Here is a 144179-nt window from a genome sequence, read left to right on the forward strand (position 1 = left end):
GGATCTTCAGGGGTACTGGCAGATGGCCTGAACAAAGTCACTTCCCGCTACACTTCAAGGTCTCGGTTCTGCATTGTTAGCAGCTCCAGAACAACCACCTACAAGTGGTGCTGTTTGCTATATTCCCCGGTCCAGTCTCCCAGTCCCAGACGGTCCAGTCTCCCAGTTCCAGCTGGTCCAGTCTCCCGGTCCCAGCGAGTCCAGTCACCCGGTTCCAGCCAGTCCAGTCACTCGGTTTCAGACGGTCCAGTGATACTCTCAGTTCCAGCCAGTCCAGCAATACTCCAGTGCCAGCTGGTCAAGTGATACTCTCGGTTCCAGCCGGTCCAGTGATACTCTCGGTACCAGCCAGTTCAGCATTATTCCAAGTTCGGCTCCATTGAATTCCAGTCCAGTTCCAAGCCTGACTTCTTGTATTCCAGTTTGGTTCCAAAACCGGTTCCACTGCAGTCAAGTACGGTTTTGTCCCAGAAGTGCCATCATTCCAGTTCTAGCCGGGTCAGAACTCCAATCTAGTTGTACTCCAGTTCAGTACCAGTTCATGCAAGAAGTGTCATCATTCTAGTTCCAGCCCAGTCACCACACCATCCAGTTCCAGTCAGGTTCTACAGTACTTCAGTTCAGTTCCAGTCTATGAAATAAGTGACGTCATCTTGATTGCAGTCCGTTCAGCATGTTAGTCCAGTTTTAAGTTCCTTTATACCATTCTGCCTCCAGTAGCAGCTGACACCTCAAGGCGTTTCTTCTCTTATTTATCCAGTTTCATCCTAATGTCAGTCGCCTCAAACTTAAGACACGTATTCTAATCCTACACTCCAGTACCATCTCTGCATCTGAAGAACCTCCAGGAACCTAAAAACCCAGTCTCGTGACATATTAGAAGTAGGGACATTTTGAATTCCTTGCAGGGAGCAAGAAACAGACGCCGGGACAGGCACTTGCGCAGTAGCAGTGATGGTACTGCACATGCGTAAATCCCCGGCTTCTATGGACTGCATCGGTTGCAGCCCATAGAAGCTGGCTAGGGCTGTCGAGGCAGGGACTGGCTTCCTACAGGAAGCCAGCTCTCTGCTAATCGCAGCCTTGTCTGGCAGTCTCGGAGGGAGGAGACAACTCCCAATAGGACTGACTGTAGTGTCTGTGACTAACAATTTTGACTTCCAATAGGAAGTCACTGAAAGTCACAGTAAAGCCAATGCAGTCTTACGGACTGCATCTGGCGTCATTGACACTGATCTGAGGTGGCAGATTATACCTGGGGGAGCTGCAGTCCTGCAGCCCATTGGTAAAATCTGCCACTGCAGGGCATGCAGGTACTGTATATCAGGGTCTCCATGGAGCTAGGTAGTACACATGTGTATGTACCACTGCAGTGCTCAAACACAGTGAGCAAGATGCATGTGCAGATTAAAGAATGGTGGCCATCTTGGTAAACGAGAATGCTTCAAGGAGGACGTGCAGTAAAGCTCTCCATCACCCACCCTTGCTGCAAGCTCTCTTCATGTTACAAAACATATAAGTTTAGCCTATTGCAGCAACCTAAAAATAGAAGGGTTTAAAGTTAACAAGTAATAACACATCATCATTTCAAATAGGTTGGATATGATATGCCGGTGGTTGAGATGCCAGCAGTCAGAAGACCGACAGCAGCATCCCACTGGTGAGAACCTAGACAGGAGCTAGGTAAGTATGCATACCTTACCCCAATGCCACCCTAACCCTCCCTTTTCGCTGGCAAAACTTAACCTTTTCCCCCCAGCAGCCTAACTCACCCCGGTGGTGCCTAAACCTAACCCCACCTCCCCGCAGCCTAACCCTAACCTTCCCTTTCCCGAAGCCTAACCCTAGCCCTCCTCCCGCAGCCTAAACCAAACCTCCCTACCCGCTCGGCTTACCTGTCCACAGCCCCGGCAAACTCCTGTTCAGAATCTCGGAGGTCGGGGTTCCGGCACCAGGATTGTGATCCTTGTCGGGATGCCGGCGTTGGCATTCTGAGAAGTGTTGGAGTTCTGGTGTTGGTATTTTAACTGTCAGGATCATGACCACTGGGATCCTGACCGAATCCACTTCAAGTATATTCCAGTCCACCCATCTGTAAAAAGTAAACCAGTAATAGTGATGTAACGCCCTTTGTGAGCATATCAGAAGAATTCTTCTCACTTGCAATATGGACCACAGCAACAGATCATTTTTCACAAGCTCATGGATAAAGTGCTGTCTGATCTCAATGTGCTTGAATCGTTCATGGTGCTTGGTGCTATAGGACAGATCAATTGCACCACTGTTGTCACATTCTGTGCTGATGGCGTTATCTTTGCTTACAAGAGTTAAATCACATAAAGCATTTTTAGGGTGTATAGCTTCCTTGGCTGATTCTGTTAGTGCCATATATTCTGCCTCAGTGGTAGAAAGGGTCTCAGTTGGTTATTTGTACTTGATCATCTTACTGCTACTTCTGCCAGTAGAAATAGATATCCCGTATAGAAATGACGATCACCTTCAGATGTTCACCAATTGGCATCACAGAACAAACTGAGTGTAGAATGTCCAGACTTGGTAAATTCCTACTTCGAGAAAGATGTAACTTTTAGGTATCAGAATTCTTTTGACTGCTTCACAATGCTGTCTCCCAGGAATAGTAGCAAGTTGCATACCTACCAACTGTCCCGTTTTTTAGTGTACTGCGGTGGGAAGGGGGGGGGGGGCAGTTGGGAGGCTCCTGTCACTCACTGCTCTGCCTAGCAAAGCAGCAGTGAATAGATGGGTCTATTCACCAAGACCAGAGGGACTGGAGGCATGGCCAGCAGCTCACTAAGCGCTGGCCATGCTGCCATAGTGACGGAGAATGGGGGGCATGGTGTGAAGCCACGCCCATTTACTGAGGCCACACACCCTTTTCTGGCCAGGTGGTGCCGTGCCTGAGTCCCACTTTAATCATCCACAAAGTTGGGAGGTATGAAATTGGCTTTCTCTGCTTACTGCATGTGTGAGGCGGGTGAGTCCCAACAACTGCATACATTAAATGCTCAGTAGCACATTGATAAGGAATTATCTTCATGCCTTTTTCTTCCTCTTTGCTCAATGATGACATGAACTTAGTTTCATGCCTTTGTCAATAGGAGTGCATATTAGATTAGCATATGACATTCCATACTTTGTAAACATATTTTTAAAGTAGGGTTGCTAACAAACGTATATGGGGCCTAATTCAGACCTGATCACAGCAGTAACATTTTTCTCTAATGGGCAAAACCATGTGCACTGCACGGGGGGCAGATATAACATGTGCAGAGAAATTTAGATTTGGTGGGTTATTTTGTTTCTGTGCAGGGTAAATAGTTACTGGCTACTTTATTTTTATACTGCAATTTAGATTTCAGTTTGAACACACCCCACTCAAATCTAATGGGGGGTACACACGGGGCGATTTTTACCTATTTTCTAAAGGGCCCTACACACTGGTAGATATGCCGCCGAGGTGCCCGACGGCCGATACAGCCAAAGGACGACCCGGCGGGCGGGGTGGGTGTGGTGGGGGGACTGAAGTTTATTTAGTCCCCCTGTCACCTGGCCCCATAGCCCTGCATGCTAATACAGTATGGATGAGATTTTCCATATTGGCATGAATGTATAAACGACCCGGCACCAACGAGGAACAAACGCGGGGCCGCACATCGTTCATCGTTGGTGCATACACACTGAAAGATATGACCGATATCTAATTAATTAATGTTCATATCTTTCAGTGTAATCGCTTAGGGTGTAGGGCCCTTAAGAGATCTGTCTAGATCGCTTAGAAATTATTAAGCACAGATCGCTCCGTGTGTACAGGGCCGGATTAAGCCTTGTAGGGGCCCGGGGGAATGGAGTGTGTATATTATTTTGCAGATACCTCCCAACATAAGCCATTCCAGGACGGACAAAATGCTCTCTACCTGGACTTTCCTGTTAGTATATGATTGGCGTCGCTGGTGTTGAGGTATGGATTGTGTATATTAAATATAAACCAATAATGTATATTATATTTAAACTAATAGTTTAATCATGCCTGTGTACTGTTTATTGCTCCACTTAATTGAGAGACAACTATTTCATAAAGTTTTCCTGTAATGGAACAAAGACAACTTAAAAAGCCTTCAACTACACGTAGAAAAATGAAATCTATCATTTATCTTGCAAAAATGCAATAGCAACAGCCTCTGTATTACTTACACACTGGGACAGGACTTAGGAGGACTCTCTGTGTATCTCTCCCTCTAGACCTGAATGCTCTCATTAGAAAATAGGTTACATAGTACCCAGACACCCAGAAGGGAAGGAGGAGATGCTCTGAACCTACTCAGCGCTTGCGATCACTTCAGCCTATTCATGTCCGGATTTGACGTCATACACCCGCCCAGTGAACGCCCAGCCACGTCTGTGTTTTTTCAGACACTCCTGCGTTTTTGCAAACACTCCCTGAAAACGGTCAGTTGACACCCAGAAACGCCCCCTTCCTGTCAATCTTCTTGCGGCCGTCAGTGCGACTGAAAACTTTGCTAGAACCTGTGCACAACCGCAACGGGCTTTGTACCCGTACGTCGCGCGTGCACATTGCGGTGCATACGCATGCTCAGAAATGCTGATTTTTAGCCTGATCGCTGTGCTGCGAACAATGGTAGCAAGCGATCAACTCAGAATGACTCCCATTGTCTCTACCACAAACACATATAAGAGAAACTATTGTTGTTGATTACGTGGATGATCTGTGGATGATCTGTTAGTAGCAGACCAAAAACAGCATACACGTAGAATATGATATGACTTTTCTTATGTTATCATTCGAATGAGCCGACGATTGAATGTGTGTGTATGCAGTGCAGTTGCAGGAGTGTTAGCTGATAAACACTCCTATGTTATCTCCATTATACCTTTAATGAGGCATTAGACCCTTTACCAAGATGGTCATCAACAGTGGTTCTGTGCATGCACAGTGTCATCTGCTGTACTGTGTTTGAGCATCCCGGCTGTGTAGTACTTAGCTCAGAAGACATCACCACTTACCTGCATATAGCTGCACATATATGACCAGCTGGTCCTCTATATATTTTCGCATTACATATAGCATAGTATACATACTGTATGGCAACACAAATGCTGTCTCCTCTCCACCCTCTTATATTCCATGTGATGCGGTTATGTGTCCCGACTGCCGGGATCCTGAACGCTGAATAACCTGCCGGTTTGAATGCCGACCAACAGGGACTATTCCTACTTGTGGTTGTCTACGACACCCATAGAGTGGGAATAGAACCTGTGGCGAGCCACCGAGCCCGCTGCATGGCAAGCGCAGCGAACCCACAAGGGGCTTCGTTGCGCTTGCACCCCTCCCCACAGATGGGATCCCAGCGTTGGTATGGTGACCCGCGGTCTCCCAAACCCAACCCATATTCCATCCATGCCCACTTTTCTCCTGCTCCACCTCCCTCCTCTGGAACACTCTCCAAATGAGACTTGCTGCCAGTCTCACCAGATTCAAACACTCACTCAAAACTCACTTTTTAACAAAAGCCTCTCATCGCTCCTAAATCGCCAAACTTTCATCACCTGATCTCCTCTTCCTCTGAGTTCTCCCCTCCAATTGTTTACCACTCCTCTTAGTATGTAAGCATTCATAAACAGGGACCTTCACCCTCATGTTCATCCCCAGAATTCATTTGTTTCCAGTTCTTCTTGTCTCTTAGCCCCCTTCAGCGACTCTGACACTGTGCAGTTGCCATTCGCTGGGTACAGTCTGATTAAGTGCTGACCTGTCTACCACTCCGTTACTCACCTTTACTTGTCGGTCAAGGTACAGTGAGTTACCCTATTCTAGCCCCCTGCCAGTGTCTACCTAGCTTGTTGCTTGCATGCTCTATGTTGTCCCACCTATGGGGCTGATTCTAATTCAGATGTATTCTTTGCATGGACCCAAATAGCAAATAGTAGCAAGCAGCACATGTGCAGATGCCAGTTTATGCATTTTTGCCCATCTTCATCATATTCTTAGGTGGACAGATCTTTGATTGCAAGAAATGGGCATTTCGTGGCTGGAACTGGGTAGCGACACTGTGATCATGTGGGGCTGTTCTGTCTTCTGGGAGTGTCATGGGTGTGTACCTTGAGTCCTGTGCTATCTGAGTCATGCATACAGAGAAGGTGGATCTCTTGTGCCAATAGTAGAATGGGGCAGGTGCAAGTGACGGTTGCTGCTGTGGACAGTAAAACAGTGGTCAGAGCGGCTTTCCTCTTGAAGCTGCACAGATCCTCATGCTAACCATGAGGAAACTCACATTAGCATAAAGTAGAAAATTATGCTTCTGCAGCAACAGGTAAACACAACCACTTTGTATCCAACTCAGAATTAACCCCTACAGTATATGTCAATTTGCTATACCTTTGCACGTCAAGATTCATTGTTATTTGTATATTCCCTGTACTGTGATGCAGAAGCTACTGTATGCAGCAGTTTAAAATAAAAGTAATGACAATACTGTGTTATATTGTTTTATTCAGCCATGTAACACTGTTCCATGGCACCAAAGCAGAATAGCAGCTGTTTCTTGCAGTGGACGAGCCGTGCAAGCTCCTCTCCTTCCACCTCTTTCTGAGTATTCTGCTTGGGGGGGGGCAGAGTTTGGAGGAATGATGCAGTTGCGTTGTGACGTCATGATGCAACCTCGTCATTCTGCGAAACTCCACCCCCCGAGCTGAGTACTCAAGAAGAGGAGTGAGGAGGGGGAGCCCACCAGCATTTCACTTAGCAACGAGCATTCCCCTTGACAACGAACACTACTTGACATTGAGCACTCCCTTTGGCACGAGCATTCCCCTTGGCAATGAACATGGATCCTAGAGCATAGCGCATGGATCCCAGAGCTAGCATTCCCCTTGACAATGAGCATTCCCCTTGACAATGAGCACTGCTCTTGACAACAAGCACTCCCCTTGGCAATGAGCATTCCCCTTAGCAACAAGCATGGATCCCAGAGCATAAAACCATTGGCAACGAGCATGACACCCAGCACATGTGTCGAAGTCAAAAATATTACATTCAGAAAACATACAAACTCCACATGGATGAGTCGCTGTGCCTGCGAATATACGCAGCGTGCACAGCGATATATGGTAGCATATGCACTCACACAGACACGCCACAAAGATATATTCAACACATATTTCATACCAAACATAAATTAAACATGTCAAGCACTAGACATTATCATGTATATGTATTATTGAAACAGAACAAGATAAACATGTCATGCTTGGTGTCAAAATAATCAGAGGAATATGTGGATTAATTTGATACCTGTGGTTAGATTGTAGCACATTGCAATGAGTAGTTATGATTAAATGTAGGAATATGAAGTCACTCTTATTGGAACAAAGAACATTCCAAAGAAAGCATGTGTGGGCAAAAACCAGTGGCCAACCCCTATGATGTTTTCTTCAAGGCTTGCATATGAACTGACCAATGACACATCATGAATGAGAAAGCTCCCTCCCCTGGACCAATAACAGAAGACATGTACTCCCCCAAAAATACATAGTATAAAGGTGATTGCAGTCACACAAGAAGTTCTGTTTCTGTTTGCTGTTTTTCTGCTACTGTGTTGGTCACTGAGCATTGAGAGAGAGGGAGAGATGGAGGAAATGGAGCAGAGTGTGCATTGAGGGAAATGGTAATTGTATGCTGGTTGTAACTGTATGGATTCTTTTGTAACAACTGCTTCCGGTGTAATTGTAAATCGGTAGCTATATATATATATATATATATATATATATATACTGTACATGTGTTATATTGTATGCATATCCTTTTAATATCAAATATACATCAATGAGTGTTGGAACTCAGACAATGTGTGCGTGTACTTGTTCTCTCTTAAGGGATGTAGTGTTTGCGACGTACAGCGAACTTTTTTCGTATATGGTAATAAGATGCGCCTTGCGTCCGTAGCATATATTAGCGCTGGCATTTTAAATAATTATTAGAAATATATTTGAACTTCTCACATGATACCCCTGACAACGAGCATGACACCCAGCGCATTACACCCCTGAAAACGAGCATGACGCCCGGTGCAGGAAACCCCTGGCAACGAGCTGGCCACCCAGCGCATGATACCCCTGGCAACGAGCATGACACCCAGCGCATGGAACCCCTGGCAATGAGCATGACACTCATCGGGTGAAACCGTTGGCAAACGAGCAGGTAATTTAAAAGAAATTAGAAGATTTACTATAGGGCATAATTTATCATGGGCATTGAGGTGTATGGCATAATATGGTGCATGGGGCATTACTGTGTGAGGCTTAATATGGTGGATTATTTTTTCATTCCTGTGGTGGCCGAGGTCTGTTGTTGCAGGGTCAAAAACTAGGGCGTAAGGTAATCTTTTCTTGCGAGGCCACGCCCATTTTAAGTGAGACCGTGCCCATTTTAGTGAGACCACGCCCATTTTAACGAGACACAAAAAAAATCTGTCTATATGTGCATTTTTAATGTCTATATGGGGGTGGCGCACATTTGTAATTGTTCACACTGGGAGCCAAATTGTCTAGAAACTGCCCTGCAGAATAGAATTAGTTATTCTGCATAAATCGCACTTTACCACAACATTAAGGGGTATATTCAATTGAAGTCGGATCCATTCCGACATTCATTTGTAATAATGGAGCCGACCTGGGCTATTCAAATGACATATCAATTCGACTTTTAAAAAAGTCGAATTGAGATGCAGGGGGGGAGACGGGGAGAGCCGCGGGCAGACAGGGGAGGCTGTAGCACTGCTCTCCACTGTCTGCCCGCGGCTCTCCCCCATCTCCCCCCAGTCTCTCTGCCTCTCCAGTCCCTCCTCTCTGTCCCTGCATCACAGCCGCCGCTCACGGCTGGAGCCGGGTGGACGCTGTGAGTGGCAGCTGTGACATCCTCCAGCGCTGCTCACCCGGTCCCCGCCTCAGCTCTCCCTGTATCCGTCTCGGCTCTGCCCATCCCCGCCTCAGCTCTGCCCGTCCCTACTCGGCTATCCAGTCTCCGGCGCTGCTCTCCCCATCTCACTTAGACTTTTTTTAAAGTCGTAGTGAGATGGTCGAAAAGGGGGCCAAAACCTGTCGGTTTTGGCCCTGTTTTCGACACAAGCACGTGGATCGGCAGCTATTCCGCTGATCCACGTGCTTTTCGACAAGTCGAATATATTGAATTGGTTGGAACCCCTTCCGACCTAAAACAGTCGAAAACTGACGTCTTTTCGACAGACGGCAGCTTTCAACGTCAATTGAAAATACCCCTAAACCTAAGCATTGATTCTGACCTCAGTGGGACTAACTGTGTGGCTCAGCCCCTCAAAGCCTGTGTGTAATTTAAATGTTGATTAAGCTATGCTTGTAATGATATAGAACACAAATGTAAAAAAGAGCAGTCATCACCATTTGCCACGGAAATACAGTATGAACAAAGAAATTAAAGTTACACTATTCAGAAATAGTCTACTAGTGTGACTACACATCCTCCTGCAATATAGTGGTCTATATATATCCACACTATTGGTCATCTTTCACTAGCTGACTGTTGAGTGTCTAAGCCTATTATTGTGCCCCAACATGTGCACAATTCAAATCTAAAATTGTGAAGTGAATGGCCTTATCCGGTGGTTCCCACATGGGGTGCCGTAGCACCCTGGGGTGCACTGGGGCACTTACAAGGGTTCCCTGCGTTGGTGGTCCAGAACTAATTCAATGATGATCAATGTAATAGGCAAAACCAGTGCTTGCGGCTGCCAATCATAACATATGTGGACAAACTGAAGTGAATCTTCACCACATAACTGAACCTAAGGATGACATATAGACACAATTTAATTAATTTAATGTTTTTTTCTGAATATCTCAATAAGAAACTTTTGGCCTAGGGGTGCGTTGAAAAAATAGTAAAAATGAATTATTTTAATGAGCTGGTAATTAATTATGTGAAAATATACACACACATATCACAGACCTGCCATTAACACTTTTTTTGTGAGGCTGAGCTGTCCTTAGACTCTAAGGACTAGGCCAAAAGTTTCTTATTGAGATAGTCAGAAAAAAAACATTAAATTAATTAAATTGTGTCTATATGTCATCCTTAGGTTCAGTTATGTGGTGAAGATTCACTTCTGTTTGTCCACATATGTTATGATTGGCAGCCACAAGCACTGGTTTTGCCTATTACATTGATCATCATTGAATTAGTTCTGGACCACCAACGCAGGGAACCCTTGTAAGTACCCCAGTGCACCCCAGGGTGCTACGGCACCCCATGTGGGAACCACCGGATAAGGCCATTCACTTCACAATTTTAGATTTGAATTGTGCACATGTTGGGGCACAATAATACGTTGAGAGCATATTTAAGAATCTTATACAGTACAGCAATCAGCATATGTTTGGCTGATGGATGTGTAGCTAGTTAAACCTTTTAAAATAATATAATGTAAAACAATATATTTGTACTATACTGTAGTCAGCACTTTTATATGCATTTCAATGGCCTCTGAATTTCTTTATTTTACATAAAAGAGGTAATTATGGCTGGACCAACCCTGGCAATATATGTAGGCAGACATAAATGGTAGTGAATAAGTGGAAAAGCATCCCATCAGAGGTGGTAGAGGCTAAAGGGGGGTAGACACGGAGAGATCCGTGCTTCATTTCTAAGCAATCTGACTAGATCGCTTAGAAATTAAGCATGGATCTCTCTGTGAGTATGCCCATAGCGAGAGTGATGCGCATCCCACGTGTTGCTATCGCCAGTTCTAGATTGCGCCTGCATCCAGGCACAATCTAGTCAGGTCATCACTTCACCGCTGTGTGAAGTGAGCACCCCCCTCCTCTGCTCAGATCGTACTAAGGGGGTCATTCCGAGTTGATCGTAGCTGTGCTAAATCTGGCACAGCTACGATCATGAACTCAGACATGCGGGGGGATGCCCAGCCCAGGGCTAGTCCGCCCCGCATGTCAGTGCCGCCCCCCCCCCTCCCGCAGAAGTGCAAAGGCAACGCACAGCGGCGTTGCCTTTGTACTTCAAGAGTAGCTCCCGGCCAGCGCAGCTTTAGCGTGCTGGCCGGGAGCTACTTATCGCTCCCTGGCCTGCAGTGGCTGCGTGTGACGTCACGCAGGTGCTGCGGGCCACTCCCTGCACGGTCCAGCCACGCCTGCGTTGGCCGAACCACGCCCATGAAATGGCAGCCAAACGCAGCCGTTTCGCCCCCTCCCGCCCATCGACCGCCTCTGCCTGTCAATCAGGCAGATGTGATCGTACTGTAGCGACGGGCGGCCATGCAAAAAACTGCAGCGTGCGATCGGGTCAGAATGATCCCCTCAGTGCTGAGCGGTGTGCTGAGCGGTCTGTGCTAGATCGCTCAGCACACATCTCTAGGTGTGTACCCCCCTTTAGACAGTAGAACAATTTAAACATGCTTGGGATAGGCACATGACTATACTTACAAAGAACTAAGGGGGGGTACACACGGAGAGTTCCGTGTTTAAAATCTAAGCAATTTGACTAGATTGCTTAGATTTTAAGCACGGATCTGCTGTGTGTATGCCGCCCAGCTATAGCGCATCGCTATCGCCGGTGCTAGATTGAGGCTGCATGCAGGCTCAATCTAGTGGGTCGCTCACCTCAGCGCTGTGTGAAGTGAGTGCCCCCCCCCCCTCGTCGTCGCCTCCCCTCGCTCATCACATCGCGCTGTGCTGAGCGGTCTGTGTTAAGATTGCTCAGCACACATCTCTCCTCTCAGTACCCCCCTTAAGGATCAAAAAGGGTTCAGATTACGTAATGGATAGATGGATCAAGTGGTTCTTATCTGCCATCAAATTCTATGTTCCTATAGGCAATTTGACAGTATTTTGTTTTCAATAGTAGAAAAATACTGTATAACTTTTGTGAGAATAAAATATCTTCGATACTTATTTTATATTTGTAATAACTAAAAGCTACTCTGAGCATTTACCACGTGGATGTGCACTTTTACATTTGCAAAATAAATCTACAGTACATGACATTCACTGAACTCATACATACATTTCCATCCACTGTATATATGAGTTTCCATGCATAGGTGTCATTGTCACTGTGAGACACACGGACAGTAGCTATAAACAGTCTTTGTCTTGGAATATTGGAACAAAAAAAATATAATTTCATGAAATACAAATGAAGGTTCTACCTATTATTGCATTGGCAGATGCTCTCTCAGGTGTGAAAGGGGTTAATGTTTGCCTTTGAAAAAGAAGCAAAAGGGGAGGAGAGGGGAGGATCATTTTTTGGGGAGAATTGGATCCCCTCCTCCCCAGGACTGCTTGGAACAAATGGGATATTCATCAGGAGCTTGTCCATGCCAGAGAACCTCCCAGAGGGAAATGAGTAGAAGCCCAGACTATAGGGCGATCCTCCTTATAAAGCCCCTGCAGAATTCCCCCTCACTCCCTACAGTCTGACTGACAGTGTGACAGACATGAACACCGGCCTGAGCGTCTTTGTGATCTCCTTGCTCCTGGCTGCTCCCAGCGATGCCCAGCAGCCCAATGAGAGGTAAGTAGGGGCATCTGCACTGTGGGCACTACCCACCACACATCGCACTGTGCCATTACCACGCTTCGGGGACACCTGTCTTACCTGTTTAACCCTTGCTTTGCCGCACATTACCAAATAGCCCATGAGGAATAATTGCAGTGTGCTCCTAATTTGCATCTCAGCTATAAATGTGTTGTGCACGTTACAATCATGTAGTCCCCGGTACCAACCACTGCTAGAAAAGTACAGATCATATTCATGACAGACATTAGGTTACAGATGATAGACATGACATTACATTTTTCAGCTTGTTGTACCCATATAGTCGGGGAGGTTATATAGACTACTATTCGTCCATGTACCAGCCATATATAATGTGATTGTGCAGCTGCTGCAGACATACACTCATGCATACAGTGTGCAGAGCAATCTCAGGTACAGACATTGCCCCATTGTAGTAAGTGTGACTGTGCTCTTCCCATATATTGTACTGGTTCTGTTACATCCTGCTGCTGCTTCTTCATGAAATCAGTTTCCTCCACATCCCCTGCAACTTTCCCTGATCATATTCCTGTGTACGTACAGTCTGGTGGTGTGCACCCTGCTCTGCCAACCACACTGACATCCAGGTATAGGAGGCAGCTCTGTGGGTGCCCCAGTATTTGTCCTGCCACTACCCATGTCTATGCATGGCATTGGAGGTATAAGGATAGCATCTCCCATCACTTATGTGAAAGTTGGCTCCTGTGGTGACACATGATGGGCTACTCCCTTCTGAAGGATGTTCTTGTGCAGCTTATATACTCCTATGTCTGTGCAGGCTGTCATTGGTCAGTGTGTCTCACTCCCTCACCTCTTGCTGTGAGTACAGACTAGAATTTCGGACTTTTCTCTCTAGTATTCAGTTTCACAATACAGTCTAATGGCCTATACCAAGCAATTTTCTTCTGCATGAGGTTGTGTTTTAAGACATGGAATCCTTAAGGACACTGTATGTCATCCAAGTTGTCAGTTCATGTGTGCAGGCTGGGTCGCATGTCCTTACAGTATGTGCTCTCTGTATGTACTGTATGGCAGTACCAAGAAGCTGTGATAGGATTGGTCATTCTCAGTATCTGTACTTATTTTGTCCATATGTACAGCAGAACAGTACTACTTCATTTGTACTGTTCTATACTTCTGATTATATTCTATATGTGAGATCAGTGGCACAGTACTGCTGATCTTGTCCTGTACTGTATATGATGCTCAGCATTTGTTCTTATTCTGCCTGCAGGAACTGCTCTTGCTCTGTTTAATAATAAATGTAATCTGTGTCTTCCATGAACATATGCAGTTGTCATATCTACATGCTGTATTTTACATGTATATTAGTAAACTGTATAAAGTACTACTTATTTAACACCTTGCTGGCTGAACTGTTATACAGTATGCTGTAACAGAGATGATGGGCAATGTGTCTACATTAAAAAACTGCCGCCGTAGAGGTTTTATTTCTGTTTCCGCTAATCACAGTGATACAAAACCTCCAATTACCAGGTCCATAACTTACTTAGAAAATATGGCTGGCCAGCTGAGTGATAAAGTTTCTTTAGAACTTTGCCAGGCCAGATGCAATATGCACACATACTGTATGTGAGCCACTAGCCGGTTCATGCATGCACTAGAATTAACCCTTGATAGATGTAGCCTGCAGACTGAACAACTTCATAGTTTTTATATCATGGTGGTATGATCACTGAGCCATTCTTCAACCTTCAGACTCTTCTACACAGAAAAGTGCTAATGACCTCTATATCCCAGTGACATGCGGTCAGGGTAGGCAGGGGAGGCAAAGTCTCACCTGTCACACTCCAGTATACTACCGAGTTTTGACTCTGAAAATGAATAGAATAATACAAAGACGATATTTATAATTTAGGAATATAAACGTATTGGTTCTAATAATTTTTATAAACTCACCAAATTTGCAGCGCTGCGCTTTTGTAGGTACTAGCCAGTGCTTCCCCAGCCATGACCTCACCGCACCTCACCACTATATCCCACACTGATGTCACATGTTTGACTCATCCTTCAAGACTGGAACAGATCTCTGGGAAACCAGGGAGTAACATTATGTGGAAAAGGTGTAATTGGAAACATTTACATTTTTAACACCCAAAGAATGTTTCTGTCTCATTGATAGTACTAGTAGTGGCAAAATATTACATTCAATTTCTAACTAGTTACAGTATGAAATCTGTATGCCAAGAAAGAGAGGATATTATTATTATTATTATTATTAGTCAGAGAGGAAGACAAAACCAAAAAAGTAACATAAGGAAAGTTGTAAGAAGTCTATTTATCACCATTAGCATCTGATGATGCGGATAACAGGTGATAAGCCTGGCCAAACTCGCACCGTGATAATTGAGTACATCTCATGGATGTATCAATTAGCACATGCAGGGACAGAGCTTGTCTGCGATGTCTCTCCGCAGCATCATCAGGGTATTTTTCGTACAAAAATACCCTGATGTCCTGCTGTGCATGCGCCGCTACTACAGCCGCCCGGTGCCATCGACGCCCCCCCCCCCCCCCCCCCCCCGTCAGTAACACCCTGCGAGGGGCCCCCCCCCTGGATTTTATACTTTCCAGTCCAGGAGGCGGTGTCCGCTGCTTCAGGAGGCTGCCAGGTGCCGGGTCCTTCTGTGCTGTAACCCCTGGTGCTGTACAGTGAGCTGCCGCTTTGCAGGGTCACTTTACTGCACTGGGGTCACAGCGCAGCATATGGGGGTACCGGTACCTGGCAGCGCTCTCCGGAGCAGCGGATAGCGGCTTCTAGAACAGGTAAGTATGTTTTGGGGAGGTTTTACATTTTTATTTTTATTTTACACTGTGATAAGCTTGTGTGTCCACGCAGTTGATCACTGGAGCCCGGTCCCCCGTACAACTTTTTTTGTGAAATTATCACAGGGCTCACTGCAGTATTTTTTTGCATTTATTTGTTTTTGTTTTTAGTAAATTCGACCACATCGCATTTCCCATTATAAGTATATAAGAGATTGTGGGCTAAGGACCTTATTCAGGTTAGTTAGAAAACCAAAAAAAGCACACTAATGGGCAAAACCATGTGCAGTGCAGGTGGGTCAGAAGTAACATGTGCAGAAAGATTAGATTGGGGTGTGGTGTGTTCGAACTGAAAGCTAAATTGCAGTGTAGAAATAAAGCAGCCAGTATTTGGGTGTGGTATGTTAGGTAGATTAGACTTAGGTCGACAGTGTCTAGGTCGACCACTATTGGTCAACAGTAAGTAGGTCGACATGGTTTTTAGGTTGACAGGGACTCTAGTTTGGCATGTACTAGGTCAACATGAGGAAAGGTCGACATGAGGGTTTTTTAACTTTTTTTGGTGTCGTTTTCTCCGTACAGTGCACCGTGTCCCCTCGCATGACTCGCTTCACTCGCCGTGCTTTGGGCAAGGTTAGCATTCCCAATTGTAGTCCACGTGGATCGTAAAGTATGAAAAAGTAAAAAAAAAAAATGGAAAATGTGAAAAACTCATGTCGACCTAGAACATGTCGACCTACTTACAGTTGACCAATAGTGGTCAACCTAGACTGTGTCAACCTACTTACTGTCACCCTAAAGACCGGATCCCCATTTTTTACTCTGCACAGAAACAGTATAACCCACCTAAATCTAATTCTCTCTGCACATGTTATATCTGCCGCACCTGCAGTGCACATGGTTTTGCCCATTAGTGTGCTTTTTTGGTTTGCTAACAAACCTGAATAACCCCCTAAATGTCATAGCCTTCAAGAAGGGCAGGATTTTATGCGAGTTTGGCCAGATTTTTTAAGAGGCAATCATTTACACGGCATAAGCAGGTTGGTTTTGCCATGTAAATGATTGGTGCTTTAAATAGGGTGGTCTTCAGTATGCCGGCGGTCGGGCTCCCGGCGACCAGCATACCGGCGCCGGGAGCCCGACAGCCGGCATACCGACACTTATTCTCCCTCGTGGATATCCATGACCCCCCTGGAGGGAGAATAAAATAGTGTGGCGCGCATAGCGCGCCACCGTGCCCGTAGCGTGGCAAGCGCAGCGAGCCCGCAAGGGGCTCATTTGCGCTCGCCACACTGTCGGTAAGCCGGCGGCCGGCCTCCCGGCGCCGGTATGCTGCTCGCCGGGAGGCCGGCCGCCGGCAGATCGTAGTGAACCCCTTTAAATATACGTCCAGACTTGCACGGAATCCCGCACTTCCTGCTTCTCGCAGGCTATTACATTGAGCCCTAGTGTGAAGAGAAGATATGAGGTCCCAGAAGGTGGAGCTCACTGGAAAGGATCACTATACACAAAGAAGTTTTCTTATCTGACACATGATCCAGGTTTCGGTCAAGGGATATAGTTGCAGAGTGCAGACTGACATATTTACATTCAGTACCACAGTAGCCTATAAGAGCTCTTCTATAAAATAATGTATTACCCATATGACAATATACTTGTCCTTATAGCTCCTGTCAGTCAGTCTTCAGCAAGTTTTTCATTTTCTTAAGAAATTTAGACCCCTGCATCTTAATTACTGGGAATAACAGTGATAGATGTCTATTGCATGTGATATGTAAAAGAATGTATGGGGGACTTTTAAGGGCTGTGCAAATGGCAAGACATATGGATATCTGTTTTCTATTTCAAAATCTGAAATATGAAACTATGTTTAGCATTTGGGGTCCCTACTACTGAGAAACCAGTAACAGGTTTTCTTGTATATAAACATATTGCCAATCAATCTTTTGATTTTAGTCTGATTAGACCCATATTACCCAAAAGTCTATGAAGTAAGAGTGCACCAGACAGGTTTTAGATGTGTAGTTGCTTCATCATACAGTTTGATCTACCTAACACATGCGGCAAGCACCCAAGGAAATATCTGCAGTTCAGCTACAGTACATAGAGGTAAGACACATTTGTCTGGCACAGGGCCATAACTAGGTGTGTGCTGAGTGGGCACCGCACATAGCGCTACAGGGTATGGGCAATGTTGGCAGCACTTGTCAAATATTTATTTTAATTACTTTAACTTGCAGCTTCCCCCCTTTTTAAAGACCAGCAACTCCTGATTGCCCGTCTCCTACCCCCACCCCTTCTGTCACTAATACCTATACAACATTCATAAACTTAACTTGATAGCTCTGTGTTGTTCAGTCATACTGTCCTTTATAACATTTCAAGATGCTGAAATACCCGGGATTCAAACCCACTGCCTGTGGCATTGCAGTCAGTTGCGGTCCGGCCAATGCAGGTGTGGCTGGACCATTGGGGGGGCGGGCCGCGGCGGCTGCGTGATGCCTCACGCAGCCGCTGTGGCCAGTAGCAGCGACGATCAACTCCTGGCCAGCCGCAGGAGCTGTGCTGGCCGGGAGTTACTCCACAAATACAAAAGCATCGCCGCTGTGCGATGATTTTGTATTTGTGCGGGGTGGGGGGGGGGGCGGACTGACATGCGGGACGGACTAGCCCTGTGCTGGGCGTCCCCACACATGTCAGGGAAGATGATCGTAGCTGTGCTAAATTTGGCACAGCTACGATCAACTCGGAATGACCCCCTATGTTGTGTGTGGCTGCAAGGGACTGGATGTGTGGCTGCACACTTCATAGATCTGCTCAATTGCAATGATGATTATTTTTTTACAAAGTACAAGTAGATTCATATTGTTAAGAATATCGTAGTTTCTATGCAGGATGAAATAGACCAATGAGTAGGGTATTTGACTGGAATGCAACAGGTTACAGATTTGAATCCTGGGTATGGCAGTATATTGAAATGGGGTATTGTAACTAAACAGTGAGCTCTCAAGTTAAGTGCACGAATGTGGTATAAAGAGGATTTGTGTCCAAATACATTTTCTTGTAGTGTTCTGTAAATGTGTGTGTATAATATATATATGTATATATATATATATATACTGTGTATATATATATACACACACACACACACACACACACACACACACACACACACACACACACACACATATAAAACCACAGCACTCACCACCCCAGAAGCAGAGTACATGACTGCACTTACCACTCATAGGGTGGGGTGCATGTAGCCCATGACCACATACATAAATAAATACAAACAGAAAATTCAGCACTCACCATAGCAAGCTCACTTATCCTCACCACATCAATAAATAAATGATGGGGGTTTAGTTAGTGAATTGGCCAATGCACAGAAGCCAGCAAACCGATCGCCAAGGTACCCCACCTTCTTGCAGGTCCTACACTATCACAGAGTCTTAAAACCTGGCAACTGTTTCTCACATGATATAACTGCAAATATGCCTACTTGGTTTAATGTGCACCTGCCAAATACCTTATGGCTTTTAAAGGTACACTAGTCACCTGACACTGGCTGATAAATTACTAAGGAACAGCTGTGGTGAGGATAAGTGAGCTTGCTGTGGTGAGAGCTGAATTTTCTGTTTGTATACACACATATATATATATATATATATATATATATAAAACAAAATGTGGGAAAGGGCATCATAGCATGGTCTTTCTCTGTGATCAATTCTGTTATGCCCCACGAGGCTTGAGCTTTATGACCCTATTCGAAAAATGGGGGGGGGGGGGGGGCAATTCTCTTCCTGGCACAGGGCACCAAAAAGTCTAGTTGCGTATCTGGCCTAGCATGGGGAAAAACATTTAGAGGACCGGACTGGAGTCTTGGTTGAGCACTTTTCCTGTTGATTTGGAAAAAGCATCAGGTGCACACAGGTCAAGGTACCCTGAAAATCATTATACAGGTAGTCACCAGGTGCACAGGATCTATTGTGGATCTATTACATTTGTTCTTCCTTATTTAAATTACTGGTGGTGTTTTTCAATTGATTTAAACAAAAATGGTTTTAAGTTACAGTGGAAACATTTCCATCACTTAGATGACAAATATGTAAGGGATTTTATGAGATCCCTGGTGATTACGAGTCTGACATCTATTGCAGTGGAAGATGATATATGCTCACTGTGACAGCACTATTGCTCTGTGTAATCCCAGACAGTACTTTGGTTCTATGTTGTAAAATAAGTTTTCCATTCCCGAAGGTGTCTGGATAGTTTGCATGCTGTGGTGGTTACCGAGATATGATGTAATGATGATTTGGCATTGGTTTCTGTGCAGTGAGAATGCTAATTATGTAGTCATTTGAAAAAGAATATACACCATTGTTTAAATCAGTTTACATATTAGGTCATGATTAACATTCATCTAGATCTTAGCAATGCCTAGTACCTGCTAAATCTCAGCTGAAGTGACACAACAGAATTGGCTTTCTCATTGTTTAGCTAGCAAAAAAAAATAAGCCAACATAAAGAAACTATTTGGGACAAAGTAGTTATCTGATATGTAAAACACATGTATGAAAGAGGGTGTTCTTAATTTTTCACTTAGTATTTAGCATGTGCTCACTAGTGTTCTCTCATGTACATTTGTGATATACAGTATTATTCACGTGTCAACCATCCTTGTAGTGAAATAGTAGGCTACAGGTGTGTCCACATATGTACATCCAGTCAGCCAAAAACATAAGATCACACCTCTATGCAGGTAAACAAAAACCCTTTTTTCACAGAGAATCAGGATTTTGGGTGGTATAGTTCACTAGTGTCCACACAAATAAGACTGATAATTTATACAGCCTCATAGCTTATACAGTAACTTACCTGCGTGTTATATTTAATTCTTACCTTTGCTCCCCGTTTTTAGTCTTTGTAAATTCATATTTATTGAAGAGGAATCTTAGGGGGGAATTCAATAGATTTACCACAGCCACAGTTCCCGTCTACAGTGACAGGAGCTGCTCAATTGTCTTTGCCGCTAGACACGAGTGCTGCGTCCACCCATGACATCACATATTTCTTCTTCCACCCTCCATAGGTGCAAGCAGAAATCCACCCAAAGTATGGCTTTTGAGCACCTTAACTGCATAATGCCTGAATTTTGGTCACCTTAACTGTCTATTAAGACGGATAAAACACTTTGGGTTTTTCGCAGGTTTTTTTTATCACCGCTTTCCAATTAGGTCACACAAAAAACACCTGTTTTTCGTGAAAATATACATAGGTTCCGTGAAAAGCCACAGATCTATGTATTTTCGTGGCACTTATCGTGGGTCTAGGGGCACTTATCTCGGATTATGTTAATTCCCGATAAGTGATGGCAGCAAGGAAAAACTCCATCTTATCTGGGATAATTGGATAGCCCCTGGCGAACCAATTAGCAACAGTAAATTGGATACCTCCCAAATGCAATGGATAAGCCACTTTAACCAACATATTTTTGGACTCCCTTGGGTACATCACAGATGGAAGGCAATCTGCTACATTTCTCAGCCCCAGTGCTAGCGAAGGGACGTGAACAAATATGGGGCCGGGATCATCCCAACTCTTAAAACTAGTCAGTGAGATTAGTGTTCATGAGCGGAAGGGGAGGTGCCTTCATCCACATCTATATTGCCTGTGCTCATAGGTAACCTTAACCCTATATGATCCTTAGTTCTTTGTAAGGATATTCACATGCCTACCCCAAGCATGTTTAAATTGTTTTACTGTCTTAGCCTCTATCACATCTGATAAGAAGCTATTCCACTTATCCACTACCCTTTCTGTGTTTCTCGGGCATGTCCACAAGTTCTAATGCATCTCTTCCTTTGAAGAAAGTTTCCCTCTTGTACCTTATTAAAACTCCAGTGTTCTCTCCCATCCTTTAATGTTGCCTGTGCTCACCAGTGTTCTCTCCCATGCACTGATGTTGCTGGTTATACAGCCTGTGCTCACCAGTGTCTTCTCCCATGCTTTAATGTTGCTTATTATGCAGCCTGTGCTTACCAATGTTCTCTCCCGTGCATCATTGTTGCTGATTATACAACCTATTCTCACCATTGTCCTCACCTATGCATTGATGTTGCTCAATATACAGCTTGTGCTGACCAGTGTTCTCTCCCATGTTTTGATATTGCTTATTATGCAGACTGTGCTCACCAGTGTTCTCTCCCGTGCATTGATGTTGCTGAATATACAACCTATGCTTGCCAATGTCCTCATTTGGGCATTGATGTAGCTGAATATACAGCATGTGTTCAGTGTTCTATCCCGTGCATCATTGTTGCTGATTATACAGCCTATGCTCACCAGTCTCCTCTCCTGTGGATTGATGTTGCTGAATATACAGTCTATTCTCACCACTGTTCTCTCCTGGGCATTGATGTTGCTGATTATACAGCCTGTGCTCACCAGTGTTCTCTCCTGTGCATTGATGTGGCTGAATATACAGCCTATGCTCACCACTGTTCTCTCCTGGGAATTGATGTTGCTGATTATACAGCCTATGCTCACCACTGTTCTCTCCTGTGGATTGATGTTGCTGAATATACAGCCTATGCTCACCACTGTTCTCTCCCGTGCATCATTGTTGCTGATTATACTACCTATGCTCACCATTGTCCTCACCTGGGCATTGATGTTGCTGATTATACAGCCTGTGCTCACCAATGTTCTCTCTAGAGATTTGCACCGGAAATTTTTCGGGTTTTGTGTTTTGGTTTTGGATTCGGTTCTGCGGCCGTGTTATGGATTCGGACGCGTTTTGGCAAAACCTCGCTGAAATTTTTTTGTTGGATTCGGGTGTGTTTTGGATTCGGTTGTTTTTTTTTAAAACCCTCAAAAAAAGCTTAAATCATAGAATTTTGGGGTAATTTTGATCCCATAGTATTATTAACCTCAATAACCATAATTTCCACTCATTTCCAGTCTATTCTTAACACCTCACACCTTACAATATTATTTTTAGTCCTAAAATTTGCACCGAGGTCGCTGGATAACTAAGCTAAGCGACCCAAGTGGGCGGCACAAACACCTGGCCCATCTAGGAGTGGCACTGCAGTGTCAGACAGATTGGCACTTAAAAAAAATTAGCCCCAAACATCACATGATACAGAGATAAATAAAAAAAAAAAGAGGTGCAAGATGGAATTGTCCTTGGGCCCTCCCACCCACCCTTATGTTGTATAAACAGGACATGCACACTTTAACAAACCATCATTTCAGCCACAGGGTCTGCCACAAGACTGTGGCTGAAATGACTGGTTGGTTTGGGCCCCCACCAAAAAAGAAGCAATCAATCTCTCCTTGCACAAACTGGCTCTACAGAAGCAAGATGTCCACCTCCTCCTCATCGTCCGATTCCTCACCCCTTTCACTGTGTACATCCTCCTCACAGAGTATTAATTCGTCCCCACTGGAATCCACCATCTCAGGTCCCTGTGTACTTTCTGGAGGCAATTGCTGGTGAATGTCTCCATGGAGGAATTGATTATAATTCATTTTGATGAACATCTTCTTCTCCACATTTTCTGGAAGTAACCTCGTACGCCGTTTGCTGACAAGGTGACCGGCTGCACTAAACAGTCTTTCGGAGTACACACTGGAGGGGGTGCAACTTAGGTAAAATAAAGCCAGTTTGTGCAAGGGCCTCCAAATTGCCTCTTTTTCCTGCCAGTATACATACGGACTGTCTGACGTGCCTACTTGGATGCTGTCACTCATATAATCCTCCACCATTCTTTCAATGGTGACAGAATCATATGCAGTGACAGTAGACAACATGTCAGTAATCGTTGGCAGGTCCTTCAGTCCGGACCAGATGTCAGCACTCGCTCCTGACTGCCCTGCATCACCGCCAGCGGGTGGGCTCGGAATTCTGAGCCTTTTCCTCGCAGCCCCAGTTGCGGGAGAATGTGAAGGAGTAGCTGTTGACGGTTAACGTTCCGCTTGACTTGACAAGTGTCTCACCAGCAGGTCTTTGAACATGTGCAGACTTGTGTCTGCCGGAAAGAGAGATACAACATAGGCTTTAAACCTAGGATTGAGCACAGTGGCCAAAATGTAGTGCTCTGATTTCAACAGATTGACCACCCGTGAATCCTGGTTAAGCGAATTAAGGGCTCCATCCACAAGTCCCACATGCCTAGCGGAATCGCTCCGTTTTAGCTCCTCCTTCAATCTCTCCAGCTGCTTCTGCAAAAGCCTGATGAGGGGAATGACCTGACTCAGGCTGGCAGTGTCTGAAAATGACTTCACGTGTGGCAAGTTCAAAGGGTTGCAGAACCTTGCACAATGTTGAAATCATTCTCCACTGCGCTTGAGTCAGGTGCATTCCCCCTCCTTTGCCTATATCGTAGGCAGATGTATAGGCTTGAATGGCCTTTTGCTGCTCCTCCATCCTCTGAAGCATATAGAGGGTTGAATTCCACCTCGTTACCGCCTCTTGCTTCAGATGATGGCGGGGCAGGTTCAGGAGTGTTTGCTGGTGCTCCAGTCTTCGGCACGCCGTGGCTGAATGCCGAAAGTGGCCCGCAATTCTTGTCATTTTTAAATAATTCTGCACCACCAAATTCAAAGTATGTGCAAAACATGGGACGTGCTGGAATTTGCCCACATGTAATGCATGCACAATATTGGTGGTGTTGTCCGATGTCACAAATCCCCAGGAGAGTCCAATTGGGGTAAGCCATTCTGCGATGATGTTTCTCAGTTTCCGTAAGAGGTTGTCAGCTGTGTGCCTCTTATGGAAAGCGGTGATACAAAGCGTAGCCTGCCTAGGAACGAGTTGGCGTTTGCGAGATGCTGCTACTGGTGCCGCCGCTGCTGTTCTTGCTGCGGGAGGCAATACATCTACCCAGTGGGGTGTCTCAGTCTTAAAATGGTCTGACGTCTGTGTACATTCTTGGTATCGCCTGCCTAGAGAAGTGGAACCTAGATGGTATTTGGTACCGGGGACACACTACCTCAAGCAATTCTCTAATTCCCTGTGAATTAACCGTGGATACCGGACACACGTTTAACACCAACACAGCTGCCAAGGCCTGAGTTATCCGCTTTGCAGCAGGATGACTGCTGTGATATTTAATCTTCCTCGCAAAGGACTGTTGGACAGTCAATTGCTTACTGGAAGTAGTACAAGTGGTCTTCCGACTTCCCCTCTGGGATGACAATCGACTCTCAGCAGCAACAACAGCAGCGCCAGCAGCAGTAGGCGTTACACTTAAGGATCCATGGGAGGAATCCCAGTTAGGAGAGGACTCGTCAGACTTGCCAGTGACATGGCCTGCAGGACTACTGGCGTTCCTGTCTAAGGAGGAAATTGACACTGAGGGAGTTGGTGGTGTGGTTTGCAGGAGCTTGGGTACAAGAGGAAGGGATTTAGTTGTCAGTGGACTGCTTCCGCTGTCACCCAAAGTTTTTGAACTTGTCAATGACTTCTGATGAATGCGCTCCAGGTGACGTATAAGGGAGGATGTTCCTAGGTGGTTAACGTCCTTACCCCTACTTATTACAGCTTGACAAAGGCAACACACGGCTTGACACCTGTTGTCCGCATTTCTGTTAAAATAATTCCACACCGAAGAGGTGATTTTTTTTTTTTGGTAATTTGAGCAGGCATGTCATTGGCCATATTCATCCCACAGACAACAGGTGTCTCCCCGGGTGCCTGACTTAGACAAACCACCTCACCATCAGAATCCTCCTTGTCAATTTCCTCCTCAGCGCCAGCAACACCCATATCCTCATCCTGGTGTACTTCAACAGTGACATCTTCTTTTTGACTATCAGGAACTGGACTGTAGGTGCTCCTTCCAGCACTTGCAGGGGGCGTGCAAATGGTGGAAGGAGCCACCTCTTCCCGTCCAGTGTTGGGAAGGTCAGGCATCGCAACCGACACAATTGGACTCTCCTTGGGGATTTGTGATTTAGAAGAACGCACAGTTCTTTGCTGTGCTTTTGCCATCTTAACTCTTTTCAGTTTTCTAGCGGGAGGATGAGTGCTTCCATCCTCATGTGAAGCTGAACCACTAGCCATGAACATAGGCCAGGGCCTCAGCCGTACCGTGTTGTAAATGGCAAGTTTATGCTTCTCCTCAGACGCTTTTAATTTAGATTTTTGGGTCATTTTACTGAACTTTAGTTTTTTGGATTTTACATGCTCTCTACTATGACATTGGGCATCGGCCTTGGCAGACGACGTTGATGGCATTTCATCATCTCGGGCATGACTAGTGGCAGCAGCTTCAGTACGAGGTGGAAGTGGATCTTGATCTTTCCCTATTTTACCCTCCACATTTTTGTTCTCCATTTTTTAATGTGTGGAATTATATGCCAGTAATATATCAATAGCAATGGCCTACTGTACTGTACTATATGTATAATGCTGGTCACCAAAATGCTGCACTGTCCTATATACTGCTCACAATAATGCAGCACAGAGATAGTATACTTGACACAGAGCTGCAAGATATAGCAATGGCCTACTGTACTGTACTATATGTATACTGCTGGTCACCAAAATGCTGCACTGTCCTACTATATACTGCTCACAATAATGCAGCACAGATATGGATAGTATACTTGACACAGAGCTGCAGGATAAGGCAATGGCCTACTGTACTGTACTATATGTATACTGCTGGTCACCAAAATGCTGCACTGTCCTACTATATACTGCTCACAATAATGCAGCACAGAGATAGTATACTTGACACAGAGCTGCAAGATACAGCAATGGCCTACTGTACTGTACTATATGTATACTGCTGGTCACCAAAATGCTGCACTGTCCTACTATATACTGCTCACAATAGATCAGCACAGAGATAGTATACTTGACACAGAGCTGCAAGATAAAGCAATGGCCTACTGTACTGTACTATATGTATACTGCTGGTCACCAAAATGCTGCACTATCCTACTATATACTGCTCACAATAATGCAGCACAGAGATAGTATACTTGACACAGAGCTGCAAGATACAGCAAAGTCCTACTGTACTGTACTACTATAATTATATACTGGTGGTCCCCAGTCCCCACAATGCAGCACACTGATCACAGATATTTGCAGCACACTGAGCACAGATGTGGAGCGTTTCCAGGCAGAGAACGTAGATATTTTCAGCACACTGAGCACAGATATTTGCAGCACACTGAGCACAGATATGGAACTTTTCAGGGAGAGAACGCAGCCACGTCCTCTCCATTCAATCTCCAATGCACGAGTGAAAATGGCGGTGACGCGTGTCTCTTTATATAGAATACGAATCTCGCGAGAATCCGACAGCGGGATGATGACGTTCGGCCGCGTTCGGGTTAACCGAGCAAGGTGGGAAGATCCGAGGCTGCCTCGAAACCGTGTAAAATAGGTGAAGTTTGGGGGGGTTCGGATCTCGGAGAACCGAACCCGCTCATCTCTAGTTCTCTCCTGTGCATTGATGTTGCTGAATATACAGCCTATGCTCACCACTGTTCTCTCCTAGGCATTGATGTTGCTGATTATACATCTTGTGCTCACCAGTGTTTTCTCCTATGCATTGATGTTGCTGATTACTGTATACAGCCTGTGCTCACCACTGTACTCTCCCGTGCATTGATGTTGCTTATTATGCAGCCTGTGCTCACCAGTGTTCTCTCCCGTGCATCTTTGTTGCTGATTATACAACCTATGCCTACCAATGTCCTCACTTGGGCATTGATGTTGCTGAATATACTGCCTGTGCTCACCAGTGTTCTCTTCTGTGCATTGATGTTGCTGAATACTATGTACAGCATGTGCTCATCACTGTTCTCTCCCGTGCATTGATGTTACTTATTATACAGCCTATACTCACTAGTGTTCTCTCATGTGCATTGATGTTGCTGAATATACAGCCTGTGCTCACCAGTGTTCTCTCCTGTGCATTGATGTTACTTATTATACAGCCTATACTCACTAGTGTTCTCTCATGTGCATTGATGTTGCTGAATATACTGCCTGTGCTCACCAGTGTTCTCTTCTGTGCATTGATGTTGCTGAATACTATGTACAGCATGTGCTCATCACTGTTCTCTCCTGTGCATTGATGTTACTTATTATACAGCCTATACTCACTAGTGTTCTCTCCTGTGCATTGATGTTACTTATTATACAGCCTATACTCACTAGTGTTCTCTCATGTGCATTGATGTTGCTGATTATACAGCATGTGCTCACCAGTGTTCTCTCCTGTGCATTGATGTTGCTGACTATACAGCCTGTGCTCACCAGTGTTCTCTCCTGTGTATTGAATCCATGCGCATCAGTGTTCTCTCCTGTGCATTATTGTTTCTGAATATACAGCCTGTGCTCACCAGTGTTATCTCTTGTCAGGCACACCTTTACTTGTGGTGGAAATCTAACTGGAGATTCAGGTGTACTCGGAAGTGAGGGGTTTCCTGGAGTTTACCCACCAAACAGCAAGTGTACATGGAAGATTACGGTAGGTGGGGTTTACTTAGATTATATATGTTGTATGATATCTAGCAGTAAAATGACAGCATAAATTATTACTTTGCTTTTCACTCTTAGTTGAAATGGACACATACCAGAGACAATGTCTGGCAACCGTTCTTGAATAGCCTTGAAACAACCTTGTGTATTGCAGATACTGTATAAGCAATTTTTGGGCTTTTTGGGGATAAAATGTGAAGAATCATAAATAGACCCCTCAGTATTGTGGAATCTATACAGTGCCTCCTCTTCAATAGGATAGCCTCTTGTTCTTTCCTATGGGAAAAGCAACTAGGAACTGTCGTTAAAATCATGGAGATCTGATTTGTGCAGCAGATTGGACATGTTTTATAAGGTTTTCTTTCCATTAATAAATCAGAGTGTCTGTTAGAGATTAGTAACCGCTCACAGTGGTTCTCATAATCTCATGAGCCATGTAGGAGATTCTTGCCTGTTCCCCGTGAGACTGGGCATACTGACCACGTGCTATACTAGTTCTTCTTATGAGTTGGGTGCCAGATATGTTTCCATGATTCATGATAGATGTTTATTATGGGAGTTGTGTTCTGTGCAGTTGGAGCTTGCTCTAGGCAATGATACTTTGAAGACACCATCAGAATCGTACAATTTAAATTTATCTTTAGAAATGTATCATTCATCGAAATTCTTACTATCTCAATTTTTACTGCTTTATGGTTGTGTCTGCAGCTTTTTATGACCACTGACTTATAAAATCAATATCTATAAAAGTTCCTGCACTTGACACCCAAAAGAACATAAATGTGCCCATACATACAGTGATGTATCTGTCCACCTTAAACATATCTGGTGGTTCGTCACTTGATCACAATTAATGTGGCCAGAGGAATCTTAGCTTCCCCCACATGCACTCTCAGACCCCTGCCTAGTCCTGACCATTTTATATGCCTGGAGCTAGAGTGACTATAACATACCTTAGTTTACAGATTTATTTTATGCAATCGAGTGCAACATACTGTAAGTTTAAAAAAAAAAAATAATTCTACACTCATAGTGGTTTATTGATCTTTCTTATCATAGGCTTGATTATTTTTTATTTTTTTCCACCCGAACTGTGGAATTAGTCATTGGGATACTGGTGACTCAAATATGTACAAGTCATAAGAGACTGAGATAATGGCTGATTCCATAGATACCTAAATTAGATGTCTGTGTTTGAAATCATCATCCATTTGTGACTATGTCACTGGCATGAGCTTCGTGAGTCATAATCAGAGGATGTCTCCTTCTGTCCTACCATCTGCCAGCATTACTAATACTGAGCTTTTTAGGCACTTTGTATAAAGTGTACAAGACAACATAGTTGATCTACATAAGAATACCATTATAAAGCAAAACAGATGTAGCAAATGTGAGGCTGTGAGATTTTGAAGAACACCTCAAAAACAATAGGAACAATATAACACATTTCTAAACTGTCTCTGGTGTCTTGGAGGGACTGTTTCCTTTTGGATCTAACTTCCGAAGGTTTACTTACTTTCCCTTTATGTCTCTTTTGGGTATGTGGATAAAAATATAATAAAGCATCCTTTTTAATAAGGCATCCTAATTTTGTGAGTTCAATACAAGTAATCCAACGGGATCCGGTCAGGATCCCGGCGGTCGGGAACCCGGCAATCAAAATACCGACACTACTCAGAATGCCGACACCGACATCCCAACTATGGTCACAAACCCGGTCCAGAACCTCTACCGCCGGGATCCTGAATGAGTGTGTGCCTGACCAGTAAGCCGCAAAAGGGATAAGGGGGGTGGGGGGAGGGGTGTTGTTGAGGGGTGGGGGCGTTGGTTAGGATCACAGTTCGGGAGGAGGGTTAGGCTGTAGCGGGAGGGTTAGGGTTAGGCTTGGGGGTTAGATTTAGGCTGATAAAAGGCAAGGTTAGGGTTAGGGTGCCGTTGTGGGAAGGTAAGTATACTACCTCCCCCAAGTCGGTATTCTGAACATCGGGATGCCGCGGTAGATATTCTGACCACCAGCATCCTGACCACCGGCATTTCAATCCAAACAACACTTGCGCTCATTTAGTGTGTGATTGGTGCAGTGCTTATTAGTGTGTCACTGTTACCCTTTTTTTCACTTTGTCTCAAGTAGATTTATGCTATGAAAGTTTAATTTACTCAAATACTGTATTTCCAGGTTGTACAGTTCTATAAATCTAAATTTCTTAGATTCCCCTCTCATTACAATACATAGTTATGTATATATATCATCTGTAGAGAGTTGTTTCATTCTTCTTTGAATTACAGATTTGTCCTCATACTCTGGGGTACATTTACTAAGCAGTGATAAGAGCGGAGAAGTGAGCCAGTGGAGAAATTTCCCCATCAACCAATCAGCAGCTCTGTATCATTTTATAGTATGCAAATTATAGATGTTACTTCAGTGCTGATTGGTTGCCATGAGCACTTCTCCATTGGCTCACTTCTCCGCTCTTATCACTGCTTAGTAAATGTACCCCTCTGTGTCTTCAGTCGTGGCAAATAGCACCTCTTGGAGTGTCACGTCCCAGGTGTCTTTGTCGCTCTGAGCATATTTTTCACTCAATATGTGAGTCTTAGGGGTCTATTTACTAAGACTTGGATAGAGATAAAGTGGACGGAGATAAATTTTCAACCAACCAGCTTCTAACTGTCATTTTTCAAACACAGCCTGTGACATGGCAGTTAGGAACTGATTGGCTGGTACTTTATCTCTATCCACTTTATCTCCATCCAAGGCTTAGTAAATAGACCCCTTCATCACCGCCTACTTTATCTCCATCCAAGGCTTAGTAAATAGACCCCTTCATCACCGCCTACTTTATCTCCATCCAAGGCTTTAGTCATAAAACTGTAAGCGACAAAACTGCATTGCTGGCATACACTGATCAATTTGATGAGTGACATTTGTATATCTGTGTGCGACTGAGTCTGTATACGAAGTGATACAATGCAGCAGCTGCGGCTTTTTCTCATGCAAAGTTCCATTGTGCTTCATTTGCGACTTTATAGTATGAGTGTGAAACTAATGCCTGTGCGGTTAAAGTAACAGCCCTGCGTTGCTAGTACACTTTGCATGGTGTGTCTGCAATAAGAACAAGAAACAAAATGTAAAGAAAAGACGGTACACTACATCTCTTGCTCAGTCGCGCTGGGTGTCTCGCACCATACGGCATATGGATGCCAGTGCCGTAACTAGGTGTGTGCTAACGGTGCCTTGCCCACCGCGCATTTGCAGTGTGGGCGCACCGTTCGCTATCCCACCGAGTGGCCGCCAGTGTATGTGCCTGCGCTGTAGCTATGTAGGCAGCGCAGGGCACACTGTCTACCTCGTATGCTCCGCCCCCGCTCCCTTCTCCGCTGTAATAGGGGGATAAGTCAGCGGCTGTCAGACAGGGTAGCAGCGGTGTGAGGCAGTGGCAGGCTGGGTACGCTTGCAGCCACTCTGATGCCGTCTCTGAGTCTGATCGCCTTGCCCGCACCCGCTCTGTGATAGCGTGGATTTAGATGCAGAGTTACGGGGGTGGAGTAGTCCAGGATGACAGGTCTAAACAGCTGCGGCTCGGGATGAATGAGGCCAGCCCCTTTTAGCCTATACTTTGCTTTAATGGTGGCGAACCCTTCCCCTGGGACCAGCCACAAATGAGCTGAGCCCCTTTGCTGATGGACTGTCTTTCAGTAGTCAGTCTCTACCTATATCCCTCTACTCTCCTCCCAACCAGAACCCATTCCAAGACAAGGTTACGTTGTTTCCTGTCTTATAAACCTGGTGAGTGCCAGGAGAAGGGGAAGGGGAGGGTTTACAGCAGATGCTGGTTAGTGTATGTTTGTATAATAAAAAAATTAAAAAAAAATTAATATATATATTTACATATATGTGTGTGTGTATATACAGTATTTATATACACTTATAGTAACATAGTAACTAAGGTTGAAAAAAGACAATTGTTCATCGAGTTCAACCTATTTGTGGTCTCCTATGCATTCTTATTATAGGACTAGTTATTTTTATGTTAGGACTAGTTAAATTAACAATAATGCGTGCCTACGCACCATAACCCTGAATATTTTTATTCAATAGGAATTTATCTAACCCATTCTTAAAGGTGTTGACTGAATCCGCCATTACTACTCTCTCAGGCAGGGAATTCCAAACACGTATTGTCCTTACTGTGAAAAAACCTTTTTGCCTCAATGTGCGGAAAGTTAAACTCCTCTCCTCTAACCTAAGCGAGTGGCCACGTGTCCTCTGTGCTGATCTTATAGAAAACAGGTCCCTCCCAAGCTCTGTGTATTGACCCCTTATATATTTGTAGATGTTGATCATGTCCCCTCTTAGTCTCCTCTTTTCCAATGTAAACATGCCTAGCCTTGCAAGCCTTTCCTCGTATTCCAGCATCTCCATGCCCTTGATTAGTTTGGTCGCCTACCTCTGAACCTTTTCTAGCTCCAGGATATCCTTTTTGTAATATGGTGCCCAAAATTGCACACAGTATTCAAGATGTGGCCTCAGTAGTGATTTATATAATGGGAGTATAATAATCTCGTCCCTTGCATCAATTCCCCGTTTTATGCATGCTAATATCTTATTAGCCTTCTTTGCTGCAATCCTACTTTGGGTACTGCTGCGTAATTTGTTATCTATGTGAACCCCTAAGTCTTTTTCCAGTACAGACTCCCCTAATATTAACCCATTTAGTATGTAGGTGTTATTTTTGGTCTTGCCCCCACAGTGCATTACCTTATACTTGTCTGTGTTGAATCTCATTCTCCATTTTGCTGCCCATGCTTCCAATTAGTTAAGTCGTTCTGAAGAGACTCAGCATCCCCCTCCGTATTTATAACCTTACACAATTTGGTATCGTCTGCGAAAATTGACACCATGCTCTCTAGACCTACTGTTAGGTCGTTGATGAAAATGTTGAACAAAAGTGGTCCGAGTACAGACCCTTGTGGCATACCACTTAGTACTTTAGTCCAATTTGAAAATGATCCATTGACCACAACGCGCTGCTCCCTATTATCTAACCAATTACTGACCCAAGTGCATATTGTGCTCCCTAGCCCTATTTCTTGTAGCTTATAGATAAGACGCGTGAGATGTGTGGTACAGTGTCCAAAGCTTTGGCAAAGTCTAAAAAGATTACATCCACCTCCTTACCCTGATCAAGGTTCGTACTTACTGTTTCATAAAAGCCAAGTAAGTTGGTCTGACATAATCTGTCCTTCACAAATCCATGTTGGTTCCTTTTAATGACCTTATTTGCTTCAAGGAACTTTTGAATACTGTCCCTTAGAATACCTTCCAATACTTTCCCCACTATAGATGTAAGACTAACTGGTCTATAATTACCTGGTTCAGCTTTGCTCCCCTTTTTGAATATCGGCACTACCTCCGCTATACGCCAGTCTTTGGGAACCATACTCGATTTAACCGAATCCATGAAGATCAAAAATAGAGGTCTTGCCAGTTCAGCGTGCAGCTCCATAAGAACCCTCGGATGAATTCCATCGGGACCAGGTGACTTATTAATCTTTAACTTTTTTAATCAGTCACAGACTACCTCCTCACATAAATAAGCATTAAGCAGTGGGACATTATCTTTGTTGAGATTTTGTGTTAGACCCAGCATTTGGTCCTCTCTGGTAAATACCGTTGAAAAAAACTTGTTTAGTTTGTTTGCTATGTCATTATCATTTTTGATTAAGACTCCCCTCTTGTCCTTTAAAGGGCCTATACTCTCCTTCTTTAGTCTCTTGCTATTGATGTACTTAAAAAAAAAAATTGGGATTCGCTTTGCTTTCCTTTGCTACTAGTTTTTCAGTTTGTACTTTAGCCGCTCGTATTCCTTTTTTGCATATTTTGTTACAGTCCTTATAGTGCTGAAATGACTCCGCATCCCCCTCAGATTTGTATTTTTTAAATGCTCTGATTTTTTGTCCATTAATTCCTTTATATTTTTGTTAAACCACATTGGTTTGGGATTTTTATTCCTTTTTTTGCTGCTGGTGGGAATAAATTTACGAGTATTATTAATTAGCAGTGATTTTAATACATCCCATTTCTCTGTAGTATTTTTTCCTTGAAACAGAATTTCCCATTCAGTGTCCCTTAATGCTTCCTTCATCATGTCAAAGTTGGCTTTGCTAAAGCTTAGAGACCTAGATGAGCCAGTATAGGACTGCTTATGAAAACTGATATGAATGTGACCATATTGTGGTCGCTGTTACCTATGGACTCTCCTACTTCAATATTTGAAATCAATTCCCCATTGTTAGTTAATACCAGGTCTAAGATTGCATTGTACCTAGTTGGTTCCTCGATTAATTGAACTAAGTAATTATCATTTAGTGTGTTTTTAAAAACATATTGCCCTTAGCAGTATCACATGAATTGATTTTCCAGTTTATTTCGGGATAGTTAAAGTCTTCCATCACTACTATGTCTCCTACTCCTGCTGCTCTTTCAATTTGATTCAGTAACAATTTCTCGTCAGACACATTAATACCAGGCGGCCTGTAGCATAACCCCAATAATAACTTCTTTATTCCTTTACCCCCGCATGCAATTTCTACCCATAACGTCTCAATAGTATTTACAGTCCCCTCTTGAATATCTTCCCGTATAACAGGTTTTAGAAATGGCGTTACGTAAAGACATACCCCTCCACCACGTTTATTTAGTCTGTCTCTCCTGTACAGCGTGTAACCCTCTAGAGTGACTGTTCAATCGTGAGATTCGTCCCACCACGTTTCAGTAATGCCTGTAATATCATATTCCTTGCTTGCTGCGAGGATTTCTAGTTCCCCTTTTTAACCTGTAAGGCTTCTAGCATTTACATACATACAATTGAGATATGTATTTTCCCTTATGGTAGGGACATCATAATTCTTATGCAGCATAGATGACCCGTAATCGTCATTGGTTACTGTTATTCTAAAACCTTTTTTAGTTCCCATGTTACTACCCTTGCCATCTGCTCTATTCCTCCCCCCTACTCCTCCCCCGTTTTGTTCACTATCGCCACCCCTGCTATTCTTATTGAATGACCCGTAATTTCTTGCTAAACTCTCCCCCCCAGGCACCTAGTTTAAAATCTCCTCCAACCTTCTAACCATCCTTCCCCCCAGCACTGCTTCCCCCTCCATAATATATATATTATATTGGACACTTCAGGAACTTATAAATATGCAGCTCTTAATTTCAACGTTTCAGGATGATGTACCCCTTCTACCGTGCTGTGTAATGTGACATTACCGTGCTGTGTAATGTGACTGACGGGCGCTACTGTGCTCTGTAATGTGACGCTACCATGCTGTGTAATGTGACTGACGGGCGCTACTGTGCTGTGTAATGTAACGCTACCGTGCTGTGTAATGTGACTGACGGGCGCTACCGTGCTGTGTAGTGTGACTGATGTACGCTACCATGCTGTGTAATATGACTAATGGACGCTACCGTGCTGTGTAATGTGACTAACGGGTGCTACCGTGCGGTGTAATGTGACTTACGGGTGCTACCGTGCAGTGTAATGTGACTAATGGACGCTACCGTACTGTGTAACGTGACTAACGGGTGCTACCGCGTGGTATAATGTGACTGACAAGTGCTACCGTGCAGAATGATGTGAGTAACAGATGCTACTGTGTAGTGTAATGTGACTAACGGGCGCTACCATGCAGTGTACCGTGAGTAACGGGCACTACTGTGCGGTGTAATTTTTGATGCGCATAACTAACGGTCTGTGATTGGTGGGGGGGGGGGGGTGAAGAGAGGTTGAATGAATTTCAAAACATGGTGGGGGGAGGGGGGGCGCCGATGCTGTTTCTTGCACTCAGCGCTAAAATGTCTAGTTACGGCACTGATGGATGCTAAGTGTGTGAGGACACATCTGTACTTCTTATTGATGCTCTCTGGGCTCAATAGCCATAGAAATCTGCTTCATGTTCTCTACATATCTGTATCTGGTTCCAATCCCATTCACTTACATGTCTAACAGTGAAGTAAAGTAATATCTCTATGACCTGGTAAGGCATACTGTACAGATGATTTTCATATCACAATATTAAGATTTAGCGAAATACCTGAACAGTTATCAATTCAGCATCTTAAAGTGCCATTTATTAGAAATACGAACAAAGAGTACTGAGGATTTTATAGCATTTCCGACTATTGTTTCATTTTAGTTGTGTCCTGACAGGGTCAAAAGTACATCCAGCAGCAAGTAATGTGCTTCTTTTATCTTTGCTTCCTCATTGCTGGCATGTTAGAGAAACACTGAGCAGATGGGACACATGACAGAAATGTTTTCAAGTTTTTTTTTACTATTCAAACACTGGGCCCAATTCAGACCTGATCGTTGCTGTACGTTTTCGCACAGCAGGTGATTATCAAACTACTACGTATGCATATGCACCGCAAAGCACACGTGCCTCACCAAACAGCGACAGGATGGTGCGAAAATTTAATGCACGGCTGTTCTCAGGGTGAGTGACAGGAAGAGGATGTTTGTGGGTAGTAACTGCCACTAACTGGCCGTTTTCTGGGAGTGTCAGGAAAAATGCAGGCGTTCCCAAGCGTTTTCACGCGATATGTGTAACGTGCAAGGAGGAGAGATGTAAGAAGGCACATCTGTAGGTCAGCCAGGTATGTACACAGCTAAACAATCTCGGGTAGGTGCAAAACAGTGATGATGTCATCACTCTCCATCCACCATGGAGGAAACACTGGGCAGGAGAATAAGGAGGATGTGTGTTACAAGAAGGGCTGTTGCTCTCCAGAACACTGATGTCTACCATAATTGGCTGTGCGCCTAAGGATATGTGATGAATTACAGGTGATTTGTGCCAAAGGAAGTATGCAGATTTACTAGAGATGTGGGCTCTATTAAAGGGCATGTGAGATGCATTACAGGGCATGCTTTATTACATGTGCATTACAGGGGATCTGTGCCCAAGACTGTATGCTGCTTTACAGGTTATGTGTGTACTCTAAAGGGAACAAACCGCAGTCTACTAGGGCCCGCTATCATGTAGCGGTTATATAACTTGATAAATAGGGCACCAAATATAGTTTATATGCGCCAAATTATGTAACTGCTTTGGGGCTTATTACAACTGGACATAAGTCAATTTTATGACGCACCTCTCAGGTGGAGCAGTATAGGTACTCTTCAGTGCCGTGTGCATAGTGGTTACTTTCATCCATGCATGGCAGCTTTCAATCATACTGTAACATAACTTCTTGTCATAATATCCCCTTAATCGCAGACAACTATGATTTACACAGTTCCTATGGCTGATTAAAACCATGTGAAATGCAGGCTTGAATTTAGCCAGCCACAGAACCTGGGTTATTCATAAGTGCTCCGGAATAAAGGGATATTATAGTGTACCTAATCATACTTCGTTATTTACAGTATACTAGATAATCCCAAACTACCCAGACCACAGGACCCCCTGGGTTTATTGATAACAGCGGGTAATGGGTTAATGCAGGTAATGCACACAGTGGTATTGCAGGGATTAAAACAGTGGTGGTATTAGTGTGGCAGCCTGGAGCTTATAGGGGTTGCTGGGTGTTGTAGTGTGCCTGGTGGAGAATGCACCATCAGACTGCACACTTACTGTGAAGGCAGCAGGGTTTAGGTTAGTACTAGTAGATACATCTCTGTTGGGTGTAGTATATTTTGTCAACATTCATGTTGGTCTTAACGTCGACATGCAGCATTGATCATGTCATCATTCATCATGTGTGATGAAATTTTGACATGATTAAAATGTAGACAAAACATCACTGGTGCTCTAGGGGTGACTTACCTGGTATGGCAGGTTCAGCGGCTCCAGCGGTGTCTTCCAGGTCCAGTGGTGATGTCAGGATGACTTCTCGATTCTGTGTCGCTTCTGGTGGCAAGTATGACTAACCTTGACCCCTTACTCACCCCCTAATGCCTAAACTCCCTCCTGTAACCTAACCTGAACCTTTCCTCCTGTAATGTAACGCTACCAATATCTCTATCACTGTTGACAACACCATCATATCCCCCATTCCCCAACTCCGCTGCTTGGGCGTCACTCTTGACTCCTCCCTCTCCTTTGCACCACACATCCAAGCTCTGGCGCAATCCTGTCGGTTCCAGCTACGCAACATTGCTCGCATCAGGCCATTTCTCTCCCAGAGTGCAATTAAACTTATCATCCACTCACTGGTCATGTCACGACTCGACTACTGCAATGTTCTCCTCACTGGCCTCACTTGCTCCCATCTTGCTCCCCTCCAATCTGTCCTCAACTCCGCAGCTAGGCTTATCTTCCTCTCCCACCGCTCCACATCCTACCCCCCAGCACCGCTAGCCCAGGGAGACAGAGGGAGATTAGGGAGGTAAATGTGTGACTCAGAGACTGGTGTAGGAAAGAAGGGTTTGTGTTCTTGGAACACTGGGCGGACTTCTCAGTCAGGCGCCATCTTTTTTCTCATGACAGATTGCACCTAAATGAGGAAGGGGCTGCGGTGTTGGGGGGTAGCATGGTTAGTAGGTTGGAGGAGCTTTTAAACTAGGAGCCTGGGGGGAGGGTTTAGCTAGAAACTATGGGTCATGCAGCGAGTATAGTAGGGATGGTGGTAGTGAGATAAATGGGGGTGGAGAAGGGGGGAGGAAAAGTGCAGCCGGTAAGGGTATTTACATGGGTTCTATTAAGGGTGTTAAGAAAGGTATTGCTAAAGCATTAAATAATAACAATTATGTGTCATCATTACAGACTATAGAAAATGTTGTACGGGACTTAAGGGAAAATACTTATGTCAGGGCAGTGAATTTAGATGGGAACATTGGGTTGACCAAAGTGAAAAGTAAGGTGGGCAATACTAAGTACGGTGGGGTTGAAGAGGGAGCGAGAAGGACAGTCTGTATCAGTAACTCTACGGATGCACTAGTTAACCAGGATGGGAAATCTTTAGGAAAACAAACAAATAAAGGAACCGATAAACTAAAATGTATGCTTGCAAACGCAAGAAGTCTAGCAGGTAAAATGGGGGAATTGGAATTGTTAGCATCAAAGGCTAAGACTATAATAATTCAAATAAGTTGCAGACTATTCATAAATATATAAGTTTTTAAATGTGTTTTTTTTATTCAAAGAAGACTTTATTCAAATTACTTCCGGATTAGATGACAAAAGCGATCATGTGACTCTATCTATGAGAACAAAACAGTTCCTAGGTTAAGTAGCACTGTTGCACTTAACCTAGGAACTGTTTTGTTCTCATAGAGTCACATGATCGCTTTTGTCATCTAATCCGGAAGTAATTTGAATAAAGTCTTCTTTGAATAAAAAAACACATTTAAAAGCTTACATATTTATGAATAGTCTGCAACTTATTTTAATTAGTATAGTTTATGTTTATGTATATACATGTTTTGCTAAACAGGGGAGCTAATTGAGATGAATGGTTTGAACAGGTGTGGGCTGATTAGCAGCCATTAAGGGTATAAATATGAAGCTTTTATCATTGCCAAGATCACCTTTGAAAAAGCTGCAGGTTCTGCAGCGAAACGTGTCAGGTGTCACCCCACATTGTCCACCAGCTACTTGGACGCTGCCTTCGCTATATCCGGACCTTTATTGGACTTCTACAGCTTCGTGCAGATGCAATTGATGAACATCACCACCAACTGGCACCACTGTTTATCCATTCAGCATTGAGGTCACCGCAAATCTGGTGAGGATTTGGGTCCCCAGTGACTCCACCCATTTAAAAGGGACTTCTTCTTTGGGACTTCTTCCTCCAGCGGCCCTTACAGTGGTAATGTCAATAAAGGACTGTGCCATTAGCCCTCCAGTCATTCATCTGCACTGATTTAATTTATAGTCCAACAAAATTAAGGAACGGACAGCACATTACTGCAGCATTTGTGGTGGTTCTGGTTGTTTTTAATTTTTAGCACAATATTTAGTACAATATCTGTATTGTTAATTGTTTTATTAAATTGAATATTATTAACCTTCAATCCATTCATCTCTATATGTTCCTTTTAAGAAATTTTTACATACAAATTTATTTTATTATTTTTTTACTTAAGCGCTACTATTCCTTTCTTTGTTTTGTTGTTTTTAGCATTATACAGGATTGACTAACCCTGTCCCTATAGCAGCAGCTAAATTAGAACATCACCCCATTTTTGCGCCTGATTTTAACCTAGGTTAAACATTTCGTTTGTGAGTGGTAACTGACCGTTTACTGGGAGTATCTGGAAAAACGCAGGCATTCCCAAGCGTTTTCAGCAAAGGTGTCTGATGTCAGCTCCGGCCCCGATCAGCATGTTCTCATCGCTCTGTAGGAGTAAGTAATGGGCTGAGCACAGACTGCACGAACTGGATTTCTGCAGCTCGGCGTACACATGCAATCGCACACTTGCACTGCGAATTTACACTCCCACTGGGACGGCGACTATCTGAACGCAGGACAGCAAAGTTAGCAGCCCAGCGATCAGATCTGAATCACCCCCATAGTTTGGATACCTAATTAAATCATGGTATGCATGTGAACTAAATAAATATTGAAGCATCTTGATAATGGTGGATGATATTCAGTTTGTGCAGGTCTGCCAGATAATACTTGAGCTTGTGTTATAATAATGCTTAAACAGAGAAAGGTTAGAAATTCTATGCTTCAGTGACATTCCATAGGTGAAATGCTGCTGTTTTGGCTGGTAGACATGACTGATACATTTTCTTCTAGGTGCCTGACGGTAAGGTGGTTGTCCTGACATTCCGTTTCATTGATTTGGAGAGCGACAATCTATGCCGATATGACTTTGTGGATGTGTACAGTGGCCATGCTAATGGACAACGCATTGGGCGATTCTGTGGCACGTTTAGACCTGGTGCTCTTGTATCAAACAGCAACAAGATGTTGGTCCAAATGGTGTCGGATGCCAACACGGCAGGAAATGGTTTCATAGCAATGTTTTCTGCAGCAGAACCCAATGAGAGAGGTATCAAACTGTATTGCTCACACAATAGACACTCAGCACTCATTCATCTTCTATAATACTTAGGGTGGGTACACACTTAAATGATATCGGCCTGATTTGTTGTTTCTGGGCAAATCAGAACGACATGTCTGGTATATCATTAGTCTGTATGTCTAATTACGTGCTCCCACAGGTCGCATACGATTTCTTATTAGCCCTACTGCACAGCCAACCAGAAGATATTGTGTATGACGCCATGCTGCCAAATGCAGCTTGGCATCTTACATTGTGACACCGTCCCCTGCATCATGCAAGTACAGAATGTATGCCCTTGCCGATAAAGGGTTCAGTCGCCCATTGTTCTGATGTGTACCCGGTCTTAGTGGCAGATTCAGTTAGTCTCCAAGTTTACTACGTGGCTGTAACTCTAGGATTAACGTCCAGAGCTATTCAATTATAAACCAATTTCCCTGTGCGGTGAGCCAATGACTATAAGGCATGATTATCCTAGAAATTTTGCTGTAAGTGCTTGCAATCTATGGGGTGCCCTAAACCCGCAGTAAGCCCAGAGAGTGCACTTAACAGAGACCTTTGTTCGCAGTTCCTGAGGCTGCAATGGGAAATCTGTGCTAAGTGCACCAACTGGGCTTAGTGGCAGTCATTGAATAGTTCCTGGCAGAGATGCATACCATGAGGCTAATTGAATCTGCCCCTAAGTGTATATAATTGTCTCTAACTTTTATAAAAAAAAAAAAAAAAAAAGTTCTCAACTACTAAGCATTACACATACAGTATGCCTGATTTATTTTCAACTTGAAAACTTGATGATCTGAGTTTAGTATTATTGTTATTATCTTTTATTCATATGGAGCCACCCAGCGTCTGTAGCATCGTACACTGAGAATTGCAATAGAATAAACCATACAATATAAAAATGTTTCAAATAGATAGTACAAGGGCAGAAATAAGACACCATTATTAATAATAGTACTCAGACAGTAACCCTATGCTTGAGAAGGGCGGATAGAGTTGCTGACTGTGAGTGGGAACGCACTGGAGACTAGAGTAGTGCAGGATGACAACAAAGAGGGTGGAGGACCCTGCACATGAGAGCTTACATACTAAAGAGTATATATGGGGGAGGTGGAGGTGTTAAACTGATCAGTAAGTTGGGCAGAGATGAGGAGGGAGGACAGCGACTGTAGGGTAAGATAGTGAGGAGGGCTGGTAGGCTTTAATGAGTAGGTGTGTTTTTGGGCATGTTGATAGACAGTCTGGTAGACTTTCTCACTGCATGGGGAAGTGAGTTCCAGGAGGAGAACATGTGAGACGTCTTGAATGTGGGAGTGGGAGAAGGTAAGCAGCGAGTCTGCTGGGCAACGAGATGATAAGCAGAGACGGAGTGTGGATTCAGGTCAGTGGTGTAAGAGGAGGTGCACTGAATGACTAGATAGGAAGACAAGGCAAGCAGCAGCATTGAGGATAGATATAAGAGGTAAGTGGCAGGAGTGAGGAAGACCAGAGGGTAGGAGATTACAGTAGTCCATTTGTAGCAGTGACAACTCTTTTTCTAGTACACATATTTTGTCCTAAATGTCTGCACCAATAATCTGAGTGTTTGGGTTAACAATGACATCCTCCTATGTGTGGCCACTGCCAGGTTAATTGTTGTTGTGATTACAGGAGACCAGTACTGCGGAGGACGATTAGACAAACCTTCTGGAACCTTTAAAACCCCCAACTGGCCAGAGAGGGATTATCCTGCTGGCGTTACCTGTTTATGGCACATCATGGCCCCGAAGCATCAGGTGAGATGGAATAATTCTGCTATTGTTATTAAACTTTTACTAATATTTGAAATTCTGCTTTTCATTTTATACATATTACACAAAATGGTTATTGATGAAAAAAAATGTATGTCTACCCTGTCATGCTTTACATTTAAAATGGATTGGAAGTGGATGGGGAACATCATATACTGTGTAATACCAGCTCCAAATGTCTCTATGGGGCCCATTTATCATTGTATATTTCGGCTATATCCCTGAATACAACCGTTTTTGGGAGTTGGATGCAAATGATAAGTATCCCCCGAATGTATAAAGGAGGGAGCACAGCAGGTATACCTCCTGCAATCCATCCATCCCCGCAGCTACCGCTATCTGAAAATGGCAGTAGCATATTTTAGGCTATGGGCTACACATGGCATAGCTGGCCAGGCAGAGGGTTCGCCTGGAACCTCCCTGGAAGTGGCTGCTGTTCAGTGCGGTCTGGCTGACAGCGCATGTGCAGAATACCCCAGCAGTTTACTGAACATCACAGGGACAGGCGAACTCATTAATACATCCAGGTGATAGGATCGCATATTGCAATGCAATCCTGGGCGCTAATATCACGCTCAGCAGATCGCATTGAATATGCGATCATTGATAAATGCGCCCCTAAATCTGATTAAAGCCCATCTCTAACTTCAGGGAATTCTATAGTCCACATAGCTTTGTTTATTTTCATTTAGCTTGTGTGCAATAACAGATTAACATGATGCCTTCGATACAATTAGATCTAAACAGGTCATGTTGTATCTAAAGATAATGCCAATAAACAGATCCCCTGCACAGTAGAGCTGTGTGACGAGGGGGCTTCCTCTTTATCACCAAAACTCCTCACCAAGGGGCTAGCTCACACGCTGCGACAACATCTCTAGCGTCTATCACCATGGTCGCATCTGTAACTTAATGCTATTGCTGGTATCAGCCCTCCCTCTGTGCGAGGGCTGAGACGCCAACTTTGAGCATCCTTAGATGCTGTAATACCGATGCGAGCGTCTTTAGATGCAAGCATCGGTCGCACCATGGAAACTTGCACCAGTTCCATGCTTGGTGCGGATTCTCCATCAGAGTATGGCCCTTATGTGAGCAATCAGGCGCCTGTGACACTCCTATATATCCACCTCCCTCTCACCACCCAGTAACGCTCAATACATCTCCAATACATTTTTATATTGTATATATTTATATTTTATATATTTTATATAATTACTAAGCCTTGGATGGAGATAAAGTCGATGGAGATAAAGTACCAGCCAATCAGCTCCTAACTGTCATATTTCAAACACAGCCTGTGACATGGCAGTTAGGAGCCGATTGGCTGGTACTTTATCTCTAGCCAAGGCTTAGTGAATAGACCCCTGAGTTGGTTCCAGGTTCTATTGTTTATCTGTATGATAAAATCGACTAGCATGTAATGATAGTTGGTATGACCTCTGACCCCATCTACCAGTGTCAGTGTTGTTACTCCCAGAGAGTTCCAGGAAACACTTCTGCTGCTTCCCATACGTACTTATCACGTAGCACCTCATGATGAAACCACAGACACTCCTGCTAATTACACAATAACAACGTCACAACATTATCATTACCCACAACCAAAACTGTATTATAGTATAGAGGAAAGGGAAAATGTACACTCTGATGCACAGGTCACATACAGAAAAAAAAAGCGAGGATGTCCCAAAGGACCTGATTCAGAGGTACACAGTACGTCCTGCTGATGTGAGATGTAGTGGAGCGATTTATTTATATTTTGCTACTGCGATGTGTTCCGATTTTGTCCATACAGAGTCACAGTTGTTATTTGAGGAAGAAGTGCATAGAAAATGTAGTGGCGCTCTTGGGCGGTGATAGGGATGTGTCTTAGTACATGCACAGAGATGATATGTATTATGGGAGTGTCGCTAAAAGGGATTGCTTACTCAGACACTCACCTAGTAGTCATACTCAGATGGTGAATCTGCTAGTGACATAGAGCTGGCGCAAGTTTACATGGTGTAGTCACTGGTTGCGCCTAAGGATGCACCAATAGTTATTACAGCATGTACGGGCGATGACAGTGGGCTTCTCAGTCCTTGCACATTGGCACGCATGGATGTACATATGAGAAGGACTTTGTAGTGGCATTTGCATAAAGGTGCAGACGGGTGACCACCAATAGATGACGCCGGGGGCACATCAGTGTTCACCACTGAATCAGGCCCTTTATGAGGACTCCACAGCCATGCCCATGCTTCTCCCCTAAATGGTTAGAAAATAAAATGACAATCCAGACTTGCATTCACATTAGGTCCACTGTGCTCATGCAAGTGTTCCAATGCAGTGACGTGCATAAACAGTGTCTGCTCGGAGCGACAAGAACTGATAGGCAGACACGTGGAGAAGTAGGTACTGGTTCTGTCTACAAAAACAGAGAAGGGAGAGTAGAAGAAGAGAGCGAGGAACAGTTGAGGAACAAAGATGCAGACACATACGGACAGGAGAGCGAGAGGGGGGAAAAGAGCAAGACAGGTGTGGTGAAGAACGTCAGTTGAGGCAAGAGTCATAGAGAAGCAAGGGAGAAGAAAAGAAAATTAAAGAGAAGAGAAAGTGAGGGAAGGGTGTCATGGAGAAAGAGCAGTAGACCGTTTTGGGGGGAAGAGAGAGATGGAGTAAGAGGGGAGAGGAGGGGGAAAAAGGGGAGCATAATGAGAAGAGGAAAGAGAGAAACAGACAGATGGAAGAGAGAGTGAAAAAAATGAAGGAAGCATCAGAAACAATGTATGGTAACATACAGAGCAGGAGTGCCCCAACGTTTTCATCAAAGACCTACAACAGTTCATGTTATTTAGACCTTGGCCCTTTTGTAATATGTAAGTTAGTAATGAATACACATGTGCACCAGGTGGAGATCGGGAAAATATGAACTGTTAGGGATACTTGAGGGCAGAGTTTCACAACCCCTGATATAAAGTTTATTTTTAAAATCTATAACTGTGATTTGGTAATGACAGCAGGGCCACCTTCTGACCCCTCGATGCCATAGGTAGTACCTTCCCCCCATTCATAATGTTTGATCGGGTGATACCTCAAATCACATTTATTACCTTGTGCTGAGTGGAGCAACAGGTTCTTTTCTAGGCAGTGTGGTATTAGGCTGTATATCATAGACCAGTGTAATACTCCATCCATGATTATTATTATTATTATTATTATTATTATTATTATTATTATTATTTTCTCTGACGTCCTAGTGGATGCTGGGAACTCCGTAAGGACCATGGGGAATAGCGGCTCCGCAGGAGACTGGGCACAAAAGTAAAGCTTTAGGACTACCTGGTGTGCACTGGCTCCTCCCCCTATGACCCTCCTCCAAGCCTCAGTTAGTTAGATTTTTGTGCCCGGCCGAGAAGGGTGCACACTAGGGGCTCTCCTGAGCTTCTTAGTGAAAGTTTAGTTTTAGGTTTTTTATTTTCAGTGAGACCTGCTGGCAACAGGCTCACTGCATCGAGGGACTAAGGGGAGAAGAAGCGAACCTGCCTGCTTGCAGCCAGCTTGGGCTTCTTAGGCTACTGGACACCATTAGCTCCAGAGGGACCGAACACAGGCCCAGCCTCGGAGCTCGGTCCCAGAGCCGCGCCGCCGGCCCCCTTACAGAGCCAGAAGCAAGAAGAGGTCCGGAAAAATCGGCTGCAGAAGACATCAGTCTTCAACAAGGTAGCGCACAGCACTGCAGCTGTGCGCCATTGTTACTCAGGCACACTTCACACTTCGGTCACTGAGGGTGCAGGGCGCTAGGGGGGGGCGCCCTGAGCAGCAATGTAAACACCTTGGCTGGCATAAATACACCACATATAACCCCCAGGGCTATATGGATGTATTTTAACCCCTGCCAGAACTCACCAAAAAGCGGGAGAAAAGGCCGCCGAGAAGGGGGCGGAGCCTATCTCCTCAGCACACGGGCGCCATTTTACATCACAGCTCCGCTGGAAGGACGTCTCCCTGACTCTCCCCTGCAGTCCTGCACTACAGAAAAGGGTAAAAAAGAGAGGGGGGCACTAATTTGGCACAGTTTTAATACTAACAGCAGCTATAAAGGGAAAAGCACATTTTATAGTGGTATTCCTGTCTATATATAGCGCTCTGGTGTGTGCTGGCATACTCTCCCTCTGTCTCCCCAAAGGGCTAGTGGGGTCCTGTCCTCTATCAGAGCATTCCCTGTGTGTGTGCGGTGTGTCGGTACGATTGTGTCGACATGTTTGAGGAGGAAAATGAGATGGAGGCGGAGCAATTGCCTATTATAGAGTTGTCACCCCCTAGGGAGTCGACACCTGAGTGGATGAGCTTATGGAAGGAATTGCGTGACAGTGTCAGCTCTTTACGACAGACAGTTGACGACATGAGACAGCCGGCTACTCAGCTTGTGCCTGTCCAGGGGTCTCAAACGCCATCAGGGGCTTTAAAACGCCCGTTACCTCAAATGGCAGACACAGACACGGATACTGACTCCAGTGTCGATGATGAGGAGACAAACGTGACTTCCACTAGGGCCACACGTTACATGATTGAAGCAATGAAAAATGTATTGCATATCTCTGATAATACAAGTACCACTAAAAAGGGTATTATGTTTGGTGAGAAAAAACTGCCTGTAGTTTTTCCTGTATCCGAGGAATTAAATGAAGTGTGTGATGAGGCGTGGGTTTCCCCCGATAAAAAACTGATAATTCCTAAAAGGTTATTGGCATCGTACCCTTTCCCGCCAGAGGATAGGGCATGTTGGGAAACACCCCCTAGGGTGGATAAAGCGCTCACACGCTTGTCTAAACAGGTAGCACTACCCTCTCCTGATACGGCCGCCCTAAAGGAACCTGCCGATAGAAAGCTGGAGAATATCCTAAAATGTATATACACTCACACGGGTGTTATACTGCGACCAGCAATCGCCTCAGCCTGGATGTGCAGTACGGGCCTGGCGTGGTCGGATTCCCTGACTGAAAATATTGATACCCTAGATAGGGACAGTATATTACTGACTATAGAGCATTTGAAGGATACATTTCTATATATGCGTGATGCACAGAGGGATATTTGCTGACTGGCATCAAGAGTTAGCGCGCTGTCCATTTCTGCAAGAAGAGGTTTATGGACGCGGCAGTGGTCAGGTGATGCGGATTCTAAAAGGCACATGGAAGTATTGCCTTATAAGGGGGAGGAGTTATTTGGGGTAGGTCTATCAGACCTGGTAGCCACGGCAACTGCTGGAAAATCCACATTTTTACCCCAGGTAGCTTCTCAACCTAAGAAGACGCCGTATTATCAGGCGCAGTCCTTTCGGCCCCATAAGGGCAAGCGGGCAAAAGGCGCCTCATTTCTGCCCCGTGGCAGAGGGAGAGGAAAAAGGCTGCAACAAACAGCCAGTTCCCAGGAACAAAAACCTCTCCCGCCTCCGCAAAGTCCTCAGCATGACGCTGGGGCTTTACAAGCGGACTCAGGCACGGTGGGGGCCCGTCTCAAGAAGTTCAGTGCGCAGTGGGCCCACTCGCAAGTGGACCCCTGGATCCTTCAGGTGGTATCTCAGGGGTACAAATTGGAATTCGAGACGTCTCCCCCTCGCCGTTTTCTAAAGTCTGCTTTACCGACGTCTCCCTCAGACAGGGAGGCAGTTTTGGAAGCCATTCACAAGCTATATTCCCAGCAGGTGATAATCAAGGTACCCCTCCTACAACAGGGAAAGGGGTAGTATTCCACACTATTTGTGGTACCGAAGCCGGACGGCTCGGTGAGACCAATTTTAAACCTAAAATCCTTGAACACTTACATACAAAGGTTCAAATTCAAGATGGAGTCACTCAGAGCAGTGATTGCAAACCTGGAAGCCTCAGGTTTGTGGTACAGAACTGTCACTATCAGTTTCAGACGCTGCCGTTTGGATTGTCCACGGCACCCCGGGTCTTTACCAAGGTAATGGCCGAAATGATGATACTCCTTCGAAGGAAGGGAGTTTTAGTTATCCCTTACTTGGACGATCTCCTGATAAGGGCAAGATCCAGGGAACAGTTGGAAGTCGGAGTAGCACTATCTCAGATAGTGCTGCGCCAGCACGGTTGGATTCTCAATATTCCAAAATCGCAGCTGATCCCGACGACACGACTTCTATTCCTAGGGATGATCCTGGACACAGTCCAGAAAAAGGTTTTTCTCCCGGAGGAGAAAGCCAGGGAGTTATCCGAACTAGTCAGAAATCTCCTAAAACCAGGCCAAGTCTCAGTGCATCAATGCACAAGGGTCCTGGGAAAGATGGTGGCTTCTTACGAAGCAATCCCATTCGGCAGATTCCACGCAAGAACCTTCCAGTGGGATCTGCTAGACAAATGGTCCGGGTCGCATCTTCAGATGCATCAGCGGATAATCTTGTCACCAAGGACAAGGGTGTCTCTCCTGTGGTGGTTGCAGAGTGCTCATCTTCTAGAGGGCCGCAGATTCGGCATTCAGGACTGGGTCCTGGTGACCACGGATGCCAGCCTGAGAGGCTGGGGAGCAGTCACACAGGGAAGAAATTTCCAGGGCTTGTGGTCAAGCCTGGAGACATCACTTCACATAAATATCCTGGAGCTAAGGGCCATCTACAATGCTCTAAGCCTAGCAAGACCTCTGCTTCAAGGTCAGACGGTGCTGATCCAGTCAGACAACATCACGGCAGTCGCCCACGTAAACAGACAGGGCGGCACAAGAAGCAGGAGGGCAATGGCAGAAGTTGCAAGGATTCTTCGCTGGGCGGAAAATCATGTGATAGCACTGTCAGCAGTGTTCATTCCGGGAGTGGACAACTGGGAAGCAGACTTCCTCAGCAGACACGACCTCCACCCGGGAGAGTGGGGACTTCACCCAGAAGTCTTCCACATGATTGTGAACCGTTGGGAAAAACCAAAGGTGGACATGATGGCGTCCCGCCTCAACAAAAAACTAGACAGGTATTGCGCCAGGTCAAGGGACCCTCAGGCAATAGCTGTGGACGCTCTGGTAACACCGTGGGTGTACCAGTCAGTGTATGTGTTCCCTCCTCTGCCTCTCATTCCCAAGGTACTGAGAATCATAAGAAGGAGAGGAGTAAGGACTATACTCGTGGCTCCGGATTGGCCAAGAAGGACTTGGTACCCGGAACTTCAAGAGATGCTCACAGAGGACCCGTGGCCTCTACCTCTAAGAAGGGACCTGCTCCAGCAGGGACCCTGTCTGTTCCAAGACTTACCGCGGCTGCGTTTGACGGCATGGCGGTTGAACGCCGGATCCTGAAGGAAAAAGGCATTCCGGATGAAGTCATCCCTACCCTGATCAAAGCCAGGAAGGATGTAACCGTACAGCATTATCACCGTATTTGGCGTAAATATGTTGCGTGGTGCGAGGCCAGGAAGGCCCCTACAGAGGAATTTCAACTGGGTCGTTTCCTGCATTTCCTGCAAACAGGACTGTCTATGGGCCTAAAATTAGGGTCCATTAAGGTTCAAATTTCGGCCCTGTCGATTTTCTTCCAGAAAGAACTGGCTTCAGTTTCTGAAGTTCAGACGTTTGTCAAGGGGGTACTGCATATACAGCCTCCTTTTGTGCCTCCAGTGGCACCTAGGGATCTCAATGTAGTTTTGGGGTTCCTAAAATCACATTGGTTTGAACCACTCACCACTGTGGACTTAAAATATCTCACATGGAAAGTGGTAATGCTGTTGGCCCTGGCTTCAGCCAGGCGTGTCTCAGAATTGGCGGCTTTATCCTATAAAAGCCCTTACCTAATTTTTCATACGGACAGGGCAGAATTGAGGACTCGTCCTCAATTTCTCCCTAAGGTGGTTTCAGCGTTTCACTTGAACCAGCCTATTGTGGTACCTGCGGCTACTAGGGACTTGGAGGACTCCAAGTTGCTGGACGTAGTCAGGGCCCTGAAAATATATGTTTCCAGGACGGCTGGAGTCAGAAAATCTGACTCGCTGTTTATCCTGTATGCACCCAACAAGCTGGGTGCTCCTGCTTCTGAGCAGACTATTGCTCGTTGGATTTGTAGTACAATTCAGCTTGCACATTCTGTGGCAGGCCTGCCACAGCCAAAATCTGTAAAAGCCCATTCCACAAGGAAGGTGGGCTCATCTTGGGCGGCTGCCCGAGGGGTCTCGGCTTTACAACTTTGCCGAGCAGCTACTTGGTCAGGGGCAAACACGTTTGCTAAATTCTACAAATTTGATACCCCGGCTGAGGAGGACCTGGAGTTCTCTCATTCGGTGCTGCAGAGTCATCCGCACTCTCCCGCCCGTTTGGGAGCTTTGGTATAATCCCCATGGTCCTTACGGAGTTCCCAGCATCCACTAGGACGTCAGAGAAAATAAGAATTTACTTACCGATAATTCTATTTCTCGTAGTCCGTAGTGGATGCTGGGCGCCCATCCCAAGTGCGGATTGTCTGCAATACTTGTACATAGTTATTGTTACAAAAATCGGGTTATTATTGTTGTGAGCCATCTTTTCAGAGGCTCCTCTGTTATCATGCTGTTAACTGGGTTCAGATCACAGGTTGTACGGTGTGATTGGTGTGGCTGGTATGAGTCTTACCCGGGATTCAAAATCCTTCCTTATTGTGTACGCTCGTCCGGGCACAGTATCCTAACTGAGGCTTGGAGGAGGGTCATAGGGGGAGGAGCCAGTGCACACCAGGTAGTCCTAAAGCTTTACTTTTGTGCCCAGTCTCCTGCCGAGCCGCTATTCCCCATGGTCCTTACGGAGTTCCCAGCATCCACTACGGACTACGAGAAATAGAATTATCGGTAAGTAAATTCTTATTATCCTTTATGTATATGGCAGTACAAGGGCTCAGTGGTACCTTACATAGGAGGATATTCAGTAAGGATTGCAGATTCAGGTTTAGCAGAATCTGCAATCCTTTCTATCGCATGCTGGGGGCCGCCCATCACAGGGCAAGGCCGCCCAGCATGCTAAATGGCTTGCCCAGTGGTTGCAACTGCAATTTAATTGCAGTTACAACAACTGTGGATGAACCCCTGCAGCTAGGCTGTTTTCTTGATGCATGTGACAAACAGGGTTATTGCGGTCACATCGATTAGCGATGCGACCTAAATAACCCCCATAGTACATAAACTGGAGCAAAGCAACTAAACAAGCAAAAATATTTAAATATAGAATAGGTTACAGTGCTATAAATTTGAATAAAAACACAATTTGGGTGAGTGGCAGTGGACACCAAACCATTTGGCAACTTACAAGGCCGATCAAGCTACTGTGGACCAAGAATACTGACTTTATTGCATGCAGCCCTGTTGCTTCAAGGACCATCGCTACAGGATCCTATACTTTGGAATACACAGCCGGTAATTCCACCATCCTTGGAAGTTTACTTTACATACCAGCTTGCCTATTAATATGAACTGTCCATCCATATAAAGGGACATGGTCGTTTTCAATTTGCAGCTGGCACTTATTATATTATACTATTGATAATTTCCTAAGCTTGTTATTTGTTATTTTTTAGTTCAATAGTAAAACAATTTCATGTTTTTTTAATCTATTAAATTGTGTTTTTATTTAAATTTATAGCGCTGTAACCTATTCTATATTTATTACCTTTTTAGAGGAGACTGACTATCTCCCATTATACAGCAGCTAGACAAACACCCACGACAGCGCCTGAAGTTATATACTTGGTATATACTCTTCGGCACAAAAATATTTAAATAACTTACAGTGAAAACATAGCATGACATGAGATACAAGCTACAGTATATAACCATTGTTATACTACCCACACTGACAGTGTTGATGGTAAAAGCACGGGAAGGAAAAACCTATGAGGGAAGAGAACTCTGCTCGTCAGAGCTTACATTTTCATTCATCAACATGAAGATGCAACCTCTGTGTCAGCAATGGTGCACAGTGATGGGGTTGAAATAGATAATGTAAAAGGGTGACATTATCTCACGTATTCAGTGTTCTATGCTAACCCTAAACCCCTGGGAGCTTATGCAACCTTTTACGTTTGACAAGTGTTTATATTTGATTAGTGTTTTACGTTTGGCTAGTGACTAGTGTCATTTGCTTATTTGTGAAACTAGTGGCTTGAGGATCAAACTGTTTTGATGGAATTTACATTTACTTCTGTCCCTCTGATTTAAGGTCATTGAAGTAAAGTTTGAGAAGTTTGATGTGGAGAGAGATAATTACTGCCGATATGATTATGTGGCTGTGTTCAATGGAGGAGAACTAAATGACGCCAAGAGAATTGGAAAGTTCTGTGGGGATAGTCCACCAGCGTAAGTACTCCTTATATACTGCATTGTGCAAAATCATGTAGCAGCCATATTTTTTGTAAATTAATGTATATAAACAATATTAATAGTAATACCAATATGGAGGGGCAAAGCACAGATCTAGGATAATTCCCAGTGCCGTACCTAGGGGTGTGCGAGCAGTGCCACTCACAGAGCACAGAGATCTATGGGTGGCACTGCCACTCACCCAAGGCCCCTGCATCTGGCTAGCAGGGTGCCTGAAACGGCAACCTGCAGCCAGAATCGCTACTGCAGTGCCACTGGAGTGTAGGGTTGCCACCTCTCCCTGATTTCCTGGATTCTCCAGGATTTGGTGGCAACCCTCCAGGAGGCTTTTCCCTTCACCCGGATTCCTGGATCTCCAGGAATAAGGGGACCCTGGGAGCACCAGCAGTGCTCCTTGGCAGCCGAGGAACTCAGTGAACTACAGTGACTGTCTCACAAGATGATGACATCAAATCTCACAAGACTGTGTTCAGCCCAGACTGAGCCGAAGCTGCCGTGACGCTGCCATTGGCAGCTCTTTCTCAGTGTTTCCCTGGGCTGCGGTGGTGAAGTAACGCCGGCCCGGCTCATGTAAGAAGAGTAACAAGAGCTGACAGGCATGTCACACATATATTTATAATATAGTGAGCATGTATGAAACAAATAGAGGCTCAAGTTATATATACCTGTAGATATATGTATATTTTTTTTAATCACTAACAGACACCTTTTAGTAGTGCATTTGTTTGTTTAACCTGTTGAAGCTTGATATTGATTAGGTTGTGTGCAACACTGACACTTCCATGGTTCTTCCCTCTTTCACACAATCTAGTTTTAAGGCACCAAATGCCTGTAATTTATCCAAGAGGCGACTATTATATTCCTATTTATTTAGATACACTGTTTCATTTAGATTGTTTGTACGTAAAATATTTTACAAATATGGTACATCCTTTAATTTACATGAACATTGCTTGGTGCCGCGGGGGAAGGGGGGGGATTTGAGGGGGTGGATCTCCAGGAATCGATGATGCATGGGGTGGCAACCCTACTGGAGCGTTCTCCATATGTGCACACTGCAGTTCCTATAGCTACCTCCCCGTCCTGTCAGGACTGTAAGTCTCATGTGCCCGGGGGGGAGCACAGGGTGCAGAAAAGCCCTGATGAACAGCTCTGATGATACCTAAACAGCAAATATGGGAGAGAGGGATCATTTTCATGTTCTCAGCAGAATCAGAGATATAAATAGCTGTTTTTCTGGTGGACAGATTGTTATCTCAGTTGTTTAAAGATTGAGTTTGAGGTGACAGAAAAACATTCAGTTTGGTGAAAAATCTGGAGAGGATAAATATTTTTTGGTGTCATCCTTATTTGCCATCTTTGCTTGGAAGCCTTCGGGAGATCTGTTGAGGCAGAGGGCCAGGTGGAATGGGTACGTCATCACGCCCTTTGTGCCAAAGATGCATAAGAGTAGGCCACTATCCAGGGAGCCACGAGAACTCAAATTTGGGAGTCTTCTTAAAATTCTGGGAGAGTAGGCAACTTTGTGTCATACGAGGTGTGGCTATTAAATAATGAGGCCGATGCTATAATTTTTTTTAATGTTTTTTTGGAAGCATCACAGTTAATAAAATATACAGTATCATCATACAGTAGCAACAATAGACATGTCATTTATAGTTATTACAATGAGTTAATGCAGGAAACATGCATGGACAATGAGCAGTAAGATTACAGGTGGAACAGAATGTCACATCAGAATCAAATAATTAAATTCACACATAAAAGAAAAAGGTTCCGTCACTTGCTCCCTCTCCCACACACACTGGGAACCGATGCTATAATTTACATTTAATTATATTAAGTACATTTTAACTTTATTCCCCTTCTATGAACTCCCCTTCTGCATCCACACACCGCTGCATTCTTATTTTCCATTGGTTAAAGCAGTGCTGTAGCTCATTATCTGTCAGCTTTCTCAACAGTTTCGTCCTTTTCTTCTTTACCTCAGTAAGTAATACAAAATGGGTCCCTTTGAGTACATATTTGACTTTAGGGAAAGGAAAGAAGTCACACGGTGCTAGATCTGGCGAGCATGGATGGTGTTCTAGCACTGCAATCTGTTTCTCGGCCAAAAATTGTTTAATAGTGAGAGCTACATGGGCTGATGTGTTGTCCTGAAGGAGGATTGTCAGCGTCCGGGGTCTTACCGGAACGCTGGGGCCGCGGGGCGGGCTTCACGGGCAGCTGGGCAATGGCGGTGGAGGGCTGCGGCGCTGGGTTCAGGGGTACAGGCAGCGGTAATGGCGCTGAGGGGGTCCGCTCGTGGCGGCGGGATGCCGCTGCAGCGGCTCCCTCTCGCTAAACCGTTGCCTAGGAGACCAGGGGCAGTGAGCAGCATGTTGTCAGAAAAGGTCTGCATTACTGGGCGCCACCATGTTGGAGACCAAGTTTCTGACATAATTCCTGTTCCTAGGTTTCCAGCCAATCCAGGGAGACTTCTTCCTATAAAAGGGGGCTAGGTTTAGGACAGGGACGCCAGTGCTTCAAGTTATAACCTTGTTGTAGGTGCTTTAGCCTGTGCTCCCAGGATTCCTGCTGTATTCTGGTACTTCTAACCCTGCTTTGCTAGTTCTCAGTTGCTGCTGCAGTCTTGCCGTCCCTAGCCTGCTGCTGCCCGTGGAGACGCTTTTGGAAAACCCGGTTCAGTAAGACCCTTTGGGCCCGGACGACCTCGGGTCTCTTGCCTCGTCCTCCAAGCCACAGTCCGCAGATTCTTGCTTCCAGCCAAGTCCTCGAACCACCATTCACAGTCCTCAGCTCGTTATCTCCAGCTTCATCTTTCAAGCCACAGTCTCCAGTTCTCAGTCTCCAGTCACGACCCAAACTACCGTCCACAGTTCTCAGCTCCTCTACCGCAGTTTCATCTTATGAGTCACAGTCCACGGTTCTTGTCTTCAGCCTCGTTTTTACCCTCACTCACAGTTCCACAGTTCTTTGTCTACGACCACGTTCTCAAGTCACCGTTCACCAACCTCAGTTTTCTACCTCAGCTCTGTACATAATAAATACTTTCCATTGACTCTCAAACCCCGCCTACATCCTTCATTGCTCCGTGTCCCATGCAAAGGAACTATATCCAACCCCCTCATCTTGTTCTTCCACAGCCTACTACCTCCTTGGGCAAATCTCAGCTGCCGGATCCCCAAACTTTGCTAGACGTGACAGTAAGCACTGGCCCAATGGATTTGACGGGTGATCAGGCCTCAGGAGGGGATTCAACCGCAGATATCTGGTCTCGCTTAAGTAAGCAGGAGGCCACACAATCTCAAATTGTGCAGTTCATGCAGAGTATGTCCGAACGTCTGGATTCTCTCTGTGTTGCCATGGCGGCTCCTCAAGTTTCTACAGCTGCTCCCACATTAGCACCTCCGGTTCCGCTTCCTCCTGTGCCAGTCCCACTTCCACGGTTGCATTTGCCATCTCCCAGTCAATTCGATGGGAATCCAAAGCAATGCCGCGCGTTTCTTAACCAGTGCAAAATCCAGTTCGAACTACAGTCGGCCAGTTTCCCATCAGCACGAACCAAGGTAGCCTATATAATTTCTTTACTTACTGGGCAAGCGTTGGAATGGGCATCACCATTGTGGAAGAGGTCGGCTCCCATCCTGTCTAACTACTCGGAGTTTGTAGCCGCCTTTCGAAGAATCTTCGACGAACCGGGCAGGACTTCTGCTGCCTCATTGGAGATTCTGCGCCTGCGTCAGGGCACGCGTACGGTCAGTCAGTACGTGATCCAGTTTCGTACTCTCTCCTCTGAACTGAACTGGAATGAGGAGGCTCTCATCGCAGCTTTCTGGAGCGGTCTCTCCGAAAAGATCAAAGATGACCTCGCGACTCAGGATGTACCTGATAAGTTGGATAGGTTAATTTCCCTATGCAATAAATTAGACTTAAGATACAAAAAACGCTGTATGGAGAGATCACGGTCAGATCGTCCCAGGCCTCGAGTCGTTCCTCCACCAACACCATCAACTCCAACTACTGAGGAACCCATGCAGATCAATCGTTCCCGTCTCTCCAACGAGGAACGTCAGAGACGGCGACAAGGGAACTTATGCCTGTACAGTGGTGTATCTGATCATTTTCTTAAATCTTGTAGCCAACGTCCGGGAAACGCCCGCTCCTAGCTTGTGCCGGAGAGGTCAAGCTAGGAGAATTCTCAGAATTACTTGCCAAGAAAGAGTCAGTATTGTTAACCCACCTGGAGCTTCCTTCTTCCTCCCTTCTCATCCCTGCACTGCTCGACTCCGGAACCGCCGAAAGTTTTATTACATCAGCTCTGGTCAAACGATCTGGGATACAAATGGTCCATTTGGATCATACCATCTTAATTACTGCTGTGGATGGAAGTCATATTCCTGAGGGAATTATCACTCTTCGTACAATTCCTCTTAAGATGAAGGTTGGAGCTCTTCATTCGGAAAACATCTCTTTCCTAGTAATTCCTAAAGCCTCTCATGAACTGATCCTAGGATTTCCATGGTTAATAAGACACAATCCCCACATAGATTGGCAAACCATGGATGTTCTTTCCTGGGGACGAAACTGCTTCCAGAACTATTTGCCCTCTGTAAGACCTCTCTGCTCTTCTAGTCCTTCCATCCTTCCTGCAGAATACCAGGCCTTCCAAGATGTTTTTAGTAAGCATGGGGCGGACACCTTGCCTCCGCATCGCACTTGGGATTGTCCCATTGATCTGGTACCCGGCAAGACTCCTCCCCGAGGTCGAATCTACCCGCTCTCACTCCCTGAGACTCAGGCCATGTCAGAGTATATCCGGGAGAACTTGGAAAAAGGATTCATTAGGTCATCCACCTCTCCGGCTGGGGCGGGGGTTTTCTTTGTCAAAAAGAAGGATTGGGGACTGCGGCCCTGTATTGACAATAGAGGTCTCAATGACATTACAATTAAGAACAGATATCCATTACCTCTAATTCCAGAACTGTTCGACCGTGTTAAAGGAGCTACTGTATTCACTAAGCTGGACTTACGGGGGGCCTACAATCTTATACGTATTCGCCCAGGTGACGAATGGAAGATGGCATTTAATACCCGCAACGGCCACTACGAATATCTGGTAATGCCTTTCGGCCTATGTAACGCCCCAGCCGTCTTTCAAGAATTCGTTAATGAAATCTTCAGAGACCTCCTCTATGACTGCTTGGTGGTTTACTTGGATGACATCCTCATTTTTTCTAGGGATCTGAAGACCCATCGAGAACAAGTCAAGGAAGTTCTAACTCGTTTACGGAGGAATCAACTATTTCGTAAGCTCGGGAAGTGCACCTTCGAAGTACCCACGATTCCATACCTCGGTTACATCCTTTCAGGGCAGAAGTTGCAGATGGACCCCGCTAAAGTCCAAGCGATTCAGGATTAATCGCTTCCAGCTTCCCTTAAGGGAGTTCAATGTTTCCTGGGGTTCGCTAACTTCTACCGAAGATTTATTCAGAATTATTCCTCTGTCATAGCCCCCATAACAGCATTAACTAGGAAAGGAGCCGATCCAGCCAAAAGGTCTCCAGAGGCTTTAGAAGCCTTTTCGTCGTTAAAGAAGGCCTTCATGACCGCTCCTGTTCTTCGACAACCTGATCTCAGCCATCCGTTCCTGGTGGAAGTCGATGCCTCCACGGTAGGAGTAGGAGCAGTTTTATCCCAGCTCTTCGAGGACAAGAAAGTCCATCCTTGTGCATTCTTTTCGCGAAGATTCTCCCCCGCTGAGCAGAATTACGCTATTGGGGAGCAAGAATTACTAGCAATTAAGTTAGCCTTTGAGGCGTAGAGGTATTTGTTGGAGGGAGCTCAGCATCCAATCTCGGTAACCACGGATCATAAGAACCTCATGTATCTACAGTCAGCCCGATGTCTGAACCCACATCAAGCAAGATGGGCACTCTTCTTTACCCGTTTCAACTTTAAACTTAGTTACTGTCCAGGGTCTGTCAACAAAAAGGCAGATGCATTATCTCGTTCCTTGAGTTCTGAAGAACCCTCTGATCGTTCAAAAGAACAATACATCTTAGACTCCACCTCTTTTTCAGCAACAAATACCTCTCCACTTCCTCCTCCAGGAAAGATATTCGTTGCTCCAAATCTTCGCAAGAGACTGCTTACATGGGCTCACTCCTCCTCCTTCATGGGCCATGCGGGTGGTCATAAAACGCTCAAATTCATTCAGCGCTCCTACTGGTGGCCTCATCTCAGGACTGATGTTCAGGAATTCGTGGCTGCCTTTCCAAAGTGTGCTCAGCATAAAAGTCCCAAAGGTCCTCCAGCCGGGTTACTTCATCCGCTACCTGTGCCACAAAGACCATGGACACATATTTCTATGGACTTTATTACTGATTTGCCTGTGTCTGGCGGACGGAACACCGTATGGGTCATAGTTGATCGATTTTCTAAAATGGCACACTTTGTTCCTCTGGTCTTCCATCAGCATCCTAGCTGGCAAAATTATTCATAGCAGAGATTTTTTGACTCCATGGTTTACCGCAGGAAATCGTATCTGATAGAGGTCCCCAGTTTGTGGCCAAGTTTTGGAGATCCCTATGTTCTGTTCTTGGCGTGAAATGTAATTTCTCCTCAGGATATCATCCTCAAACGGATGGTCAAACAGAGAGTGAACCAGGACCTGGAGACATTTCTGCGTTTATTCATGTCCTCCTCTCAGGACGACTGGCTTGACTTCCTCCCATTTGCAGAATTTGCCCATAACAATCTTTATCACTCTGCCACAAAATCTTCTCCATTTTTCATTAATTATGGTTATCATCCGAAAGTTCCTGACTTCCAACTTCTGCCTACACTCGAAGTTCCTGCCGCAGAGTCAACACTTCGACAATTTACTGAAACCTGGAGACAAATTCACAAGGCCTTGCTCAAGACATCCAAGAAGTATAAGACCTACACAGATCTGAAGCGAAAAGCGGTACCAAGTCTTAAAGTGGGAGATCGGGTTTGGGTTTCCACATGTAACCTAAGATTGAAGGTTCCTACTAAGAAGTTTGCTCCCATGTTTATTGGGCCCTACCCAATCGAAAAAGTTTTGAATCCTGTGGCTTACAAGGTGAAGTTACCTCCACATTTAAGAATCCCTAATGCTTTTCATACTTCTCTCTTAAAACCGTTGGTACTCAATCGATTCAGAGCTGCTCTGCCTAAATCACCCACGATCCAGTCAACACAAGGAGACGAATTTGAGATTCATAAGATCCTCGACTCCCACAAACGATATGGTCGCCTCCAGTACCTAGTTGATTGGAAGGGATATGGACCTGAGGAAAGGTCCTGGGTAGAGGCAGAGGACGTCCATGCCCCAAGACTTCTTCGGACATTTTATGCCAAATTTCCAGCTAAACCTTATAGGTACTTCTAACCCTGCTTTGCTAGTTCTCAGTTGCTGCTGCAGTCTTGCTGTCCCTAGCCTGCTGCTGCCCGTGGAGACGCTCTTGGAAAACCCGGTTCAGTAAGACCCTTTGGGCCCGGACGACCCCGGGTCTCTTGCCTCGTCCTCCAAGCCACAGTCCGCAGATTCTTGCTTCCAGCCAAGTCCTCGAACCACCATTCACAGTCCTCAGCTCGTTATCTCCAGCTTCATCTTTCAAGCCACAGTCTCCAGTTCTCAGTCTCCAGTCACGACCCAAACTACCGTTCACAGTTCTCAGCTCCTCTACCGCAGTTTCATCTTATAAGTCACAGTCCACGGTTCTTGTCTTCTGCCTCGTTTTTACCCTCACTCACAGTTCCACAGTTCTTTGTCTACGACCACGTTCTTAAGTCACCATTCACCAACCTCAGTTTTCTACCTCAGCTCTGTACATAATAAATACTTTCCATTGACTCTCAAAGCCCGCCTACATCCTTCATTGCTCCGTGTCCCATGCAAAGGAACTATATTCAACCCCCTCATCTTGTTCTTCCACAGCCTGCTACGTCCTTGGGCAAATCTCAGCTGCCGGATCCCCAAACTTTGCTAGACATGACAAGGATGAAATAATTTTTCCACAACTCTGGCATCTGATTCTTTCCTGCAAAGTTTCTACAACATTTTTGTAGTAATGTTGATTCACTGTTGGGCCTTCTGTTACCCAACCTGTCAAAATAACACCCTTGATGTCAATGAATACAATTAACATGGCATTGAATTTGGATTTGCTTTGATGTGCTTTCTTCATTCTTGGTGATGATGGTGTTTTCTGGGGTTTTGCAATCTCCGTATCATACTGGAGGATCCATGTTTCATTACAAACTATAACTTTATATAAAAATGCAAATCCACTTGAATTTGTTTCAATGTGTCTGCAAATTTGCTTCTGGTTTTCTGTCTGCTCAGCAGTGAGAAGCCTTGGAACCATCTTAGCACAAACTTTTGTCATGTTAAGATCTTGATGCAAAACTTGGCAAACAGTTTCTTTGTCGATGTTTAACATTTCTGCTACCAATCAGATGCTGAGTCGACTGTCAATTTAAACAATATTCTCAGTTTTTTCCACATTTTCATTTGTTCTTGATATGCAACGGCTTCTGGGACGTTCATCATTTTCAGCATCTTCACGACTGTCACCAAATCTTTTGTGCCACTCAAACACACTTTGCACATGACATACAATCTGCCAGGTAAGCCTTGGTTAGCATACGAAAAGATTCAGTGGGTGTTTTGTCCAACTTATCTAAAAAGTTTAACATGTTGCTCTACTTTTGAACTAAACATTTTTATGACACATGTGAAAACACAACTTCTTTGAACGCTGTGGGACAGCAAACTATGGGGCAGATGTATTAAGCCTGGAGACGGCATAAGGAAGTGATAAACCAGTGATATGTGCAAGGTGATAACGCACCAGCCAATCAGCTTCTAACTGCTAATTTACATATTGGACCTGATTGACTAGTGCATTTATCACCTTGCACATATCACTGGTTTATCATTTCCTTATGCCTTCTCCAGGTTAATACATCTGCCTGCTTATTTGTAGTATCTGTACATGGGGGGTGAAACTTGCAAAACCTTTTTGTGCAAGGACAATGCTCCCACACTCCCTTTTAATGCACGCATTATGGTTTATTTCTGCAGCGGGGTATACTGGTATTCCACAGGGAATAACACCAGGGTGTAGAGTTGGATCTTGATCCAAGGCACCAACAGGCTAAAGCTTTGACTGTTCCCAGGATGCATTGCACCGCCTCCTCTATAACCCTGCCTCCAGGCACTGGAGCTCAGTTTGTAAGTTGGTGCACACCGCTGACGTGCTCCTGGATCGCGTAGCTGCACATCAGGGAGGAGGTAAAAGGGTCCCCCAGGTGTGACCCGCCGGTAAATTGCGGTCCCAGGAGACAGACCGTGCCGCTGGCGTGGACACTGTACTGCACAGGGACCCCACTATATCCACCAGGTCAGGGAGCACAGGTCGGATTTAGTAAAATCCGTTTACAATAGGCTCCATAGTACCCGGTGGTGAAGTCCAGCAGAGGGGATAAGGCGCTCACCTGTAGCCCCTCCCCCAGTTCCGGTGTTCCCGCCCTGGAGCTGCAGTTCTCTCTCCCTCACTCCCTGACAGAGATTTTGGTGCCACCTTCACTACTAGCTGGGCTGATCTCCAAAGGTTCTGTGTTTGTTTTGATTTTCACAGCACACGGTTACCTTACCTGATGAAAAGGCTGCCATGCCTTGAAACGTCGTAAGATGCCTGTAACCTGTTTCCTTTGAGCACGTTTTATACAATGCTATGATGTTTTGAATACAAGTTGTTTTACCACAAGTCCGTGGAGTGCCGCCTCTGTTCCTTTGCTGCTAACACCTGAGCCACAGGTGGGGAAGGATCCATTGCTATATATATATATATATATACTTGAGCAGAGACTCGGCACTCCCACAGACAGTGACAACTAGGTCCGGTGCCCTCATACCTGCATGGCAGCAGTACATAGGGAATCCTCAAAGCGGCACTCAGGACACGATAACAGTGACACCAATTTAGATATCAACATTGGTGTCACTGTTATCGTGTCCTGAGTGCCGCTTTGAGGTAAGCTTACATATGAGCCAGGCTTTCAAACAACTGCTATGGAAAGGGACTTACTGTAGCCAAGAAAATAAAGAGAATACTAAAATTCTGAAAATATATTAATGTAACATAGAGAAAAAATTTAAAGCTATGTGGAAAAAAAAAGATTACTCAGCCTACACTTGCTGACTTTTCTCCTATATATATATATATATATATATATATATATATATATATATATAGTGTTACACAGAATATACAATTTGGTATTTTTACTGTGTGTTTCAGTCCCCTCATATCACTTAAGTCCTCTGTTTTGTGGCCTGTGTGTACTGTCACATTTTTGCAGATATTGTGTTTGTCTGGCTGTATATAGGCCCTCATTCCGAGTTGATCGCTCGCTGCCGTTTTTCGCAGCATAGCGATCAGGCTAAAAGTCGGCTGATATGCACATGCGTATGGGCCGCAGGGCGCACGCGCGAAGTAATTTCACACAAAACTATGCAATTTTACACAGGGCCGTGCAACGCTTTTCAGTCGCTCTGCTGATCGGTGAGTGATTGACAGGAAGTGGGCGTTTCTGGGCAGAAACTGACCGTTTTCCGGGAGTGTGCTAAAAAACGCAGGCGTGTCAGGCCAAAACGCAGGAGTGGCTGGAGAAACGGGGGAGTGGCTGGCCGAACGCAGGGCGTGTTTGTGATGTCAAACCAGGAACTAAACAGTCTGCAGTGATCGCAATCTAGGAGTAGGTCTGGAGCTACTCAGAAACTGCAGGAAAAGATTTTCAAGCAATTCTGCTAATCTTTCGTTCGCACTTCTGCTAAGCTAAGATTCACTCCCAGAGGGCGGCGGCTTAGCGTTTGCACTGCTGCTAAAAGCAGCTAGCGAGCGATCAACTCGGAATAAGAGCCATTGTACAGTTACGCACCATGGCTACATTTCCTATAATGTCTGCTACACAGGGCGGGAAATCTGCGGATGCTTCTGCATCCTGCAGTACTGACGCCACGGATTTACCTGAGAGGGAAGCTGTTGGTTCAGGCGCTGAGTACCATACACCCAGTTTACCTGCGGTACCTGTGGCCAATCAAGACCCACCTTGGGCAGCATTCTCAAGTATGCTGAGTACACTTGTGACACGTTTTGCGCCCCCTGTGGGACCTCCTGTGCCATTGCAGCCACATATTGTCCCTGTAGTTAATCCGCCTTGGACGGATACTCTGTCTACCCAGTTACAACAATTAAATCAAGCCTTGGTTAGACAAAAGTCTACCCCCCGCTCCTCTGGGGCCAAGGGGTCATCTAAAAGGGTCATTACTTCCTCACACTCCACTAATATTTTGGAGAATTCTTCTGATGAGGATGGGGAATATACTGATACAGTTGCTTCTGATGAGGAATCTACAACTCAGGTTGATGTTCCTGACCTGGTGGAGGCTATTAAGTTAATTATTCTAATAGATGATGACATTGAGCCTACTACTGTGTCTAAGAAACCTGACAAGTTCAAACGTTAGAAGGTTGCTAAGGTAGTATTACCACATTCTGACCACTTAATTGACATACATCAGGACTCCTGGTCGTCGCCAGGAAATACATTTTCCCTGTCTAAAAAGATGCTAGCTCGTTATCCTATCCCTGTGGAGTTGAGTAACAAGTGGGAAACTCCACTGCTGGTGGACTCTCATGTCGCCCGTCTTGTGGTGTCATCTATTCCGTCTGTCACCACTGTCACCTCACTGAAGGAACCGGCAGATAAGCGTGTGGAGGGATGCCTGAAGTCTATTTACTCCCTCACTGGTGCTGTACATAGACCCACTATGGCAGCCTCCTGGGCTGCGAAAGGTATTGAAGCAAGGGTTCAGGCAATTGAGAATGAGCTGCCTCAGGATTTTTCTGACACTGCCAGACAATATCTGTCTTATATTACCACAGCCTCTCACTATATTCAGGAGGCGGCCTCTGATGCAGGTGTAATGGCGGCCAAGGCATCTACTACATCCATCCTGGCTCATCAAATTATGTGGTTGAGGTCCTGGAAGGTGGACCTGGACTCCAAAAAGACCTTGGAGGTGCTCCCTTTTAAGGGAGACATCCTATTTGGGGAGGATCTGAACAAGATCATAACTGACTTGGCTACTGCCAAGACTACGTGTCTCCCAAATACTAATCCTTCTGTTCCGAAGGCTAAGAGTACCACCTTTCATTCCTTTCGACCTCCAGGAAAAGCAAAGGGTCAGGCGTATCCACGACAGGCTCATGCTTCCAAAACCACTAAGCCTAAATCTAAACAATCCTGGGCCACCGGCAGCCTGCTTCCAAACAAGACAAGCCTGCTGCATGACGGGGTGGGCCTCCCCCTGGGGGACCCCAGGGTGGGAGACCGACTTCTGCAGTTCGCCCAGGTATGGTTAGAGACCACTTCGGACGCCTGGGTACAGGAAGTTGTCTCTAACGGGTACGTGATCTCTTTCAAGAGATGTCCCCCTCGCCAGTTTTGCACAACGGTTATCCCTGCGGATCCGTTAAAAGCACGAACTCTACACTTGGTTGTACAATGCCTCCTGGATACAGGAGTGGTAGTGCCAGTACCTCTGTCTCAGAGAGGCAGGGGATACTATTCGACCCTGGTTTTTAGTTCCAAAGCCGAGTTGGGTCCTTCCGGCCTATACTCAACCTCAAATCATTGAACAAATTTGTGAGAGTGTCCAAATTCCCTATGGAAACTTTGCGCTCTATTGTACTGGCCATGAAACTCGAAGACTGTATGGTATCCCTGGACATACAGGATGCTTACTTGCACATACCTATTGCCATGTCGCATCAGCAATATCTACTGTTTGCTATTGGCAACCTACATTATCAATTCCAGGCAGTGCCTTTTGGATTGGCCACAGCCCCTCGGATCTTCACCAAGGTCATGGCTGTGATGACGGCTCTTCTTCGCCGTCAGGGAATCAGGATCCTGCTGTATCTGGACGACTTGCTGATCCTGGCGAACTCCCAAGAGGTTCTCCTCAGTCATCTGGACCTGACGGTCCAATTCCTACAAGCCCACGGGTGGCTCATCAACTGGAAAAAGTCCTAGCTGGTCCCTGCTCGGAGCATGGTGCACCTGGGGCCGCTACTGGACACACACAACCAAACGATTGTTTTTGTCTCCAGAGAAAGTCCTGAAACTTCAGGACAGGATCAGATACAGATGGGTCCACATTTTATCTTGACCTTTAATAGGATTAACTGAGACTGGCCAATCGAACTTAATTCCCTGCTGTAATGACTTAATCCCCTGCTGTATTGTTCTCTGTATTGTATTGCAGCTGAGAACAATAGATGAATGGTTTATGCTAATAAGTCATGTTGTGCCTAGGCGCAGAAAACTAGTCAAGATAACCATGGACCCATCTGTATTTCCTTTCTCGCCCAAGAGCGTTGATACACTCAGCGATGCAAGTACTAGGCCTTATAGTGTCGGCTTTCGACATGGTAGAGTATGCTCAATTTCATTCCCGCCCTCTGCAGAGGCTAATCCTTTCCAAGTGGGACGGCCTGCCTCATCGGATCAGGTCTCAAATGATCTCCTTGACTCCGGCGATTCGTCTGTCAAAGAGCTGGTGGCTACAGGACCAACAGTTGAGCAGGGGCCATCCCTTCTGGATCTCCAACTGGGTCCTCCTGACAACAGATGCCAGTCTACGGGGTTGGGGCCTGGTGTTGGAGCAACACTCTCTCCAGGGTCGGTGGACCAGGGAGGAATCTCTCCTCCCAATAAACATTCTGGAATTGCGGGCAGTGTTCAATGCATTGACACTGGCCCTGACTCTAGTATAGAACAGGCCTGTTCAAGTACAGTCAGACAACGCCACCACGGTGGCATACATAAATCATCAAGGCAGCACTTAAAGCCGTATGGCAATGCTGGAAGTATCAAAGATCCTACGTTGGCGGAACGACATCTGCCAACAATATCGGCAGTGCTCATTCACGGAGTCCTCAACTGGGAAGCAGATTTCCTCAGTCATCAGGACATTCATGCCGGAGAGTGGAGTCTTCACCCGGAAGTCTTTCAACTCCTAGTGGACAAGTGGGGCCTGCCAGATGTAGACCTGATGGCGACTTGACACAATCACAAGGTTCCGGTCTTCGGATCAAGGACAAGGGATCATCAAGCAGCATTCGTGGACGCACTGGCAATTCCATGGAGTTTCGGCTGCCATACGTGTTTCCTCCTGTGAAACTCCTGCCCAGGGTACTGCGGAAGTTCAAGCAAGAAAGAGGAATACTACTTCTAGTCGCTCCAGCGTGGCCCAGACTGCATTGGTTCTCAGACCTGCAGGGTCTCTCGATAGAGCATCCTCTTCTGCTTCCTCAACGCCCAGACCTCCTTGTTCAGGGCCCTTGTGTCTACCCGGACCTGGCCAGACTGGCTCTGACGGCGTGGCTTTTGAAGCTTCACTCCAGAGGGCCAAGGGATTCTCTAAGGCGGTTATTCAAACTATGTTGAAAGCCTGTAAACCAGCTTCTGCACGGATTCATCATAGGGTCTGGAATTCTTACTTCACCTGGTGTGCTGGTAAGAATTATGATGCATATACTTTCAAAACTTCCAGACTTTTGGCTTTTCTGCAACAGGGCCTGGACTTAGGCCTTCGTCTGGCCTCCCTCAAGGTTCATATATCTGCCTTGTCAGTATGGTTTCAGAGGAAAATTACGTCTATTCCTGACGTTCATACTTTCACTCAGGGTGTTTTAAGGATTCAGCCTCCCTATGTCCCTCCTGTGGCTCCATGGGATCTGTCTGTTGTCTTAAATGCCCTGCAGGAGTCTCCATTCAAACCTCTTGAGTCTGTGGCTCTTAAATGTCTTACACTTAAGGTTGTGTTTTTATTGGCTATTGCCTCTGCTAGGAGGGTGTCGGACTTAGGCGCTTTGTCCTGTCGTCCACCCTTTCTGATTTTTCACCATGACCGGGCAGTTCTTAGAACTCACCCTGGTTATCTACCTAAGGTGGTACTGTATCATCTTTTCATCTTAACCAAGAGATTGTGGTTCCGGCCTTTATCCCTTCTGGTTTGTCCTACAAAGAGCGGTCTTTGGAAGTGGTACGGGCTCTCTGTATTTACGTAGAGAGGACTGCCTCCCTCAGGAGGTCAGATACCCTTTTTGTACTTTTTGGTTTTCACAAACGTGGCTGGCCTGCGAATAAGCAGACCTTGGCCAGATGGATTAATAATAATAATAAAAATAATTTTATTTATATAGCGCTCTTTCTCCAATAGGACTCAAGGCGCTTAACAGATACATAGCATAATATAGTACAGAAAATAATGAAGTACAGAACAGCTTTTCATAAAATACAGAAGCATGGAGATACTAAAGGGACAATTATGGGAATGCTTGAGTAAAAAGGAAAGTCTTGAGTCTACTTTTGAAGGATTCTATAGTTGGGGCCTCTCGCACTGTGCAGGGAAGTGAGTTCCATAGAGTTGGAGCCGCATGACTAAAAGATAGACCCCGAGATGAATTACGGGAGATTCTAGGTACTGCTAAAAGTCCTTCATCTACAGATCGCAGTAATCGAGTGGGGCAGTATGGGGTCAGTAGTAGAGATGTGCACTTGAAATTTTTCGGGTTTTGTGTTTTGGTTTTGGGTTCGGTTCCGCGGCCGTGTTTTGTGTTCGACCGCGTTTTGGCAAAACCTCACCGAATTTTTTTTGTCGGATTCGGGTGTGTTTTGGATTCGGGTGTTTTTTTCAAAAAACACTAAAAAACAGCTTAAATCATAGAATTTGGGGGTCATTTTGATCCCAAAGTATTATTAACCTCAAAAACCATAATTTCCACTCATTTTCAGTCTATTCTGAATACCTCACACCTCACAATATTATTTTTAGTCCTAAAATTTGCACCGAGGTCGCTGGATGACTAAGCTAAGCGACCCTAGTGGCCGACACAAACACCGGGCCCATCTAGGAGTGGCACTGCAGTGTCACGCAGGATGGCCCTTCCAAAAAACACTCCCCAAACAGCACATGACGCAAAGAAAAAAAGAAGCGCAATGAGGTAGCTGTGTGAGTAAGATAAGCGACACTAGTGGCCGACACAAACACCGGGCCCATCTAGGAGTGGCACTGCAGTGTCACGCAGGATGGCCCTTCCAAAAAACACTCCCCAAACAGCACATGACGCAAAGAAAAAAAAAGGCGCAATGAGGTAGCTGTGTGGGTAAGATAAGCGACCCTAGTGGCCGACACAAACACCTGGCCCATCTAGGAGTGGCACTGCAGTGTCACGCAGGATGGCCCTTCCAAAAAACACTCCCCAAACAGCACATGACGCAAAGAAAAAAAGAGGCGCAATGAGGTAGCTGTGTGAGTAAGATAAGCGACCCTAGTGGCCGACACAAACACCGGGCCCATCTAGGAGTGGCACTGCAGTGTCACGCAGGATGGCCCTTCCAAAAAACACTCCCCAAACAGCACATGACGCAAAGAAAAAAAGAGGCGCAATGAGGTAGCTGTGTGAGTAAGATAAGCGACCCTAGTGGCCGACACAAACACCGGGCCCATCTAGGAGTGGCACTGCAGTGTCACACAGGATGGCCCTTCCAAAAAACACTCCCCAAACAGCACATGACGCAAAGAAAAAAAGAGGCGCAATGAGGTAGCTGTGTGAGTAAGATAAGCGACCCTAGTGGCCGACACAAACACCGGGCCCATCTAGGAGTGGCACTGCAGTGTCACGCAGGATGGCCCTTCCAAAAAACACTCCCCAAACAGCACATGACGCAAAGAAAAAAAGAGGCGCAATGAGGTAGCTGTGTGAGTAAGATAAGCGACCCTAGTGGCCGACACAAACACCGGGCCCATCTAGGAGTGGCACTGCAGTGTCACGCAGGATGGCCCTTCCAAAAAACACTCCCCAAACAGCACATGACGCAAAGAAAAAAAGAGGCGCAATGAGGTAGCTGTGTGAGTAAGATAAGCGACCCTAGTGGCCGACACAAACACCTGGCCCATCTAGGAGTGGCACTGCAGTGTCACGCAGGATGGCCCTTCCAAAAAACACTCCCCAAACAGCACATGACGCAAAGAAAAATTAAAGAAAAAAGAGGTGCAAGATGGAATTGTCCTTGGGCCCTCCCACCCACCCTTATGTTGTATAAACAGGACATGCACACTTTAACCAACCCATCATTTCAGTGACAGGGTCTGCCACACGACTGTGACTGAAATGACGGGTTGGTTTGGACCCCCACCAAAAAAGAAGCAATTAATCTCTCCTTGCACAAACTGGCTTTACAGAGGCAAGATGTCCACCTCATCATCATCCTCCGATATATCACCGTGTACATCCCCCTCCTCACAGATTATCAATTCGTCCCCACTGGAATCCACCATCTCAGCTCCCTGTGTACTTTGTGGAGGCAATTGCTGCTGGTCAATGTCTCCACGGAGGAATTGATTATAATTCATTTTAATGAACATCATCTTCTCCACATTTTCTGGAAGTAACCTCGTACGCCGATTGCTGACAAGGTGAGCGGCGGCACTAAACGCTCTTTCGGAGTACACACTTGTGGGAGGGCAACTTAGGTAGAATAAAGCCAGTTTGTGCAAGGGCCTCCAAATTGCCTCTTTTTCCTGCCAGTATAAGTACGGACTGTGTGACGTGCCTACTTGGATGCGGTCACTCATATAATCCTCCACCATTCTTTCAATGGGGAGAGAATCATATGCAGTGACAGTAGACGACATGTCCGTAATCGTTGACAGGTCCTTCAGTCCGGACCAGATGTCAGCATCAGCAGTCGCTCCAGACTGCCCTGCATCACCGCCAGCGGGTGGGCTCGGAATTCTGAGCCTTTTCCTCGCACCCCCAGTTGCGGGAGAATGTGAAGGAGGAGATGTTGACAGGTCGCGTTCCGCTTGACTTGACAATTTTCTCACCAGCAGGTCTTTGAACCCCAGCAGACTTGTGCCTGCCGGAAAGAGAGATCCAAGGTAGGTTTTAAATCTAGGATCGAGCACGGTGGCCAAAATGTAGTGCTCTGATTTCAACAGATTGACCACCCGTGAATCCTTGTTAAGCGAATTAAGGGCTCCATCCACAAGTCCCACATGCCTAGCGGAATCGCTCTGTGTTAGCTCCTCCTTCAATGTCTCCAGCTTCTTCTGCAAAAGCCTGATGAGGGGAATGACCTGACTCAGGCTGGCAGTGTCTGAACTGACTTCACGTGTGGCAAGTTCAAAGGGCAGCAGAACCTTGCACAACGTTGAAATCATTCTCCACTGCGCTTGAGACAGGTGCATTCCACCTCCTATATCGTGCTGAATTGTATAGGCTTGAATGGCCTTTTGCTGCTCCTCCAACCTCTGAAGCATATATAGGGTTGAATTCCACCTCGTTACCACTTCTTGCTTCAGATGATGGCAGGGCAGGTTCAGGCGTTTTTGGTGTTGCTCCAGTCTTCTGTACGTGGTGCCTGTACGCCGAAAGTGTCCCGCAATTCTTCTGGCCACCGACAGCATCTCTTGCACGCCCCTGTCGTTTTTTAAAAAATTCTGCACCACCAAATTCAAGGTATGTGCAAAACATGGGACGTGCTGGAATTTGCCCAGATTTAATGCACACACAATATTGCTGGCGTTGTCCAATGCCACAAATCCACAGGAGAGTCCAATTGGGGTAAGCCATTCCGCGATGATCTTCCTCAGTTGCCGTAAGAGGTTTTCAGCTGTGTGCGTATTCTGGAAACCGGTGATACAAAGCGTAGCCTGCCTAGGAAAGAGTTGGCGTTTGCGAGATGCTGCTACTGGTGCCGCCGCTGCTGTTCTTGCGGCGGGAGTCCATACATCTACCCAGTGGGCTGTCACAGTCATATAGTCCTGACCCTGCCCTGCTCCACTTGTCCACATGTCCGTGGTTAAGTGGACATTGGGTACAGCTGCATTTTTTAGGACACTGGTGACTCTTTTTCTGAGGTCTGTGTACATTTTCGGTATCGCCTGCCTAGAGAAATGGAACCTAGATGGTATTTGGTACCGGGGACACAGTACCTCCAACAAGTCTCTAGTTGGCTCTGCAGTAATGATGGATACCGGAACCACGTTTCTCACCACCCAGGATGCCAAGGCCTCAGTTATCCGCTTTGCAGCAGGATGACTGCTGTGATATTTCATCTTCCTCGCAAAGGACTGTTGGACAGTCAATTGCTTGGTGGAAGTAGTAAAAGTGGTCTTACGATTTCCCCTCTGGGATGACCATCGACTCCCAGCAGCAACAACAGCAGCAGTAGGCGTTACACGCAAGGATGCATCGGAGGAATCCCAGGCAGGAGAGGAATCGTCAGAATTGCCAGTGACATGGCCTGCAGGACTATTGGCATTCCTGGGGAAGGAGGAAATTGACACTGAGGGAGTTGGTGGGGTGGTTTGCGTGAGCTTGGTTACAAGAGGAAGGGATTTACTGGTCAGTGGACTGCTTCCGCTGTCGCCCAAAGTTTTTGAACTTGTCACTGACTTATTATGAATGCGCTGCAGGTGACGTATAAGGGAGGATGTTCCGAGGTGGTTAACGTCCTTACCCCTACTTATTACAGCTTGACAAAGGCAACACACGGCTCGACAAATGTTGTCCGCATTTCTGTTGAAATACTTCCACACCGAAGAGCTGATTTTTTTGGTATTTTCACCAGGCATGTCAACGGCCATATTCCTCCCACGGACAACAGGTGTCTCCCCGGGTGCCTGACTTAAACAAACCACCTCACCATCAGAATCCTCCTTGTCAATTTCCTCCCCAGCGCCAGCAACACCCATATCCTCCTCATCCTGGTGTACTTCAACACTGACATCTTCAATCTGACTATCAGGAACTGGACTGCGGGTGCTCCTTCCAGCACTTGCAGGGGGCGTGCAAATGGTGGAAGGCGCATGCTCTTCACGTCCAGTGTTGGGAAGGTCAGGCATCGCAACCGACACAATTGGACTCTCCTTGTGGATTTGGGATTTCGAAGAACGCACAGTTCTTTGCGGTGCTTTTGCCAGCTTAAGTCTTTTCATTTTTCTAGCGAGAGGCTGAGTGCTTCCATCCTCATGTGAAGCTGAACCACTAGCCATGAACATAGGCCAGGGCCTCAGCCGTTCCTTGCCACTCCGTGTGGTAAATGGCATATTGGCAAGTTTACGCTTCTCCTCCGACAATTTTATTTTAGATTTTGGAGTCCTTTTTTTACTGATATTTGGTGTTTTGGATTTTACATGCTCTGTACTATGACATTGGGCATCGGCCTTGGCAGACGACGTTGCTGGCATTTCATCGTCTCGGCCATGACTAGTGGCAGCAGCTTCAGCACGAGGTGGAAGTGGATCTTGATCTTTCCCTAATTTTGGAACCTCAACATTTTTGTTCTCCATATTTTAATAGGCACAACTAAAAGGCACCTCAGGTAAACAATGGAGATGGATGTATACTAGTATACTTATGGATGGATGAGCGACTGCCGACACAGAGGTAGCTACAGCCGTGGACTACCGTACTGTGTCTGCTGCTAATATAGACTGGATGATAATGAGATGAAATCAATATATATATATATAATATCACACTAGTACTGCAGCCGGACAGGTAGATATATTTATTATGTAATGACTGATGACGGACCTGCTGGACACTGTCAGCTCAGCAGCACCGCAGACTGCTACAGTAAGCTACTATAGTAGTATGTATAAAGAAGAAAAAAAAAAAAAAAAAACACGGGTAGGTGGTATACAATTATGGATGGACGAGCGACTGCCGACACAGAGGTAGCTACAGCCGTGGACTACCGTACTGTGTCTGCTGCTAATATAGACTGGATGATAATGAGATGAAATCAATATATATATATAATATCACACTAGTACTGCAGCCGGACAGGTAGATATATTTATTATGTAATGACTGATGACGGACCTGCTGGACACTGTCAGCTCAGCAGCACCGCAGACTGCTACAGTAAGCTACTATAGTAGTATGTATAAAGAAGAAAGAAAGAAAAAAAACCACGGGTAGGTGGTATACAATTATGGATGGACGAGCGACTGCCGACACAGAGGTAGCTACAGCCGTGGACTACCGTACTGTGTCTGCTGCTAATATAGACTGGATGATAATGAGATGAAATCAATATATATATATATAATATCACTAGTACTGCAGCCGGACAGGTATATATATTTATTATGTAATGACTGATGACGGACCTGCTGGACACTGTCAGCTCAGCAGCACCGCAGACTGCTACAGTAAGCTACTATAGTAGTATGTATAAAGAAGAAGAAAGAAAAAAAAAAATGGGTAGGTGGTATACAATATTATATATATATTATATACAATTATATATATATATATATATATATATGTGTACAAAGGAAGCTAGTAGCGCCACAGAAGTAGTATCAAAGTTTGTAAACAACAGTATTAGGAAGGAGAGTATTCTGAGTTAATTGTCAAGAGATATATATATATGTTACCTGGAGGACACTCCCTATAGGCTATTAGGGCGTCAGCTTATGGACCTCAAAAAATATATAGGCACTGGTACATATGCCTAGAGGGTTAGAAATGGGTACGGAAGGATGAGGTACTTACAAGCGACCAAAGGTGTCGAAATAATAATGTAAAAGCCAGGTGTTCAATAAATAAATAAAAATTAAATTTATTCTCAGAATACAATGCACTAAAAAAAGGGGGGGGGGGTGTTATATATAGGGTATATAGTTATTTTAAAACTTGTAAACAATTTTAAAAAATGCAACCTAATCAATAAAATCTGGTATAAAAGCAGCAGAGTTGAGGCTAAAAAGTTGTAACACATATACCAAAAATCAATGAAAGGTCCATAGAAACAAGAGCAATAAGTATAAAAACAAGTACAAAAAATGCAGGATGAGCATAAAAAAGGAATAAAAAATAGGTAAAAAATGAGAGAGAGGTAGCTTAACTTCAATAGTGGAGGTATGTTCAGAGTGGTACCCAACGCGTTTCGTCCCTCATGGACTTCATCAAGGGGTAATGAGAGGCTAGAGACAGAGCATATTTATACCTCCTGGCTGTGGGAGGTGTTAGCAACATCACTTCCTGTTTGTTAATTGGTGAGTTGCTGTGGAGGTATTAAAGTACATGAATAAACACCTAGACATGTAGTGAATGGAGTAAGGGGGCCAAATAGTATATTCAATTGTGAAAACGATATTGCATGTAGTCATAATAACGTTTATAACATAAAAGACAACAAAGTCCGTCAACTTCCGGTCCGGGCTGGGTGGAACGTCATCTCCGCCCCACTTCCGCCCCTCTTCCGGTTTGGATTGTGTCCGTTGTGCGCATGCGTCGGCTCGGCACCGTGCGATGCGGATAGCTGATGTGCTTTCACTTCTGTAGACGGCGGCCATCTTTTTGGTTATCCAAGCTTGGTTGTAGTCGGCGGCCATCTTTTTGGTTATCCAAGCTTGGTTGTAGTGCTGCTGCGGGGACCATCTTCAGTGTATTGTCCCTTTGATGGGCGGCGGCCATTTTTTGGGTTGTCAGAGGACGGAATGAAGAGCTGATGTCAGCGATATTAATCTGCTGCAGTTTGCATATGTCAATGTTCGTCAATTATGTTTGGCTGTGGGTACATCTTTGAGGTGGTTTTGCATAGGTGATGCATCTCCCCGGGGGGTACATAAAAACGAAAACGATAAAAGGCATGTAAATAAATAAATAAATAAGGCGTGGAGGAAGTGCCCATGGTGATGTGAGCAGAGCATTATCCATGATTTTAAGAGATATCCCAAAAGGCGAAAACTGTAAATCCGGAGGCGCTGAGGTAGTTTTCGCCTTTTGGGATATCTCTTAAAATCATGGATAATGCTCTGCTCACATCACCATGGGCACTTCCTCCATGATGTCGACCTAGTTGTTATCTACATTACTTCAGCCTCCTGCGTAATTTCTACTCGCCTTCTGCGTAATTTCTACTCGCTCCTCCATCGCTCTTATTTAAACTACATTACACATTTTATGTATATATATCTTTTCTAGTTAATTCATAGCCCATCTATTCTGAGTATGATCCTTCTTAAATGCCATTTTCAGCTATTCAGACGCCTTATTTATTTATTTATTTATTTACATGCCTTTTATCGTTTTCGTTTTTATGTACCCCCCGGGGAGATGCATCACCTATGCAAAACCACCTCAAAGATGTACCCACAGCCAAACATAATTGACGAACATTGACATATGCAAACTGCAGCAGATTAATATCGCTGACATCAGCTCTTCATTCCGTCCTCTGACAACCCAAAAAATGGCCGCCGCCCATCAAAGGGACAATACACTGAAGATGGTCCCCGCAGCAGCACTACAACCAAGCTTGGATAACCAAAAAGATGGCCGCCGACTACAACCAAGCTTGGATAACCAAAAAGATGGCCGCCGTCTACAGAAGTGAAAGCACATCAGCTATCCGCATCGCACGGTGCCGAGCCGACGCATGCGCACAACGGACACAATCCAAACCGGAAGAGGGGCGGAAGTGGGGCGGAGATGACGTTCCACCCAGCCCGGACCGGAAGTTGACGGACTTTGTTGTCTTTTATGTTATAAACGTTATTATGACTACATGCAATATCGTTTTCACAATTGAATATACTATTTGGCCCCCTTACTCCATTCACTACATGTCTAGGTGTTTATTCATGTACTTTAATACCTCCACAGCAACTCACCAATTAACAAACAGGAAGTGATGTTGCTAACACCTCCCACAGCCAGGAGGTATAAATATGCTCTGTCTCTAGCCTCTCATTACCCCTTGATGAAGTCCATGAGGGACGAAACGCGTTGGGTACCACTCTGAACATACCTCCACTATTGAAGTTAAGCTACCTCTCTCTCATTTTTTACCTATTTTTTATTCCTTTTTTATGCTCATCCTGCATTTTTTGTACTTGTTTTTATACTTATTGCTCTTGTTTCTATGGACCTTTCATTGATTTTTGGTATATGTGTTACAACTTTTTAGCCTCAACTCTGCTGCTTTTATACCAGATTTTATTGATTAGGTTGCATTTTTTAAAATTGTTTACAAGTTTTAAAATAACTATATACCCTATATATAACACCCCCCCCCCCCTTTTTTTAGTGCATTGTATTCTGAGAATAAATTTAATTTTTATTTATTTATTGAACACCTGGCTTTTACATTATTATTTCGACACCTTTGGTCGCTTGTAAGTACCTCATCCTTCCGTACCCATATATATATATATATATATTAAACTGGTGGTGATTATTAAACTGGTGGTCAGGTCACTGGTCACACTATCAGCAACTTGCAAGTAGTACTCCTAAGCAGACAATCACAATATATATTATACTGGTGGTCAGTGTGGTCACAATGGTAGTGTGGCACTCTGGCAGCAAAAGTGTGCACTGTACGTTATATGTACTCCTGAGTCCTGCTCTCAGACTCTAACTGCTCCCCACTGTCAGTGTCTCCCCCACAAGTCAGATATACATTATACAGTCACACTTTCTATCTATCACTTCAGCAAGTAGTAGTACTCCTCCTAATGCTCCCCAAAATTACTACTGTGTCTCTCTCTACTCTAGTCTCACTCTCTTCTCTATAAACGGAGAGGACGCCAGCCACGTCCTCTCCCTATGAATCTCAATGCACGTGTGAAAATGGCGGCGACGCGCGGCTCCTTATATAGAATCCGAGTCTCGCGATAGAATCCGAGCCTCGCGAGAATCCGACAGCGGGATGATGACGTTCGGGCGCGCTCGGGTTAACCGAGCAAGGCGGGAAGATCCGAGTCGCTCGGACCCGTGTAAAAAAACCTGAAGTTCGGGCGGGTTCGGATTCAGAGGAACCGAACCCGCTCATCTCTAGTCAGTAGCTGCTTCAGGTACCTTGGGCTCTGGTCATGTAGTGCTTTGAAGCTCAGTAAGCCAATCTTGAAGATGATTCGCCATATTACAGGCAGCCAGTGAAGGGAGTAGAGTATGGGTGTTATGTGTCTAGAATGGGGCTGGTCGGTTAACAGCCTGGCAGCTGTGTTTTGCACCAGCTGTAAGCGTTGCAATTCTTTTGCTGGGAGACCAAGGTAGAGGGCATTACAGTAGTCTAATCGAGATGATACAAATGCATGGATGACTTTTGACAGATCATCTGAGGGAATTAAGTGCTTGATTCTGGCTATGTTCCTCAGGTGAAAGAATGAGGATTTGATTGTGGCTGATATCTGATGTTTAAGTGTCAAGCCACCATCCAGGACAACGCCAGGATTCCGCACACGATCAGTGGTTTGTAATTCTGAATCCCAGAGTGTCCAGTTGGTTGACTATGCTGCAGTCTTGTCCTTTGATGTTGCGGTCCTATCATAAGGACCTCTGTTTTATCCGGGTTCAGTCGCAGCCAACTAGCACTCATCCACTCCTGGAGTTCAGCTAGACAGCCATTTAGGGTTGCTATTGGTTTATCAGTGCCCGGAGCAAAGGACAAGTACAGTTGTGTATCATCTGCTTAGCAGTGGTAGACTAGCACATGGTGCCTGATTATTTCACCCAGCGGGAGCATGTATGCTGCAAAAAGCATGGGGTATAGTATAGAACCTTGTGGGACACCACATTGCAATGGCACTGGTGGTGATGAGTATAATCTAGACGATACTCTCTGTGACCTGCCTGTGAAAAATGATTTGAACCAGCTTAGGACTGTGCCATCCAGTCCACAAAAATGTATCAGTCGCTCAATCAGAAGCCCATGGTCCACGGTATCAAATGCTGCAGAGAGATCCAGAAGGATTAATACTGAACAGTCACCTCTGTCAATGGTGATTGCACAAGCCTATGCGCAGGCTGATCTCCCAGCTCCTGCTGCTATCAAAGCCCATTTTACTCGGTCTGTTAGACCTTCTTGGGACGGCCCGCCGTGGCGCGTCCGCTGAACAATTGTGCAAGGCGGCTACGTGGTCCTCAGTGAACACGTTCATCAGATTCAATGCCTTTGATACTTCCGCCTCCCAGGATGCTTCCTTTGGACGCCGGGTTCTTGTGCCTGCTTCAGTGCGTTCCCTCCCATGAGGAACTACTTTAGGACATCCCCGATGTTATTCTCTGTGGAATACCAGTGTACCCCGCTGCAGAAAAGGAGATTTATGGTTGACTTACCATAGTTAAATCTCTTTCTGCGAGGTACACTGGATTCCACAGGGCGCCCACCCTGATGCACTTAGCTTCTTTGGGTTTGTATGGCATTAGCCGCTAGTCCCTTCTCCTGTCGTGAGAATGTGGTTCTATGTGACTAACATCTACCGTCTCTGCATTGGAGTGGTTAACGAAACTGAGCTCCTGTTATAGAGAAGGCGGTGCAATGCATCCTGGGAACAGTCAAAGCTTTAGCCTGTTGGTGCCTCGGATCAAGATCCAACTCTTCACCCCGATGTTATTCCCTGTGGAATACCAGTGTACCTCGCAGAAAGAGATTTAACTATGGTAAGTCTACCATAAATCTACTTTTTTACAAATACAGTCTTGTTATTAATAGCCACACTTCCGTATCATGTATGGTGATGCGGATGCACCTATCATAGAGGTGATGCTGAAAACCATAGATTTTTAAGAGAATTGGTATTTATAGAGAAGAGCAGACCAGCAGGGCATAGGACTGAGCCTTGTAGTTCCGCAGTTGATGGAGGAAGCAGAGTTGTGGGGATTTCAGTGAATCAAACAGTAAAGCAATGGTTTGCTGAAATAATTGTCAGATTTATTTTCTATAAATTTTTCTTAAATAGATGTAAGTACTGTGTGCATCAATAATGATAGAAAGATACCCATGGAGGTGATAATTAAGGCTGGCATGAATACAGGAGATGGCACTGACTGGTTCTTGTGTGGTTTCAGTTGGACAAGTAGTATTAGTGGATGGAGAGGACAGAAATGACTTCTTCAGTTGAGGGATCAAAGTAATAGATGGTGACAAATGGGAGAAGAAAAGGAAGTGCAGATATTGTTCCTCTGAGAAGAGGATGCCATTTCACATTGGAGCCTATCAATCTTATCTTTGCAGTAGGAGACTTGATATTGGGCTATGATGGTGGTCTGCAGGTTTCTTGTGAGCAGAGATAAGAGATTGGAAGCAATACTTCCTGGGACAGTTTTTGATGGCATCAAATTTCCTTTGTGTCCCTCAGCTGAAACACTGAGACTCCCAAGAAAGAGTAGCTGGACTCATAAAATCAAGGATCTGATTAAGATACAGGCATCTCAGAACAGGACAGTATAATGTACAATTCAGGGAGATGTAGAGAGTTGGAAATTAATAGAATCGGGTATGTGGAGTCTTGTTTAAACTTCGGTTTTTAGCTCCCACGTTGAGTACCCAGCGTTATTCCAATACTGCCCATGGTAAGCACACGACTAGCCTCCAGGTTGTACTTACCGTGGATTTCTGCTAGCACCCCCCTGAGGTGCAAACAGAAATCCGGATTGACTTACCACAGGCAGTAATTGCATAGCTCTGGGCACTTAACCCAGACGTTATTGCTTACTGCGCTATAGCCGCAGGGTCAATACGGGAGATAGTTGAATAGCTTTGGTTACTTAACCCTGCAATAAGTGACACAGGTAATCAAATCTGACCCATAGAGATTAAAGTTGGGAAGGAGCGTGTTCAGGTTATTGGGTGATGTCAGAGAAAAAAACGAGTGCTACAAAGAAGTCTGAATATGAACAAAGTCACGAGAAAAGTAAAGTCAGTTTGGAGGAAGTCAGAGAGTAACTTAGTGGCAGAAGTAAAATGTAAATGAATTATATGGTGTGTTAAATTTGCCCACGATGTTGGTGGGGTTCTCTGAGGATAAATAAAAATGTGGCCGAGCTAAGAAATATTCAAGGGATTATGGGGATGCAACATGCAGAGAAAAGTGATGGAAAATCCAGATAATGGGCCTGATTCTGGCACTTGTTGTGTTTTGGCACCCTCTAATAATTGGTACACAAAGCAAATACCTAGGCTCACATAATGGTAACGCCGGCCTGGCAGACACCTGCCACAGACACATGGCAAGCTTTGACATGCTAATCTAGTATAGAGCATATCATATTAAGTTTATCATCCTTTAGTACATCACCACATTAGTTACATCAGAACTCTATTCCTAGGGATGCTGAGAATAAGGAATACCAGAGTAGTGGTGTCAGAGGGTGTCTGTGTGTGTAGGCTATGGGAGGGTGCGCTACATCATGCCTACTTGCACAAGGCAGCAGAGACAGAGGTAGTAACAGTGTCCTCTATGATTATATTTTGTCTGTCTCGCAGTCTCCTCTGCTTCTGGACATATTTTCGTAACGGTTTCTATTGTTCCAGTTATCTGTTGCATTTTCTTTTCTCTTCCTGCTGTGCTTCCTATGCTTCATGAAGACTACTGACTCTTTCCTTTCCTGGCAGTCACTGGTCTCACAAGATCAGGTTAGGCTGAGCTACTTAGGCCATCAGCCCTGAGCTGATTAGAGCAACATCTGTCTTGTCTGAAGCTTCCATGCTGTTTCCCCATCCAGGAAGGGGTAAAAGGAGTCAGCAAAGGAGAGTGGGAAGTAATGATTACACAGTAGATCACGGTGTTATAGCATCATCACCAGCTCAATGATAAAGCATTCAGAGCCTGTCTGAGCTTTCTACGTGTATTTTTTTCTTATTATTATTAATGCTCCATAATTTCCCAGCCAGCTGTGAGCTGCAGAATCACACATGTTACAGTGTCACATTCTGGGAATCAGAGAATGTGAGTCTGCAGCTTACAGGACAGGAGAATGAGACTTTAATGAGAGACGTGTGAATCTGCTGGAAGAGTTCTGGTGGCTGCAGCTGCCTGTGTAACTGAAACTGAAATAATATTAGATAGAAGCAGGGTAGTGCTGCTCCTCCCCGAGACCCTCTCCTAGCAACATTCCTGACTATTCTCATTTTAAAACAAAGTTTACTCCTACTGTTTATCTTTGTCCAAGCACTCAAACAATGTCTACCATGTTCCATGATTCTTCTAGCTAGACAGCATGCTGTTCCATTGAAGCCTATAATTAATACTAGTCAACTGCGTTGCTCGAAGTCAAGCAAAAATACAATTATTGTTCGTTCATCTAAAGTTTACTGTATCCTAACAGTTTACTGTATCCCGAAATGCAGAGCTTAAAGTGGTCCTGGAGAGGTGGTGGAACTCATTTACCCCACCACCTAATTCCCCCCCCCCCCCCCCCATATCCTCACATTAAGCGGAACCAGGGCCAGTGCTAGTGTTTTCAGCACCCCATTGCAACTTTAAATAATTTCCCTACTTACGATACATTATAAAGGGACATTGATCTCACAAAAAAGCAGCGAGGTCACATAATAGTACCCCCAATTCAAATTACTTGTCTTCAAGTTGCACAGAGCCTGCTCCTCGTTATGCCTCCTCTTCACTTAATCAGTAGTGACAGCATGACACCACATATGCGTGCCGGAAAAGGAAGCCACCTGAGGAGGGGATGAATGCAGTCCAACACAGACTGCGTGTGTGAGTACCAGGAGGGGTGGGCTGTAGATGGAGGAGGACCACGGAGCCACTAGCATCATCTATTGATATAGGTGATGGGGCAGATTCTTCTGTTGGAATTACTGTGCAGGGTAATGTAGGTGGTGGCAGGGCCGTAACCAGGGGGGGGGGGCTAAGGGGGCATGTGCCCCGGGTGCAGGATTTGAGGGGGCACCAAGGAGTTACAGAGGAGCAGGGGTTTTTTTTTCCGGCAGTGCTGTGCTGTTCCTTTGAGACAGCAGACAGCTCCCAGGACAATGTTTCTGACCCTCCTGTCTGCCCGCAGCTGGCTCAGGCGCTGTACAGGTGAGATCCAGTACCTGGGATCTCTGCTATTCCGGCTACTGTCTTAAACTCTCTTCTTTGCCATGCAGTGCTGCGACTAGCGTGCGGTGCACTGTACAAGCTATAAAAGCGTACTGTGCTCCCAGTTAGCAGTATCAACCTCCACTTTGCCTCCCAGATGGGGGGATTTGGTGTAGCTTATAGGGTATGTAGTGTAGTAATGTATTGCAATATATAGGGGCACGTAGTGCACTGATGTGGTGTAGCATATAAGAGGGATGTAGTGTTGTGATGTAGTGTAGCATATGGGGTATGTAGTGTAGTAATGTAGTGCAGTATATAGGGGCATGTAGTGCACTGATGTGGTGTAGCATATAAGGGGATGTAGTGTAGTGATGTAGTGTAGCATATAGGGTATGTAGTGCAGTGCATAGGGGCATGTAGTGTAGTGATGTAGTTCAGCATGTAGGGGATGTAGTATATTGATGTAGTGCAGTGGATAGGGGATAGGGGAATGTAGTGCAGTGATGAAGTGTTATGATATAGTGCAATGTATGGGGACACACAAAGGAGCATGTAGTTGAACACGCTGGTGGGGCATGTGACACTTAGGGTATTTGAGGCACATAGGGGAATATTGTCCAATAGTACCCTCTTTTTTCGCATTTTTTTGATAATATGATTATTTTAGTCTGACAGAGTTTGTTTGTTTTTTTGGGAGGAGGCGCCAATTTTCTGCCTTGCCCCAGGTGACTAAAATCCTAGTTTCGGCCCTGGGTGGTGGAACTAGTTCCCCCTACCATTACAGGTGGTGGAACTCAGTTCCACCTCGTTCCCCCTCACTTTAACCCCTGCCGAAATGTAACTGTAATCTAAAATTTTACTGTATCCCTGATAGTTTACTGTATCCTGACAGTTTACTGCATGCCAAAATGTAACAACAGTATATTCCGAAATTTTACTGTATCCCAAAATTTAGCTGCATTCTGAATGTTACTGTATTCTTAAAGTTAACTGTATACAGAAAGTGTAAACTTTCGGGGTACATTAGTTAGAAAGAATTCATTATATCAACTGAATTGAAGTCAGAAAAAAATTGGAAAGGGCTTCGCTGCAATTAACATCCCAAAGGAAAAAAGCTTACGCCCTCCACACATTGCTTATTCTATGGGAAAAACTGCAGGAGTTTGACGCGTTTTTCTTCAACAACCTGACCACTTAACAACATTCTGCGACCTTATTTTACCTCTACATCACACGTCCAATCGAATGACACCTGAACCATCAAAATTGGTATTGTCATTGCAGAGTAGTTGCTCTCACAAAAAATTACTTAGCCATTTTAATATATAGATTTCTTATTAGTCCGGCACAGCTAATCAAAAAGTGTATTACCCACTTATTTTATTAAGTGCAAGTATGTTAAGAAATGAGGTTCTTTTTGTAGGAAGACATGCCTAGCTAGTTTACTATACAGGTATAGACTAATAACATGCAAATAAAAATATATAGTACTGGTATTAAAACAGTAATATATTCCTTCTCTAAAACATAGAGAAATCTGCTTTCCACATTACTTATATTACACACACATTACATCCATTGATGTGGGACAAGAACGACTGGGTGCGGCCCATTTAGCTTAAGTTTCTATTCCAAAATAACACATATTCCAGGAAATAAGAACCAAGGCATATGTCGTGGCCAATAAAATACAGACCTTGGCATCTGTGGATCTAAGTTTGCTTGCACTGATTATACTTCCAGGGTCTTTAAAGACTACTGTACTGCATATCTGTATATCCACTTTAGAAAAACATATCTGTAAAAACACTAGAACCTTCAAGTAATGTACACAAAATAATAGCTGACATCTACCTGCTGCTTTCTCTTTGTTATTAACAAATTGTTCCTGCAGGAAACCATTGAAATAGTAAATGAATGGTACACGCCTTGTTCTCAGCCCCGCCATGTCACTGACCATTGGCCGACTGCTTTGAAGGCACAGCAAGAGATTTCACAAACTTCCCCATGGTCTCTATTGGGGTTGGAATTGAAATGCCGGCTAACGGGATGCCAGCAGTCAGAATACCAACTGCGGCCTCCCGATGAACAGAATCCCGACAGGGAAAGGTAAGTATACTTACCCTCCCCCAATGGCCCCCTAGGCCTCCCTCCCTTCACAGTCTTAACCTAGACCCCCCTCCTCCCCGCACCCCAACCCTAACCCTTCCGATGGTGCCTAAAACGAACCCACCCTCCCCACAGCCTAAACCTAACCTTCCCTCTCCCTGCAGCCTAACCCTCCCAGGGTGTGCCTGTACCTAACCCACCCTCCCTGCAGCCTAACCCTAACCACCTCTCCCCCCCCCCTTCCTGTTCTGCAGCCTCACCCTCCCCTAGCAGTCTACATCTAACACACACCCCCACCACCTGTGCAGCAGGCCGGCATTGTATCGATTGGGATCCCATCAGGTGTCGTGAGGTTGTAAGTTGTGTTGCCCATGGATCTGCTCATTGTAATGTGGTATAAAATGAACAGGAGGGCACTATCATGTTACATAATATGAACTGAGGACCCCATATGTCATAATGTGATTTGGGGGTACTGTGTAGCATAATGTTTACTGACAGCCCTACAATGTGACATAACTTGAACTAGGATTCTACTATAGAACATAATACATAGAATTTGATGGCAGATAAGAACCACTTGGCCCATCTAGTCTGCCCTAAGCACCTGTACATGCGCAGACTTACACACTAGGGTTAATTCTTGTCAGGAGCCAATTAACCTACCAGTATACTGGTAGGTGCATAACATTAACTAAGTGGGATGAAACCAGAATGCCCGGAGGAAACCCATGCAAGCATGGGGAGAATATACAAACTCCACACAGTTAGGTATATGGTGAGAATCGATTCCATGACCTCAGTGCTATAAGGCAGTAATGCTAACCATTACACCGTCCGTACTGCCCTAACAATGGTTCATAAAATAAACTTAACTTAAAATAACATTAAATAGGGCACTACTATGGTTCAGAGAATGAATTATGGTGCTATGATGGGGCATAAAATTAACAACTGCTGCAGAGAGGTGTCTCTTTAAAATCATTGGGACAGGGGCCCCTTCAAAATGTTGCTATGGGGCCCACAAAGTTCTGACTACGGGGCCGATTCAGAGGTGATTGTACATGTTCTAAAAAAAGCACCTCTACGATCAATTACTCTGACATGCGGTGGGACACCCAGCACAAGTCGGCCCCTATGTCCTTGCATGTAACTGAGTCTCTTTAATCAATGGATATTATTTGTAAACAGTGAAAGAAGAAAAGCTATTATATACACCTAGGCAACGTACATTTCAAACTAAGGCGCATATCTAGCAATGAGTGGTATTCTTGATATCACTAGTTACTAATCATAAATGGTGCTCCAACAAATCAGCTCCTAGCAGGCTATTTATCAAACATCTCTTGCCAGGTCAGCAGCCCTGATAATAGACTGTCCTGGCAAAGATCTTGGCAGTGAAGTAGTATGTATTGCTATCAATTCACTAGCTATTATCAGACTGCACATGGGCAGCTATAAGTCCACACATGCGCAGGGTAATATTTACAATATTTAGAAAATGTCTGCTTTTGAGGAAGCCAACTACCGGAGTGGGATGGGAAGAGCCTTCTCCTGCGAGATTTCTGCCATAGACACAAATTGTCTACACATTTTATTTAGCCAATGGGGACAAGCTTAATAGGAGCAGTCCATATTGAGAATAATAACGGGGACTGCAGTCTTTAATGGTATTTACCCTAATGCAAGAGATACCTCTTTAATCCTCTACATTATGCTTTTGTGTTATATCTGAATATAAATCATATAACAGTTTTCGGTATGTGGGTTTAGCTAGCATTGTTAGTTAATAATATATAGCATTTCATTCCTGTCACGCAGTATTATAATTTCAGAAGGGGAAAGACTTTGCAAATATGTGTGTAATTTGGCTAATCATGATACTGTATTGATGCATAAAACATTGGGGGTCATTCCGAGTTGTTCGCTCGCTAGCAGATTTTAGCAGCATTGCACACGCTAAGCCGCCGCCCTCTGGGAGTGTATCTTAGCATAGCAGAATAGCGAACGAAAGATTAGTAGAATTGCGAATAGAAATTTTTTAGCAGTTTCTGAGTAGCTCCAGACCTACTCACAGATTGCGATCAGCTCATTCCGTTTCGTTTCTGGTTTGACGTCACACACACGCCCAGCGTTCGGCCAGCCACTCCCCCGTTTCTCCAGCCACTCCCGCGTTTTTCCCTGACACGCCTGTGTTTTTCCGCACACTCCCAGAAAACGGCCAGTTTCCGCCCAGAAACACCCACTTCCTGTCAATCACACTCCAACACTTCAACAATGAAAAATCTTCGTTCAGATGTGAGTAAATCTACTAAGTTTTGTGCTAAAATACTAACCACATGCGCACTGCGTACCATGCGCATTTTTGCCTTAAAGGCTCCGTTGCGAAAATCGGCAATGAGCGAACAACTCGGAATGACCCCCATTGGCATATATATGACCTGGCATCCACCTTCCACAATTCCAGAATAAGGTGGTAACGCAAACACCACTTAATATCCAGATCTTTCAGTGCTCTATTAATTATTTGTAGCACAGTTTAAAATATAGCACATACTTTCATATTCTTTGCGATATTAGTATTCACCCGTTACATTTTTGCACCCTATTTTGTTACATCATGGAAATGAAATTCATTTATCTGTAATTCTTATCACTGATTAACACAATGTTGATTGTTGGATTGCCTTTTCTTAATACTATAAGTAAAAAAAATACAGGCAATATTTGATTATAGAAGTGTTCACCTCTTTGGTTCCAAAGGTCAAATCATTTATTGATTGGAATCCACTTGAGTAAAGTGTTTCGTTTAATTTAGAATAAATCTGTGATCAGTCCCACAGTTTCCAAACAACAGTTTCACCGTGATGAACATTTAAAGCAAACGCAGGCTTAGGTTTTTAGAAAAGTAATAATGAGGGAAGGGACATATGAAAATTCCATAGACTTGTGATATCCCCTATGAAGGTCATTGTATATCACTGGAGAGAATACGGTATCAATTTGAAATTTGTCTAGATTGGTCTGTCTTCCAGGACTGAGCATTTATGCTAGTAGGGCACTTGTTTGGGAAGCCACCATTAGGACTGATGCACTGCTGGCATAGCTACATTCTAAATTTATATTTCAAATTCAGAAAACATTTTCTGTTACCTGACATTACATAGTATTAGTGTTAATCAGTGGTAAAATCCCAGAATAAATATAATTGAGTAGCCTCCAGCATTGGCAGTATAAGCCAGGGGCAGATTGGCCATAGGGCTCGTAGGGAAGATTCCCGGTGGGCATGAGGGGCCTGTTGTGTTTCTTGACATGCGAGGGATGGTGCTGCCACCATAGTTACTCTGGTGTTGCCCATGTGAGGCCACGTCTACAATTTTTTCCAGGGCCACATTTAGTTCCCAATCTGCTCCTATCCGACTTTGAAACACAATGGAATATGATAGCGCTATATAAATGTTAATAAATAAATGAATATATAGATGTTATAGCAAAGAATGATAAAACATCTTGGTGTCACTGGGCCTTTAAGATAGCAGTGGAAATTTGAAACAAATTGTAATACCACAAGCTATATTATAAAAAAAAAAAATCCCTGTGTGGGCCATTTTGTTTTATTGCTTTCTGTGGAGGCCAATGTGTGTATTTTTTCTTTGGAGGCCATTGTGTTCTATTTTTTTCTTGTGCAATGTTTTTCATCTGTGCTTGCATTTGAGTTGCACCAAGCATGCATGCACCTGCATCCGATTCTGAACCAGAACCTATGAGAAGGAATCCCGCCCCTCAACAGACCCCACCCCTTCAACAGACCTCGCCACCTTTAAGGCTGTTTCCAGGAATTTCCCATACATTTTAAATGATGAGGAATGACCACCCCTGGTATAAGCCCAGTGACATCGGGGGGTTAATGCTGGCAGAGGTGGTCACACCCATTCCTCATCACTTAAAACCAGTGGTGCAAGTAGGTACATTGTCTTTCTGGAAATATATGTGCTTGGCATGTGCCAAAGGCACGACATGCTCACCATTTCTCGTCAGTCAGGGGGCATGCCCAGTGCCCCGGGAGCTGCTGTGCTGCCCCCTGTCGCTCAGGGGCTAATGGTGCTGGAAGTTAGGTGGTAGAGGATACTGTATACTGGCTACTAATTTCTTAATGTTATGCCATGCCAGCCCGTACCACCTTACTTGCACCACTGTTTACAATGCTTATTCCAGGCAGCTGAACTACCGTATAAGTTACAGGAACATGAGTGTACCTAACAAACTAGAGGATGCACATAGGATTTTTCTTTATCATGCAGATGAATTTAACTAAATGCAAAGAACAGTGATTACCTTTCTTAGGCTATGAGTATGTATTTGGTAACTCTTTTTCTGGTTTTGTGCCTTTCTGTATGTCCCAAACATATTTAAGAGATTTTACATAATAACACATTCCTGAGTTCTGACAGCACTGAAACTGAAGTTCTGTAACCTGAATTTAGTAGACAGAAATGGTTGTTGTTCTCAGTAATAATATTATACATAAAGACATGATCACTAAGTGCCTCCTCCTACAGTCACTGTAAGGAGCACTGCTGGACAATATAATTAGAAAAAGAATAACAGGAGAATTGTGCAGAATATTTAATTCTTATCCAAGCTCCCAAATTTATAGTCTGTACATACAGGATATTAGATATATTAATTTCTAGGGATATTATATAGATAATGGCGGCTCTAAGGATGGCTTGCAATAAACACTCGGACCCTAGAGATTACATCAATGTTTCAGAGCTGTTGTGATGCCATTTGGTCAAGAAAGGGCATCAGTATCAATACAGCTCTGAAACATTTATGTAATCTCTGGGGGTATGAGTCTTTATTGCGAGTCGTTCTGAGTGCCGCCATTTTGGATACATTTATGATCCTCTCCCACCCAGGAGAGGAAATTTGGAAGGCGCCAATTGCAGATTCCTGTTATTGTCAAAGGAGTGCCCGCTTCTATGATTTATTTACACACACACACACACACACACACACACACACATTTATTTTATAATTGAGATTCTAAAATCAATGAAGTCCATTTGTGAATGATATGCACTACTGTATGCACTGCGAAATTTAATGTTTTATTCATTTAACAACATTCTTTATTCTGGTGTATAAATATTTTTTATGTCCTCTTTTCAGGCCCATTGTATCTGAGAAAAATGAACTCCTCATACAGTTCTTGTCTGACCTAAGTTTGACTGCTGATGGTTTTATTGGCCATTACAAATTCAGGCCTAAAAAGTTACCGACAACCACATCCTCTCCAATTACAACAGCCTCCCCTACAACTGCAAGTAGGTCTTCCTGTTTAAGAATAATTACAGTACTTGAAAGCGTTACTGGTCATTATCCTGTAAAATATTATTGCACGCTAATGTTTCTTCTAGAAACCTTCTACCTGGATTAGACAAATTCCTTTAGTAATAGCTGAGATGTTAATCTCCAAATAGAAAAATCTACTAATGAGAGATACAAAAATGGCATTTTAATGGAACCGTTCTGATGTTTTTAACAAAACAAGTCTTTTGAAGTCTGAGAATTCTTATTTCAACAACAATAAAGCTCTCAGAAATGACGGTGGTCTGGGGCAAGTCTGTAATACAGCAGATACCACTTTAAAAACGTTAATAAACAAAAGGAGAAAAAAAGCTACATTACATCTTTCAGGATTTAACTGAATGTACACTGTAAAAAATATTATAAGACTCGGAATTCTACTGTAAAGAAGGCTATAATAAGACCGATATTGCAGACACAGGCCCGATCCTGTCATATTTTTAAAACAAATAATTGAAAAAACAAAACTAACCAGGTTTTGCTTAAATATATTTGCAATATTTGCTGGAATCACGCCAGTGTCCATGGTCAAACTGGCCCACAGTGATACAGGGGAAACCCTCTGTGGGACCCGCTGCCTGAGGACCCCCTCATCTAGGGATCAGGTTCCAAACTGTGCATTTGAATTTTCTCTAACGTCCTAGTGGATGCTGGGGACTCCGTCAGGACCATGGGGAATAGCGGGCTCCGCAGGAGACAGGGCACATCTAAAAAGCTTTTTAGGTCACATGGTGTGTACTGGCTCCTCCCCCCATGACCCTCCTCCAAGCCTCAGTTAGGTTTTTGTGCCCGTCCGAGAAGGGTGCAAACTGGATGGCTCTCTTAAGGAGCTGTTTAGTAAAGTTTTTTTTTAGGTTTCTAATCAGTGATTCCTGCTGGCGACAGGATCACTGCAACGAGGGACTTAGGGGAGAGATCTCCAACTCACCTGCGTGCAGGATGGATTGGGATCTTAGGCTACTGGACACTGAGCTCCAGAGGGAGTCGGAACACAGGTCAGCCTGGGGTTCGTCCCGGAGCCGCGCCGCCGATCCCCCTTACAGACGCTGAAGAAAGACGGCGGAACGGAGGTCCGGAAACAGGCGGCAGAAGACTTCACAGTCTTCAGAGAGGTAGCGCACAGCACTGCAGCTGTGCGCCATTGTTGCTACACGGCTCACTGACACGGTCACGGAGGGTGCAGGGCGCTGCTGGGGGCGCCCTGGGCAGCAATATAAATACCTATTTGGCAAATAAATACATCACATATAGCCATTAAGGCTATATGTATGTATTTAACCCAGGCCAGTTTTCCTAATAACCGGGAGAAAAGCCCGCCGTGAAAGGGGCGGAGCTTATTCTCCTCAGCACTCAGCGCCATTTTCCTGACCAGCTCCGCTGGTGAGGAAGGCTCCCACTCTCCCCTGCACTACAGAAACAGGGTTAAAGAGAAGGGGGGCATAAATTGGCGATATAATTATATATTAAGAGCCCATATATAGAAACAACACCTTCTAGGGTTGTTATATACATTATGGCGCTTTTGGTGTGTGCTGGCAAACTCTCCCTCTGTCTCCCCAAAGGGCTAGTGGGTCCTGTCCTCTATCAGAGCATTCCCTGTATGTGTGTGCTGTAGGTCGGTACGTGTGTGTCGACATGTATGAGGAAAATGTTGGTGAGGAGACGGAGAAAATTGCCTGTAATGGTGATGTCACTCTCTAGGGAGTCGACACCAGAAGATGGCTTACTTATGGAATTACGTGATAATGTCAACACGCTGCAAGCCGGTTGACGACATGAGACAGCCGGCGGACAAATTAGTATCGGTCCAGGCGTCTCAGACACCGTCAGGGGCTTGTAAAAACGCCCATTTACCTCAGTCGGTCGACAGACACTGACACGGACACTGACCCCAGTGTCGACGGTGAAGAAACAAACGTATTTTTCCTTTAGGGCCACAAGTTACATGTTAAGGGCAATGAAAGAGGTGTTACGTATTTCTGATACCACAAGTACCACAAATAAGGGTATTTTGTAGGGTGGGAATAAACTACTTGTAGTTTTGCCTAAATCAGATAAATTAAATGAAGTGTGTGATGATACGTGGGGTTCCTCCGACAGAAAGTTATGGGCGGTATACCCTTTTTCCCGCCAGTAGTAAGGGCGAGTTGGAAAACACACCTTAGGGTGGACAAGGCGCTCACACGCTTATAAAAAACATGGCGTTACCGTTTCCAGATACGGCCGCCCTCAAGGAGCCAGCTGATAGGAAGCTGGAAAATATCATAACAGTATATACACACATACTGGTGTTATACTACGACCAGCAATCGCCTCAGCCTGGATGTGCAGCGCTGAGGGGGCTTGGTCGGATTTCCTGACTGAAAATTTTGATACCCTTGACAGGGACAGGATTTTATTGTCTATAGAGCATTTTAAGGATGCATTTCTATATATGTGTGATGCGCAGAGGCATATTTGCATTCTGGCATCAAGAGTAAATGTGATGTACATATCTGCCAGACGAAGACACGACAGTGGTCAGGTGAGGCAGATTCCTGACGGCATATGGAAGTATTGCCGTATAAAGGGGCGGTCCATTGGACCTGGTGGCCATGGCAACAGCTGAAAAATCCACCTTTTGTTACCCCGAGTCACATATTGGCAGAAAAGGACACAGTCTTTTCAGTCTCAGTCCTTTCGTCCCCATACGGGCAGGCGGGCGAAGGCCAGTCATATCTGCCCAGGGGGAGAGGAAAGGGAAGAAGACTGCAGCAAGCAGCTCATTCCCAGGAACAGAAGCTCCTCACGGCTTCTGCCAAGTCCGCAGCATAACGCTGGGGCCGTACAAGCGGACTCAGGTGCGGTAGGGGGTCATCTCAAGAGTTTCAGCAACACTCGCAAGGGAACTCCGGGATCCTACATGTAATATCCCAGGTGTACATTGGAAATTCGAGACGTCTCCCCCTCACACAATTCACAGGCTGTATTCCCAGCAGGTGATAATCAAAGTACCCTTCTTACAACAAGGAAGGGGGTAGTATTCCACACTATATTGTGGTACTGAAGCCAACCGGCTCGGTGAGATCTGAAATATTTGAACACTTACATACAAGCGTTCAAATCAAGATGGAGTCACTCGAAGCAGTGATAGCGAACCAGGAAGAAGGGGACGATATGATGTCACTGGATATCAGGGACGTTTACCTACAGGTCCAAATTTGCCCTTCTCACCAAGGGTACTTCAGGTTCCTGGTACAGAACTGTCACTATCAGTTCAGACGCTGCCGTTTGGATTGTCCACGGCGCCCCGGGTCTTTACCAAGGTAATGGCCGGAATGAGGATTTTTCTTAAAAGAAACATGGACGCTTTCCTGATAAGGGCAAGGTCCAGAGAACAGTTGGAGGTCGGAGTAGCACTATCTTAAGTAGTTCTACGACAGCACGAGTGGATTCTAAATATTCCAAAATCGCAGCTTTTTCCGACGACACGTCTACTGTTCCTAGGGAAGATTCTGGACACAGTCCAGAAAAACGTGTTTCTCCCAGTGGAGAAAACCAGGGAGTTATCCGAGCTAATCGGGATCCTCCTAAAACCAGGAAAAGTGTCAGTGCATCATTGCACAAGAGTCCTGGTAAAAATGGTGGCTTATTACGAAGCAATTCCATTCGGCAGATTTCCCGCAAGAACTCTTCAGTGGGATCTGCTGGACAAATGGTCCGGATCGCATCCTCAGATGCATCAGCGGATAACCCTATATCCAAGGAAAAGGGTGTCTCTCCTGTGGTGATTACAGAGTGCTCATCTTCTAGAGGGCCGCAGATTCGGCATTCAGGATTGGATGCCGGTGACCACGGAGGCCAGCCTGAGAGGCTGGGGAACAGTCACACAGGGAAAAAATTTCCAGGGAAGTGTGATTAAGTCTGGAGAATTCTCTCCGCATAAATAAGCTTAGAGCAAATTTATAATGCTCTAAACTTAGCTAGACCTCTGCTTCAAGGTCAGCCGGTATTGATCCAGTGGGATAACATCACGGCAGTCGCCCACGTAAACAGAAGGGCGGCACAAGAAGCAGGAGGGCAGTGAAAACTGCAAGGATTTTTCGCTAGGCGGAAAATCATGTGATAGCACTGTCAGCAGTGTTCTTTCCGGGAGTGGACGACTGGGAAGCAGACTTCCTTAGCAGGCATGACCTCCACCCGGGAGAGTGGAAACTTCATAGGGAAGTTTTTCAACATGATTGTGGACCGTTGGCAAAGACCAAAGGTGGACATGATGGCGTCCCGCCCGAACAAAAAACGGGACAGGTATTCCGCCAGGTCATGAGACCTTCAGGCGATAGCTGTGGATGTTCTGGTAACACCGTGGGTGTACCAGTCTGTGTATGTGTTCCCTCCTCTGTTTCTCATAACCAGGGTATTGAGAATTATAAGACATAGAGGAGTATGAACTATACTAGTGGCTCCGGATGGGCCAAGAGGGACTTGGTACCCGGAACTTCAAGAAATGCTCACAGAGGACTAAGGGCCTTGGGAGCTAAGAAGGGACTTGATTCAGCAAGTACCATGTCTATTCCAAGACTTACCGCAGCTGCGTTTGACGGCATGGCGGTTGAATGCCGGATCCTGAGGGGAAAAGGCATTCCATAAGAGGTCATACCTACCTTGGTCAAAGCCAGGAAGGAGGTGACCGCACAACGTCATCACCACATGTGGTGAAAATATGTTGCGTGGGTGAGGCCAGGAAGGCTCCACGACGAAAATTCAACTAGGTCGATTTCTACACTTCCTGAAAACAGGAGTGTTTTGGACCTCAAATTGGGGTTCATTAACATTTAAATTTCGGCCCTGTAGATTTTCTTCCAGAAAGAATTGACTTCAGTTCCTGAAGTCCAGATTGTAAAGGATGTATTGCATATACAGCTTTTTTGTGCCCCTAGGGGCACCGTGAGATCTCAACATAGTGTTGGGATTTCTTAAAATCATATTGGTTTGAACCGCTCAAATCTGTGGATTTGAAATATCTCACATGGAAAGTGACCATGCTATTGACAAATATCTCACATGGGAAGTGACCATGTTGTTAGCCCTGGCCTCGGCCAGGCGATTGTCAGAATGGGCGGCTTTGTCTTACAAAAGCCCATATTAAAATTTTCCATTTGAACAGGACAGAACTGGGACTCGTCTCCAGTTTCTTCATAAAGGGGTGTCAGCGTTTTCACCTGAAACAACCTCTTGTGGTGCCTGCGGCTACTAGGGACTTGGAGGACTCCAAGTTACTAGACGTGGTCAGGGCCCTAAAAATATATATATATATATATATAGTTAGGACGGCTGGAGTCAGAAAGTCTGACTTGCTGTTTATACTGTATACACCCAACAAGCTGGGTGCTCATGCTTCTAAGCAGTCTATTGCACGCTGGATTTGTAGTACAATTCAGCTTGCACATTCTGTGGCAGGCCTGCCACAGACGAAATATGTAGATGCCCATTCCACAAGGAAGGTGGGCTCATCCTGGGCGGCTGCCCGAGGAGTCTCGGCATTACAACTTTGCCGAGCAGTTACGTGGTCAGGGGAGAACACGTTTGTAAAATTTTACAAATTTTGATACTCTGGCTAAGGAGGACCTGGAGTTCTCTCATTCGGTGCTGCAGAGTCATCCGCACTCTCCCGCCCGTTTGGGAGCTTTGGTATAATCCCCATGGTCCTGACGGAGTCCCCAGCATCCACTAGGACGTTAGAGAAAATAAGAATTTACTTACCGATAATTCTATTTCTCGTAGTCCGTAGTGGATGCTGGGCGCCCATCCCAAGTGCGGATTGTCTGCAATGCTTGTACATAGTTATTGTTACAAAAATCGGGTTATTACTATTGTTGTGAGCCATCTTTTCGGAGGCTACTTCGTTTTGTTATCATACTGTTAACTGGGTTCAGATCACAAGTTGTACGGTGTGATTGGTGTGGCTGGTATGAGTCTTACCCGGGATTCAAGATCCTTCCTTATTGTGTACGCTCGTCCGGGCACAGTACCTAACTGAGGCTTGGAGGAGGGTCATGGGGGGAGGAGCCAGTACACACCATGTGACCTAAAAAGCTTTTTGGATGTGCCCTGTCTCCTGCGGAGCCCGCTATTCCCCATGGTCCTGACGGAGTCCCCAGCATCCACTACGGACTACGAGAAATAGAATTATCGGTAAGTAAATTCTTATTATACATCGTACATACAGTATGTTACATAATGCTACACAGGGATATGGTGTATTTTCTAGAGTGCATTAATCTGGTAAATTATCATGCATGGAATATATTTCTGAAGAAGCCCAGACCATACACTCTTTCTCTAACGTCCTAGTGGATGCTGGGGACTCCGTCAGGACCATGGGGAATAGCGGGCTCCGCAGGAGACAGGGCACATCTAAAAAGCTTTTTAGGTCACATGGTGTGTACTGGCTCCTCCCCCTATGACCCTCCTCCAAGCCTCAGTTAGGTTTTTGTGCCCGTCCGAGAAGGGTGCAAACTGGATGGCTCTCTTAAGGAGCTGTTTAGTAAAGTTTTTTTTTAGGTTTCTAATCAGTGATTCCTGCTGGCGACAGGATCACTGCAACGAGGGACTTAGGGGAGAGACTTGCAACTCACCTGCGTGCAGGAGGATTGAAGTTTTAGGCTACTGGACACTGAGCTCCAGAGGGAGTCGGAACACAGGTCAGCCTGGGGTTCGTCCCGGAGCCGCGCCGCCGATCCCCCTTACAGACGCTGAAGAAAGACGGCGGAACGGAGGTCCGGAAACAGGCGGCAGAAGACTTCACAGTCTTCAGAGAGGTAGCGCACAGCACTGCAGCTGTGCGCCATTGTTGCTACACGGCTCACTGACACGGTCACGGAGGGTGCAGGGCGCTGCTGGGGGCGCCCTGGGCAGCAATATAAATACCTATTTGGCAAATAAATACATCACATATAGCCATTAAGGCTATATGTATGTATTTAACCCAGGCCAGTTTTCCTAATAACCGGGAGAAAAGCCCGCCGTGAAAGGGGCGGAGCTTATTCTCCTCAGCACTCAGCGCCATTTGCCTGACCAGCTCCGCTGGTGAGGAAGGCTCCCACTCTCCCCTGCACTACAGAAACAGGGTTAAAGAGAAGGGGGGCATAAATTGGCGATATAATTATATATTAAGAGCCCATATATAGAAACAACACCTTCTAGGGTTGTTATATACATTATGGCGCTTTTGGTGTGTGCTGGCAAACTCTCCCTCTGTCTCCCCAAAGGGCTAGTGGGTCCTGTCCTCTATCAGAGCATTCCCTGTATGTGTGTGCTGTAGGTCGGTACGTGTGTGTCGACATGTATGAGGAAAATGTTGGTGAGGAGACGGAGAAAATTGCCTGTAATGGTGATGTCACTCTCTAGGGAGTCGACACCAGAATGGATGGCTTACTTATGGAATTACGTGATAATGTCAACACGCTGCAAGCCGGTTGACGACATGAGACAGCCGGCGGACAAATTAGTATCGGTCCAGGCGTCTCAGACACCGTCAGGGGCTTGTAAAAACGCCCATTTACCTCAGTCGGTCGACAGACACTGACACGGACACTGACCCCAGTGTCGACGGTGAAGAAACAAACGTATTTTTCCTTTAGGGCCACAAGTTACATGTTAAGGGCAATGAAGGAGGTGTTACGTATTTCTGATACCACAAGTACCACAAATAAGGGTATTTTGTAGGGTGGGAATAAACTACTTGTAGTTTTGCCTGAATCAGATAAATTAAATGAAGTGTGTGATGATACGTGGGGTTCCTCCGACAGAAAGTTATGGGCGGTATACCCTTTTTCCCGCCAGTAGTAAGGGCGAGTTGGAAAACACACCTTAGGGTGGACAAGGCGCTCACACGCATATAAAAAACATGGCGTTACCGTTTCCAGATACGGCCGCCCTCAAGGAGCCAGCTGATAGGAAGCTGAAAAATATCATAACAGTATACACACATACTGGTGTTATACTACGACCAGCAATCGCCTCAGCCTGGATGTGCAGCGCTGAGGGGGCTTGGTCGGATTTCCTGACTGAAAATTTTGATACCCTTGACAGGGACAGGATTTTATTGTCTATAGAGCATTTTAGGGATGCATTTCTATATATGTGTGATGCGCAGAGGCATATTTGCATTCTGGCATCAAAGAGTAAATGTGATGTACATATCTGCCAGACGAAGACACGACAGTGGTCAGGTGAGGCAGATTCCAGACGGCATATGGAAGTATTGCCGTATAAAGGGGCGGTCCATTGGACCTGGTGGCCATGGCAACAGCTGAAAAATCCACCTTTTGTTACCCCGAGTCACATATTGGCAGAAAAGGACACAGTCTTTTCAGTCTCAGTCCTTTCGTCCCCATACGGGCAGGCGGGCGAAGGCCAGTCATATCTGCCCAGGGGGAGAGGAAAGGGAAGAAGACTGCAGCAAGCAGCTCATTCCCAGGAACAGAAGCTCCTCACGGCTTCTGCCAAGTCCGCAGCATAACGCTGGGGCCGTACAAGCGGACTCAGGTGCGGTAGGGGGTCATCTCAAGAGTTTCAGCAACACTCGCAAGGGAACTCCGGGATCCTACATGTAATATCCCAGGTGTACATTGGAAATTCGAGACGTCTCCCCCTCACACAATTCACAGGCTGTATTCCCAGCAGGTGATAATCAAAGTACCCTTCTTACAACAAGGAAGGGGGTAGTATTCCACACTATATTGTGGTACTGAAGCCAACCGGCTCGGTGAGATCTGAAATATTTGAACACTTACATACAAGCGTTCAAATCAAGATGGAGTCACTCGGAGCAGTGATAGCGAACCAGGAAGAAGGGGACGATATGATGTCACTGGATATCAGGGACGTTTACCTACAGGTCCAAATTTGCCCTTCTCACCAAGGGTACTTCAGGTTCCTGGTACAGAACTGTCACTATCAGTTCAGACGCTGCCGTTTGGATGGTCCACGGCGCCCCGGGTCTTTACCAAGGTAATGGCCGGAATGATGATTTTTCTTAAAAGAAACATGGACGCTTTCCTGATAAGGGCAAGGTCCAGAGAACAGTTGGAGGTCGGAGTAGCACTATCTTAAGTAGTTCTACGACAGCACGAGTGGATTCTAAATATTCCAAAATCGCAGCTTTTTCCGACGACACGTCTACTGTTCCTAGGGAAGATTCTGGACACAGTCCAGAAAAACGTGTTTCTCCCAGTGGAGAAAACCAGGGAGTTATCCGAGCTAATCGGGATCCTCCTAAAACCAGGAAAAGTGTCAGTGCATCATTGCACAAGAGTCCTGGTAAAAATGGTGGCTTATTACGAAGCAATTCCATTCGGCAGATTTCCCGCAAGAACTCTTCAGTGGGATCTGCTGGACAAATGGTCCGGATCGCATCCTCAGATGCATCAGCGGATAACCCTATAGCCAAGGAAAAGGGTGTCTCTCCTGTGGTGATTACAGAGTGCTCATCTTCTAGAGGGCCGCAGATTCGGCATTCAGGATTGGATGCCGGTGACCACGGAGGCCAGCCTGAGAGGCTGGGGAACAGTCACACAGGGAAAAAATTTCCAGGGAAGTGTGATTAAGTCTGGAGAATTCTCTCCGCATAAATAAGCTTAGAGCAAATTTATAATGCTCTAAACTTAGCTAGACCTCTGCTTCAAGGTCAGCCGGTATTGATCCAGTGGGATAACATCACGGCAGTCGCCCACGTAAACAGAAGGGCGGCACAAGAAGCAGGAGGGCAGTGAAAACTGCAAGGATTTTTCGCTAGGCGGAAAATCATGTGATAGCACTGTCAGCAGTGTTCTTTCCGGGAGTGGACGACTGGGAAGCAGACTTCCTCAGCAGGCATGACCTCCACCCGGGAGAGTGGAAACTTCATAGGGAAGTTTTTCAACATGATTGTGGACCGTTGGCAAAGACCAAAGGTGGACATGATGGCGTCCCGCCCGAACAAAAACGGGACAGGTATTCCGCCAGGTCATGAGACCTTCAGGCGATAGCTGTGGATGTTCTGGTAACACCGTGGGTGTACCAGTCTGTGTATGTGTTCCCTCCTCTGTTTCTCATAACCAGGGTATTGAGAATTATAAGACATAGAGGAGTATGAACTATACTAGTGGCTCCGGATTGGCCAAGAGGGACTTGGTACCCGGAACTTCAAGAAATGCTCACAGAGGACTAAGGGCCTGGGGAGCTAAGAAGGGACTTGATTCAGCAAGTACCATGTCTATTCCAAGACTTACCGCGGCTGCGTTTGACGGCATGGCGGTTGAATGCCGGATCCTGAGGGGAAAAGGCATTCCATAAGAGGTCATACCTACCCTGGTCAAAGCCAGGAAGGAGGTGACCGCACAACGTCATCACCACATGTGGTGAAAATATGTTGCGTGGGTGAGGCCAGGAAGGCTCCACGACGGAAATTCAACTAGGTCGATTTCTACACTTCCTGAAAACAGGAGTGTTTTGGACCTCAAATTGGGGTTCATTAACATTTAAATTTCGGCCCTGTAGATTTTCTTCCAGAAAGAATTGACTTCAGTTCCTGAAGTCCAGATTGTAAAGGATGTATTGCATATACAGCTTTTTTGTGCCCCTAGGGGCACCGTGAGATCTCAACATAGTGTTGGGATTTCTTAAAATCATATTGGTTTGAACCGCTCAAATCTGTGGATTTGAAATATCTCACATGGAAAGTGACCATGCTGTTGACAAATATCTCACATGGGAAGTGACCATGTTGTTAGCCCTGGCCTCGGCCAGGCGATTGTCAGAATGGGCGGCTTTGTCTTACAAAAGCCCATATTAAAATTTTCCATTTGAACAGGACAGAACTGGGACTCGTCTCCAGTTTCTTCATGAAGGGGTGTCAGCGTTTTCACCTGAAACAACCTCTTGTGGTGCCTGCGGCTACTAGGGACTTGGAGGACTCCAAGTTACTAGACGTGGTCAGGGCCCTAAAAATATATATATATATATATAGTTAGGACGGCTGGAGTCAGAAAGTCTGACTTGCTGTTTATACTGTATACACCCAACAAGCTGGGTGCTCATGCTTCTAAGCAGTCTATTGCACGCTGGATTTGTAGTACAATTCAGCTTGCACATTCTGTGGCAGGCCTGCCACAGACGAAATATGTAGATGCCCATTCCACAAGGAAGGTGGGCTCATCCTGGGCGGCTGCCCGAGGAGTCTCGGCATTACAACTTTGCCGAGCAGCTACGTGGTCAGGGGAGAACACGTTTGTAAAATTTTACAAATTTTGATACTCTGGCTAAGGAGGACCTGGAGTTCTCTCATTCGGTGCTGCAGAGTCATCCGCACTCTCCCGCCCGTTTGGGAGCTTTGGTATAATCCCCATGGTCCTGACGGAGTCCCCAGCATCCACTAGGACGTTAGAGAAAATAAGAATTTACTTACCGATAATTCTATTTCTCGTAGTCCGTAGTGGATGCTGGGCGCCCATCCCAAGTGCGGATTGTCTGCAATGCTTGTACATAGTTATTGTTACAAAAATCGGGTTATTACTATTGTTGTGAGCCATCTTTTCGGAGGCTACTTCGTTTTGTTATCATACTGTTAACTGGGTTCAGATCACAAGTTGTACGGTGTGATTGGTGTGGCTGGTATGAGTCTTACCCGGGATTCAAGATCCTTCCTTATTGTGTACGCTCGTCCGGGCACAGTACCTAACTGAGGCTTGGAGGAGGGTCATAGGGGGAGGAGCCAGTACACACCATGTGACCTAAAAAGCTTTTTAGATGTGCCCTGTCTCCTGCGGAGCCCGCTATTCCCCATGGTCCTGACGGAGTCCCCAGCATCCACTACGGACTACGAGAAATAGAATTATCGGTAAGTAAATTCTTATTTTAATGGTTAGCCAAACCTGTGTGTTGACTTGCCACACCCCCTTTGTAGGCTGACCACACCCCTAAGCATGGGCCTCTACCACTGCGTTCCCCAGGTGGGCCCTTCATGCCCCAGTCCGACACTGCCAGTCCCTGCCTCCTGCAGCTATTACATAAATCCCATAAGGTCAATTTGGCTATATGTGATAGTTATTCATTTCTGTAGAGTGAGGATAAATGGATTTGCATTAATATGTTTTATATATAGTGCTGGAAGGAGTTTTCTATGTCTTTGAAGTGGTTCCCTGCAGTATCTTACAATAATGAGTCATACAAAAATTAGAATACTGTTTTTATTATTTAAAAAATGGCATAGCAAAGAAGTTAAATCTTGTTCTGGATAACTGAAAGGCCAGCCTCGGTTACACTGCACATTGGAGGGAACAGGAGCAAATTAGGGCTCTCCAGAGCCAATAGATTAGATTTCCCAGGAACCAAAACCATTTAGCCATTTGGCCTTGCAATGAAACGCTACACCTCTGGCTGCAATTAACTAAATCTATTTATTAAAGTAACTGTCAGTAAATCATACTGAACCCATGTAGAATTACAGATTGACTTCCTATCGCAATTGGGTGCCTGTGTTAATATGAAGCCTTCATATATCACTACCTCTATGCAGACAACTGTTGCAGAATAAGTGGCAGCTGTGCTGTGTAACAGAAGGCGCCGTAGTAACTACAGTATGTAAAGACAGCTTGTAGTCTAAACACACTGTTGCACTAACCCAAAGTTCTCATTCAGCTTAAGGGGTGTACAGTATTCAATAGATGTTGGATACTTTCCAACGGAAAGTATCCGATATCTGAGTATTCAATGGATTTGGCCGTTCATGACAATGTCAATCCGACTTTTATTAAAGTCGGATTGACGTTGGGCCTAATTCAGACCTTATCGATTTTGCACGGCTACGATCAGTTACTCAGACATGCAGCAGGTTGCAGCGGCTAGCGTTAAGAAGCCCATAGGTTTCTATAGGGTATCGCCATCAAAAGATGGAGGTACCCTGTGCAGCACAAAACGCGGCAGTCGGGGCTTAGTACATATGAAAATGCGGTAAAACCGCCGAAAACGGGGGTTTTACCGCATTTTTACCTTTAGTACATCCCGACCTATGTGATATATCGGTCGTGCAGTTGATGAATGATATGTCACTAATGCTTTGCCGAGTTTGTACAGCTGACATGTCCGGGAATGATGTCGCTAACAGACATATCAGGTTGTCCCTGCCGCATGGCCAATTATGATATATATATAATGCAGATTGGTACAGATGACCCACTGACCGACTTTAAAGAAAGTCGGATTGGCATTGTCGGGAACGGAACAAACCTGTCGGGTTTGGCTGTGGCATTGAATACTGACTGAATATACCCCTCAGTCGCACACAGATATACAAGTGTCACATATCAAATTAATTAGCACAGTCTCCTGGTGCATCCTAGTCACATTGCGTTGCAACATTATTGGTAAAAAGACGCCCAATGCTAGTGGTAAATCATACTGAACCGACTGTCGGTAAATCATACTGAACCCATGTTTAGTAATAACTGTGCTTTATCTGCAGGTAGCTGAATAAAATATGCAATGATAACACAGGAACATTCAGTCATTTAGAAGGTTATAGTGTCCTGCTTGATAGAGCTCACAATCTGAAGGGTATTTCATTCACAGATCACAGATCTGCAAAATGTTGAGTAAAGTGTATGCTCAAGTGGACCATAGCATTACCGTGGGTGTGCCGGCATATACATGCTCTGAACAGCACAGATGTGCACTCAGTTGTTTGGTTCCCATGAGGCAACAATAATACAACTGGGCTCAGATCTTGGTAAGAACATGAAGGGCCTGATGCAAGAATAAAATCTACAATTTGTGGGCATATGCACTGTGGCAGCAATCACAAGATATGGGCACGACTGTACCGGTAGCAGATGCCACCAAATACACAGCAATGTACAGAGATTACTTGTCATTTATATCAGTCTGTCCCATTAGATACTACTCTCCATCTCGTGTATGGAAAAAAATTGTGTTCGAATGAGGTGAAGTACCTGGGCGGGTAGCAATGGGCTGTAAGGGAAGATAGTGGAGCAAATAGAAGAATAATCAAAATAGTAGCCAGGAGTCAAGAGCCAAAAGAGTAGTCACATGTTGCTATAGCGTTAGAGCTGGGAGGGAGTGTATCACAGCTTCAGACTTATTGGTGCCTTGGGCAGAGCCAACGCAAACACCTTGGTTTTGTCCTTCCCCACCTGAAATGACGGAATTGTGCCCCTCCCCCACTCCTGTTTACCTCAGCAGGTCGGGAGCTGAGGCGGCATCCTCTGCTTCTCCAACTGGGAATATGTCTCTTGGCTGTAACATCATAGCCAGGCCAGCACTCCCACTGACATTGAAGATCAACGGTTGACATCTTCACACGTCAGGAACTGGCTGACTGCTTCTCCTTCATCTTAGAGGCCAGACAAACGCCTAGCTTTACGTAATGCTAGTGTCGGCTCTGACATTGGATAGATTTTTTTATCTAATGTACAACTGTTACGTGATTTTACTGAGATGTGAATATTGTGACAGTAAAACCCATTTTTATCAAACATGGACCAACAACATCTTGAGCAAAATGTAACGTGCAGAATGTGACCTTTAGTGTGAGCGCTCTGCACATACCTAGAACTCTCTATACTGTTAGCAATAATACAAAGGCTTACATTCCTTCCAGAAGCTATTTAAAGCTGCAATACAACAAGGATCTGTGTTGTTTCAATTGTCAGCATGTTTCCTTTTAGAGGTTTGGAGTGACTTTGGAAATTCTAAGTTTAGTCCTATAAATACATCATGTTGGATCAGTTAAATTACAGGGTTGTTATGTCTTCAGTTTACATCTACTATATTCATAAATTCCACTGTGGTTGGCCACATGGCATATACACATCAATCACGCATTTCTATCACCGTTGTCCTGTACCTCCTGTCTTCATAGAATCGTGATAAAATAAGGCCTTACTGCAGACCGTGGTGGGTGTATGGGATACATACATGCGAAAACTGGAATTGCTGTATTGTAAAACATTTCTGTTCACTTTCCCTTTTCCAAGCGTTCTCTTTAATAGCCTTGTGCCTCTTGAATATTTTTTTCTCTCCAGACTTATTTGTGGAATAAGCATCCACTGCCTACAATTTCAACGTCATGGTATTTCACATTCTATCTATCTATCTATCTATCTATCTATCTATCTATCTATCTATCTATCTATCTATCTATCTATCTATCGTATCTATCTATCCCTTCCCTATCAGCGGCCCCACTGACTGATGAGGCTTATACAGTGTGTGTGTATATATATATATATATATATATATATACCGGTATATATATTAAGATATATATATATATATATATATATATATAGTCCAAATGGAATCAGTATGATTTACCGGCAGCCAGTATGCCGGCTGTCAATATACCGACAACTGCATCCCGGCCGCCAGTATGCCGGCTGCGGGATGAGCACAAAGAGTCCCCTTGTGGGCTCGGTGGCTCTGCTGCGCTTGCCACAGGATCTATTACCACTCTATGGGGGAGATTCAAATGTTTGAAAAGTCAGTTGGGAGTTTGTTTTTTCCTATCTAATAGACAGGAAAAAACAGACACCCAACCGACTTTTCAAACATTTGAATCTCCCCCTATGGGTGTCGTGGACACCCACGAGTGGGAATAGTCCTGTAACGCCGTTAGGTATTCTGGCTGCCAGGATCCCGACAGCCAGCAAATTAAACGTATCCCGGCCAAACAGTTTGCGACTACTGTTATCATATGGAGCAGCAGCCTACGTGCCCTTAACAAAATTGGTACAGATCCAAGCTGTGTGCCCTTTTCCTAACACTATATCCCCATGTGTGCCCTTTCCCTACAACTTTCCCATGTGTGCCCTTTCTCTACAACTAGTACCATGTGTTCCTTTTCTCTACAATTAGCCCCATGTGTGACCTTTACGTATAACTAACCTCATGTGTGCCCTTTCCCTACAACTAGCCCCATGTGTGTCCTTTCCCTACAACTAGCCCCATGTGTGTCCTTTCCCTTTAACTAGCCCCATGTGTGCACTTTCCCTACAACTAGCCCCATGTGTGCCCTTTCCCTAAAACTAGCCCTATGTGTGCCCTTTCCCTGCAACTAGCCTCATGTGTGCTCTTTCTATACAATTAGCCCCATGTGTGCCCTTTCCCTACAATTAGCCCCATGTGTGCCCTTTCCCTACAACTTTCCCCATGTGTGCCCTTTCCCTACAACTAGCCTCATGTGTGTCCTTTCCCTACAACTAGCCCCATGTGTGTCCTTTCCCTTTAACTAGCCCCATGTTTGCCCTTTCCCTACAACTAGCCCATGTGTGCCCTTTTTCCTACAACTAGCCCTATGTGTGCCCTTTCCCTACAACTAGCCTCATGTGTGCTATTTCCATACAATTAGCCCCATGTGTGCCCTTTCCCTAAAACTAGCCCCATGTGTGCCCTTTCCCCACTATTAGCCCCATGTGTGCCCTTTCCCTACAACTTTCCCCATATGTGCCCTTTCCCTACAACTAGCCTCATGTGTGTCCTTTCCCTACAATTAGCCCCATGTGTGCCCTTTCCTTACAACTTGCCCCATGTGTGCCCTTTCCCTAAAACTTGCCCCATGTGTGCCCTTTCCCTACAGCTAGCCCCATGTGTGCCTTTTCCTTTCCCTACAACCAGCCTTATGTGTGCCCTTTCCCTAAAACTATCCCCATGTGTGCCCTTTCCCTACAACTTGCCCCATGTGTGCCCTTTCCCTACAACTTGTCCCATGTGTGCCCTTTCCCTACAACTAGCCCCATGTGTGCCTTTTTTTCCCTACAACTAGCCCCATGTGTGCCCTTTCCTTACAACTTGCCCCATGTGTGCCCTTTACCTACAACTAGCCCCATGTGTGCATTTTTCCTTTCCTTACAACTAGCCCCATGTGTGCCCTTTCTCTACAACTAGTCCCATGTGTGCCCTTTCCCTACAACTAGCCCCATGTGTGCCCTTTGCCTACAACTGCCCCATGTGTGCCTTTTCCTTTCCCTACAACTAGCCCCATGTGTGCCCTTTCCCTACAACTAGCCCTATGTGTGCCCTTTCCCTACGACTAGCCCTATGTGTGCCCTTTCCCTACAACTAGCCTCATGTGTGCTCTTTCCATACAATTAGCCCATGTGTGCCCTTTCCCTACAACTAGCCCCATGTGTGCCCTTTCCCTAAAACTAGCCCCATGTGTGCCCTTTCCCTACAAATAGCCCCATGTGTGCCCTTTCCCTACAACTTTCCCCATGTGTGCCCTTTCCCTACAACTAGCCTCATGTGTGTCCTTTCCCTACAATTAGCCCCATGTGTGCCCTTTCCTTACAACTTGCCCCATGTGTGCCCTTTCCCTAAAACTTGCCCCATGTGTGCCCTTTCCCTACAGCTAGCCCCATGTATGCCTTTTCCTTTCCCTACAACTATTCCCATGTGTGCCCTTTCCCTAAAACTAGCCCCATGTGTGCCCTTTCCCTACAATTAGCCCAATGTGTGCCCTTTCCCTACAACTTTCCCCATGTGTGCCCTTTCCCTACTTGTCCCATGTATGCCCTTTCCCTACAACTAGCCCCATGTGTGCCCTTTGCCTACAACTGCCTCATGTGTGCCTTTTCCTTTCCCTACAACTAGCCCAATGTGTGCCCTTTCCCTACAACTAGCCCCATGTGAGCTCTTTCCCTACAACTAGCCCCATATGTGCCCTTTCCCTACAGCTAGCCCCATGTGTGCCCTTTCCCTACAACTAGCCCCATGTGTGTCAATTACCTACAAATTACCACCTGCATTGTCTTTCCCTACAACTAGCCCCATGTTTGTCATTTCCCTTTAACTAGCCCCATGTGTGCCCTTTCCCTACAACTAGCCCCATGTGTGCCCTTTCCCTACAACTAGCCCTATGTGTGCCCTTTCCCTACAACTAGCCTCATGTGTGCTCTTTCCATACAATTAGCCCATGTGTGCCCTTTCCCTACAACTAGCCCCATGTGTGCCCTTTCCCTAAAACTAGCCCCATGTGTGCCCTTTCCCTACAATTAGCCCCATGTGTGCCCTTTCCCTACAACTTTCCCCATGTGTGCCCTTTCCCTACAACTAGCCTCATGTGTGTCCTTTCCCTACAATTAGCCCCATGTGTGCCCTTTCCTTACAACTTGCCCCATGTGTGCCCTTTCCCTAAAACTTGCCCCATGTGTGCCCTTTCCCTACAGCTAGCCCCATGTGTTCCTTTTCCTTTCCCTACAACTAGCCCCATGTGTGCCCTTTCCCTAAAACTAGCCCCATGTGTGCCCTTTCCCTACAATTAGCCCAATGTGTGCCCTTTCCCTACAACTTTCCCCATGTGTGCCCTTTCCCTACAACTTGTCCCATGTGTGCCCTTTCCCTACAACTAGCCCCATGTGTGCCTTTTTCTTTCCCTACAACTTGCCCCATGTGTGCCCTTTCCCTACAACTAGCCCCATGTGTGCCCTTTGCCTACAACTAGCTTAATGTGTGCCTTTCCTTTCCTTACAACAAGCCCCATGTGTGCCCTTTCTCTACAACTAGTCCCATGTGTGCCCTTTCCCTACAACTAGCCCCATATGTGCCCTTTGCCTACAACTGCCCCATGTGTGCCTTTTCCTTTCCCTACAACTAGCCCCATGTGTGCCCTTTCCCTACAACTAGCCCCATGTGTGCCCTTTGTCTACAACTGCCCCATGTGTGCCTTTTCCTTTCCCTACAACTAGCCCCATGTGTGCCCTTTCCCTACAACTAGCCCCATGTGTGCCCTTTCCCTACAACTAGCCCCATGTGAGCCCTTTCCCTACAACTAGCCCCATATGTGCCCTTTCCCTACAACTAGCCCCATGTGTGTCAATTACCTACAAATTACCACCTGCATTGTCTTTCTCTACAACTAGCCCCATGTGTGCCCTTTCCCTACAACTAGCCCCATGTGTGCCCTTTCCCTACAACTAGCCCCATGTGTGTCAGTTCCCTATAAATTACCACCTGCATTGTCTTTCCCTACAACTTGCCCCTTGTTTACCCATTCCCTACAAATTACCACATGCGTTGTCTTCCCCTACAACCTACCCCATGTGTGCACTTGGATCCTCACACCAGAGTGATGCCTATCAGAAAATTGACAGACCATTTGTGGTCAGGTTACAGTATATGCATGTATTATTTTATTTTTTCTCTTACTTTGTACAATTCATTTTTATTGTGTCATATTGTCCTTTACTGAGGCCTAGTCCCAGAGGAATGATGTAATATGGAAAATATGAAATGCTGTGTTAATAAGGGGAATACATCATACTGAATGTGTTGTCTTCATAGTACATTCCTGTCTGCTACTGTTTAGGTAACATTAACCCCTCTGCTGTTAGGTAATTGTTTTTAATTTAAACATCAGTGCCCCCTACACTCCATTTCTCTGCCTGCCTGCCTGCCTGCCTGCAGCTATGGCCCTGGTCAGAAATACAGATGAAAAGTGCTCTTGTTCCTGATTGTGTGGTTTATTTCTTGTAATGCTAAAGGTTACAGAGAAATAAACATTAATACAAGATAAGTACATACAGTGATGCAACTGTGAGAGAATGTGTGGTGTGGCCATAGGCTGAGATATAAATGGTACATTTAGCCCCCTACTTGCCTGGCGGATTGTGTAAGTGAATTAATATCAGTATTTAACTTGTAAATTGCACTGGGGTCTGCAAGCCCATGCAGCCCAGCCTCACCTTAGGTCCTGTGGGAGTACAGCATACAGTGGGGCCCTCTTCGTGCAGGCTTGACAACAGCAAAAGTTCTGTAGTGCAGCCACTATTGTGTAATGGTATATACAGGTACCAGGTGATGTAATAATGGATGGTAGACTACATTCCCTTTGATGAAAGTAAACATTAAATAAAGAATGACATTTATTTCAATGTTAAATCCTAATACTCCTGCACAGTTCTAATCAAGAAATATTAAAATAGAGTTATACTGTATACTCCTTTATAGAAGTCTGAATTATTAATACATTGGACCATATTCAGGACAGGTCGGAGATGCGTTGCGTTCGCATTCTCTCAACAGGTGGTAATGGGCTGGCATATTGCAGTCGCATCCCGGAACAATGCGACCGCAACATGATTGACAGCGCCGGGCATCAGGTGGGCATCGACTGGGGTGACGTCACATGCGGCCGCTGCAAGTGAAAACATGGCTGCCCTTAACCTGCCTTCGCAGCCAGGCTGCGGAGGCAGAGGGGCTTTCACAATTCAGCGATGCGATCGCAATTGCAGTGCTGGGCGGCCCCAGCATGCAATCGCAGACAGTTGCTTGTTTGATAAAATAGCAAAATTGCAACTGAAGATGAATAAGGTCCATTATTCCAATATATACAGTATGAAATTTGTCTTAAAACAATGGTAAGTACTGCATCACAAATATGTACACAGCACAGCTCCAATAATCAATCATCTATAGGCGTGCCTGTTCAGAAATAAGAAAAGATAGAGAAACAGTTTAATAATATAAATGTAGTATCTCCCCATTGCTGCCTCCTCTCTTGAGCCAAATATAGTCATGTGTATTCCTGGCCTTCGGATGACTCCCAGAGCAGGCACCTATGCTCACCCACTAACTATGCAAACAGGGTTGGGCTAATGCCATGGAATAATAATGCCCTCCGGACCACACTAGGCCTGCTTAAGGTTTGTAAGCAAAGCAAAAAAGCACTGGGCAAAACCATGTTGCACTGCATGTGTGGTAAATGTAACATGTGCGGAGAGTTAGATTTGGGTGGGGTGTGTTCAAACTGAAATTTAAATTGTAGTGTAAAAATAAATCTGCCCAGCATTTGTGGGCTACATGCAAAAGCAGACAGTATTTACTATTTACCCTGCACAGAAACAATATAACCCACTCATCTAAATTTCTCTGCACATGTTACATCTGCCCCACCAGCAGTGCAGCATGGTTTTGCCCAGATCTGTGTTTTTTGCTTTACAAACAAACCTGAATCAGGCCCACAGTCTGCAACTCAGACTCTCCAGGGCCTCTCCCACATTTGAGTTGTGAGCTCACTGGTATTTTGTGAGCACAACGGAGCTCCCTAGTATTTGGTAATACTTGTTGATTTTTTGGACCTACCCTCTGTCTGGGAGATACTGGGGGGAGGGGGTGTGGGAGGAGGGGGGGGGGGGGGGTTCAAGGGTTCAAGGCATGTAGTACTGTGTTTCATGTCATTACCCCACCGATGCTGTGCAGGGCTACTATTTACACATCACTCGCCCGGGGCCATTAGGACGTGATTCAGAGCGAATTGCACCATCATGTTGCACACATCCCTAGGGAAGTGGACAAAATGCAATGGAGGTGGTTGTCTCCAAATTGTGGAACTCTCATGCCACATTTCGGGACATTAGGGAAATATGCATGTAGTCATGGGCAACAAAATTATTTTTCTATTTATTTATACAGATGAAGACAAATGTGGTTTGAGACCATGGAGATCTATTAAAATGTGGAGAGAAAGAAAGTGGGAAGGATATGGGAAGCAAATCAAAATAGTCTAGCTGGGCAAACCATTTAATTCCTGCCAACTCTTGTTTTGCAGACTATTCTTATATTATTGCATGTTTAATCTATTTTTTTTAAATATTATTTTAATTCTTCAATGTGATACGTTCCATTGTTTGCTTATTTAGTTTGATACTTATGTTTTTATTTCATTTTTATTAAGGTCTAAAACCAACAGTCGGAGTCTGCCAACAAAAATGTAGACGGACTGGGACCCTGGAGAGCAATTACTGCTCAAGCAATTTTGGTATGGGAATAAAATGACCCAAATTTTTACTTCTTTATCAGTGACCTCATATAGAATGCTTTAATACTGAGAAATGGGAGAAATATACTTAAGAGTTGGCTCCATGCTCATCCTGTGTTGTGTACTGGTGGCTGCGACTGAAAAGCTTCCTTGAGATGTTTAGGAGAGAAAACGGTAAACATGTATCCCAGTCATTGCGTGTAAACACAAATGAGCAGACAGAAGGTGAACTGTTACTGTACAAAGGTCTGTATTCAGACTCCTGGTTCCGTCATGTTGTATTGCTGGAACACCGTGTGTATTTTTGTCCTACAAGGACAGGTTTGTCACATCTTAATCAAATCCTCTCAGTGTTATAATTCAGATTTGCTGCAAAACATTGGAAAATAGAATTTCATAGGCATTCAAATGATAGATCAGAGTGACGTGTACTTGGTTTCACTATCACCTGCTACAACCAAACCCAATAATACACTAATGGGTCTATTTATTAAAACACTGCGATAAGGCGTATTTTGGAGAAATTCAGCTATCACAGCAATATATAATTAATTTACCACTTGGTAAGGCCACTTTTAGTGGATCTATGCATACGTGCACTTCCTAGCCACTTCACACATGCTCAGTGGAACATTCTGGGGGTTCTTTTGCCTGGCGCAGGGGGAGACACAGTGACATGTCCAGGGTCATTCAAAAATGGCTTCCATCAACTTCTTCAGAGTTTGAGGAAAAATATGCTGATTGTATAACCATTAGATGCTACCATACAGTATGTTGAACTTGATTGAGATATAGTGAACTTGTAATATAACGATGCCCGTTGTCTCTACATATACTGTGTATGTCTAACCACTCTGAACCAAACCCTATTTGCTAAGAAATCTGAAATGAATTAGAATTCAGAGAGTAAACACAATCTTTTTAAGCATAACTCTTAACTCACACTACAACAAGTGTCTGATTGCTGCTAGTAAAATATTCAGAGATGCAGACACACAGGGCGGTATCCAATTAGCCACGATAGTGCTGCGAGTGTGGAAAATGGGTGTTTTTCTGGGTTTTCTTTTCACCCCTATCCAATTACCTCATGTGAAAACATCAGTTTTTGTGCAAAAATACATAGGTCCTGTGAAAAGCCACGGACCTATGTATTTATATGGCACTTGTCGCGCAAAAAAATGTCCACTTATCATGGATTTGGCTTTGCATGCTTAAGGCAGGTGAAACCAATTCCCGATAAGTGACGGTCAAAGGGGCTAATGGGATAGCCCCCGGTGAACCAAATAGCCTTGGTAATTTAATTGGATACCGCCCATAAAATTTGACGTATGCTCTGCATATTAAAAGAAAAAGCCTTTTAGTATACATGTTGGAATGGAGCACACATAGGGCATCTGTTGGGTTACAGATCAGACACGTGTAAGTCGTTCATCTACCGACTACAATTACAAACATGCCTGATAGTAACCCCATCCTCTTCATTCAGATTATAATTGGGCATCGCTTTTATACACTTAGGGGTCTATTTACTAAGCCTTGGATGGAGATAAAGTGGACGGAGATAAAGTACCAGCCAATCAACTCCTAACTGCCATGTCACAGGCTGGGTTTGAAAAATGACAGGAGCCGATTGGCTGGTACTTTATCTCCATCCAAGGCTTAGTAAATAGACCCCTTAAATGCCTGCCCAATTTCCCAAGATCACTTCTATACGCTTCTTGAACTACAAATTTCAGCTTGCTGTCAGCACGTACTGTGAGTCTTAAGTGCAACAAATCCATTTTAAGGAAACAGATGTTTGAAACTTTTTTTGTCTCTAAAAATCTCCCATGTACAGAACATCAAGCAGCATGTAAAGATGTATTTATGGTTCTGTTTTTAGTCTACTTTGTACTTTTTTTATAATAAATATTAAGCAAAATGACTGCATAATATAACTGCAGTTTTTCTTTTTCTGTTCTAGTGATAACTGGTACTGTTATAGCAACGGTGAGCAGGGGAGGGAGTGTATATGCAACGCTGTCCATTATCAATGTTTACAAAGAGGGGACGTTGGCCATCCAGCAGGCTGGAAAGTCGATGAGTGCTAAGATTACTGTGGTGTGTAAGCAGTGCCCGCTGATCAGACGAGGTGAGTAACACGATAGAGTCTAAAGCCGGCAATGCAGATATTCACTTAATGCAGACTTATCCCATAAAGAAAAATGATTGTACCCTTGCTACAGTACTAACATCAGCAAAACACTTGAATGAAAGCGGTCATTCAGATATTATAATAACCACATAATGCTTGTCCATAAGACCTACAGTAATAAGGCATTTTTTCTGTTTTTGAAAATGAGGTGAAGTTTGATTTTCTTTATTTTAAATGTTCCTTATTACTCATCCAGGGGCATGGGCAATGAGACTCACACAGTCGGCGGGATGTAATGCAGTCCGAGATCGCCGCTGGTGCGGCTTGCCAGCCGATATCGGACGTTTTTTTAAAGGGACAATCACTTACAAGGCAAAACCATGCCTTGTGATTATCCCTTTAAAAGAAATGTCTGAGATCGTCCGGCAAAGGCACCTCCAGTGATCTCGGACTGCATAACATCCTGCCAATCGTTTGTATAGTGATACTGTAGGGGATCACGAGCCTTTCATTAGTTTCAGATGCACTCAACAAGAAACAGTCCATCTGTATATAGCTGAAATGACTTTACTGGGATACTTTGCCTTTTATATTTGTGACACATAATAGCTGTATTTATAACTACCTGGAGTATTAAACAGTATTTATACGTATTCACACTGGAACTAGCTTTGTGGATGCTTGAGAAACTATCAAATTTGTGCTGCCACGGTCCTAGTCTATTTATGGTATCTTTAGTCATTTTGGGGAATTAAAATTTGCTCTGTGGTTGTGGGTATAGTTCTAGAAGGCGCTATACCTCAACATACTGTTGCCCTGTATTTTAGAAGAGGAACGGGATAGTATACTGGAACCCTTCTTACTCAATAAAGGTTCTGGAATGATAAAGCCTAGTATGTATGTGAGAGTTGAGTTGTGGTGTAGTGCCTGCTGCGTGCAGGTGTAGACTCACTACTTACCAGGCGCCGCTCCCTCTCACCTTCAGGTCGTGGAAACTGAGACAGGCCTGGAACTCCAAATGGATCCGGACACGGCAACCTAGGGGGAAGGAGATTGCTGAGTGCCGTTCCTCCTAACTGTGGACCAAAACACCCTCCGAAACAGAGAGAAATAGAGCTTTCAGGCTAGGTGAAGGTCATCCTCGGCACTCGGCCTCAGAGCCCGAATTTCACCTATCAGTACTCTCGCACCAGGTGTAAATTCAGCCTTGCATCGACGTGCAAGGTCCACCGTTCGCCCTGAAGGAAGGGAGACAGATAGAGACAAACTCATGCAAAAGGAACACACGGACAGATGTTTCTCACCGTCACAAATCTTGCACTCCGATCTTCTCCACTTACAGGTCCCTGTAAGGATGCAAAGAGAAAACAGCCGTTCAGGGCCAAGAACTACCCTAATGTGCATCTGCTACACTAACTACATGAACAAAGCCCTCAAACTAGCTCAGGTGTGGGTGGTGCAACACAAACTATGCACAAATTTTAAAACAAACACTTTGCCCTGCACGGTAACAACAGGCATCGCAATATCACAGTACAAGATTAAACGGTGCTGTCCCTTTAAATCTCTACCTGCCGCTGGCCAGCCCTTCCTTGACCCTGAATACTATTGTGGCTATGAGTGTGGAGCTGGACCACTCCTGCACACAGGGGAAAACCTACTTGGATTACTGGGGAGTGGGTGCCGTACAGCCTACCCACCTCCCCTTGCTGCTTAATTGGGCCTACTGCCCAGAATCTTGCAATGGGCACTGTATTATACTGGGCCTAATGCGCCCTGACTGCGCACAGGCCAGAGGCCTGACTTTTTCCCACGGGTCTAGCGCCCACCTAACATGCGGCCAGTTGGGTGACCTGGGCCTAATGCCCAGGGTCACCTTATATACCTGACGGGGGGGTTACTGGAACTAGGGCCTAACGCCCTCTATCCGTCTCCATAGGCCTATTGCCTGAATTGTGGCCACGAGCCTAATGCCCATCTAATGGGGGCCACGGGCCTGGAGGGACGACTATATGTGGCCACAGGCCGAGAGGGCCTGACTGTGCCTACGGGCCTAATGACCGATCCCTGGTGGTTTAGGGTGGAGAGGGGGTAGCAGGGGCAGCTTAAAAGGGCCTACCTGACCCGGTGGGAGAGGCACCAGGGGGGAGCTTCGTCAGCTCTTTTCTTCCCACCCCTGGTTGCCTCTCCAACCCTTGCCTCAGTCTTCTGCCGCTGGCCCGTCCAGGCCAGCGGCGCCGCCGCCGCTGGACATCTTCTTTCAGGAGCCCGGCCTCTTCAGCAGCCATCGGAGCTCTTCCTCCCACGTCCGCCGTCATCTTCTCCCGCGACGATGCTTCTCCTCTCTGTCCGGCTCTTCTGCACTCTTCCGCGCGGTCTCTTCTCTCTTCAGCTCCCGCCCGGCGTCTGACGTCACTGGCCGGGGCCTCTGACGTGGCGAGCACCGATTGGCTCACCGCACCCATTTCCTAATGGCCGGCGCCCCGTGAGCCGTCCATGGCTCACTGACGACGCCCGATTTGAAATGCAGCGGGCGGCGCTTCTCATTGGCGGCCAAATTGGCACCAAGTTTAAAGCGCCGCTTCCGTCACCGCTGCCAGTCTGCTGCAGGGAAACACCTGGTCCCTGCCCCGGATACCCGCCACTTACTGACAGGTGCTGGGGACAGACACACTGCCCAAGCGCCAGCCACCGCTGTACTCTGCAGGGGACGCAGATCCCCTGCACTCCGCCGCTGCAGTCTCGATGTGCCCTGCAATACAGGGCACATCTCCACATGTTTTCTGCCAGTTTCTATTAATTTTCAGCCACTGGGGGCACTGATACATTGGAGTCAGTGGTAGATGTTCTTTTATATGGAGACCCACACAGTGTAGATCAAACTTTGCATCAGAGCATGGTTGGCAAATGTCTATAGATTTACTGACAGTTGGTAATACAGTACTTGGTGACATTTTCATCCATCAGTGATAATACAAATGAGGTCTCTAACAACGAGACATCTTCCTGACACTACTTTATAGCTTACAGACCAATCGAACCAATATTGGGTTTATAAAAACCTTTCTTACTTTACTTGACCCCCTCCCCCATCACCTTCTCTTATGCTGATACTGCTTTTGCATTTGAAGACATTTTCTGTTATATTTTACTATGACCTAATGACTGTCAGTAAACATGCTGTCCATAAGAAGTACATTTTATAATGAAACATAGAGTTTGACAGGAGATAAGAACCACTTGGTCCATCTAGTCTGCCTCTTCTCATCTAGTCTGCCCCTAATGTCATAAGTTCATTGCATCCACCCGTGTCCCCCTTCAGTATACCTAGTTACCAGCAGTGCCATCTTTCCAGTGACGTCTATTGGCATCATGCATCAGAGTAAATGATTTGTATTGTGTAAACTGATCCATATATAATTACTCTTCCTTCACCAGCCCAAACAGTCTCAGTACATTTCTGTGTGTTTTTACGGGATGTAGTTATGTGACTGGCAGTCTCACAATACCGATCCCTACATCCTACACGCTCAAAATCCTGAGAGTTGGCATGCCGCCTAGCAGGAACTATTCCCACGTGTGGATGTCCACGACAGCCATAGAGTGGGAATAGAAATGCTCGCCACCGAGCCCACAAGGGGCTTTGTTGCGCTCGCCTACCCCCCCTGCCAGCATTCTGTGGCCAGCATCCCAGCGCAGGATGCTGAGTGCAGGGATCTGGGTCGCCAGTTACACAACCCCAACTTGTTTTTACTGTAGTATCAAAGGGGGCTGATGAGTACTAAATCCTGTTTCTGTCTTTGGAGTCTATGTACTAAGCCTTGGAGAGAGATAAAGTGGAAAGAGATAAAGTACCAGCCAATAAGCTCCTAACTGCCATGTTACAGGCTTTGTTTAAAAAATGAAAGAAGCTGGTTGGTTGGTACTTTATCTTTATCCACGGTATCTCTCTCCAATGCTTAGTATATACAGTAGGCTCTATAGTCACTTAACAAAAGTTCTTGAGATCCACTTACTCTTAAATGCTTAAATCTCACTTGTGTCTCCCACAGGTTTGAATTACATCATCATGGGTCAAGTAGATGAAGAGGGTCGAGCAAAGGTTTTACCCAACAGCTTTGTCATGAGTTTCAAAACAAAGAACCAGAAAATCCTGAACACTCTGAAGAACAAGAGATGTTAGATGTCTGCTCTTTTAATGTGACTGTGCTTCCCTTGTTACAGGAGGAATATAATATGAAGCCCACAATCCAGTCCATCAGCAGCTTTGGCCAACACTGATACTTTAATTGCTGCAGTGGGCAAGGTGTCTTCTACCATCGTAATTCTTTGCACATCCAGTAGAGGATGTTATCATATAAGCTTCTCCCATTGAGAGTCCATTGACTTATAAGCTGAACTGTTCTAGGTTCTGACTACTTTTAAATTCTGTTTTATTTATACATTTCTTAAAATTATGAAAAAATATATATTTTTTTTGGAATTAAAAATATGGTGAAAATTTTAATTGCAATATTTATATTATTTTTTTGTCTTTTTTTCCAGTGGAATAATTATTTTTGTGTTTTTAATCTATGCTTAATAAAGTCTACCACAAATTATTTTCTGCATATGTTCTAAATAATAGGTCTGAATAGGGGGAAGAGGATAATCCTTCCAAAGGTCACACAAATAACATTTTTAAAAATTCCTAGGTAAAGAGGAGTTATGTGTTTTGGAGAAATTACGTAGACCCCAATGGATGTTGTAGGTACATGCAGGGCCAGATTAACAATGGGGCAGATGGAGCTACAGCTCCAGGCCCCAGATAAAAATAGGCCCATCATCATGACAGCATGATGATAATTAACTGCCCAGCTGGTCACATGGTTGCCATAAATCATAAGAATTACAATTATATTTTTCATTTCCTCACAAAGTGATGCCATTATTCTACTTTTACATATTTTGGGAGACATTGGGGCTTATAGTGTAGGGAGTGAACACACGCATATATCACTGGCCACACTCACACATTATTAGCCACAGCTCCTCAACTTCTTGCAATAGGCCTTTGATCATTTTCAGCCTCAGGACCATGTGGGCCTTAATCTGGCCATGGGTACATAAAGTAACAAAAAGAGAAATACAAAATATAGTAATAGATAATCCTGCAATTCATCACTAGGGAGGAAAGGGGACTTCATCATCAGTAATAGAATTACCAATATTGCACCTCGTAAAAATGTATCTGTATCTATCCTCTCACTGGCTGCTGTGTATCTATGCACCCCTGGCTGCATTATATCTATCCTCCCCTGGCTACTGTGTATCTATCCTCCCCTACACCTATCCTCCCCTGGCTACTGTGTATCTATCCTCCCCTACACCTATCCTCCCCTGGCTACTGTGTATCTATCCTCCCCTACATCTATCCTCCCCTGGCTACTGTGTATCTATCCTCCCCTACACCTATCCTCCCCTGGCTACTGTGTATCTATCCTCCCCTACACCTATCCTCCCCTGGCTACTGTGTATCTATCCTCCCCTACATCTATCCTCCCCTGGCTACTGTGTATCTATCCTCCCCTACACCTATCCTCCCCTGGCTACTGTGTATCTATCCTCCCCTACATCTATCCTCCCCTGGCTACTGTGTATCTATCCTCCCCTACATCTATCCTCCCCTGGCTACTGTGTATCTATCCTCCCCTACACCTATCCTCCCCTGGCTACTGTGTATCTATCCTCCCCTACATCTATCCTCCCCTGGCTACTGTGTATCTATCCTCCCCTACATCTATCCTCCCCTGGCTACTGTGTATCTATCCTCCCCTACACCTATCCTCCCCCTGGCTACTGTGTATCTATCCTCCCCTACATCTATCCTCCCCCTGGCTACTGTGTATCTATCCTCTCACTGGCTGCTGTGTATCTATGCACCCCTGGCTGCATTATATCTATCCTCCCCTGGCTACTGTGTATCTATCCTCCCCTACACCTATCCTCCCCTGGCTACTGTGTATCTATCCTCCCCTACACCTATCCTCCCCTGGCTACTGTGTATCTATCCTCCCCTACATCTATCCTCCCCTGGCTACTGTGTATCTATCCTCCCCTACACCTATCCTCCCCTGGCTACTGTGTATCTATCCTCCCCTACACCTATCCTCCCCTGGCTACTGTGTATCTATCCTCCCCTACATCTATCCTCCCCTGGCTACTGTGTATCTATCCTCCCCTACACCTATCCTCCCCTGGCTACTGTGTATCTATCCTCCCCTACATCTATCCTCCCCTGGCTACTGTGTATCTATCCTCCCCTGACTGCCTTGTATCTATACCCCCCTGCAGCTATCCTCCCCCTGGCTACTGTGCATCTATCCTCCCCTGCTTCTATCCTCCCCCTGACTACTGTGTATCTATCCTCCCCTGCTTCTATCCTCCCCCTGGCTGACCTGTATCTATCCTCTCCTGCATCTATCACCCCAGGCTACCGTGTACAGTATCTATCCTCCCCTGACTGCTGTGTATCTGGCTGCCTTATATCTATCCTCCCCTGCATCTATCCTCCCCTGCATCTATCCTCCCCCTGGCTACTGTGTATCTATCCTCCCCCTGGCTACTGTGTATCCTCCCCCTGGCTACTGTGTATCCTCTCCCTGGCTACTGTGTATCCTCCCCCTGGCTACTGTGTATCCTCTCCCTGGCTACTGTGTATCTATCCTCCCCCTGGCTACTGTGTATCCTCTCCCTGGCTACTGTGCATCTATCCTCCCCTGCATCTATCCTCCCCCTGGCTACTGTGTATCTATCCTCCCAATGGCTGCCATGTATCTACCCTCCCATGTATCTATCCCCCCCCCTCCCAGATACTGTGTATCTATCCTCCCCTGCATTTATCCTACCCCTGGCTACTGTGTGTATATCCTCCCCTGCATCTATCCTCCCCCTGGCTACTGTGTATATATCTTCCCCTCCATCTGTCGTCCCCCTGGCTACTGTGCATCTATCCTCCCCCTGGCTACTGTGTATCTATCCTCCCAATGGCTGCCATGTATCTTCCTGCCATGGCTGCCTTGTGTCTATACTCCCCTGCATCTATCCTCCCCCTGGCTACTGTGCATCTATCCTCCCCTGCATCAATCCTCCCCCTGGCTACTGTGCATCTATCCTACCCTCAATCTATCCTCCCCTGGCTACTGTGCATCTATCCTCCCCTGGCTACTGTGCATCTATTGTACTGTGGGCCTAATTCAGACATGACCGCTAGCAAGCTATTTTCTCTTACGTCCTAGAGGATGCTGGGGTCCATATTAGTACCATGGGGTATAGACGGGTCCACTAGGAGCCATTGGCACTTTAAGAGTTTGAGAGTGTGGGCTGGCTCCTCCCTCTATACTCCTCCTTCCAGACTCAGTTTAGAAAATGTGCCTGGAGGAGCCGGTCACAGCTAGGGGAGCTCTACAGAGCTTCTTTAGTAAAGTTTATTTCTCTGACGTCCTAGTGGATGCTGGGAACTCCGTAAGGACCATGGGGAATAGACGGGCTCCGCAGGAGACTGGGCACTCTAAAAGAAAGATTAGGTACTATCTGGTGTGCACTGGCTCCTCCATCTATGCCCCTCCTCCAGACCTCAGTTAGAATCTGTGCCCGGCCAAAGCTGGGTGCTCCTAGTGGGCTCTCCTGAGCTTGCTAGAAAGAAAGTATTTGTTAGGTTTTTTATTTTCAGTGAGATCTGATGGCAACAGACTCACTGCGAGAGAAGCAAACCTACCTGCGTGCAGCTAGCTTGTGCTTCTTAGGCTACTGGACACCATTAGCTCCAGAGGGTTCGAACACAGGGCCTGACCTCGATCGTCCGTTCCCGGAGCCACGCCGCCGTCCCCCTTGCAGAGCCAGAAGACAGAAGAGAAGCGATGAAATCGGCGGCAGAAGACTCCTGTCTTCATTAAGGTAGCGCACAGCACCGCAGCTGTGCGCCATTGCTCCCACAGCACACCACACACTCCGGTCACTGTAGGGTGCAGGGCGCTGGGGGGGGGCGCCCTGGGCAGCAATAAAAATACCTTTGGCATAAAAATACACATAATACAGTCTGTGACTGTATATGTGTAAAACCCCCGCCATTTTTAGTCAGAAACAGGACAGAAGCCCGCCGCAGCACACCGGCGCCTTTTTCTCTTCACAGCTCCACTGGAAGGAAGCTCCCCAGGCTCTCCCCTGCAGTATCCTGGTACACAAAGGGTGAAAAGAGAGGGGGGGGGGGCACATAAATTTAGGCGCAAAATTTGTATATACAGCAGCTACTGGGTAAACACTGAGTTGTAGTGTAATCCCTGGGTTATATAGCGCTGGGGTGTGTGCTGGCATACTCTCTCTCTGTCTCTCCAAAGGGCCTTGTGGGGGAATTGTCCTCAAATAGAGCATCCCCTGTGTGTGTGGTGTGTCGGTACGCGTGTGTCGACATGTCTGAGGTAAAAGGCTCCTCTAAGGAGGTGATAGAGCGGATATGTGTGTGAGAGGGTGTCTCCGTCGACAACGCCGACACCTGTTTGGATATGTGTAAGTGCTAAGGTGAATTTATTGCACAAATGGTTAGGGAACAGACAGGAAATCTACCCATGTCTGTCCCTATGTCACAGAGACCATCAGAGTCTCACAATGCTCACTATCCAAAATAACAAACACTGGTATCGACACGGAGTTTAACTCCACTGTCGACTACGATAATGCAAAGTTACAGCCAAGATGGCTAGAAGGTATTCAATATATGATTATTGAAATAAAAGATGATTTGCATATCACTGATGACTCATCTGTCCCTGACACGAGAGTACACATGTTTAAGGGGAAGAATGCTGAGGTAAATTTCCCTCCTCTCATGAGGAAAAAGAGCGGCAATCTCCAGACAAGAGACGGCAGCTTCCCACAAGAGAATTCTCAGGCTGTATCCTTTTCCCACTAGGGCCAGGATATGTTGAGAATCTTCCCCTGGGGTGTCCTGTTTGCACAGACGGTAGCACTTGCTATTCTCAGGGATCCTGCAGATAGCGTGCACATTCTAGTATACTACCCAGACCGGCGATTGTGTCGGCATGGGTTTATAGCGCTGTGGCAGCGTGGACAGGTACCTTATCAGCAGAGATTGAGACCCTAGTATGCAATATAAATATATTAAAGATGCTGTCTTAAGTGATAGATATATAGTTATAAAGCATGCCCAAAGAGACATGAGTATACTGGGTCCTAGAGTCAAAGCTATGTCGATCTCTGCTTGACGTGTCCTGTAGAATATGCATTGGACAGATGATTCCAACTTAAGAGGCATATGGAAGGCTGAGGATTGTGTGGAGAAGGGTTCTCGGGCCTGGTCTCCACAGCTATAGCTGGTAATTCTGCTAGTTTGCCTTATATTCCTGCACAGCCTAAGAAAGCACGACATTATTAAATGCAGCCTTTCGAATAAAGAAACAAGAAAGTCTGAGGTGCGTCCTTTCTTGTCAGAGCCGGGCAGCTAGTTCCCAGGAACAGAAGTCCTCCCCGGCCCCTACAAAAATCCACCAATGTCGCTGGGGCTCCACAGGCGGAGCTAGGCCCGGTGGGGACACGCCTTCGTAAGTTCAGCCACAAGTGGGTTCACTCCCTGTTCGATCCCTGGGCAATAGATATTGTGTCTCAGGGATACAAGCTGGACTGTGAGAAGATGCCCCCTCACCGACGGCCCTGCGGGCTTCCCCCCAAGAGAGGGAGCCAGTGTTAACTGCAATTCACAAATTGTATCTTCAACAGGTGGTGGTCAAGGGTCCCCTCCTTCAACAAGAGGGTGTTATTATTCGACCATGTTGTAATCCCGAAACCAGACGGTTCGGTCAGACCCATATTGAATTAAAAATCCCTGAACATATACCTGAGAAGGTTCAAGTTCAAGATGGAATCGCTAAGAGCGGTCAGTGCAAGCCTAAAAAGGAGGAGACTTTATTGTGAATCGGGACATAAGGGATGCATACCTTCATGTCCCCATTTATCCACCTCATTAGGCGTACCTCAGAATTGCGGTACGGGATTGTCATTACCAATTTCAGATGTTGCCGTTTGGTCTCTCCACGGCCCCGAGAATATTCACCATGGTAATGGCGGATATGATTGTGCTCCTGCGGAAGCAAGGTGTCACTATTATCACATACTTGGACGATCTCCTCATAAAAGCGAGATCAAGAGAGCAGTTGCTGAACAGCGTATCACTTTCTCTGGAAGTGTAACGGCAACACGGCTGGATTCTATATATTCCAAAGTCGCAGTTGGTTCCTACAGCTCATCTGCCTCTCCTAGGCACGATCCCAGACACAGACCAGAAAAGGGTTTATCTCCCGATAGAGAGAGCTCAGGAGCTCATGACACTGGTCAGGAATCTATTAAAACCAAAACAGGTGTCAGTGCATCACTGCACTCGAGTCCTGGGAAGGATGGTGGCATCATACGAGGCCATCCCCTTAGGCAGGTTCCATGCGAGGACCTTCCAATGGGACTTACTGGACAAGTGGTCCGGATCACCTCTTCAGGTGCATCGGTGAATCACCCTATCCCCCAGGGCCAGGGTGTCTCTCCTGTGGTGGCTGCAGAGTGCTCACCTTCTCGAGGGCCGCAGATTCGGCATTCAGGACTGGATCCTGGTGACCATGGATGCAAGCCTCCGAGGGTGGGGGGCAGTTACACAGGGAAGAAATTTCCAAGGTCTGTGGTCAAGTCAACAGACTTGCCTTCACATCAATATCCTGGAACTAAGGGCCATATACAACGCCCTAAGTCAAGCGGAGATCCTGCTTCGCGACCAACCGGTTCTGATCCAGTCAGACCGCAGGGGTTCATGTAAACCGCCAAGGCGGCACAAGGAGCAGGGTGGCGAGGGTAGAAGCCTCCGGAATTCTTCGCTGGGCGGAGAATCAAGTAAGCGCACTGTCAGCAGTGTTCAATCCGGGAGTGGACATCTGGGAAGCAGACTTCCTCAGCAGGCACGACCTCCACCCGGGAAAGTGGGGACTTCATCAGGAAGTCTTCACGCAGTTTGCAAATTGATGGGAACTGCCTCAGGTGGACTAGATGGCGTCCCACCTCAATAAAAAGCTAAAAAAGGTTTTACGCCGGGTCAAGGGACCCTCAGGTGATAGCTGTGGTCGCACTAGTAACACAGTGGGTGTTCCAGTCGGTCTATGTATTCCCTCCTCTTCCTCTCATACCCAAGGGCTGAGAATTGTAATAAAAGGTAGTGAGAACAAGATATGCTCTCAGAAGACCCATGGCTTCTGCCTCTCAGACAGGACATGTTGCAACAGGGGCCCTGTCTGTTCCAAGACTTACCGCGGCTGCATTTGACGGCAGGGCGGTTGAACGCCGGATCCCAGCGGAAAAGGGCATTCCGGAGGCAGTTATTCCTACGCTGATAAAGGCTAGGAAAGACGTGACAGCAAGACTTTTTCACTGTATATGGCGAAAATAGGTTGCTTGCTGTGAGGCCGGGAAGGCCCTACAGAGGAATTCCAGCGGGGTCGATTCCTGCACTTCCTACAGTCAGGAGTGACTATGGGCCTAAAATTAGGATCCATAAAGGTCAAGATTTCGGCCCTATACATTTTCTCTCAAAAAGAACTGGCTTCACTGCCTGAAGTTCAGACGTTGTTCCGGGGGTGCTGCATATTCAGCCTCCTTTTGTGCCACCGGTGGCACCTTGGGATCTTAACGTTGTGTTGGATTTCCTGAAATCCCACGGGTTTGAGCCACTTAAGACCGTGGAGCTAAAGTATCTCACGTGGAAAGTGGTCATGCTATTGGCCTTAGCTTCGGCTAGGCGTGTGTCAGAATTGGCGGTTTTGTCATGTACAAACCCTTATCTGATCTTCCATATGGACAGGGCAGAATTGAGGACTCGTCCCCAATTTCTTCCTAGGGTGGTATCATCGTTTCATTTGAACCAGCCTATTGTGGTGCCTGCGGCTACTAGGGACTTGGAGGATTCCAAGTTGCTGGACGTAGTCCGGGCTTTGAAAATTTATGTTTCCAGAACGGCGGGAGTCAGAAAGTCTGACTCGCTGTTTATTCTGTATGCAGCCAACAAGGTTGGCGCTCCTGCTTCGAAGCAGACTATTGTTCGCTGGATCTATAGCACGATTCACCTGGTTCACTCTGCGGCTGGATTGCCGCATCAAAAATCGGTGAAAGCCCATTCCACAAGGAAGGTGGGCTCTTCTTGGGCGGCTGCCTGAGGGGTCTCGGCTTTACAGCTTTGCCGAGCTGCTACTTGGTCGGGGTCAAACACGTTTGCTAAGTTCTACAAGTTTGATACCCTGGCTGAGGAGGACCTTGAGTTTGCTCATGCGGTGCTGCAGAGTCATCCACACTCTCCCGCCCGTTTGGGAGCTTTGGTATAATCCCCATGGTCCTTACGGAGTTCCCAGCATCCACTAGGACGTCAGAGAAAATAAGAATTTACTCACCGGTAATTCTATTTCTCGTAGTCCGTAGTGGATGCTGGGCGCCCGTCCCAAGTGCGGACTCTCTGCAATACATGTATATAGTTATTGCTTAACTAAAGGGTTATTGTTATGAGCCATCCGTTGAATGAGGCTCAGTTATTGTTCATACTGTTAACTGGGTATGGTTATCACAAGTTGTATAGTGTGATTGGTGTGGCTGGTATGAGTCTTACCCTGGATTCCAAATCCTTTCCTTGTTGTGTCAGCTCTTCCGGGCACAGTTTCCCTAACTGAGGTCTGGAGGAGGGGCATAGAGGGAGAAGCCAGTGCACACCAGATAGTACCTAATCTTTCTTTTAGAGTGCCCAGTCTCCTGCGGAGCCTGTCTATTCCCCATGATCCTTACAGAGTTCCCAGCATCCACTATGGACTACGAGAAATAGAATTACCGGTGAGTAAATTCTTATTTTAGATTCTATTATTTTACAGGGAGGCTGCTGCCAACAGCCTCCCCGCATTGTGGGACTAAGGGAGGGAGTAGTGTCCGCCCTGCGGGGTCTGAGCCACTATCTCCACTGACAGGACACTGAGCTCCTGAGGGGATAGAGTGTTCCCCACCACAGGGGATCGCTTGCCCCAGCAGCCTGCCGCCACCCCCTTACAGAGCCAGAAGATCAATGGCGAGTGAGTCACCGGCCCCCCTAGCAAGCATGGAGCCAGTGTGAAGATGGCGGCAACAGGGTATGGAGCGCAGTACTAACTGCGCTCCGGGGCTCAGCGGTACATAGTGCGGCGCTGTGAGGGGCGCCCTGAGCCAGCGCCTACACCCTACACTGACCTCTAAAGCCTGTCAGGGTGCCGGGATCACTGCCAGCATGAATCCTCAGGCCAGTATAAACTTCTGAAGAGCGGGAAGACAGCGCCATTAAAGGGGTGGAGCTTCTCAGAGCGGACCCAGCAGCGTTCAGCGCCATTTTCCTGCCTGCATAAACGCTGTCAGTGAAAAGCAGTCCCTCCAGAGCAACTCCAGCTATCTCTTACGGTACCAGGGGGTTGTAGAAGGGGGGGGGGGGGGGGGAGGCTGTGTAAAGACTGTGTAACCTATTAGGTGCACAGTCAGTGCTGGTTGGGGTCTCCCTATACCTTGAAAGCGCTGTGTGTGGGTTGGCTCCAATCTCTGTGTCTCTCTTGCCATTCTTGGGGGTAAACTCTGTCTATCCTCCCCTGTGTGTGGAGTGTTTGGGGTCTCCTTTCAGATATGTCCAGGGACTCTGTGTCATATGCTGCAGAGGATATGCCCTCTTAGGATGATTTCATTCCATGTAATCAGGATTGCACTGTTATAGCGCAGATACCAGCAAGGGAGCCTGAATGGTTATCCTCTATCAAATCTATGATTTCTCAGATTTTAAATAGGGTTGCACAAAATGAATCTGCAACTCAGATTTTACAGACCTCTATGGCAGTTTGGTCTGGTTCTGTTACCTCAGGGCCCCCCTCTGTAGGTTCCCACAAACGTGTACTTGTCCAGATTATGCAAGATGACACGAATACAGATTCTGACACGGCAGACGGTGATGGGGATGTGCTCATGTGGGCCGCATCTCTTGCAAAAGGGGTGCAGTTGATGATAGAGGCTATCAGGGATGTGTTGAATATTGCTGATACAACACCTGAGCAGGTTGAGGAGGCTTACTTCACTGATAATAAGAAAGCCTCGCTAACCTTCCCTGCGTCAAAAGAATTCCTGGTATCTCTGGATATCAAGAATGCGTAGCTTCACATTCCGATTTGGCCACCGCATCAAGCTTATCTCCGATTCGCACTGGTGGACTGTCATTTTCAATTCCAGGCCCTGCCATTCGGCCTCTCCACAGCACCGAGGGTATTCACCAAGGTGATGGCGGAAATGATGGTTGTACTCTGCAGACAGGGGGTGAACATAATTCCGTATCTGGACGATCTGCTGATAAAGGCATCGTCCAAGGAGAAGCTGATACAGTCCATAGCTCTCACGACCCAGCTTCTCAGGGAACATGGTTGGATCCTAAATCTTCCAAAATCACATTTGGAACCTACCAGGAGGTTGCCATTTCTGGGAATGATCCTCAACATGGAAGTGCAGAGGGTGTATCTTCCAGAGGAAAAAGTGTTGGTGATACAAACAATGGTCCGGGATGTCCTGAAGGCAGCCCGGGTGTCAGTTCATCAGTGCATTCGCCTTCTAGGAAAGATGGTGGTCTCTTACGAGGCTCTGCAGTATGGGAGATTTCATGCTCGGTCCTTCCAACTGGATCTCCTGGACAAATGGTCGGGATCTCATCTACACATGCACCAGAGAATACGTCTGTCACCAAAGGCAAGGATCTCACTCCTCTGGTGGCTGCAATTGACTCACCTTCTGGAGGGCAGCAGGTTCAGGATTCAGGACTGGACCCTTCTAACCATGGATGCAAGTCTCCGGGGCTGGGGCGCAGTCACTCAAGGGGAAACCTTCCAAGGAAGGTGGTCAAGTCTGGAAGCCGGCCTGCCAATAAATATTCTAGAACTAAGAGCCGTCTACAACGGTCTTCTCCAAGCGGCCCATCTTCTGAGAAATCGGGCCATTCAAGTGCAGTCGGACAATGTAACGACAGTGGCTTACATAAACCAACAGGGCGGAACGAAGAGCAGAGCTGCAATGTCAGAGGTAATAAGAATCATCCACTGGGCAGGAAAACACGCATTGGTGCTGTCAGCAATCTTCATTCCGGGAGTGGACAACTGGGAAGCGGTGTTCCACAGACACGATCTCCATCCAGGGGAGTGGGGACTCCATCCAGAGGTGTTCATGGAGATTATGGATCTTTGGGGTGTACCTCAAATAGACATCATGGCCTCTCGTCTCAACAAGATGCTTCAGCGGTATTGTTCCAGGTCGAGGGACCCGCTAGCTGTGGCGGTGGACGCCCTAGTGACTCCGTGGGTGTTCCAATCGTTGTATTTGTTTCCTCCAATTCCACTCATTCCAAGAGTTCTAAAACTCATAAGGACAACAAAAGTTCAGGCAATCCTCATTGCTCCGGACTGGCCAAGAAGGGCTTGGTACGCGGATCTTTTGGATCTACTGCTAGAAGAGCCGAGGCCTCTTCGTCTTTGGGAGGACCTGCTGCAGCAGCGGCCGTGCGCTTATCAAGACTTACCACGGCTACGTTTGACGGCATGGAGGTTGAACGCCAGATATTAGCTTGGAAGGGCATTCCGAACAAAGTCATTCCTACCCTGATACAGTCTAGGAAAGAAGTAACGTCTAAACATTACCATCGCATTTGGAAAAAATATGTGTCTTGGTGTGAATCCAAGAGGTTTCCTATGGTGGAGTTTAAACTTGGCAGTTTCTCCTCTTCCACCAAGCAGGTGTAGATATGGGCCTGAGATTAGGTTCCGTAAAGGTCCAAATTTCGGCCCTATCCATTTTCTTTCAGAAACAGTTGGCTGCCCTCCCTGAGGTTCAGACCTTTTTGAAGGGAGTTCTGCACATCCAGCCTCCCTTTGTGCTGCCTACGGCGCCCTGGGATCTTAACGTGGTGTTGCAGTTCCTCCAGTCGGAATGGTTTGAGCCTCTACAGGAAATTGAGGTCAAGTTTCTCACGTGGAAGGCTGTCACTTTGGGTATCCGGTTGATAGATAGACAATGTCTAGTTAGACAGTCAATAGATAGACACCATATGTTAGACAGACATTAGGTCGACAGGGTCAAAAGGTCAAAATGAAAAAGGTAGACAGTACAAAAGGTCGACATGAAAATGGTCGACATAAAAAAGATAGACAAATATTTTTTTTTAAATTTAACATGTTTTTGGACTATTTCATACCTTCTCTATCCATGTGGCCTTGTGGCGAGCGTAGCGAGCCACGGAGCCCAAATCGTGGTGAGCGAAACGAGCCCCGCGAGGGTATGCCTTTCTACAATTGGGGGTCCCAGATGCCAAAACTATCCACACAAACCACAAAAATGCAAAAAACATGTTGTCTACCTTTTTTATGTCGACCATTCTCATGTCGACCTTTTGACCCTGTGGACCTTTTGACCCTGTCTACCTTTTGTACTGTCTACCTTTTTCATGTCGACCTTTTGACCCTGTTGACCTTATGTCTGTCTAACATACGATGTCTATCTATTGACTGTCCAACCAAACACTGTCTGTCTATTATACCACACCCGTCACTTTGTTGGCCTTGGCTTCTGCTAGACGTGTGCTGGAGTTGGGGGCTTTGTCATGTAAAAGCCCCTACTTGATCTTCCATGAAGATAGAGCTGTGCTCAGGACACGTCCGCAGTTCCTTCCGAAGGTTGTATCGCCATTTCATATCAACCAACCTATTGTGGTGCCAGTTGCTACTGACTCCTCAATTTCATCAAAGTCTTTGGATGTTGTAAGGGCTCTGAAAATCTATGTGAAGAGGACTTCTCGTCACAGAAAATCGGACTCTCTGTTTGTCCTGTATGATCCCAAGAATATTGGGTGTCCTGCTTCTAAACAGACGATCTCTCGCTGGATCAGGTTCACTATCCAGCATGCGTATTCTACGGCAGGCCTGCCGTGACCTACATCTGTTAAGGCCCACTCTACTCGTAAGGTGGGTTCTTCCTGGGTGGCTGCCTGGGGTGTCTTGGCTTTACAACTATGCCAAGCGGCTACTTGGTCAAGGTCGAACGTTCGCAAGGGTCTACAAGTTTGATACTTTGGCCTCTGAGGACCTGAAGTTTGGTCAGTCAGTTCTGCAGGAGTCTTCGTGCTCTACCTCCCGTTCTGGGAGCTTTGGTACATCCCCATGGTACTAATATGGACCCCAGCATCCTCTAGGATGTAAGAGAAAATAGGATTTTAATTACCTACCGGTAAATCCTTTTCTCGTAGTCCGTAGAGCAGGCATGTCCAAACTGCGGCCTTCCAGCTGTTGAGAAACTACACACCCTAGCATGCCCTGACACAGCTTTAGCTTTCTCTGAAAGCAAAACAGTGTCAAGGCATGCTGGGATATGTAGTTTCACAACAGCTGGAGGGCCGCAGTTTGGACATGCCCGCCATAGAGGATGCTGGGCGCCCGCCCAGCGCTTCATGATCCTGCAGTAGTTACTTTGTTCAGTACTACTTAGTTCTTGGTAAGTACTGTTTCGTTACTTGGTAAGTAATATTGGGGGTAATTCCAAGTTGATCGCAGCAGGAAACCTTTTAGCAGTTGGGCAAAACCATGTGCACTGCAGGGGGGGCAGATATCACATTTGCAGAGAGAGTTAGATTTGGGTGGGTTATTTTGTTTCTGTGCAGGGTAAATACTGGCTGTTTTATTTTTACACTGCAATTTAGATTGCAGATTGAACTCACCACACCCAAATCTATCTCTCTCTGCACATGTTATATCTGCCTCCCCTGCAGTGCACATGGTTTTGCCCAACTGCTAACAAAGATCCTGCTGCGATCAACTCAGAATTACCCCCATTGTTCAGCCGTTGCTGATGTTTCAAGCTAGTTAGCTTGGTTTGCCTTGTGTGTGAGCTGGTGTGAATCTCACCACTATCTATGTAAAATCCTTCTCTCAAAGATGTCCGTCTCCTCGGGCACAGTTTCTAGACTGAGTCTGGTAGGAGGGGCATAGAGGGAGGAGCCAGCCGACACTCTCAAACTCTGAAATTGCCAATGGCTGCTAGTGGACCCGTCTATACCCCATGGTACTAATATGGATCCCAGCATCCTCTACAGACTACGAGAAAAGGATTTACCAGTAGGTAATTAAAATCCTATTTCTCTAACGTCCTAGTGGATGCTGGGGACTCCGTAAGGACCATGGGGATAGACGGGCTCCGCAGGAGACATGGGCACTTTAAGAAAGAATTTAGGTTCTGGTGTGCACTGGCTCCTCCCTCTATGCCCTTCCTCCAGACCTCAGTTTGATACTGTGCCCAGACGAGCTGGGTGCTTTTCAGTGAGCTCTCCTGAGTTTGCTGAGAGAAAGTATTTTGTTAGGTTTTTTATTTTCAGGGAGCTCTGCTGGCAACAGACTCCCTGCATCGTGGGACTGAGGGGAGAGAAGCATCCCTACTCTCTGAAGCTAGGTCCTGCTTCTTAGGCTACTGGACACCATTAACTCCAGAGGGATCGTACGCAGGATATCACCCTCACCGTCCGATCCCAGAGCCGCGCCGCCGTCCCCCTCGCAGAGCCGGAAGACAGAAGCCGGGTGAGTATGAGAAGCAAAGAAGACTTCACAGGCGGCAGAAGACTCCGTTCTTCACTGAGGTAACGCACAGCACTGCAGCTGTGCGCCATTGCTCCCACACACCTCACATACTCAGGTCACTGTAAGGGTGCAGGGCGCAGGGGGGGGGGGGCGCCCTGGGCAGCATTTGGGACCTCTTTTGGCAAAAGTTAAACATATATACAGCTGGGCACTGTATATATGTATGAGCCCCCGCCAAAAATTGCATATTTAAGCGGGACAGAAGCCCGCCGCCGAGGGGGCGGAGCTTCTTCCTCAGCACTCACCAGCGCCATTTTTTCTCCACAGCTCCGCTGAGAGGAAGCTCCACAGGCTCTCCCCTGCAGATACACGGTAGAAGAGGGTAAAAAGAGAGGGGGGGGCACATAATTAAGCGCAAAAAAACAATATATAAACAGCAGCTACTGGGTTAACATTAAGTTACTGTGTTATTCCTGGGTTTATAGTGCTGGGGTGTGTGCTGGCATACTCTCTCTCTGTCTCTCCTAAGGGCCTTGTGGGGGAACTGTCTTCAAAAAGGGCATTCCCTGTGTGTGTGGTGTGTCGGTACGCTTGTGTCGACATGTCTGATGAGGAAGGCTATGTGGAAGCAGAGCGGGAGCAAATGAATGTGGTGTCTCCGCCGACGGCGTCGACACCTGATTGGATGGATATGTGGAAGGTTTTAAAAGATAATGTTAATTCCTTGCATAAAAGGTTAGAAAAAGCTGAAGCCTCAGGACAGTCAGGGTCCCAACCCGTGCCTGATCCTATGTCGCAGAGGCCGTCAGGGTCTCAGAAGCGCCCACTATCCCAAATTGTTGACACAGATACCGACATGGATTCTGACTCCAGTGTCGATTACGATGATGCAAAGTTACAGCCAAAATTGGCTAAATCCATCCGTTATATGATTATAGCAATTAAGGATGTGTTGCACATCACAGAGGAAATCCCAGTCCCTGACAAGAGGGTACATATGTATGGGGAAAAGAAGCCGGAGGTAACCTTTCCCCCCACACACGAGCTAAATGAGTTATGTGAAAAGGCTTGGGAATCTCCAGATAAAATACTGCAGATTTCCAAAAGGATTCTTATGGCGTATCCTTTCCCGCCAACGGACAGGTTACGCTGGGAATCCTCCCCTAAGGTGGACAAAGCTTTAACACGCTTATCCAAGAAGGTAGCCCTACCGTCACAAGATACGGCTACCCTCAAAGATGCTGCGGATCGCAAACAGGAGGTTACCCTGAAGTCCATTTATACACATTCAGGTACCTTACTGAGGCCGGCGATCGCGTCGGCCTGGGTGTGTAGTGCTGTAGCAGCATGGACGGATACCGTGTCTGAGGAAATTGATACCTTAAGGATACTATATTGTTGACCTTGGGGCATATTAAAGACGCTGTCCTATATATGAGAGATGCTCAAAGAGACATTAGTTTACTGGGTTCTAGAATAAATGCTATGTCAATTTCTGCCAGAAGGGTCCTGTGGACTCGGCAATGGACAGGTGATGCCGACTCAAAAAGGCATATGGAGGTTTTACCTTACAAGGGTGAGGAATTGTTTGGGGAGGGTCTCTCGGACCTGGTCTACAGATACTGCTGGAAAGTAAAAAATTTTACCATATGTTTCCTGCACAACACAGCTAGTTCCCAGGAACAGAAGTCCTCCCCGGCCTCTACAAAATCCACCGCATGACGCTGGGGCTCCACAGGCGGAGCTAGGCCCGGTGGGGGCACGTCTTCGAAATTTCAGCCACAAGTGGGTTCACTCCCAGTTGGATCCCTGGGCAATAGATATTGTGTCTCACCGATACCTCAAATCGGCCCTGCCAGCTTCCCCCCACGAGAGGGGAATAGTGTTAACTGCACTTCACAAATTGTATCTTCAACAGGTGGTGGTCAAGGTTCCCCTCCTTCAACAAGGAAGGACCATGTTTGTAGTCCCGAAACCGGACGGTTCGGTCAGCCCCATATTGAATTTAAAATCCCTGAACATATACCTGAAAAGGTTCAAGTTCAAGATGGAATCGCTGAGAGCGGTCATCGCAAGCCTGGAAGGGGGGGATTTTATGGTGTCTCTGGACATAAAGGATGCATACCTTCATTTCCCCATTTATCCACCTCAACAGGCGTACCTCAGATTTGTGGTACAGGATTGTCATTACCAATTTCAGACGTTGCCGTTTGGTCTCTCCACGGCACCGAGAATATTTACCAAGGTAATGGCGGAAATGATGGTACTCCTGCGGAAGCAAGGAGTCACAATTATCCCATACTTGGACGATCCTCTCATGAAAAGCGAGATCAAGAGAGCAGTTGCTGATCAGCGTAGCACTTTCTCTGGAAGTGTTACGGCAACACGGCAGGATTCTAAATATTCCAAAGTCGCAGTTGGTTCCTACGACTCGTCTGCCTTTCCTGGGCATGATTCTAGACACAGACCAGAAAAGGGTTTATCTCCCGAGGGAGAAAGCTCAGGAACTCATGACACTGGTCAGGAACCTATTAAAACCAAAACAGGTGTCAGTGCATCACTGCACTCGTGTCCTGGGAAAGATGGTGGCATCATACGAGGCCATTCCCTTCGGCAGGTTCCATGCGAGGACTTTTCAATGGGACTTACTGGACAAGTGGTCCGGATCACATCTTCAGATGCATCGGTTAATCACCCTATCCCCCAGGGTCAGGGTGTCACTCCTGTGGTGGCTGCAGAGCGCTCACCTTCTCGAGGGCAGCAGATTCGGCATTCAGGACTGGGTCCTGGTGACCACGGATGCAAGCCTCCGAGGTTGGGGTGCAGTCACACAGGGAAGAAATTTCCAAGGTCTGTGGTCAAGTCAGGAGACTTGCCTTCACATCAACATCCTGGAACTAAGGGCCATATACAACGCCCTACGTCAAGCGGAGACCCTGCTTCGCGACCAACCGGTTCTGATTTAGTCAGACAACATCACCGCAGTGGCTCATGTAAACCGCCAAGGCGGCACAAGGAGCAGAGTGGCGATGGCGGAAGCCACCAGAATTCTTCGCTAGGCGGAGAATCACGTAAGCGCACTGTCAGCAGTGTTCATCCCGGGAGTGGACAACAGGGAAGCAGACTTCCTCAGCAGAAACGACCTCCACCCGGGAGAGTGGGGACTTCATCAGGAAGTCTTTGCACAGATTACAAGTCGGTGGGAACTGCCACAGGTGGACATGATGGCATCCCGCCTCAACAAAAAGCTACAGAGGTATTGCGCCAGGTCAAGAGACCCTCAGGCGATAGCTGTAGATGCCCTGGTGACACCGTGGGTGTTCCAGTCGGTCTATGTATTTCCTCCTCTTCCTCTCATACCCAAGGTGCTGAGGATTATAAGAAAAAGAGGAGTGAGAACAATACTCATTGTTCCAGATTGGCCACGAAGGACTTGGTATCCAGATCTGCAAGAAATGCTCACAGAGGACCCGTGGCCTTTTCCTCTAAGACAGGACTTGTTGCAACAGGGGCCCTGTCTGTTCCAAGACTTACCGTGGCTGCGTTTGATGGCATGGCGGTTGAACGCCGGATCCTAGCAGAGAAAGGCATTCCGTATGAGGTCATTCCTACGCTGATAAAGGCTAGGAAGGACGTGACAGCTCAACATTATGTTGCTTGGTGTGAGGCCAGGAATGCTCCTACGGAGGAATTCCAGCTGGGCCGTTTCCTTCACTTCCTACAGTCCGGAGTGAATTTGGGCCTAAAATTGGGTTCCATTAAGGTCCAGATTTCGGCCCTATCCATTTTCTTTCAAAAGGAGTTGGCTTCTCTACCTGAAGTTCAGACGTTTGTAAAGGGAGTGCTGCATATTCAGCCCCCTTTTGTGCCTCCAGTGGCACCTTGGGATCTTAACGTGGTGTTGAGTTTCCTGAAATCCCACTGGTTTGAACCACTCAAAACGGTGGAGTTGAAATATCTCACGTGGAAGGTGGTCATGCTATTAGCCTTGGCTTCGGCTAGGCGTGTGTCAGAGTTGGCGGCTTTGTCACATAAAAGCCCCTATCTGGTTTTCCATGCGGATAGAGCAGAATTGCGGACCCGTCCACAATTTCTGCCGAAAGTGGCTTCATCCTTTCATATAAACCAACCTATTGTGGTGCCTGTGGCTACTACTGACTTGGAGGATTCCGAGTTACTTGATGTGGTCAGGGCTTTGAAGGTTTATGTAGCCAGAACGGCTAGGGTCAGGAAAACAGAGTCTTTGTTTATCCTGTATGCTTCCAACAAGCTTGGTGCTCCTGCTTCAAAGCAAACTATTTCTCGCTGGATCTGTAACACGATTCAGCAGGCTCATTCTGCGGCTGGATTGCCGCTGCCAAAATCAGTTAAGGCCCATTCCACTAGGAAGGTGGGCTCTTCTTGGGCGGCTGCCCGAGGGGTCTTGGCATTACAGCTTTGCCGAGCGGCTACTTGGTCAGGTTCAAACAGTTTTGCAAAGTTCTACAAGTTTGATACCCTGGCTGAGGAGGGCCTTGTATTTGCTCAATCGGTGCTGCAGAGTCATCCGCACTCTCCCGCCCGTTTGGGAGCTTTGGTATAATCCCCATGGTCCTTACGGAGTCCCCAGCATCCACTAGGACGTTAGAGAAAATAAGATTTTACTTACCGGTAAATCTATTTCTCGTAGTCCGTAGTGGATGCTGGGCGCCCGTCCCTAGTGCGGACTTCTTCTGCAATACTTGTATATAGTTATTGCTTCAATAAGGGTTAAGTTATGGTTGCATCAGGGTTTTGACCTGATGCTCTGTTTTTTGTCATACTGTTAACTGGTTGTTATCACATGTTATACGGTGTGATTGGTGTGGCTGGTATGAATCTTGCCCTGGATTACCAAAATCCTTTCCTTGTACTGTCAGCTCTTCCGGGCACAGTTTCTCTAACTGAGGTCTGGAGGAGGGGCATAGAGGAAGGAGCCAGTGCACACCAGAACCTAAATTCTTTCTTAAAGTGCCCATGTCTCCTGCGGAGCCCATCTATCCCCATGGTCCTTACGATGTCCCCAGCATCCACTACGGACTACGAGAAATAGATTTACCGGTAAGTAAAATCTTATTTTTTGCACTGCTGCGATCAGATGGTTGCCGCCTACAGGGGGAGTGTATTTTAGCCGGGCAAGTGTTCTAATGCATGTGTAGCAGAGCTGTACAAACAGATTTTGTGAAGTCTCTGCGCAGCCCAGGACTTACTCAGCCACTGCGATCACATCAGCCTGTCTGGGACCGGAATTGACGTCAGTAACCCGCCCTGCAAACGCTTGGACATGCCTGCATTTTTCCAGACACTCCCTGAAAACGGTCAGTTGACACCCACAAACGCCTTCTTCCTGTCAATCTCCTTGCGATCGCCCTTGCGAATGGATCCGTCGCACAAACCCATCGCTGAATGCATTGTGGTGCATACGCATGCGCAGATTAGACCTGATTGCCTGCTCAGCGATCAGGTCTGAATTACCCCCTTTGTACAGGCTGCCCTGTTTGTTTCCACCCCTCGCTGCCATATATAGTATCTAAACTCCCACGAACACCTGTCACTTGCTTGGTATTGTATTTGTAATGTGTGGAATCAATAGAAGAAAGCCACAAATAATATAAAGAGGAGAGATTTGGGACATTCAGGGTTAAACAATTCAGATTAGGATAATGGCTGGCATTTAAATCCACCTCCTTTTTATTTATCCCACACTGAGGCTTGGAACTATGGCCCTCATTCCGAGTTGTTCGCTCGCTAGCTGCTTTTAGCAGCATTGCACACGCTAAGCCGCCGCCCTCTGGGAGTGTATCTTAGCTTAGCAGAATAGCGAATGAAAGATTAGCAGAACTGCTACTAAATATTTTCTTGCAGTTCCTGAGTAGCTCCAGACCCACTCCTAGATTGCGATCACCTCAGTCCGTTTAGTTCCTGGTTTGACGTCACAAACACGCCCTGCATTCGGCCAGCCACTCCCCCGTTTCTCCAGACACTCCCGCGTTTTTACCTGACACGCCTGCGTTTTTTAGCACACTCCCGGAAAACGCTCAGTTACCACCCAGAAACGCCCCTTTCCTGTCAATCATTCACCGATCAGCAGTGCGACTGAAAAGCGCCGCACGAACACTAGCAAATCTACTAAGTTTTGTGTAAAATAACTTAGCGCATGCGCGCTGTGTACCATGCGCATGCGCATTTAGCAACAAGTCGCAGCATAGCGAAAATCGGCAACGAGCGAACAACTCGGAATGACCACCTATACCAATACACTTTCAGCTAATCCTCCTGCTAACAGTGATATTTTCCTCAGTAAAAACAAAGAAATAGAGAGTGTTGCCAAATGAACACCCTTTTTCAACAAAAAAATTGTATTGAGTGTGCATGGCACTGTATGCTGAATTAAACAGTCTTTCCTTAGGAAAAAACTTTCTCTGGCAAAAGTAGTCGTCTTCTAACACACCGTAACCAATGGAAACGAACTTATATTCGGGTTCTCACCCGCAGACTCTGAAAGGTATCTTTAGGGCTGGACCCAAACACTGGGTAGAATAGACACGTATACGATGGTAGATACACTTGAGAAAAAGCACTTACATGATCTTTAGATCCCGCGTTCATATAGCAGTTTCTTTTAACAGATCGTCTTTCCACATCAGACTAGGTAATCCGCATAAAAGTTTTTAATAATTTAAAAGTATTCACAGGGTCTCGGAAAACACAGAGGTACAGTACTCAGGAGTGGTGAGGTGCATTATAGGAGGTCCGGCTGCAGACACTGACTTCTGGTGGAAACGGCAAACACCGGATGGTATAAGTTCCTTCTCCTCCTGTTGTCCGATCTACTGTGTGCGGCAGCAACTGTAACGCGTTTCGGGGCGGAGCCTCTTCGTCAGACAATTTTTTCGTTCTAGTCTAGGAAGCTGATTAGGGTGCTTCCTGAGTGTAAATGGCTGCAGTATTGTGGTAGCGCAGGTATAACAATTTGTTTCTGATCCATACCCTTTTTCAACAGTCAGAGAAAAGTCCACATGCTGCAGAACTTTAATGGTGCCCATACACTTGTGAGATAATCGGTGCTAACCTTCAATTTCGACCGGATCTGTGAAAGAAATCGAAGGATTGTATGCACATTTTAGGTACCTTTTGACGCGATGCACGGGTACGCCGGTCAAATCTCGCGTCTCAAGATAGTATGTGCTGCACATAATATTTATCGAATCGCAGTGCGATCGCATGTGTTTTTAAAAAACACATGCTATATATCGCACTGTGATGTGTGATGGGCACCTGCCCGGAGCGGACGGAGGCCGCTCCCACTCGGCGGTGATGTGCCCATCATGTGATTACCATGCGATCTATTGCATGATCACATGGTAATCACTTTGGCAGTTCAGGTGCGATGTAGCGAGGCATCGCACAAGTGTATGGGTACCATAAGATGAAGCGGTATACGTATCTTACAATATAGCTTACATTACTGGGATATGCAGGAGTACTACTGTACAGTATATTGTTCTTGGGTTTTGAGTAACAATAGAAAGATCCTCTAAGCTGCATTATATGAACACCAGAAACCGTTTCAATACCTCCTTCCTTTATAGATTACACCATAGCCAGATTAAGGGGGGGATGCAGGGCATACTGTACCCCGGGCCCCCCTTTGTCAGGGCCCCCGGCCAGAGCACACTGACATCACTAGCTTTCCCTCTTAAGCAGCAGCAGAGCCAGACAGCCAGAATGTGAGCAGGACAGTATGCAGTGAAGGCAGAGATACAGGAATATCATGTTTCATGAGCTATCGATAGAGCTTTCCAACCAGAGGAGAGATAGGAGGGTGGAAAGAGCTGTAAGTGACTCAGGGATCCCAGCTTCTCCTCTTCCCTGCTTGGGTGTCTGAGTCTTGTGTAAACTGTTATGCAACTAAACCATTTGAGTCTAGAGATAGAGACACACAGAGATATTCCTCCTGAGTCCTGTCCCAGTGTGTAAATAGTACAGAGGCTGCTGCTATTCTTGCATGTGACAAGATAAATTATTTTATTTTTCTATGTGTATTTTAAGGTTAAGTTGACTTAGTTAGACTACATGAAAATTTTATATAGTAGTTGTCTTTCAATTAGTTGGAACTATAAACAATACCCAGGTATCATTAAACTATTAGTTTAAAACCAGTATACACCATTGGTTTAAATTTAATATACACAATCCATACCTCCCACCATGACCAATTCCAGGGGGGACAACATGTTCTCTACATGGACTTCCTTCTTAATTTATTATTGCAATCACCTGCATTGAAACACCTTTCTTATCAATTAAGTAGTTCAACACAGGTGATGCCAATCATATATTAAGTGGGATGTCCAGGTAGAGAGCATGTTATCCCTCTTGGAATGGGACATGTTGAGAGATAATCACAATCTACTATACACCCACCACCTTCCACTGGGGCCCCCCTGTCCCAAGGCTTAATCCGGCCCTGGTTTACACATTCCATAAATAGTGCTAAACCACTGGGATTTCAGCTGTGTGATAGCCATTTCAATTGGCAAGAGTACTTTGAATACACAATAATAGCAGTTTGCATAAAAGACCTGTTTTTAGGGGATATAGTTATCTGACCGGCGGTCAGGAGGGGTTCCGGTTGCCTGGAAACTCACCTCAACAGTCCACAAAATAACTGCAATAGTATATAATACATTTTAACTAGAGCTGCATGTTTTAAACATCTCCTCTATCACAAATGAAATAAATAGCACCACCTGTGGCTCTTTTAAAATGTGTCAGCCCGTATCGAATACTCCTTTGCACCAACTACTGTACAAGATCTGGAAAACATGCGCTGTTAGGGGTGCACTGCTACAGACTATTTACAATGCTACATAACATACACTAGCTACAATGCTCTGGAATGGTGCCCACATCAGAAATAAAACATCCAGCATAAGCAAGATAACCCTACTGGTGAATCTAATGGCTTAGGGTGCGTACACAGTATGCAATATCGCATACGATCCAGCTGATATCTGCCAGTTTGTTACAATATTGTATCGTGTGTAAGCTCGATACAGGATACAATGCTCGTTCCCGCGGGTTGTATCCTGCATCGCACGTCGGACCTGCATGCAATATTGCTTACGAGGTCCATGCTGCTGAATGCAGCATGGCTCCGCTTCCCCGCCCGCTGTAGCCGACATTGGCAAGTGTGTATGCACTTGCCGATGTCAGGGCCCATCGCAGACGATGTCGCATTGAGCAAACTTCGTTCTGAAGTGTACACAGCCTTACTGTGATCACTGGCCCTGGTTACTGTATGTAAAGATGCATGTGACTGTGATATTATGTAAATGCATATTTTGAATGAACGCAATTTATGTTGTATTTAATGGTTAGGATACACTAATAGCTAAGATACACTTTAAGCATAAGACAAGCTGCTGCACAGGTATTGCCAGGGGTTTCTTGCTTTTTTGTGTGTTTCTCACTTTAAAAAAAAAAATATACATCAATTTTTTTTTTAATCGAACTTTTACAGAAGTACATAAACAAAAACATTATCCTAAATTGGAGGGAATGGCAACTGTGAATTTCCATTATTTTAAATAAACATTTAAATACCAGCGTTAATATATACTGCAGATGCAAGGTGCATCTTATTACCATATATGAAAATAGTGTGCTAAACGTCTCAGCACTATGCCTCTTAAGAGAAAGCAAGTACTCACACACATGGTATACTGAGGTCCAACGCTCAGATATATATATATATATATATTTGATATTAAAAGTTATGCATACAAAATAACATATGTACAGTATATCATTCAGTATAACATGTATAAGCCTAGGTAAGTGGTACAGAATTACAGTTACAAAAGAAACAGTTGCAGCCAGTATACGTCACCCTTTGCTCAGTGGACAGTCATCTCCATTTCTTCCTCACAGCAACTAAGTAACTATGCCTTAGAAAACTGCATTTATCAAACAGTGGTAGTTGTTGGTTTCGGTCTCCTTCCATTGGTCCAGAAAAAGGAGGTTTCTCATTCATTGTGTGTTATTGGTCAGTTCATATGTAAGCAATGTCCAGTTTCAAGATGTAGATACAGGGATTAACCACTGGGATTCTGCACACATGTTTTCTCAGGAAGTCCTTTGTTCTCATAGAATGTGACTATATATTCATACATTTTATCATAACTAATCGTTGCAATGTGCTACAATTTACCCATAGCTATCAAATTAATCCACACATTCTCCTGACCATTTTGACAATAAGCATGATATAATAAACTTGTGCTGTCCCATAACTACATATACTGTATATCTGGTTTTACACTCTATTATATAAATACAATATAATGTCTGGTGCTAGACATGTTTTGTCTATTTGTAATTTATGTGTTGTATGAAATATGTGTCTGTGTGCGTCTTTATGGCGTTTCTCAGTGATTGCGCCTTTTACCGTATATACACCCACCATGCTGCAACACGCACTCTATGCATGATGTACGGTAAAGAAGCATGGTGCATCCATATACATCAACTGCATCCTTATGCCACCATCGAGAAGCGCCACTCTGTGTGTTGTTTGTATGTGTCATTTTTATGACTTCGACAGTCCACCCTTTGATAGTCAACAAAAACTATCATAACGGTCACACTAAACATAATTAATATATATCAAACAATAATTGGTGACCTAGACACACGTATGCATTAATTTCGCAAATCAGACATTGACTATAGTTGGGGAAGCCAGGGAAGAGGACGGGACATCCTCTATATGAGCTCGGCGGTCATGAGACCACTGGTTGGATGTGGGACGACATTCAACCTATAGAGTATGCTGGGACAGTGCTATAGCCTATGATGTCTGATCTGAACGATCGTTGCATACATACATGTACCTACGTCTTTGTACAGTGATGTTCGGATTCGATAGAGGTTTTGCTGGGTAGAGGGAGAAAACACAAACAAGTCGTGAAAGAGACATATAAAATTTTCATGGTATCTATTCCTATCACTCCCTGAACATTGTTTCAATTTCTGGATCATATACCAAATCAGTTTC

General features: G+C 45.6%; 1 protein-coding gene across 1 annotated transcript; it reads left to right on the forward strand.

Moving 5' to 3' along the window:
- The first annotated feature begins 12362 nt into the window (after positions 1-12362).
- PCOLCE2 (procollagen C-endopeptidase enhancer 2) lies at positions 12363-119007 on the forward strand. Its single transcript, XM_063915989.1, has 9 exons — positions 12363-12595; positions 27804-27912; positions 40681-40936; positions 42599-42723; positions 52897-53033; positions 90304-90458; positions 112211-112294; positions 114258-114425; positions 118481-119007. Exons 1-9 carry the CDS (start codon positions 12519-12521, stop codon positions 118609-118611), a joined length of 1242 nt encoding a protein of 413 aa, XP_063772059.1. The 5' UTR covers positions 12363-12518; the 3' UTR covers positions 118612-119007.
- Positions 119008-144179: the final 25172 nt, after the last annotated feature.

Source organism: Pseudophryne corroboree, chromosome 4, assembly GCF_028390025.1.
Source record: "Pseudophryne corroboree isolate aPseCor3 chromosome 4, aPseCor3.hap2, whole genome shotgun sequence".
NCBI lineage: Eukaryota > Metazoa > Chordata > Amphibia > Anura > Myobatrachidae > Pseudophryne > Pseudophryne corroboree.

Excerpts from the sequence above, each read along its gene's own strand:
- PCOLCE2 (XM_063915989.1), top strand. The coding sequence starts at position 12,519 with ATGAACACCGGCCTGAGCGTCTTTGTGATCTCCTTGCTCCTGGCTGCT. Across the intron at positions 12,596-27,803 it reads GCCCAGCAGCCCAATGAGAG|GCACACCTTTACTTGTGGTG; the intron begins GTAAGTAGGGGC and ends ATCTCTTGTCAG. Across the intron at positions 42,724-52,896 it reads TCATGGCCCCGAAGCATCAG|GTCATTGAAGTAAAGTTTGA; the intron begins GTGAGATGGAAT and ends CTCTGATTTAAG.